Below are 142,356 nucleotides of genomic sequence, written 5' to 3' on the forward strand. Positions count from 1 at the left end.
TCAAAAATAAATGGAATGAATCTGTCCTTTGGGTCAGTAAAAAAAAAAAATCCTTATAAAATTTACAACATACGTTAGGGAAACCTATATTGTTGGAATCTCATTTTGATTAAAACTAGTATTCAGTACACAATTCTAAAAATGTGACTTCATACATCCATTATTCAGAAAGCTTGGCCCACACTTCTTTCTGAATTTCCATTATGTCATGATGTTACAAGCTTAGTGGGTGGGATGAGCTCGAACACATCCTCATGAGCATGCCAAAAAACCTGTTTGCTCCAATACAGTACATGCACTTAACTTGAATATGGGTTCCAGAGCAAGGATTATTCCTGGATACAAATCTTTGTCATATGTGAGCGCAAACAACTGCCCAAGAACCTCTGGATCTTCCCAGTGAATCTGTGTGTGCTTCTGTGACACAGCAGCTGCCACCTCCTTGACAAAGCCGAAATGCTGCGTGTTCCAACACTCACCGCTTCTGTGTTGATCATATACAGCTGACATCACGAGATATTATCTTTCCTGGAGCAAGAGTTACCACCTGTATCCTCATGGTTGCAGAACTGCTGGTAGGTTTGAAGGCATCTTCTCAAGTGTTTGCTCCACAGTTTCACCATCGACAATAAACAATCTGATAGATTTGTTCGTCTCCAAAAGGGCCTTGGCTTATTAGCATGTCAGCAGTCTTCTTCAAGGCTGCCCCACCACCATCTGGTGCTCCTTTACCATGACTGGCCTGAAAAAATTCAAACTCACTGCCTATATGCTTCCTTTTTCCAACTCAGTGCAAAAAGAAAACTGTGTCCTTCTGCTTGTACTGGGTACAAGGACCATCACCAAAAAAGTATCAGAGAAACCTCTGGGTATGTTGCCTGCACATAATTCAATACCGGGTTCAGATGCTTTCATAAAGCTGCTGGGCTTTTGTGATTTGATGGGGATATTGTAGTGAGGCAGGATGGTTCTTTGCTAACAACTTCATAAAAGAACACTTATATGTAGTATTGCCTGCTGGTGAGATGATCCAAAGTGCCCTGCTTGGATTTCAGAACTGTACTTGCTGGTAAAGTTCTCCAAAAAATCAATATGAATTAAGCATTCATCAGTGGTCATGCTCCTCCTCAGATCACAGTAGTAGGTATACTGCTAGTAGTAGGTATAATGCTTTTTGAACTTGGTCAGATGTACATGGCAAGTTGTTCCAGGGGGGCATCGACAATTTGTTTACCACATACCTTTCCTGATTATTAATTTTTGCCTTCTCTTCTGTCCCCCAAAGACACTTTTTGCACTGTCATGTGTACTGGGATGGGAACTGCTTTGTCTTTGCAGTTTTCACACAACCCATACATATAATACTTGCTAGTGGTATCACTGGACACAATTTGAGTAAGTCTCTCAAGATCTGAGGTCTCAATCAGCTTCAGCTAACTAAACCCTTGGACTAGAAAACTAAGATTCTTGTGCCATTTGCACATGTCTAAAGTTGTGGCCAAAAGTTTCGAGACTGACACAAATTTTGGTTTTCACAAAGTTTACGGCCTCAGTTTTTTTTTTTGGTCCTTTTGTCAGATGTTTATATGGCATAGTAAAGTACAATTATAAGCATTTAAAACTTCTGCAATTTGCCTTGGCATGCAGGATATCAGCTTCTGGGCAAAATCTTGGCTGATGGCAATCCAATCTTGCTGAATCAGTGCTTGGAGCTGATTAGAGTTTCTGTGTTTTTGTTTGTCCACCCTGTTTTTGAGGATTGACAACAGGTTCTCAATAGGATTGAGATCTGGGGAGTTTCCTGGCCATGGACCCCAAAGTTCAATGTTTTTTTCATTGAGCCACTTGGTTATCACTTTTGCCTTTTTACACGGTGCTCTGTCATGCTGGAAAAAGCATTGTTCATCACCAAATTGCTCCTGGATCATTGGGAGAAGTTGCTCTTGGAGCATGTTTTGATACCATTCCTTTATTCATGGAAGTGATCTTAGGCAAACTTTTGAGCAAACCCACTCCCTTGGATGAGAAACAACCCCACACATGAATGGTCTCAGAATGCCTCACTGTTGGTATGACACAGGACTCATGGTAGCGCTCACCTTTTCGTCTTCAGACAATCATTTGTCCAGATGTCCCCAACAGTCTGAAGGGAGCTTCATCAGAGAAAATAACTATACTTCCTGCAAACTATCAGTCTGTCCTTGATGTTGTTCTTGGAGAGAAGTGACTTCTTTGCTGCCCTTCTTTACACCAAGCCATCCTCCAAAAGCCGTCGCCTCACTTTCCGTACAGATGCACTCACACCTGCCATCTGTTATTCCTGAGTAAGCTTTCATCCAAGGTCGTGGGTTTGCTCAAAATTTTGCCTAAGAACTGAAGCAGTAAACTTTGTGAAAACCAAAATTTGTGTGTCTCAAAACTTTTGGCCATGACTGTACAAGGAACCTTTTCTACATCTTTACTTTGTTTTTTGTAAAGGTTTGTTTTCTTCTGCTGACATCATCTCTTCTAAAGAAGGTATTTGTGTTGTTCTCAGTAGATGTATCTGCATACCTGTTGACAGTCTTGCTGTTAAAATTGTTCAGGCTTTTACTCTTCAGTAGGCTCCTAGATTTCTTGGAAGACCCCAATGCCTGTCCAGACCATCTTTCAAGCCTACACGTTTTGGCAATCTGTCCCTCAGTAACATTATTGAAGACTTATCTCTTTCATTTCTGGTATTCTGGTATTTTGTCTTGATGTCAGCAATAAGAGCTTCATGGAGTAAAGTTTTTTTCTGATTCTTCTGTTCACAGGACAATTCTTTACCAATTCATTGACTTTGCATCTTGGAGAGTCATTATGTTTTGCTGATCACTGGAGCCTCTTTTTGCAAGTTTTGGAAACTTTTCTTTAAGTTTCCTCTCCTCTTTGAGTGCATGTTTGAGTTGCGCTATTTCTTTGTACAGTTTGTATCTTGCTTTTCCGTATTGTTTCTTGCCCTCCAAATATTGCCTAAAATGAAACTAGACAATAAATATTTACCAAACGGTAGCCAACATAAAAATCTCAAACGGACACATAGCTATATACACTTTCACATGCTGTATACACTCACCCAATCACTTATAAACACACACACACACACACACACACACACACACACACACACACACACACACACACACACACACACAGACAGACACACACATAAAATAGCTTTTTACACTTCTCAACTTCATCTAATCTAAAATAACACCATACAATTGACTTCAGGGACCCAGATCTGGGTTATTCTGCATATTTGTTATTAGGACTTTGTGGAGGGGTGCAGATATTCCTTGATTCTTCTAAATTATTGTCTTTTTTAGCATCTCTCCTCATCTTGCTCTTATGACCTTGGGCTCTATCACTCAGATCACTTTTTTTCATATGATTACATTAGCAGTGAAACTGTAGTAGTACACTCAGTGTACGCTAAAACAACAGAGCAGCATTATTGAAGGCGGAGCGTACAATGAGTTGCCTAAGTCTAGCACAGTTGATAGGAGCAAGTCACCCTTTTTACGTCAATTAACTTTTGCATCTTTAGTATGTAAAACACTACAGAGTGTAATGTTTTACATACTAAAGATATGAGCCTGTCATGTGAGCCTGTATAAAGATATGAGCCTGTCATGTGAGCCTGTATTTCCACATCCCATGTTTGTGGTAATCTTCAGTCATGAAATGAGCGCATACGATAATGGAGTAAGCAGATGGTCCTTTCCAATGTGTCCTTTTAAAATTGACAAATTTTGTCCATTTTGTTCTTTGGGCCATTTGTGCATAAGAGTCCCACTGTACCTTGAATTATTACAGCTGAAGACAACACACCTTTTTGTCATTTTGCATCACCTACAGTTCATCTTGAGTTGTTGTCCACCATCTACGTCACACATATGATGTTTAAGACAGTGTGCAAGGAAAAACAATTGTTTAAGTCATATTCCTTGAGTTTGTAAAAGAAAAATAATAATAAATTTAAAAAAAAAGGTTTCTAACTACAGATAATCAGAAGTTTATGTATTTATGCTTTTGACACTTTCATATTAGCTGGTGCTTAGCCTTTAAGGAACCTATGTTTTGTTGCCTCTTGCAAAAATTTCAAACACTGAGTAGATAGTTGCCATATTAAGTATGACTGCATAGTAGCTATTTAATTATTTTTGACTGCTGAGCCATTTTAGCATCAAAAAAGATTGAAAAGCTTCTAGCATTTCCCACTTGCTCTTTCCATAATGCTCACTTGATAATACCACATCATTAACATTGTTAACAAACCACATCAGTTTTCTAACAGGTTTGCGGAAAGAAGATCTAGACTCCATTGTCTGAAGTCAAGTACAAAACCAGAGGTGCAGGCATGCCTAAAACTGGGGAAAAGGTACCTGCAAAAGTGATAGATCTCAGTTGGGGAAAAATAATTACAGAAAAAACCCTCTTTTACCACTTAATAGCAGATCACCCCAGCAGGTTTTCAGCCAAAGATGTGTAAGTGAGGCCTTGGCTTCACAAAATTTAGTAAGCACTGGTACACTGGCAGGAGATCAATTGTAGTGTCATTCAAGAACTCTACAGTGTTGAAATTTAGGAATGAGTGGTTCATGGTGCTGTTTTAAGATAAGCACTTTCAAGTTTTAGACAGAGTGGCTACATAGCACATTACACTGTCAGTTCAGGAATTTCAGTGCAGTGAAAACAGCAAGTCTTGCACGCACATTGTTAGCACTGAATTGAAGCTCACTTCCAAGTCCAGGGGTAACCTTGAGCTTCATCCAGAACTCTGGAAAGTATTATCAGCTTGGAAAGGATCAAGGTGGCTTTAATAGAATGTGACATTTTAACAAGTTAGTTAACCCAAACCTCTAAAACCCAGTTATTATACTGATGAAGAAATTCTCTCCAACCTTTTGATGGGACTGTGAAATATACAGATTAGGGTATTCATGTCAGTTTTACAAACAATATAACTTTATATGACAGAATCTTATTTGTCCTCCATGGCATTTAACTATTGTGGGAAATGTCACCTATTTATAAATATTTGGGCAATCTATCTTCCTAAATTAATGGCAAAACAATAAAGCACTAAACTGAATTTATCAAATTTTGGACCACTGATATATCTTTTTATTATTTAGGTATGTTTTAGAAAGACTTCTGGTTTAAAATTTGAACCAAATCTTGGTTGTCAGCCAGCAGTGTCACTTATTAAAAAAACTATGACTCTAAATGTTCTTATAAATAAGAGATAACAACAAGATGGTGATTATAAATCACCAATCTTCAAAGTGCCTCATGAAAAGCATTTTATGGCAGAGAGTGTGTCTGTGTGTGTATTTGTGCATCCATACAACATTGTATGGTCTTAATTTTGAATGAGATTGATAAACGTTAATCTTGTAACCAGAATTAGTTAGAAGCTATGGACCACTGATGATCATACACTTTTTGCATAAGTAACTTTAAAAGCACCTACAATGTACCTAAAATGACTGGTCCCTTTATTAGATATACCTGTCTTATAATCACATTTTATAAGTGGTTAGACTGTAGACCATCTGGTAAGATACACACTGTTTATTACTTTTCAATTTGTCACCACAGGTCCACAGCGGATATCATTTGGGTGGCGGACTATTGTGGACATGGCATTAATGCCGACATGGCGGTGGTTTTGTTATGGGTGTTTAGCTGGTACAAATTTATAAGACACAACAGTGTTGTGGGATGTTTTTTACACATGTCAATGTCACTGTTGGTTTGAAAGTGGCCTCTCACCTAAAAATATCCAGCCAGCAACTTCCCTGTGGTCAGAAACTGACCACTGATGAAGGGCTAGAGGGTGGCTAACACAAACTGTGGTTGGCAACAGATGAGCAATAGACTCAAACTTCTAACTGTACACCTACAAGATGTTTCTAATAAAGCATGTAATGACTACTTTTTGTTCAGTATATATGCTTTTGTAGGTGTTTCATATTGAAACTGAAACTAAAGCTTTGTACTCAGTGGGTTTTCCCCCCGATATAAAGTTTTCATCAAAAATTCTGATAGTGATATTATAAAATCAGTTGTAAAACATTTGTTTATTATCAAGACAAACCCAATAACATTAAAGAATAAAATGACAGTGAGGTTTAATTGCAATTTATGCTGTTTTATTGCATGGAGTCTTTGTCTTTGGGTTTTTTGTAGAGACAGAGACAGAGGCAGAGACAGAGATGGGAGATAATGAGTACAACTCCACAATATTGGTTAACACAGAAAAAAAGGCGCACACTTATGTTAATTAGGCTGCGTGCAGAAGCAGGGCTCTAGTAGACAGCAGTTTGATTTCCTCTGTTAAAGGCAAAGGAAACCCTTTACTGCCTCACACTCTCCCCATGAATATCACTGGCGTCGCAGGAGTAGTCATGTTGTCTGTCTTTTAAACAAGTTGATTAAGATGAAGAAACTACTACCCCCCCCCCCCCCCCCCCCAAAAAAAAAAAAAAACCTGTTTGGGTTCTACACTGTAAAATGTCAGACCACATTGACTGTGCTACATTAAATTTTTAAGAGACATTTTATATCGTTAGAAAGAACAAAGGTATGGAATGAAAGAGACAAAGTGCTCATACATGAAGTTCTAGGCCATACCAGTATAATGAAAAACACAATGAGACATAACATCCCATTTTCATGACAAAATATGTTATGGAAGTCATGTATATGAAACTGAAGTTGTCACGTGTTAGTCACACATGTGATTCAGATGTTATTGTGCAGAAAACTCCCTGTGAAATTTAAAGTACATGTGATTTGTACTGAACGATCCACATAGTACAGCATACGGCTGTGAGGCTCTTCACGTGTAATTACGATGTAGAGATGTGACAACAATTTTCGTATATAAAAGTGCCATATGGTACTTATGGCTATTTTGTTTGGGTAGCAGCCGCAACCCCCTCTGTTACTGGTCGTGTGTGTGCGTGCATGTGTGAGTACAGGCATGTGTCCACCCATGCATGCGTACATGCGTGTCTGGCCACATGATGAGTGCCGGCAGGTAGGGCTGAAGCTTGCCGACAGCTCCAACAAACTGCATGCGACGCACAGGGTGTGTTGCTTTAGAATCACTGGAGTGACCACAGCAACAGCGGGGGCAGCAGCCTCATGGAAATTAGCTCCTCAGTCAACATGGCGTCAGTGTCATGATCTGTTTTTGGGTGGAGTGGGGTGACTGTCTGTTTCACTATTCCATTATCCCTGTCCCTATTTTCTGGATCCAAGGCCCTTCCCCTCTCTGCTCCACTGGCCCCTGCTGCTGCCTGATGGGGAAAAAAGGGTGTAAATAATTTCAGCAATGGTTATACACACGTAGTATGTTTTGATGACAGCCGAAATAAGGTGAGCAGCCAGCAGAGATAGGATGCAAGGAGGGTGTGTGCACGTGTGTTTGGATGTCTCTATATATGTCTAGGCAGTATGTGGAGGGTAGGCGTCTCTGAGGAAAAGACTTGGTGATCCATCATAGTGCAGTCTCCCTTCTATAAGATTTGAGGGGGCGCTCTCTCTGGTTTCCCACCTCGCTCAGAACCGTAATTGAAGGCAGCTGCCTGAAAGCAGGAGCATCAGCTGCTGTGTGGGGGGGTCCCGTGATGACAGCCCCACTTGACACTTGCCGCCACTCAGAGCGCCACCACTCCTCCCACTGGGTACTTGTGCTGGCTGGGGAATTTAAACCCAGTCTGGATTTAGATAAAAAGACTAGAATTAAATCATTTTGGTCTGTTCAGACACATGCCCATGTGACATCACATGGATTCAAAGAGTCGGTCTTCTAATCTCATATAAACACGCACACATACAAATACAGAGTAATCACTGTAAGGATCACTATAAGGTAATGATGTTATTATCTTGAAGTGACTATTATCACATAATAACAGTAATGGTCACTAAAGAGCTCAAGCCTTAATTCTGAGACTGAAACCAGTAAAGAATCCATGAAGGAATGCACAAGAAGAATTAGAATTGCATCGTTCAAGCCAAGGTGAAGACCAGTGAATGTTCTGTCTGGTGACTGAGGCTCAAATACAAAGCCCCCTCTATGTTACGGTGGAATTTTTACTTACAGGCATCTCTTAATCAGCAAGCAGACAATATTACAGGTAAGTAACATGGATTGTATTGCATGTACTGCATATTGACATAATACACTTCTGAGGCCTGAATATATTGGACCTTAATCTACTGTTACCACCACTGTCAGCTAATACACTGCCACACCACTTCTGGGAGAGGAGTAGGGTGGTGCAGGAGTGGGGCAGCACCACTGAGTCAGATATGACTTTTTCCTTCTTTGGTCTAATAACAAATGAAAACCATTGGTTTCAGACCACCACCACAGACACCAAACCTGCACATAGGCTGGAGAATAAGATTACCCACTTCTGCTCAAAATAATTCACTCTGTCTCATTTTCTCTCTCTTATTCATATACATCCAGTGTTTCCACCACTGATAACCACTGAATTCTGCATTCATTAACACAATAATCTACTTCAGAGTGCTGAAGGACACCTCTACAAGTACAATGAGTGTGTGACAACACAAGCTGATGATTGGACAACTGTCTACCTTCTCCCTGTAAACCTTTGGAAATCTCGTCCTGGGTTGCTGGCCTGGCCGACTTGCTCCTATCTGCATGTGCAGCCAGACATCATCGCTGTCTTTGAAACACCAGGAACGTGTGTGATTTAGCTGCATGCAGAAACCTAGCCTTTGTTGCGTGGCAGGAGCCGAATTTACAGTGCCGTGTTGGGAGCAGTCTGTGAGTTATGCCCTGTGTGTGTTGGCACAGCGGGGGCCATTTGTGGTGATGGCTGAGGTTAAGGGCAATCAAGCTCTGGAGAGTCAGGGAGAGAGAGAGTGCAAGCAAACTGTGGTTGGGGCAGCAGACTGTTGACCCCAGCAATCACAAAGAGCGCACACTCCCTTAAGGTGTCACATCCCTGGTGCCACTTGCCTTCATGCCACTGTAGTGTATGCTAGAGCTGGGTATCACATATGTAGAACAGCACTAAACTAGCAAAAGTGAATATGGTGCAGTTGAACAGTACTGTTGGGGTCCAGCACAGCTATGATGCGTTGAACAGTGTTCAACAGAAATAGATGCCAGGTATGGGGAATTCCCAGGAACACATGAGGCTAAACTTAGCAAGAGATGGTGTAAGAGATGATGGTCCCCCATCCTAACATCCAATTCATCCATACAGACATGACTGAGAAGTTCTGAAGCCAGTTGAAAAGGGGATAATGTTCATCTCTGAGCATTATATCTCTATGCAGCTGCTGTACCACACAATCCACAGCCCTAGAAGGAGTGGAGGAAAACCATTCTTTAGAAAGGGATGAACATAGGTAGAGACAGAGATAAAAGCATGACCAGAAAGTTACATGGAGGAAAAGATTCCAGCAGAATGCTGATGAAGGTTGAAGTGAAAATATTCCCTCTGTGATGTAACTTCTGCTTCTTTTCAACACCGATGACCCTGGACCATTTATGAATATGTGGGGTTACTTTTACTGGTGCAAAGATGTGATTTCCAACAAAACCTAGAAGCCTCATTATGCTCACAAAAAGTATGGAATGCTATAGAGTACCAATATCACTCAGCAACAGCCTCATCAGTTTTATTGTGATGAAAAGCTAATGGAACATGTCAGTAAGAAAATGTATGAGTTTGTCATCATCTCTTGATGATGGCACTTCTGCCTCCCAGAGTCAGAGAGGTGCAGAAGATGATTCCAACCAGTCAGGCCTAAAAAGACTGTGTAGATGGATATGGCTGTGGGTGTGTGAGTATCTATGTTCCTGCTCAGACTGGGGAGGACAGAGATCTGGAGCCATGCTGGTAATTCATCTGAAACTGAGCTCGTCTCAGGGGCTCCAGGCAGCTCCTGCAGCCCAGATGTGATGGATACAAGTTATTGTGAGAAGACTTACCGATAGAGAGGAGTAGAGAGAGAGAGAAAGGAGGCTCAGAGAGAGATGGGTGGCTATGTGAGAGACAGGTGAGGGAGTCGCAATTAATTCCACTGACCAGGTTGCCCTCTTCCTGTGCTTGTCCATTACAACCTGTCTTTAGTGAATCCAAAATAACATTCACTGAACTTTCAACTATAACCTGACACCCTTCCCCAATCAAGTCAGGAGTGTGAGCTATTGAGCCTGTTCAGGCTTCAGTCTCTGTTCACTTTCCTTTCACTGACTGTTCTCTATCAAACAAACGGTGAGTAAGTTGCAGTGCTGTGCTCAGGAGTTAGCAGGTCTGGGTGGTGAAGTAATGGAGAGGACATGTATATCAGACCATCAGTACCAAAGGGGAGCAAGGAGACTGCGTGATTCAAGACAGTCTGTCCATCCTATCTATTTCCCATTCACGTGAACTCTGACTGCTGTTATGATTAACATTTCACCTCTGGCAAAAGAACCAATGACAAAACCATGAGTGCACGCTCAATTCAAAGAGTTCAAAAACATCACTGTATGGGAATAAATTTAAACTTATTTGTAGACTGATTTTAGAAATGAGTGGTTAAAATAGCACGTGACTCATTGTAGCCTGACCCTGGTGTACCAATGATATGAAGGGTTGCGTTCTGTTTCAGTGGGGTTGACATTTGCCATAGCACACTCACCCAGTGGTGGCTCAGGGCAGCAGTGCAGGAGAGTGCCAGAGTAGTGGGTCGGCTTGGCAGCCAGGCCGGGTCGCAGGGAAGAGGCCAGGCTGGGTGAGGGAGTGCGTGCGTCAGGGATGGGGTACGCTGCCCCACCGTGGAAATACACGCCAGTGAAAAACACAGAGAAATGTTCACAGCTGTGAAACATCAACCACAACACACTCACACATGCAAAATACACACAATCACGCACACAAATACACACACAGACACTCACACACAGATAGCGGCTGGTCTGGGCTATGCATTTGTGGTGTTCTTTTGGCCTCATGGAGAGTTTACTCTGTCATTATGGTATTATCCAATACAGCATGTCTAGTCCTCAGGGATTCCCCGCTTTTCACACACACACACACACCACATAAATCTCATCACACAGGCACCAAGAACTTACTCTCCACACACACACACACACACACACACACACACACATACACACACACACACACACACACACAGAAACTCCAACTAAAAACATCTAAGAGCCTCACACATACTACTTTCCAAACCCTTACCACTGTCTGCACGCCCCCATCTATACTGTCCACATAAACATCACCACCAGCCGCCCACATCACTCTGAGACACAGCTATCAATGCATATGAGGCAGGGAGCGTGGCAGTGTTATGTTGCATAGCAACATAACGTTGATAGTCTCAAATGATCATTTCCACATTTCTTGAATAGTGTGATTGTACTGATAGTATTTATTCAAGTTCAAGTTCAAGTATGGTTTGAGAGTGCTCTGTCCAAACTGAGGGAAAAAACAGGGGTACATAAGGAAATATCTATCTATCTATCTATCTATCTATCTATCTATCTATCTATCTATCTATCTATCTATCTATCTATCTATCTATCTATCTATACATACAATAAATATATGTATAATATGTATATATACACAATGTACAATGTATATATGGATATGTGGATATAAGTTCAAGTATTATACAAAGATCATATCAAACCTTTAATGATTTAACTTATGAGTAGTTAATTATTTATTACATCAAACCGTATTTTAGGACATTCACAGTTATGTACATTTATTTACATTTTGTGTACAAGTATAGACCTAAGTACAGCAGTTTTAGTAAACAAAAACTTATTAGAAAATAAATAACTTGTCAGTTTATGCATTCATTTGATGTTACTGTAGAAATGAATCATAATTATATTTTGTTCTCACTCTCACATACATACACATATACTCCCATGTTGTTTTCTGTTTAAAAGTGGAGAGCAAAGAGGCACTTATGACGGACACGAAAGCACCTCCACCCTGAGTCCCTCCACATATCCCTCCACACGTTCCTCCACACGTCCTGCCACCTTGAGTCCCTACACATGTCCCTCCACCCTGGGTACATTCACATGTCCCTCCACCCTGAGTCCCTCCACCGAGTCACTCCACCCTGAGTGCCTCCACACCGATTCCTTCCACTGAGTCCTTCTGCACATCCTCCCACCCTGGGTACCTCCACACATCCCTCTGCAATCAGGTGCGTGGGTTTGAAGCAGACCCAGGCATCTCCCTCTCCTATGTCCCATGCTCTGCATAAGCTCCTGTTTTTTTCTCACGTTGGTTTCCAGCAGTTTCCATGCATGGAGGTGTCCGGAGATTTTAGGCTCCTGCACCATTCCGTAATTCCAGCCCCTTTGTTCTAAGCAGGAGCAGGGCCACAGAGGAAGGCGCCAGGCAGTCACGGAGTTTTCCAGTCAGGAACTGGGACTAAAGAGGCTGCCGAGGACGCTCTCCTGCTGCCCGGTACTGAGAGCAAGCAGGGAGGGTGGCGCTGTGCAGAGTGTGAGCCAAGCAACGCACCCGCACTGAGGGAGAAAGCACTTCAACCGAACACACAAGCCTCGGCCATGAGATGGGAACAGCAGAGCAGACAGGCAGAAAAAGAGAAGGACCCTGGTAATTAAATAAGGATATTACTGATGTTGCCTTATTAATAAACATCATCTAACCTAGCTGTCATTGTTGTTTGTCATTTCAGAGATTGTTTATTTAAACATCATTTTGTTACTTTTGCTGTGCCAGTAAGACAGTTTTGATTTTTCAGAGAGAGCGAAAGAGAAAGACAGAACAAATCCAGTGAAATGTATAATTCTACACTCCTGGAACTGTGTGCCTGGCCCAACATGAAACGCTTCTCTTGGGTTCGTATTCCAAAGCTGAATTCTTGCCACACAAAGCAAATCAGACACATCATATGGCTATTAATAGTAGGGGTGAACACCTTAAATTAATTACAGATTCTCTTCTCTCAGTCTTTATCAATTTTTTTTTGTGTGTGTGTGTGAGAGAGAGAGAGAGAGAGAGAGAGACTATAGTGAGACCATTTTGTTATTTTTCATGCAAAGTAAAATCTAGAAGGAGAATTTGGCACTGAGGACACACACCAAAAGTTGTTTCCATATTCAGTTCAACACAAATTCAAATGTGCACTAAATATGGAGAAGACAGTCCACACCATGAATAAATTTACAAATTCTTCAAAAAGTGCTCTAAGACCTGACAGAGAGGATCAGCTGTAAGCTTTCTCTCAAACCCACTGACTCAGAAGATATATAGGATGCTGGGAATCAGCTGTAAACTATGAAAATAAAAAAAATGTGTGTGTGGGATTATTGCCCTGTTATAGCCATTAAATGTCAGACAGGAGCATGCAGAATTTCTGGCAAAACGTACCAAAGTACAGAAACCTACAATCATTAAAGAAAATCAACAGCTTTTTCTCATTAAAGGTTGTTTATTTAAGACACAATCAGCAATTGTAACAATTGGCAAGCAGTTTTTCTATTCTACTGCAGAAAGACTCCGTATTTACCATTCTCTATAACAACAGCTCAAAGCAATTCTGCAAATATGTACCAGCTTCTCAGTGATTAGAGCTTTACCTTTTAAGATTCCCCCCGAAAAGCTCTAATGAAACAATTAATGTATACATGATGCTTGTTATTCATTTGTATATACTTTATAATAACCAATCAACATAACAACCTGTACACAGTGCTTCTTTCAATGTGAAAAACTAGCTTTGTGTTGTTTAGCAGCTGATCTTATCAGGATACATTAATTAAATTAAATGTGCATTTTAATTGTTTTATTTGTTTGTTTGTTTTCCCAAAGAAAGGAATTGCAAGCAAAAATGTACTTCCATGATGATCTAAGACCACCATGGACGAGTCATCAAACATCTTGTTAGGTGTTAGACCATTTATTTTGAATTGTGAGGAAACATCTCTCTGCTCATTACATACATATAAATTAATTTTTATGTATTTATCAAAATAGGCATTTATATGAAATAATTATATGAATAATTATATGAATAAACCAAACTTTAAACTTGAAATAATTATATGAATAACTATTTAAGGATAGACCTTAAACAATATGAACACTGAACTAAATGAGGAATTAAGTGTTTAAGAGACACTGCGTGGTGTCACACACCTCTGTCTGAACCATCAACAAATATTCCATTTAAAGATGCATTTCCAGTAGTTTTTTTCTCCCCCCACTGTAATTTGTGTTTCACAAGGATTTAAACACATTTGCAGTGACAACTTCCTCTTTGAAGTGGGCATGAAATAATCATATCAGCACAAACTGGTGCTAATTCTGAGCTTCAAACAGTCTCCATAAACAGCCTTATTGTATATTCACTCAAATGCATTCCATATCTGTCCAGTTCATCTCTGTCTCCACAACAAACTATGCACACATGTGGAAGCAGTTTTGCAGTACAATTCTGCTCTTATGAACTCGTAATAAAGGCAGGGCCCTTTAAATAAAAAACAGATTTCATCTTCATTCAGCCGTTTGCACTACTTTGATGACTAATTCCTAATCTAACTAATGAGCTTCTCTTGTGCTTCATGTTCCTTGATACATTATCTTGTCGGCATGTATGTTTGGATGAGGGTGCTGAGCATCCTTCATCTCAGGTCCTTTCCTGTGTTTATTCCATTACTTTGAGCGGGGGTGCAATCAGACATCCGATGGATATTTCATTAAAATCCGGAGCATGAAAATAATTACTGGCCACTAATCTGTAACAAATCTCTGGTTCTTAGGGGGAAAAGCTTGATAGAGCCATTCATGGAAAGATATAGTCATATAAACACAACAAAATCACACTGACTCTACTGCAAGCTTGCACACTTAGCGTGTGGGAAGAGACTAGGAGTCTGGACACAATCCAGGTGAGATCCAATAGGTATTTTTGAACTTCTTTTCCAAACCTGAGCTGATATGTGTTATTATTGTCAATGTACGTTCTCCCTGTATCACACTCATAGATTGGCAGAAGGAGTGGACCCACCCAGTGCCTCAGCGAAGCTTGAACAAGAGAAGCTCAGTAACAGTGAGCCTCACATTAATCTGGAGAAAAGGAAACTGGAACGACACTCCACTCCTGGCTAGCACAGGGAAGACCACATCCAATCGGCCCGCACCAGGTGGTCTGAACGACCCCACCCTGCCATTTCAGACACACACCCACACCCACCCAGCCCCTACACAGACACACAGCCTTACAGTCCCTCCATCATTATACACTCATAGATCACAGCACTGTGCTACACTACCCTGTGTTTCTCTTTTGTTTTTAAAAATCTTGTCACTTGCAAACATCCAAGAGTGGCAAAAAATAAATAAATAAAATTAAAAAAAACTGAGCAATGCCTATGATCTTCACCAAATAACATTTGTTTAATCTGTTCTGTCATTAATTCAGTCTTAGAAAAGATTATGTAATCATGTAAAAATGAGCACAATCTGCTTTCTTTATGTCTAAAAGGGCCCCATGAACACACCAGCTCCAAGGCAGGGTCCTGTTCATCCCTATGGGAACAGCCCTCACACATTTGGCATGTTGCAAGTGACCGCAGTTAATTCATTCACACTACACAGCTCAAGAGGGTTTGGACAACAAGAGATAATCTGAAAGAAAATTTGAGCTGGGTTCCATATGTTGCCAGTCAAAGTGAAAAAAACTCCCTCATGCACTTTCCCTGGAAGTGCGTGCTTACTAGGAGCATGCCCCTAGTGTCCAGCGTTTCTGTTGGACACGGAGAAGGGGAGACTGTGAGGCCAGGCACTGAACTGACCTCATGCCATCCATCTTCTTTTTTCTCCATCTTCAAAGAGAAACACTGCATGTTTGAGGCAGGATGACTGGTATGAGTAGAAAAATACCTGCACACTGGTGAAACCACAGTCATTTACCTCCACGTAGGAAAAAATGGGTCAGGAATTCAAATGACCTCCAGGTCAAAATCATGCTCGTGTCTTCATCTAAAAAGCAAATAGAAGAGCAGAGAGCACTATATATATGTATTGGCTGCAAAGTCCATGCAGTCTGCCAGGCAAACTAATTTTCAGCAAAACAGCAGAATCCATGATGAAGGGCATCCGGGGGGTGGGGGTGACGGGTTTGTAAAAGGCGTCAGAAAGTGAAAGATGTCGTCAAAGCTTCAGATCAAAGCAGGAAGTCTGAGAGATGGGCAACGCAGATGTGGGGGCTGATGGGTTAGTGGAGGCGGAGAACAGCTGGCACTTGCAGGAGGACCACACAACGACGAGTGGCAGCGGCATGCTCCAGCAGCACTCACACCAGGGCAGACACTGGCTCATGGGCACCAGAAACAAACCTGAGACATCTCCTTCACCAGATCTGTCTAATATCCATGCCAGCTTCTTCAAATAACATGCTTCCATAATGTGCCCTCTTGATGTAAAGGTAGCTTAATGAATGCACTTGACTGTAATGCTCCTTGTATTAAAACAAAACTCCTTAAACTCCTTAAACATGTTTTTCTGAATACAAAATCACAGGTTCTGGAAACAATTTTCAAATAATATGGCCATGACTTTCAATTAAACCAGTTTTACACTGGTTTGAGCTCACAAGTTCTACTGTATTAGTGATTGGTAGGCAATCACCAAGCTTCAAGCTCGAACCCTTCAAGTCCACTCAATGGCCTGGTTCAGGACTAGAGAGCACAGATGTCTGAATGGTTATCTATCTCTTAATGAGAGCAGGGCTCAATATAGAGCTTCAAAACAGCCTATTGACTAGGAGCTCATTTGCCTAAAGCACTGTGGTAACATCAGAACTGGAAGGAAGTGTCTAAGATGAAACTTACTCATCTGTCTTATAAGGAAGTTTGCAATGGTGATGTAATCACCCTAAGTCCAAGTCGAATCTTAGTCATCTTCCCTCATTTTCCTTCCAAGTCTGCTGCTATTCACACTAAGTGTAAGTTTAATTCAGGGTGGGCAACATAAACATGAATATTTTACACTAAGAAAAACACCTAAAATTATATTGTATAATTTGCAATGGCTATAGTAACATAGTAATTTTAATATTGACTAGTTATGCACAATTATTTACAGGACACAAAATGACTCCTCATCAGCAGTGATAATGTCAGAGAGGACCATTTAAGTCATCCACTCCTCTGTGTGTCTAACCAAAGTTCAGCATTACATCAAGCCATTTAATATGTTTTTATATTTTTATGGGACTTCCGAGTGTACAGCAAAAAATCTGCATTTAAGTCAGAGCCCACGAACAGCCTTTCAGGCAAGCGGTGGCTTAACCGCCTACAGACCCCCAGAACTGACATTCACTATGCTATTTTTAGCCTTCCATGTTTTCGTCAGCTCCCGGTGACCAACGGTTATTCTGAGCCACGCGCGCAAGTGGGACGACGAGGGTCGTGGCGGAGGACTGGGCTCTGTGCCGGGCTGAGGAGCGCGAACGCGAGCAAACTGAGAGCGCAGGCATACCCAGGCCATGGCTGCGCACAGGGCCCAAACCACCGGCACTGTCCGCAACTAAACTTAGAACGCAGCCCAGTGCCCAGACGGCACTGTTAGGAACCGAAGCGCGCCTCAGCTCTGCGGCTGACCGCTGCACTGGCTCTGGGGCACATACTCATATCTTACGGCCGCACACCGGGGAGGAAAACACCACTAACCCCCACGTGCTCGACTTTTAATTACCACCATTGCTGCACACCATTTCTCCTCTCAGAGAGACAAAACAGAAACAGGCTGGTCGGCACTGTCTCCCCATGATGTTTTCGTATTTGGCTTTTAAATGATAATATTAATGTGTCCCAGACACAGTTTATGTAGTATTTAAGCCTCTGTAATAACAGTCATTTGTCGTGTGGAATATCAGGTCTAGGCGGAGGGGCTGATACTAGGGCACCCCAGTGATGCAGTGGAACAGGCTTCAGGGAAAAAGACTATGTGTGCATGGGTGGTGTGAAACACATAAAACAACACACCAATGTGATTGTCTGTTTCAAAAAGGGAATAACACGCTACAGGTTCTTTTGGCATTCCATTACAAGCCACAGTGTAAGTGTATATTTCAGTGTTTACATATGTGTGTGTGTGTGTGGGGGGGGGGGGGGGGGGGGTTAGGGGGAGTGTGTGAGTAAGTGCATCCTTTAATTGTATATGCAGAATGTCTTGTATTACTGTGAGCCAGTGATGATGACTTTTTAGTGATGTCAGCAGTGGGGCTTAACCTCGTATATATATTTTGAAAATTCAGCTTGTTTTACAAGTAGGAACAGAAGTCCTCCGTGAGTCAGTACAGGCTTCAAACACGCTTACGGCTGTGGCAACATCTTCCTGGCTGTAAGTTAACAAAGGGACATGTCTGAAAGACTACTATGAAACCAGGACAATACTAGCAACCAACCAATTTAATTTTTCTTCAAAACTCAGAACCAGTCCTGGTGGATTGCTATAACGTTCTGGGAGGAAACCTCTGCTATTCAGTACAACAGTAAGTATAAATGGATTTTGCCATCCACCATATATTTGTGTGTGTGTGTGTGTGTGTTATTTTAATTTTATATTTTGATGTGACAGATGATCTGCATTTGTGAAATTCTATCTGCTTTGCCTTGCTACCAACAAGTACTTAAGTTAAACTGGTTATTTCTAAACACAGGGTCTTGATCGGTCACTTAGGAAAGGTAGCCTTTCTGCCAGTAACAATACTACCTTCACATCATCGCTATCTTCAGTTATCTTCAGCACTGCACCTTAGCAGTGGCCATTCTTCTTAACAGGCATATCATGCACACAATCTTCTTCAGTGAGAGAAAATCACTGTTTCTCTTGCACTTATGCCTGTTTTCTAGAACATGTTCTGTGTTTGAACATAATTGTGATAGCCATGGCACATTTTCACTCTATTGTCTGTCAGTGACATGGGCAAGCGGACCTTCAGCATGTCCCCTCACACACGGCAGGGTTTTCAGATTCCCACTGCTCACATGTCCGTGGGTAGCAAGATGCCATTCTTCACCTTCCCAGTTGAAGTAAACTCCCTTCTCTCTAGTGTGTAATGAAAGGCAACTGCAAGCTTCTCTGAGTATTGTGTAGAGGAATAGGCTGGATCCTTAGGTGTGGTGCTAGTCTATTGCTCAGCACACACCCAATAAGCATAACGACTCCCAGAGAAGCTCATCAAACACGAGACAGGAACTGCACATGGAGAGCTCCCCTACACTCTCCCTTTCCCTCTGTCTGTCTCTGTGACGGTCCATCTGGTTTTGGCTCCAAATGATTTGTGCTGTATAATAGGATGAAGCATGTGATAATATAATGATAGTCAGCAAATGTTAGCTTGACATGAATACCTAGTCTGTTTATGGTTATAGTTATGGTTTATGATCAGGCTGGCTGTTTTCAAATTACAACATTCTTTAGTAGTAAAGAGGACTGAATTGAACTGAGAGCAGAAGAGAAATGATGCGAAGTAATTTTTATGTGTACTGAATAAACATCTGACAAACGTGCACCCATGAAAAGACATAGCAAAAGACAATGTTAACAGAGAAAGTGCCAAATGTGGCCTTGGAGGAAGTGTATTTCCTCAGCTGTGACACAGAATAAATGTGGAATATTTTCTGTGTCTCAGAGCAGGCTCATGCAATACAGATGTGGAGATCCTTCTGTGTTCTTCTCTTCATTAGGGAAGAATAGAAGCAGTGCAGGAAGAAAGAGAGAAAGAGAGAGAGAGAGAGAGAGAGAGAGAGAGAGAGAGAGACAGAGAGAGAGAGAGATGGATGAATGAGGAAAAAACTTGTTAGATTAAAAGTGGACATTTGTTTTGTGTATACTGCACCCTGCCAAAAGGCAGCAATTTTCGATGAAGCTAAAGCAGCTTTCCTGGCCTGGTCCCCACTGCCTGCTGCCTGCCAGGAAAGACTTTTTTCACCTGTTTATATGCAGGTAAAGTAGACTTTTTAGTGGCCTCGAATGAGGTCTCTTTTTCCTAGCACACGTGAAAAGCTTTATATAAGTGGGGCGAGGTTCACATGAGCCATGGACTACAACAGGTAGACAGAAGGGGACAGAGACGCAACTTTAATGTGGATCCTCTGAAGATAAAGTAGAGGGCTCTCTAAGCTATTGCATAGAGAAACAGAGACTGTAAACTGACAGGAACTGTACTAATTTGCGCTCTGCTCCTTTACTTAAGGGCAGACCTTTTATCATCAAACAGAGGCAGTGTAATAAATAGACAGCTGCTTCTGGGTGAGGAGAGCAGCCTGGTTGTTATTAGACACTAATGAGTGAGTGGGGGAGGAAGAGAACAGCAGCATTCAGGTTTATTAAGTCACAAATGCACAACACATGCTGACAGGCAGCCGGTGACCGGTGCCCTCCAAGATAGACTATAATTGACTTGTTTTGTAAATACTAGTATAAAGTCCTAAACACTGTTCTAAGGGGCCCAATGGATGTGAACCATTATCTCAAAAGCAGGAGATTGCAACACCTTTCAGCGCCTAAAGCACTTGAATCCCCTCAAGATAGTTTGTTAGCGAGTTGATGACCATATAGTTAGTACCTGTTCTCCAGATGCAGTAAACAAGAACAGCTAAGCAAACTGTAAGGTTAAGAAGAATTCATAAGACAGAAGGTTTATTTAAAACCTCTATACCTAACAATTCATATTTAAGAGTAACTGTGACTAAGGTCTCTAACGTTTGATTGATCGTGGCTGCTGTGAGTGCTGGCAACTTTGGCATGAAGAAATTCCCAGAATTCCCTTAATGTGTCTGTGTGTGGTATGCTGACATAAAAGACAGGCCTGAAAATCAATGTAATTAATTTAACTATCTGTAGAGCAAAACAAAGGTCTCATTTCTGGGAAAGCAGAAGAGAAATTAATAATAAGATTCTAAATGTGGGGAGATTAACATGGATACTCTTGTTTACATTAAGAGATTATCATTATAACCACAACAGTATTACAACTAAACTATAGTCACAATATTAAATGATGAAGAGTAATTAGCAAATTAGTCACATCAGTGGTATTTTTAATTTTATTATTACACTGAGCATCATCTGCAACAGTTTGAAATAGCACTAGAAGGAGCGCTGGTGCTGGCTAGCGGTCATGAATCCCCCCAGCAAATGTCTCTGCCCAGCAGGCGAGCGAGTTCTCCTGTTGGGAGAATGCTGCATGCCTGTAGAGTGCTAGAGGCCCTCCAGAGTAATAGCCAAACATTTGAAAAAAGGTGATGTTTTGTAATCCCAGAGCAGCAATGAGAACAACCGGATTATTAAGAAGCGTGGATTATTCAATTCTTTTGAACCTCAATGATTAAAGTAGGAGGAAATAAGGGGGGTTGGTTAACAGAGGCCTGAGGAGGGGATGCTCTCCCCTTAACTAACCTCTGAGCAGCCAATAACAGGAAGTGGGTGCAATGTCCACGCCTACACACTCTCTCCATCTGACAGCGACTGAAATATCCAAAAACTCATCCCAAATGCCTTGCTTTCTCACATACGGCTGGAAAGAGAAAACAAACTTTGAAAGGTCCCAGGAAAGAGAAAAAAGGCAGTCCTTGAAGGCATTATGCTGAGTTAGATGGTGAACTCAGGCCAAAGCCTCATCAGAGCACTTAGGTATCTCTCCAGCTGAGTTACAGGGAGAGAGAGGAATGTTTCCTATAACCAGCCTCCAAAGTCAAAGAGGAAAGGCTGCACCTCCCGGCTCCTTGAGGCACTTATGCGTGTGGAGTTCGCAGGGTGTAGTGGCTGTTGTGGGTCCAGCAGAATGCCCCAGTGATTATGGTGCAGTAAGACTAGGCCTCAGAACATGATGCAGCTTGGACTTTGGGAGTGTGGTCCTCCAGGTCGATGACACTGAACATCACAGACCCAGCGGCACCAGACTCAGAGAAAACACAGAGGCTCCCTTTATCTGAAGCCAGATTTGCTGAAACCAAGCTCTACTGAGGCATGTACAGCTCAATATCAGGTGACAGTGAAGCCAGGGGAAGCTTGGTGAGAGAGTAGTGTGCATCGTTTACAAGGAGCTGTGTGTTTAAAATCTGCCACAGAAAGGCCATCCATGGCCTTTAGTCACTAATCCATCACCACACACACAGCACCTGCAAAAGTCGTCAAACAAGACCATGTTGGGGAGTCACAGACAAAGCCAGCTTCCCTCAGAAAATGTCAGCAGACTTAGTTTCAAAGACAGATGCAGGATGGGGATTAATGCTTACAGAACTGACCATCCTAATCCTCAGAGCTCTGCTAATGCTTGCAGAGCAGCGCTGTTATTTTATCATCTAAAGACCTTATCCAATACACTGCTGCCTGCTGACAGAGGGAGACAGACAGACAGACAGATCAGATCAGATCAGATCAGTTAAGACTTTCTATTTTAAAGGTTGTATACTTATCTCCATTCTTAGGATGCTGAATGTTACCCCTATGATCTGAACTATGGCTGTATGTTTACAGTAGTTTGATGTAGTGCACAGTGTAGCAATTTCTCATCCATGCTCGTTATTCATACTTGTTATGAAACAAAACAGAAAAATGTCTCAAGCATGTGGAAAAGAAATAAGTGCACATAATTAATAGCTCTCTGGTCTCTCTTATAAGTCACTAGTGAATATAAAGAAATCCTGTGCCACAACCCCAGCGTGTTTGTTTCTAATGAGCTTTGCCATGTCTCTGAACCTGGTGCTCTGGCCTCCAAATGCAGTTTATCACACGCACTAAATTGGCTATTGTGGGTGTGAAGAATGTTGTGAACTTCCTTCAAGTGTGTTTTTAGGGATGTCTGCATCTATTGTGTGAACATGTGTGAGCAATGAATTAGTATTTTTCCTTTTTTTAGTTCTATTTTTACTTTTTTTTTCTTCACACACCACACTCGCATAAACACGCGCGCGCACACACCAATTCCCTTATCTCTACACACTCTGAAATGTTCCTTGTGCGCCACCTTCTTGCCACATCTGGCCTTTCTCAAAGCACACACACTCCTGCAGTACACAAGGGCTGAGTCTTTGTGAGGACTCCCCAAGCCCGAACCTCCCCCCTCCCACTCTTCCTCTTTCCTTTACCACCTCTCCTCCTGTCCTCCCTCCCACCCTCTCTCACCCCTCCCTCACCCACAACCTGCACAGACAGTTATGCTGAAACTTTCCCATCACCATGCCGGTCCCTCGGCCACCTCTATAACAGTCTGGACCTCAGCTTCAGCCAGCAGAGCAAGAGAGACTGCCTTGCTGAGACCACCTGGAGCACACGCATACAACACACACATACATATACTGACTCTCACTGGGCTAACTTCACATCACGTTGCCTCTGGATTCCTCCGTGGCTTCTGCCGTTCGGCTTGGTTTGGGTGATTCAACTTTAGAAGAGTTTCCTTGGAGATAAGGGAGAAGAAGAAAGGGACTGGTTGGGGTTTTTTTTAGAAAATGACTCCTGCTGGAGAGTGAGTCTGTGCCTAAGTTGGTGAGGTCGTCAGAGGACGTCAGCACCTGGATTCACCTGGAGCGAGCCTGCTTGTTGAGCTGCTTTTGGTTGCCGTTGTTTCCTCTGTTGGGTCCTTGCAGCCTGGACGTTCTGAGAGAGCTTGCTCTGTCTTACAGTACTGTAAGGCAGAAGTAAGTGGAGACTCTAAGAAACAGACATCACTGTGGGGAGAGTAAGTTCTCTTTCTCTTGTCTTTCTCTCTTTTCTCTTTCCCTCTGTCTCTGTGCGTGTGTTGGTCCTCGGAATTGTTGCATTTCCCCAGCTGAGTTGGGTTTTGTTATGTTTTGTTGTGGCTTAGAGGACTTGCTGGAATTCTTTTTTTTAAATTGTATTTATTTATCATTCCTCTTTCTCTGAAGTGGACTGGACTGGTTTGAGTTAAACATGCACTGCAGGCTAGAAGTCTGAACTCCCCGACTCGTATTTTCACAAAGCAGCAGGGGAAAAACAGGACAGTCATTTGTTTAGTGGTTTAAATGAATTGTTCCATTGTCTGTTTTCACTTATGCACCAAAAATAGCATGATGTACACAGGCAAAAGTCACATTTCTCTATACACTACCAGGTCTACCGACCCTCAGTTAGCTACTTTTAAAATCAGTCAGCTGCTATCCACCTTTCTGTGTCCTCTGGTATGTGGGCTGTGAACTTCATCTTACAGTGTGTGTGTTGTGTTGTTGTAGACTGAGCATAAGGATGTTGTATTCATGGAGGGTGCTGCAACATTGGTGCTTGGCCGTGTTCTTGCTGTGTTCTCCAGTGCCACATTATGGGAGGCCCATCGATGCCCTCAGCAACAGAATGTAAGTTTATGCATTTTTTATCATCTAATGCTTTTTTTCTTCTTTGTAAAACACTTCTTTCTTTAATTTCACTAATCAGTAGAAATACATGTATATTTACATAAAAACATAAAAGCAATAATATTAGCAGGGATTTAAATACTAATAATAATAATATTAACTATAATAGACTTTTTTAATTAATGTTATATATAAGAAAGACCATGATGATGATGATGATGATGATGACGACGATAATAATAATAGTTATTAATATATATTTATTATAGTAATATTTATTATAACTATTAACAACAACAATAATAATATATATTTTTTAATTATTATTATTTAGCTCACCCACTGTTCAGTAGGGGAGTGAGTTGGCTGGCTGTAATACGCTGGAAAATGTGCTTATTTGGAGAGTGTGCCAAGAGCTGTTTTGATAGCTAGTGCCCACCTGTTTGTTTACTCAGAGGGTGAGGGAATGCCTGAATAACCATAACCTGACCTGATGGAGCACTGATCCCCCCCACTCACACACCCGTCTCTCAGATCACCCTCAGTTCATCACAATGTGCAAGCTGTCCACTACCCTCCATTTCTACTGACTCCCTTTGGCTTTGTCAGTAGGGCTTCAGTATTAGGGAGCACACAGGAGTGAGGGAACGGCTGCGTTAAAGCGGGGAGTGCTGATCCTGGATTAGGCTGCAGCTCAAGACAAATGGGCTCCCCTGCTGGAGCCTATCCAAACAAGCTTCATGTGCTGCTTGCCAAAGGCAGGGCCCAGGATGCAGAACACCGCCACAGAGAGGTGCTTCCCTGCCTTGGAGAGCTAACCCCCCTGCAGTGTTGGGGAACCCTCGGCCCTGCCTTCCAGTCAGCTTGTATTGAAGTAACGAGGAGGGTGAGCAAGGGTGGGTGAGATGGGAGTAGGGACTCGCGTGTGTGAGAGACAGTGAGAGGAGGCATGATTGCATGTTTAATGACTCGTGTGTGTGTGTGTGTGTGTGTGTGCGTGTGTGTGTGTGTGTGTGAGAGAGAAAGGCAGTGAGAGTGAAAGGGCACCTGTGCACATGAGTGTGTGCCTACCTGTTCCAGAAATACTGGCAATCTGTAACTTTTCAGCATTTCACTTGTACCATCAGCAGTGTCAGCTCACTGTCATGGGTGAAACACAGAGCACAAGCAGGTCGACAGCCAAGACAGATATGGATGTGCCTGTGTAATCAGTGGGCGGATGAGGGTGGATGAGGGCAGCTGTATGGGTGAAGGAACAGGCACTGCCCCAGCCTCTCGCCCTGCTGCCTGGGCTCAGACCACGGTTGCACTCATAGCTTAAGAACTACAGGGGGCGGATCTGAAGGAGCTGCGGTGTTGTTGCAGGACTGATTCGTACGTCTGTGTTTGAATGAGTATGTGAGTGTGTGTGTGTGCGTCTGTGTCTGTGTGTGTGTGTGTGTGTGTGTGTGTGTGTGAGAGTGAGTGCTTGTGTGGTCCCAACTCCTATACAGCCGAGTTCCAAACATGTTTGTTGGGTTTGGAGTCTGATGACTGGTTTGTTGGGGGTGTTTGGATGAGACCATGGGTCTGAACATTCTTTTTGATGTTTAATAATCTGCTTTCCAAAGACTGTGATGCATCAATTGACCATTGGCCTCTGAACGTTAGTAAACATTGAGACTTTTTTTCATTACTATCACTCTTGCAGTGAGCAAACATTTTTGTGGGAATAAACAAACAACAGTGAGCAAACTTACACACCGAGCAAATGTTTTATGTGGTAATACAAGCGCTATAGATACAGTTGTAGGTATTAATCAGTAGAAACCAGAGCCAGGGCGTTGGCCTCAAAAAACAAGAATGAAAATACATAGAATGATTCTACTGTGTCTAAAATAATCTAAAGAGCTGAATGTTTTGTCCTTTTGTCCTGATAATATCTCTAATTTACTCAATTCTTGCTTGCACAGAGGATATTAAAGGATCATATAGAGTCATCTGGGTCCAAACAACACAGGTTCACTCTCAGCAGAATTCACTCAAGATCTTTTATCTCCATACGGGCTCGCAAAAACATCCAGAAGGGCGTTCACCATTTACAACAAGCTAACGCCGACAAGTCCACAGAGTTTGACAATCTGCCACTGGGCACAATATCTCCTATCCAAGTTTAACCTGGCCTGGTGCCAGGTTCGCCTGGAAAGCTCAAACACACATGAGCCACAGAAATCCCTGTAGCCATTCTGAAACCAGCACAGATAAACGATCTTTACACTCTCAGGTATACCAAGCAGCACCAGATGGACAAGTGCCAAATTCTCACCTAGTTATCTGCTCTTCTAACTCTTGGTGTCTCTCATTCTGCCTCTGCCTCATTGTCTCATTTGATCTTGGCTTATTTGAGGTAAAAACAAAGCAAAATTATTTTCATAAGGCACCTTAAGGATATATCTGTAGTGACAATTATAGTTTAGCTTATTAACTGCTATATGCACCATTATTTGAAATAGAATTAAAAAGCCATTATTAATCATTATGTAACTTCACCAACTGCAGCATTAGAAAATAATGAAAGTTTTGAGCAATTCCTTTTTGTGAGCATTCAATGTACACTTTCAGTGTGGTGTCAGAACAGGTTCTTTTTAATAAGCCTATATCTCATGACTACACTCCTGACAAACGCAAGTTTCAATTTCAGAAAAATGTTTATCCCCTTTCTCATGCTACAAATTTGCAAATTCTTCACCTGTGCTGGCAAAAAAAAAATATAATTATATATATATATATATATATATATATATATATATATATATATATATATATATATAGACACACACACACACACACATATTCAGTGGTGTGAAAACTACAAATTAATTTTGGATTTTTTTATGCAAGGGACTTTCTACTTTTTCTCCTTACAAGTTTGTACACCCCATGTGCCCCAAAATTAACTCCAAATAACCAAAGGGGTACACTGATTAAGTCTGGTTTAGCACCTATCTGGCCACCTAATCCTAGCAGGGGACACTACACTGAGGCTGACTGATGTATTTGACTGGCAACAGTAACTAGAGGGTGGAGAGCAACCCAGTATGAAATCCAACACAGTGACAAAAATGATAATATAGTTCCGCTACTCCTCGCCCTCTCAGTGCTGACTCAGCACCTTTATGCTTTTACACTCTTTCTTTTTTACTCTCTCTCCCTCCTTCACTTCACTCATTATGTATGATGTCCTTCATGTCACTAGTTTCCAGTTTTTATCTTCCTTCAACAAGACCTGTGTTATGTTTAAATTCCACTGAAATATTCAGCAGTACTGTGTTGGACAGTGCACAGAGCCTTAAATCTGGTTTTGTTCTTTGTCCTCTTAAGCACCTGGTGTTGAAATAACGAAGAACCATCTCTCATTCATGTCTCTCTTTACTATACCAAGCAAAATATTCAACAAATATCATATACCAATTCATATGAAAATATTCAACAAATATCACATTTAAATCCACAGCCTATAAAAAGACACACATAAAACTATAGGAACGCAATATAAGGATTATGTATTTTCAGTCTTCTATGTAATATAGTCTTTTGGTGTCCTGTGCCCATGTTGGGGATTATTATAATCTGATATTCAGAACAAGGTTTTTTTGTGTATACTGACAGGCTCCAATGTTCATCTTTTACCTTCATCTTGCAACTTTATTCATATCTGTTAACTGATCTGCGCACGCTGAGCAACAGGCTTTTCTTTCGTGTAAGCGATTTGCACTCCCATGACACTTCTGGCTCATAAATCTCTCAGAATACATGGCTAAAAAACGAGGAGTGACAGAACGGAGCGGCTCTTTTCCCCCGTAGCACACGTGCGCCCGGGCCGCAACGATGTTTAGGAGTCGCGGGAGGGGGATAAACGGGTTTTGCAAAGGAAAACGCATCTGAAACGGCGCGTCGGGAAATATTCACACGGATCAGTTTAACGGAACGGGGAAACTGGCAATATCTGCACCGTTACAAATTCCGTAGTTTGAGATTCTGATTTTTGGATTTGATGGCTCGGATCATACCTGACCAGTACAGACAAATACGACTACCGCGGACCTGTTAGGCTTTGACCAAACTGCGGTAAGTTCAGCGTAAGTTGCTGAAATAAAGTTTCACATAATCAAGCTAGGACTTTATTTTTGGACCGCATATGACCTCATACAGAGACAACAGAATACATCTGGTGTTCACAGACGAAATTAAATGTCTTGAACATCAAAGAACATTATTGTGTATAGTTGGAGTGATGTTAAGCAGAAATACATCGGCTTTAAACGCGTGCTAAGACATGACTGAACATGTCTTGATGTGACCAACCCTTTCATTCATATACTTTACTGCCATCTGCTGGTCGCTGCGATACGTACATCCTAATTTCGACCCAGCAGCTGTAGAAAGTGGGTTTCAGACCCACCACCGCTCTCTCTCCAGAGTAAAACAGTGAATATTTTGAAATAGCACTGAATTATGCTTTACTTTGGCACATTCAAGGCACCAGCTCTGTGATATGTGTAATTGTTTCAAGACATTTGGACCATATGCCCAGTATCCAAAACTGCATACGATAGCAGAGGGCTGTTTGACTGCAGAAGCTGTCAGTTGTCAGAGGTACAGGCATTCAGACTTCTAAATTATTTAAAGTGAGACACAATGGCACTATTAATTAGAATAACTGCAAAAAGAGTTTAGGTTGCCTTTCAACATTTTAATAATCTTTTCCTACAATGAATGGTTCAGTGTGGTTACTGGCTTTTGTAATTGTACAGCAATGTACATCTTAGGACAGTTCTGACATAGTGTATTTAGAGCAGCATATCTCAAAACTGAAAATCTCCTGGACCCCCTGCTAAGTGGTATCATGGCCCAGCACCTTCTTTGAAGGTGCTTCACATCACCATGTTGTGATATGTTTTTGTGAAATGCTGTAATGTTCACAAAGGGGTCACTGCTTTGAAAGGAGGAGTGGACAATTTGCTGCGTGGTTGATCCATGTTGTGGATAAATTGTTAAAATGCACTGTTTTGCACTGTGGGTGTGAGTGGTGTCATTTGTTACAGTTTAGCGCTGTAATTTTGAGAAACCAGGCACACACACAGCCAGTTAGCAAAATATTTTAGTGGGGAAGATGCCATCTACTTAGGCTAAAGGGTCCTGACATGAACCTGGCAACCAGACAAATCAAGGGTTGTGGGCCATGGGTCACTATGAATGACCCCCACATACAGCTTGCATAAATCACTTTCTTTCTAGTCATGAACAAGTGTATATGTGGTCTTTTTGTTTCATATCTCTCTCTCTCTCTTTCTTTCTCTCTCTCTCTCTCTCTCTCTCTCTCTCTCTCTCTCTCTCTCTCTCTCTCAGTAAACGGTCAGTGACGCACGCCCAACTGATGCACGACAAAGGCCGCACGCTGCAGGAATTCAAGCGGCGCTTGTGGCTGCAGGAACTGCTGCATGAAGTGCACACTGCCGACATCCGTGAGGTGCAGCAAAGGGGCGGGGTCAGTGGTGGTGGGGGTGGCATGGTGGGCATACCTGTGGGCGTAGGCCTCAGCCTTGGTGACAGCATGGGCCCAGGCACCGCCCACCCGAAGCCTGCAGGTGGCACCAAGAACTTACCGCTCAGCTTCGGTCCGGAGGATGAGGAGGGCACAAACCTGCCTCAGGAGACCAACAAGTCACAGACATTCAGGGACAGCGCACTGAAGGCCGGAGGCAAGAAGAAGAAGAAAGGCCGTGCAGGCAAGCGCAGGGAGGGCGAGAAGAGGAAGAGACGAGCCCGTTCGCTGGGCTGGGTGCCAGCGGCGGGCGAGGTGGGCAGTGGCTTTCACCTGGAAGGACGAACGTGGCTGCACTAGGACACTGTCAGGCTCTGACAACGGTAAACAGCCTAGGCCTACTGCTCTTTAAATCTCAGAGTCTCGTCTTTTTTAATCACAGGCAACGCAGACTCAGTGAGGAAGTTTATAGGAAGTAAGTCAACTAATGAGTACGATGCTTTACTTACTGGTAATTTTGGTAGTTTCAGTTCTGCATTCATAGCACAAAAAAATGAACTCAATAAGGAAACAGTAAAGTAAAATGTATCTGTGTGGATTTGGAGTTTCATTGAGGCCACCGTCCCCCATATCCATGTCTGCACACTCACTGCACATGAATGTACACACGCAAAGTCACTTGAAGACACCCACCTACTTCGATAAACACATTTCACCTCTTGCCTTTTGGTGCTTCCGCACAGAGGAACTGTGGTCTGTTTGATGTTGAGTGGAGGGTGAGCAACATGCGGGGGTTCGGGGTAAAGGGGCATGTTTGCTCAGGGAAGGGTGTCTCCTTTGCATAACTGCAAACACATGTAAGAATCCCCCCATTTGCTCACTCTGCCACAGAAAAATAATGAGGCATCACATATCACATACACACACATACACACACACACGCACACACACACACACACACGAACAAAGAAACAAAACATGCAAACCAAAAAAATACTTTGTATTATTACATTTGCAAAAGACATTGTGACCTGTTTTTGTGATACAGCACATATGGTGTATTGTTTAGTATTTAGTGAATTAATTACAATGAAATAAATGGTAGCTTGTTTCTGCTAATTTAGCAGGACTGTGACTCTGGAGGTAATCTAAAGTTAATTTTCTCTTTTTTTTTGTCTTTCAGATCCATGAGGACATTTTAAATGGACATCTAAAATGTTACAGTACTCACTGTAATAGTGATTGTTTGGAAAGTTATAGGGACATATTTATTGTTTGTAAATAATCTCAATGCACCAGACTAGTGACAAACGAATAATAAAAGATGGTAATAAAACATTATTCAGTGCTCTGTGGGTCTACAGATTTTTGTGAATACTTTGCTTTCTTTCTTCTTTTTATTATATATATATATATATATATATATATATATATATATATATATATATATATATATAGTTTTGTTTTGTTTTTGTTAGGTCTATGCCAATTATCAATGTCAGATTTGCAGTAATTTATTTTGTTTGAATGGTGTATTTATTTTTTAAATGTATCAAGGTGCTGCTGACCTATATTTTTGTACCATAATGCACTTTAGATATATAAATATAAATCTATATACAAGTAATGTTGTTGATTTATTTTGTGGTTATTTGAAAGAAGAAAACAGCCCTACCCTTATGTTTCTTCCCACTTCTCTGTTTAGTTGTTTGTTTGTTTGCTTTGGCATCCATTTTGTTTATGTTTACTGTTTATATGTTTGTTTTCTGTTTCTTTGCTGCTGACCTGGATGTGCCCTGTGTCATCCACAAATTCAGTCCTAAAAACACTATGTAAATGGTTCTTTCCCAGACTGTCTACCGCCCAGGACAGGATACAGGGTGTTTGTGTCTTGCCTTGTTGGATCACAGCTCAAACTGTACATAAACAGCACATGCTATTGACTGAAATCTTGTCCTATGGCACTTGCACTGAGTGAATGATCCTGTATTGAACGGATTAAACATCTGAGTCACCCTGCATTCTCCTGTGTGTTGTGTTTGTTTGTTTGTTTGTGTGTGTGTGTGTGTAGTAATGAAATAGAGGGCAACATGCAAGAGTGCCTAGTTACTAAAAATATCACAAATTTTTCAATAATGTTGTCCATCACAGAAAATGGGCTCATGCACATGTTAAGTGGTTTAATTTATTTTTAAGTTCAAAGCCCAGCAGTAAAATGATTTTCTTCAGAGCCTACTTACACTCCACCAGAAAGACACATGCATACATGCACACACATTCAGGAGACACTTTACAGACACAACCTGGTTTAAAAAGCACAGATCGTCATATAGTCACGGACAACCCATTTACATGTCTCAAATGGAGCCGACTCCTGAGCAAATTGTGGTGTAATTAGGATTTTCTGCACTTCATCCACAATACCTTCAGGCTGCTTGTCTGACTCCTTCTACCAAGCCACATGAAAGTATGCATGAAAGCATGAGGGGAGCATGGGTGAGAGGCAAGATGGAGAGGAGAATTCAGATAGGATGAGAGGGAGGGATAAGTGGACGTGTTGAGAGTTTGGATAGGATGAGTGTTTGGATGGGATGAGTGGGAGGGATGAGTGGATGTGTTGAGAGTTTAGTGAAGATAATGGCAGCAGCCTAAGTACTGAGAAAAGGAGAAACTGAGTCGCTCACACGCATGGAGAAAGCATCATTATGCTCTCTATTATCTGGAGCCAATCGCTCTATTGCTCTCACACAAAGAATGACAGTGCTCAGCTTTTCCATACAACGTGAAGGCCTTGGCTTTCACGTATGGAACCTCATGCAGCAATTCCACTCAGTTTCTCTGACATTTAATGGACTGCCATGGACTTGTAATAGATGTCAAACAGGCAAACTACAACCATAAACGACGGCTTACATCACTCATGGCATGGCCACCCAGCCACACCTACAGAAGAAGGACAGCGAGGTATGTTTCATGCTTCTAGATCTCCGAAGCTTTTTCCACTTTCCACCTCCTTCAGCTTTTCTGCTCTCCATCACCACATTTGACCTGTAAAGGTCAGATATTTACTATTCAAAACGTAACTGTGTTCAGAAAATAAATTCTTTTACACTCAGTTACTAGCAGATATACCACTTCTCCATATTAACCACTTGTTAGTACATTGTACGTTGATCATGTTGTGGAAAGCAGACTGCTCTCTACTGATTAGGAAACTCAACTTCAGAAAGCACTACCCTGGAGCCTGTCTCTCATAGCTATTATTAAGCAATTTATTGACATCATTATTGACATTAGCCCAGGGATTTGCATATCAATGTATTTTTATAATAGATAACCAGAGCATGCACAACCAGATCTTCTACAACCAGATATATCTATAACCAGAGCAGCTACACAGTCTCTACTACCTCTAAAAGACTGATAAATACAGTGTTCGGTTGATGTTAGTGAAAGGCTAAATAATATAGCAGACCTGACTTCAAAAGAGCAAAGAGACGTGGGCTAACATAGCTAAACTCCCCTGACAATGCTGACAAAGAAACTTCTGTTCTGAAAGACACAATACAGAAAGCACACGAGCATCTCACACAGGCGTGACCTGAATTTCTAAACTGGCAGGATGGCCTCGTGATGCTCCCCTTGGATTATAATCTGAATGAAATACATTTCCACTAGTAAAACATTATTTACACATGAGGTAAGCACACAATAGTGCTTAGAAATAAAAAAAGGCCAAGCCATTGATGCATATGGCTATTTTTGTATATTTGAAGATTGGAAATCCATTTGTCCGACTATTTCCTTAAATGGCAAGAGGTGTTCAGATCTGACCTTGTCAGCACTTTTGGAAGATGAATAAAGAATATAAGTAGCCTATTAAGTGATTACATGTGATTATGAGCGTCTATGTCTTGCATGCAATTAGGCGTTGATGTAACTGAGGCAGTAAAAGGAAAAGGAGCATGGCACCAAGACCGGAGGCTTCCGTTTGCAGTGCCAGAAACTAACCTCATCAGTCAGGGCCCTGGCATCTTGACTGCAGTGGCGTCTTAGGGAGGAAGCAGCCATGACTCTGAATGTTCTAGGGATGTCTTGTGAAGCTGTCCGAAAGAACTGGATTGGACAATTGCCTTCCCCGGCAGGGAAATCGATCGTGCTGTGAGCGTGGGAAACATCTGTGCAATTTAGATGGGCGGCTACACTACGAGCCATGAAAATTACTAGGATTATTGGCTCAGAGGACATCCTGCCAAGACAGCGAGCGTGACGAGCTGTACCTGCCTGGTTCTTTGCCCCCTGATCACTTTAACACTCTGTGAAGTGAGACACGCCTGCTCTGTGGGAAGCACGGTGGTTCGGACAAAAATGAGGTAGTGTGAGCCGATTGCTTTTCAACAAGGACTGTGATGAAAAAGTCTTCCACTTAAATAAACACTAACAAGCTTGTGCCAACAGAGGCAGAAAAAAGGTGCAAGGTCCTGGCTCTCAGGAGCGTGTTTTCAAGCCCTGCTTTAAATCTTCTACAAACAAAGAGGGTCGACTGTGTTTTTCAACTCGGTTTAACATACTCCAATCAGGCAGACACACAGCTGGTTTAGATGATTGCTCTAATTAGATTAAGAAAACACTTTGAATTAAGTGCCTTACATATATATTTTGTGAACTGCTGAAACGTACTATTGTTGTTTCAGTAATTGTGAATCATGAGATAGTGACCTTGTGATGCTTGACTTTAAGATATGTAAGAATTTTAAAGAAGTCATTGTCTTCTTTCTGAAAGTCCCAATGCTAAAGAAGACAATCTTAACCCAGCCCTTTAAGAAAAACACACAGTATCCTGCCAAACATCATCACAAAGTATACCAATTGCAAGTGCTGTAAGTGATACATGCCTCACTGTGTATTCTTTCACATTAGGACCTACAGAACTAGAAGCCATTCTCAGTGCTGCTCCAGAACAAGTTCAGGAAGACCTTTTTTCATGTTGCATGTTTTTTGTTTCTGCCCCTATGCAAAATGTTTTTTACAAGTGTTCCCAGCCATTACCCATCTTGAAATGAATCTATAAAATTTAGCATTGTGTTTTAGTGATAAAGATGATCATTTTGGATGAACATTTTCCTTGTTTAAAGACAATAAACTATTCAAAAAGTGCTCAAAAAAAATTTAGCTAAGGATCACAATAAGGAACTATGCCTTAAACACAAGCATACATACATGAACATACACATAAATCTGTGCAAACACAGTTTACATATTCCTGAAGCTTGATGTTCTGGAGCTTGTAGATTTCTGTGAACTACTGCAGGGTATTAGTGTAGAGCACTTGGAATGTGGAGCTTGGTAGTATGGCTTTGCAGTACAAAATTAGTATGGCCTACTAGCGCATCATATGCAGACTGTTTCTTGCCATACTTTCTAGTGGTACCTACTGTGGAACCTGCAGAGCTATATGGGCCTTGGTCAACTCAGGCAGGGATTTTCACTTCCATAAATGGGTGAATGAGTATATCAGGGGTGTTGTCTATACAAAGTGCTATGATATTGCAAGGATTTCTAATATCTCATCTTTTGCATTCAGAAATTATTTTAATCGATGAATCATGTTGGTATTATAGCTGCATTGGCATTTTCTTTAAATCTTTGTCTCAGTGTTGATATTAAAATGTGTTATACTGATGTACTAAGGCCATGTTTTGGATGAACAAACACATTTCTATCACATTCAGTCTTTTTTAACACTTCATTAAAGTGAAGCTCTCTATACTTAAATTGGGGGCTTTTTCTCCAAGAGACTCATTTACAACATGAGTGTAAATAAGCAAACAAGCAAGCAAACAAATAAACGCAAAGAGGGTGCACAGAGAGTTTTAGTGGTGTAATGGTGCTCTCTTTTGTCTCTAACTCTCTTTTCTATTTTCCTACACAAGCATTCCATTATACATTCATAGGATGTCATACTGCATGATAGAACAGTATTTAAGTAAGAGATCTTTTTGTCAAATATGCCACCTCTTCTTTTTATGAAACAAATATATATGACTCCTTTATAGGGCATATAGTTAGAGTTATAATAATCATTGGTCTTCCACAGCCAATTACAGATAATTGTCATATTTCCACATAGATCACAGCCATAGCTAGAATGTTCTTAGGTAAAGTGGGACAGTTCTTCCAGTTCTTGTTCAGACCATTTGTTTGTCAAGACATGCGCAATTGTGTATTTCAAATTACCAAATTTTGTTTAAAAAATGACATTTTACAAAAACCACCACCTTTAAAATTGATTAAAGTTCATAATTACAAATGTCATAGTGTAGAATGTTTGTTGCTGATATGTTTTTATTTGTTGTGTTTTGTGTTCCCTCGCATATTTTGCTACATTTATTGTGAGTTTCAAGCTCAGGGTTTCAAATGGTTTTTTGCATAATAAATTCATCATAAATTGGACTAAATATGTTTCAGCGTTAGAACATGCTAAAAAAATCCCAAGATCTATGCTTCACGAACTGGTTATTTGCCAAATACATAACTAAAAACGAGTTTTACCTATCGGCCTCTACGCCATCCAACAGAGACCCCTTCTGGTAGCAGTCTCCTACATCACTTCTAACACTACACTTGTGTATCTGAGCCAGAGCATATGGATTAATGGGGCACTGTGATTATAATTAAAGAAATTAGAATTATGTTTGAAGAATGTGTTTACTGTAAATATTATAAAGCGATTTTCATATGACACACTGAATATGAGCAGGATAAATGTTACTCGGTCTAGTGTAAGTGTAGCATTTGGAATGTCAGATCTATGTTTGCAAAAAATGTTATGTAAAGTTTCAAGTAAAGCAGACATTTGTTACATTAATTAGAAACAATTACTTCTTGGTCTGTCAGACGTGACAGGGTCTTGCATCATGTTCCTACCGCTGCTGTCTGAAAATGATGACCGTGTGTCATTCTGACTTCTTCTTAAACCATATGAGGAACTAGCTAATGTAATAGTCAGATTTTCATGTATGCACCTCAGGTTCCAGTTTTGGTGTTATCTGTGGAAATATTTTTAAAAGATTGTGTGGCACAACCACTCGATCATTGTGATCAACTCATAATATGCTATGCTACAAATATAAATAAAAAATCGTAGCTGAAGACAATACCTAAAATGACTGCGTAAAGAAACCTAATACTGAATATATAAGTGAAATCTATCCTGAAAACTGTGAAAACATGTTTTCATAACCACCACCCCCCACCCCCCACCCCCCAGTTTTTAATGGCTCTGTAGTTTCTTGTAACAAAGACAAAATGTCACTTCCCACCGAGGGTGTCAGGATTAAGTAATATTTATTTGTAGGCATAAATAAACTAAACTGATTCGATATTATCAGAATCTATGTAAGTACCACTGAAAAAAAATCCGTTATTCTGGTGGATCACATGAACGGTTGTGAACTTCTTCCTGTTGCCGTGACCCAGATGAAATGTGACTGCCAACGTTTCCGTTCAGTCGACACGCGTAGTCGTACAACTAGCCGACATTGTACTAGTTTATTTGGCAATTCTTGATTACCGGGAATTCCAGACGACAGGCAATGGAGTCCTGAAGTCAACAGTAAGGTACAGGAATTTACTGTGGTCAGTGTATATTGCTGTACTTTAATTTTAGGAGGGAAGGCCGTGGGTAACTTTGCTGCACAGCTTTTGATACAGGCGTGATGATGCGAGGAAATGTGGCCACTGCCCATGTTAGCAGACTAAGCAGCGAACATAACATGGCCAGCCGGCTAAGTTGGGTTAATTCAAGACGCCGCGGATCTGATTATTTAGAATTAACTTGTTTACGTACTGTATTGTTATGAAGACCGTACCTGCAATTTCCCCATATGTTAGCGGACATGCAGCCACAGCCATGCCACGTTATTGAAAATCAAAGCCCATGCGACGTTGCTAGTCAGTAAGCTAGACTAGCTAGGTGAGAAATCATAGCTGTCTCACTGCGGTTATCATCTAGCTAGGCTAGCTAGTTAACTAACTTCGAGGAAGCATTCCTTTGGCTTTAGTTGTTTAGCTAGACATACCAGCAATGGTATTTTAACATGGTAGTGATCACTAAAAAAAAAGATTAGTTGTCATCTTGTCGAGTTTCATTCGTCGTTTCGTGTAGCCAGTAGCTAACCGGAGAGTAACATTGCTCAGTGTGGTCAAAATATAAAATTGTTTCGTCATGCCACAAAGAAACGTGGCCAGTTTAGGCAGACAAATTATCGCAATCTCGTCCGGTGTTTTTATATGCAATTGTCACCGGGAGTGAAAGTGGGGCCACACTGTGCTGTAGTGTTTGTGCTGAGGGAGTCCGTTGCTTAGGTATTCGTGTTTCGCGCCCGCTCTTAATAAGAAAGTGTTTATTAAATATATTTCCATTTCCTATCTCAGTAGACTTGTAATTATTAAAGGGTTTCTTAGTCCTTGTTGTTTTGGTTTCATATGGGTAAGTGGGTTAATTTTAATAAGCATCTGAACATGAAAGTTTTCAGTGACGTAAGTAAAGGCATAGACTTTTTAGAAAATATGTTGATTTTCTTAAATAATTCTCCTATTCTGGCAGAAATCAGGGAAAACCTAATGTACTTAATTCATTGTTTTTCTGTATTAGCTTGTTCATTAAGGTGTGACCTCTCAATCCCTCTCTGTCTTTGGCAGATGTGTGCACCTTGTATTTGTGTAGAAGATTGGAGTGATCCTGTAGTGGAAACAAGCTAACCCACACATGGCCTGCGAGTCTGCTTTACCCGCCATCATGGACGAGCAGGCCCTCTTGGGACTGAACCCCAATGCTGATGCCTGCTACCGTCAGAGAGTAAGAAACACACACAAGCACCAAGATACCTGGGGTAACTCGTTTGACTTTCCCAACACAGAATTGTCACTGTTTTTGTAGTTTAAGCTCTACTGATCCAGGTCCATTCATTGACTGACAACAGCTTAGCCTCAACAAAATGTGAGTTCCCTGTACTTCCTTTTATGTGTAGCTCTTTTTGGACACCTTGGTATTTCTAGCATCTTGCTCTGGCTGCTGTATGCTCTATCAAAGTATCTTAATAACATCCAAATAGTTTATATCCAAATAGAAAATAGTTTACATGTAATAATTGGTAAAACAGCTTAGTAAAAGTTGAAATAGACTAAGCCACCCATTCAAATCTGCAATTAATAATCATGGAATGGGGCGTTTGCAATGCTAGTGTGTGATCAAATGAAAATGTTTATCAGTAACAGGTTCCATTTAGAGTAGTAGCTTATCACACTGGGCTTTGGTGCAAGCGTTATATTAGCTAAAGGTAGTTGAAATCTAAAATTGAATTTATAAACAAACATAAAAATGTGGTACAATGTGAATAGTACCTTTTGAAGTAACAGCAATGATTTGTATAGTTTGAAAGAAAGACGGCAGCACCTGGTGTGTTAAAATGCAGTAACTGGTATTCATGCCCTAATTAAAAGGGAACTGTTCAGATTATTGGTCCGGATTCCAATTGATAAGAATTGGGTTGATGCCTCCACACCAACCCCTTATGGTATGTGGATTTAATATGCCTGTAAATATGAAGCAGTGTTCTCAAATCGTCCTGTTCCCTTCTGTTCACTGTAGTCCTGTCAGCTGAGCCACTTTTAAAACACAAAATGCAGCAGCACAATACCATGTCTTTAACTGTGTTTAGTGTTCAGAATGTCTGCATTTTATTGTCAGTAGAGTAGGACTAATAGGATCAAAGATAACTGTGGGCTGGAATCAGAAATGCACACTTTCCCATTTTTGCTGTTCCAGCGCCATCTTTGTTTAGTTTTCAGATCAGTAATGGCCCCCTTCTAAAAGCCCAATTAATTCCTGTATAATGAATGTGAAAGATGTCCTACCTACTTACAATGTGTATTGACATGCTTCCTGCCAAATTACGTGTAGTGCTAAGTGTTAAAAACATGGGGAACCTTCGCTGTGCTGTGACTCTTTTTGGGCTCCACACCTGATATGCTTTACCCTTTGGTCACCATTACTGCACCATGACAACTAGTTTGGCTTTGTTACTTGCGGAATTAATACTATTTGTTAATAAATGCCATATCTGTCTGGCATTTATCTCTGCATCTCTCTCTCTCTCTCTCTCTCTCTCTCTGTTTCAGGCTTTGGCATATTTTGAGCAGCTGAAGGAATCTCGGGACGGCTGGGAGGTGTGTGCTCAGGCCTTGGCTAAAGGGATTTATGGGTGAGTCCTTCAGTTGATAGCTGTTTAATGTTTATTATGCAACATTTTTGAGTTTTGTGTTGCAAAGAGGGTATAGTCAAAAAATTGGTACCAAATTCTTGGTAAGTTTTTGGTGCTTTGTAATACTGCAATTATTTGGTATTCAGAAAATCAGAGGTTCAAAGCACCGCACTAGTCAGGATGTGGTTGGACAAGCATTGATGTCTCATTTGAATATAAGTACAAAGTTTGGCATTTCACAAATGCTTTTTCAAAATGTCTGCTTATTGGGCCTCTGGTGTTCTGCACTTGTAATGATTTTCTATTGTGATTTTTAAAAAATGTTGTTGCTTTCTCCCCCCCCCCCCCCCCCCCCCCCCCCGCATCAGTGATGACCATGTCAAGTTCTTCTGCTTTCAAGTGCTAGAGCATCAGATCAAGTTCAGGTAAGTCGTAAAGGAGACGCTCTCCTCTATTACTGTTTGTGTTTAAGGTGCCATTACTTTGTTAACTGTAATTTGTTGATGGGGATCTAAAGCTAGGTGAGTTATCGGTTCTATTTTTACCCAAAACGGGTTGGGATGGAGTCTGTTAGACTCCTGTTTACAGTTAATGTAGTTAGCAAGTCATCTCAGTGTGTGTGTGTGGGTGTGTATGGGTATGCGTGCGTGTTGGTGGGGGGTGTGCACTGTGTATCTCACAGGCATGGGAGCCTCACTGGGGCCCAACAGCAGCTAATTCGAGAGACCCTAATGAAATGGCTTCAGTTGCAGGTGAGTTTCTTTCTTTCTTTCTTTCTCTCTCTCTCTCTCTCTCTCTCTCCTCCAACTCTACACCCATCAACTCTCACCTCCATCTCACTGGTGTGCGGGAATGTTTTTAGAGCAGAAGCATTTGCCGTGGGCGAGTTATCTGACTTGTTGTGTTTGTGTGTAGCTGATGGGTGGGCAGCCCGAGAAGCCTTTCATCAAGAACAAGGCAGCCCAGGTGCTTGCCCTCACCTTTGTCAGGGAGTACCTCACAATCTGGCCTAAGTTCTTCTTTGACCTCCTCTCACTGGTGGGCCTGAATCCACATGGCCTGGACATCTACTTGCGTACACTCATGGCCGTCGATGCCGAGGTGGTGGACAGGGACATTCTGCATTCTCCGGAGGTATAGTGGAGCCCCGCTGCTCCTCTCTATGAACAGTTTTTAAAGAAATGTTCTTCACCTAGCTGCTATCTTTGGCTATAACCAGGCACATTCTTTTATCGCAGAGATAAAATTAGCTGGCATCTTGCACTAATGTAATTTAGGTAGATAGGATGAAATGAGACTTATTGCTGTAGCTCCATTATCAAAAACAAATTTAGTTGATTAGAGACCCTCAGATGGTCATTTTTTAATCCTTACCCCCACATCACAAACACTGATGTCACCCACCATGGTTTTCACTGATTTATTTGGTGCTCCTCCATCACCCAGGAGACCCGCAGGAACACCCTGATTAAAGACCACATGCGGGAGAGCTGCATCCCAGCTCTGGTAGAGTCCTGGTACCAGATCCTCCAGACCTACCAGCGCAGCCACAGCGAGCTCACCTGCCAGTGCCTGGAGGTGGTTGGAGCCTATGTCTCCTGGATTGACCTCAACCTCATCGCCAACGACAGGTCAGGATGTGGGGGTGGAGTGGGGTTTAATGCAGAGGCACTGGGGCAGAAGCCTGAAGGGCTGCTTTATCAGAGGGGCTTTTTCCAAATCTTGTTCCGTTTCACCCAGTTTAGTTCCCTGGACAAGGAATTCATCCATTACCCTCTACAGAACAATGTCAATTGCAGAGTTTTAACCTGAAAGCAGTCCTTTTTCCTTTCATTTTAGTTGGGATTATACATTTAAATGCCTAAAAGGATTCAGTCTGAAGGGTATTGTTTCAGAGGTTCTGAAGTAACCACTTGGTACATCTGAGAGCTGAACCACATTTAAAACATATTTTGATAAATTGCTGTTGTTTTGAAGAGAAAGTACAACAAAGGATCATTAGAAGTTTTGCTATCATTAACCTGTGATCCTGTTGTGTTAGTTGTCATTTGGTCATTTCACATCTCAATGAATTATTCCAAGAAATGTTTTGCCATGTTGCTCTTTTTTGGTCTCACGTAGTATGTGGCCAAGAGAACACACTGTTATGGATTTGGTCATCTCAAATAGTGTCAATATGTCTGATACTGTTAAGGATCTAACTTTATCAGTTAGGTGGGTCTCATTAGAACTCTTGACCAGATGCATTTGTTCTAAGAAGAGGTACAAAAATGTCAGCTCAACTACACTTCTCATGAGCAAAACTTGCACTTCACCATACAACTCAAACTGTTATAGATGTTTTATAGTGTTATTATAGATTATACGTTTTTATAGATGGGATTGCACCAGCTACAATTGTCATGCTTTGATCATGGAGAAATGCTACTGCAGTTCAAATTCAAAGGAGAGAATATAGGAAGGCGGAATTTTTAATGAATTTGCATCCTTTTTTAAGCACTGAAATTCAGTGTCTGACAGGCCAATAAGTCCATGCCCTCAGTCACCACAAAGATATCAATATTAATATTGAAATTGTGACACAGTGAGTTGCCTCAAATCATCCATATGCAGTCTTGACAGTTTACCAACCATCTTTTTTCACTCAGTGTCAGTATACATACTTCAGATAATAAGTATCTCGTTCATTTTGGATATTGTAACACATTAAAAACTCCACTTGTGAAAAATAGAAAAATCTGGAAGCAACTCTGAGTGATTACAGATCCATTGAAAATATTTTTTTAATTGGAAAGTTTGTTGAGAAAATCAGCCTCAAGCAACTTGCTGATTTTGTCCTTAAAAAGCTGTCAAGACAAATTTTAGTCACGATTTCAGCCTGCTCATACAGAGACTATTCTAGTTAAAGTAATAAATGACATTTGTTTAAATACACTGGGAAAATAAGTCACACTACTGTGCAATCTTAGTGCTGCCTTTGATACCATTGACCATATAGATAGACTTGTGCAGTGGATGCGACTCTAAGGAATGGTCCTAAAATGGTTCAGTTCATACCTGCAAAGCAGAAATTCTTGAAGAAATAGCAAATAATGTTTCTGAAAAAGTGCCACAGGTGTCTGTGTCCCACAGGGTTTGATTCTTGGGCTGCTTATTTTTAATTTATACATTATTCCTCTTGGCCAAATCATACAAAACTTTGGGCTGTTTTCTACCGCTTTGCAGATGACACTCTGATTTACTTGGCCCTCTCCCCAAACGACTGAATCCCTCAACTCACATTGCCAGTGCCTTGAGCACATCACTAACTGGATGGGCCAAAATGTTTAGCAGTTGATAAAACAGATATTATTTAATTTGGGAACAGCAATGGAGAGACTAACTGCGTATCTGGTCTTGAGAGCCCTAGCCTGTGACCTTGGTGTACTAATGGACTCTGATCTGTTTTAGCAGTCGTTTCAACGCAGTTGATAAATCAGCATTTTATAATATTAAGAACATCAACAAAATTAGACTAAACCAGACCTAGAGGGGCTTGATTATTGATTGTTGATTACTGTAATTGTCTCCCAACACGACTCCCAAAAAAAGACAAGCGGCTTCAATTGATTGAAAATGCAGCTCCCAGGAGCAAAAGGGAACACATCACTCCCAATCTTAAATCTGTACGCTAGCTACCAGTGTGTGGTGGAATTGGCTTTAATGTACTATTACTGGTCTATAAATTGCTCAGTGGTATAGGACCAGCATATTTATCTGATGTTCTGCATCAGTCTAAGCCAAGGGGAAAGTTGGTTATTTATAAAGCACTTTGAATGACCAGAATTTATAAAATGTGCTATATAAAAAAAAAAATACCTGCCTTTCCTTACCCTGCCTTTTTAGTGGACAAGTATGTAATGGGGAAGGCAACATGATCTGCTAATGGGATTTAAAAAAAAAAGCACAGAATGCAAGTCATGCTATTCTTGGAAAAAGAGGTATTCTAGAACTTGGTCTGGTATTTTGTGTTACAACAGATGATGTTTGCATTACAGATGAAACAGCTGGCAGCACATGTACTTCTCCGTCAATGACTAACTTTGGGGATAAAAGAATGATTGGCTAAATAATACCTCTTAAAACAAGCCTTCATTAGTTAATTGGGCTTCATTTATTGGATGAAATAAATGCAATAGGGAAATAGTTTGCAGTTTACTCTATCCAAATGACAGTGTACAATTTCTAGAACTTTTTTTTTTACTTGACCAGTGATGAAGTCATGGTTAGTCATGGACACCTTTACTATGTGATGTTTGCTCAGTTTGGAAATTGACAGTGTGTGTGATGTTTGTATGCAGGTTTGTCAATCTGCTGTTGAGTCATATGTCGGTGGAGGAGCTAAGAGAAGAGGCCTGTGACTGTCTGTTTGAGATCATAAATAAGGGCATGGACCCAGTGGACAAAACCAAACTGGTGGAGTCTCTCTCTCAAGTTCTGCAGTCAGCCGGGTTCTTTAATGTTGAGCAGGTGGGCACTGTCTTCCCTGCAAGCACATACCTACACCATGATTATGTATCTATAATATCTGTCTCTGAAAAGTGTGTGTGTGTGTGTGTGTGTGTTTGTGTTTCAGGAGGAGGATGTGGACTTCTTGGCAAAGTTCTCACGTCTTGTGAATGGGATGGGCCAGGCTCTTGTGCTAAGCTGGACTAAACTGACTAAGTCAGGAGATGTGAAGGTTGCCACAGAAACACTTCAAGCACTGGAGGCCAAGGTGCCCCTGTTGCTGCAGCTGCTCGTCCACGAGGATGACGACATTTCAGCCAACATTGTGGGCTTCTGTTATGACTACCTACATGTCCTCAAACAGGTAGGTGCGCACGCACACACACACACGCACACGCACAGTGCACTCCTGTTATGACTACCTACGTGTCCTCAAACAGGTACGTACGCACGCACACACACACGTGCACATGCACAGTGCACTCCTGTTATGACTACCTACGTGTCCTCAAACAGGTACGTACGCACGCACGCACACACACACGCACACACACACGTGCACACGCACAGTGCACTCCTGTTATGACTACCTACGTGTCCTCAAACAGGCGCACACACACGTGCGTGCTATCTTTATATATATATATATATATATATATATATATATAAAAATATAAATATTAGTGGGCTTTCGTTACAACTATCTACATGTTCTCAAGAAGATACACACACACACACACACACACACACACACACACACACACACACACACACACACACACACACACACACACACACACACACACACAACGTGTCAGTCTTCTGTTATGACATGCCACACATCTCTACTCACATACTCTGGGCTCAGACAGCCAGAGGGCTCACTACCTGTATGCATAGGCAGGGTGGAGTTGTTGGTGTGGTTCGAATGCTCAACAGTGTGGGATTTACAAAACTCACATGCAGTGTAGTCAGTACTATTGTTTTGCACAGCAGCTGGGCTACAGTGATGTTTGTAAAAGGTCAAAGCCCCAGACTTCAAAGGAACATGTCTTAGTTTTTTTTATTTGGCTAACAGTTGCCATGGAGAGGAACAGGTTTTTACCAATCAGGATGCATTTTTTTTCCATTTCTGCTCTAAAGCTACAGTCAGTTACCTGCACAAGTGATGGAAGTTTGGTTACATAAAAAACTCCACAATGTCTTCTGTTCAGTTCTGACATAGAAGTCAAAAGCAATGGAACTGCCGTAAATGGATGTTATGACCCTATGCCTATTAATGTTTTTTAAGATGTGGTAAGATTGGTTAATGATCATGCCTTAAATAATGACAAATTCTGAATTCTATAACTTCTTCTGGAAGTGTCTACTACTGTATTGCTCTCAGTTTTTGTTGTTGTTTAGGGTTTTTACAGTCTTTTTTACAGTTAATAGCAGGGGGTTTTTTGGTTTGTTTTGTTTTTGGTTTTTTTTACAGTTACTATTTCATTTTGGTTTTCCACGCCCAACTCATTTACATAGGACAAAACCTTTACAGACACTTTCAAACATACAAATATTAAAGCATGTGTGTATGTGTTTAATCCACAGCTCCCTCTGCTCACTGATCAGCAGAAGAATAATGCTGAGGTATGACATTCTCTCCCTCCCTCCCCCCTGCGCCAAGCACAACTTAACTCCACGTTCCTCTTGTTCATCTGCTCTGTTTGCGTTTCGACAGGCCATCATGCTGGCTGTTATGAAAAAGCTGACATATGATGATGAATACAACTTTGAAAATGAGGTAATCCTCAATGTCATGGACAAGTTTAAGTTGAAAACACAATATCATGAAGATTTATAATCAGTCCTGATTTTACTTTTTATTACCTTGCATTCTCTCGTGCTTTCTCTTGCTCTCTTTCTGCTGCTCTCGCTGTCTCTCTCTGTCGCTGTCTCTCAGGGTGAGGATGAGGCCATGTTTGTGGAGTACAGAAAGCAGTTGAAGATGTTGCTGGATCGCCTGGCTCAGGTGTCCCCAGAGTTGGTGCTGGAGTCGGTGCGCAGAGTGTTCACCAGCACCATGCAGTAAGGCCCGGACACACACACACGGACACACACGGGAGTGTGAACACACTGCAGAATCTGAACCGTGGGTGTATTGTGCTGTGGATGTGTGTGTGTAGGGGCTGGCAAACAGCACGGTTCATGGAGGTGGAAGTGGCCATCAGGTTGTTCTATATGCTGGGGGAGGCCCTGCCTGCATCACATGGTGCTCACTTCACAGGCGACGGCAGCAAAGCCAGTGCACTCCAGGACATGATGAGGACGGTAGGGGCACCCACTATGAGCTGCCGCAGCTGCAGAGACACAGCGCAGTTGCTGCGTAGAGACAAAACATTTTAAAACTGTGCGTATTTGCGTGTGTGTGTGTTTGTAGCTTATATCCAGTGGGGTAAGCGAGTACCGGCACACCTCAGTCACGTTGGAATTCTTTGAGACTGTCGTCCGCTATGACAAGTTTTTCATAGTGGAGCCGCAGCACATTCCGAGCATCCTGGTGAGTGTTTAGCACCAGGGGCCTGTGTAATGCATGCCAACATTGCACATGGACATTCCACAAAAAAGTGTTTTCAGGCACCACCAAAAAAAGTTTGATTTTGGATTGTGTGCGCTCAGATGGCATTTCTGGACCATCGCGGTCTGAGACACAGCAGTCCGAAAGTGCGAAGCAGAGTGGCTTACCTTTTCTCCAGGTTCATCAAAACGCTACAGTGAGTCAGTCTACCACACCCACAAACACTCACACACAGAGACAGATGTGGTGTTGATGTCGGTGTTGGTAGTCTTAGTGAAACTGGCATGTGTAAGAGCTGTATTTGAATTTAAAATCTGCTGTTTTGTTTTAGTTCTGATGTCCCTTTTCACTTTTTAAATAGTAAACACATGAATTCGTATATTGAAGACATCCTAAGCCGAATACAGGACTTGCTGGAACTGGCTCCACCTGTAAGAGAGAGACACACCCACCACACACCACACACCACACACCTCAACCTCACCCTCTAACGCTCGACTTGCCCCTTCCAGGAGAATGGCTTCCAGGCTCTGCTCAGCAGTGATGACCAGCTGTTCATGTTCGAGACAGCCGGCGTGCTCATTGTGAATGGCGAGAGTCCTGCAGACAGGAAGCAGGCACTCATGCGCAGCTTGCTCACACCTCTCCTGGAGGCCTTTCGCCTGCTACTCAACAAGCTGACACAAGAGGGCGATGAGGACAGGCAGACGGCCCTTGCCGACTGCCTCAGTCATGCCGTGGGCTTCGCCAGGTATGTGTAGGGTAATGAGGAGAAAAGAGAGATGATGAGAATGCTGCTTCTGTCCACAACAGGAATAATTATGCATATGTCAGAATAATCTGAGTCATTATATGTCCATTATGTAGATATATTTAGAAAGTGGTGAAGACAAATCCAGCTCTTAAATGAGACACAGCAGTGTAAATAACAGGACTGGGACTATTTGTTGCTTGGACTGTTATTGGATTTAAACTGACAGTGACTTGAGGATTAAAGGGCTTGATATCATCTTTCTTGAGTATTTATATTGGCTGAAATTTCAGCAGACCATAAATATTTGGATTAATCGTGACCATTTTCAACTCCTGATTTAAAATCCAGGAATTCAGAGTCCAGATTCAAAACTCTAGTAACCTTTTGCTAGCTTTGTTGTAGATGTGTAATTGCCAGGCTGAATTTCTCTGTTTAAACACTATTCCAAAACTCATCTAGCTTGGACTCCTATCACACCAGTGTCCTCAGGGGAACCTCCCAGCACCTCGCTTCTCTGAAATACTACCGCCTGTATGATTTATGAAATAAAAAAATGCTTTAACTCGTGCATGTTTGGCCAAAAAAATCAAATTGATTTTGATCAAATTGGGCCCCTGAGCAAGGCCCTTAACCCTCAATTGCTTACGTTTGTACTCAGTCATTAATTGTAAGTCGCTTTGGATAAAGGTGACATATAAATGCCAGACATGAAATGAAATGGAATGCAATGCCAAAACAAAAACAGCCAATGACCAGTCACTTACTCTCACTAAGAGTTACATTGTGTTCATGTCTCTCCCCAGCCGCACCAGTAAGGCGTTCAGTAACAAGCAGACGGTGAAGCTGTGTGGCTGCTCCGAGGTCTACCTGGACTGCCTGCAGACTTTCCTGCCCGCGCTGAGTTGCCCTGTACAGCGGGGGGCACTGCGCAGTGCCGTGCGCTCCTTCCTCCACCGCATGATCATCTGCCTGGAGGAGGAGGTGCTGCCCTTCATCCCGGCCGCGTCCGAGCACATGCTGAAGGACTGTGAGCCCAAAGACCTACAGGAGTTCATCCCTCTCATCAGCCAGATTACGGCCAAGTTTAAGGTGGCTTTCATTGACGGGAGGGTTTTGGGGAAAGAAGTTACATAGAAGTAAATATTGCTGGGTGTTTTTTTGTTTTTGTTTTTGTTTTTTTTTTGGGTTTTACTTTTTTTTTAATGTACACTGAGTATATTACTGAATGTGTTTGACAGTATGTTTTCAATTATAAGTATGTCCTGGGGTGGGGGGGTGGAGTGTCAGGGCAGGGCGACATGGTCAAGTTAACGGCCACAATGGCAGCATCAGGCAAACGGGGACCTTAGACTCTGGTAGGTGTAGGTTTAGGTGCGAAGCCCAGCACCCGAGCCCCGCGCTGCCTACTGGATCAGCTGTCGTCTGCTGACACCTCTCGTCATGTATCTGCACATCTGTCCCACAGAGCCAGGTATCTCCATTCCTGCAGCAGATCTTCATGCCACTGGTACTTGCCATCTTTGAGGTGCTGTCCCAGCCAGCGGAGGACAATGACCAGACGGCTGCCCTCGAGAAGCAGATGCTGAGGAGAAGCTACTTCAGCTTCATCCAGACCATCGCCAGCAGTGGCATGAACGAGGTCATGGCCAACCAGGGTAAGGCCCTCAGCCACCCAACCCCCAACATGTACTGTAGGCCCTGCCTGAAAAGGCTTCCAGTTTTTCTGAAGTTGAATCATGTCTTTTGTCTTCTCTTTTGCTGTCTTTTTTTTTTTTTTTGCTTTTGGGGTTGGGCAACGGTCTCTTTGGTTATCAGGTGCTGAAAATATTGAACGTGTGCTGTTCACCATCATCCAGGGAGCAGTGGACTTCCCTGACCCTATTGCCCAGAAGACCTGTTTCATCATCTTGTCAAGACTAGTGGAGCTCTGGGGTATGGGAGGGTGTTAAAGCTTTAAAAGATCATAACCCTGTCAACCTGGTGTGTTACCGGTGACTTTACCCTCTCTCATTTATTCACTCAGGGGGTAAAGATGGTTTGGTTGGATTTCCAGACTTCATCTACAAACACATCGTCCCAGCATGTTTCCTGGCTCCTCTCAAAACGACCTTTGACCTCTCAGATGCTCAGACTGTCCTGGTGAGTCCCTTAACCTCTCATAAAATCGGATGAGGCTTGAATGTAGAAAAGCAGTCGGTGTGTAATCTATATCACAAACTCTTGATTTATAGGCCTTGTCCGAGTGTACGCTGACCCTGAAAATGATTCATCTCCGGAGGGTGAGTAATGGGCCTATTGGACTTTACCTTTCACCTCAAAAGCACAGTAAGGCCAGTAATGTTTGGTTCTCCATTTAAAAAAGTGCCATATGGTTGGCCGTCATTAGACACAGAAGCCTTTTCGCCATTTACCTTTCCTCAGTTTTAAAAACATTATATATTGCTGTTTCACTGTGAAAGTGTTGTACCTGTAGGTGTGTACATGGGCAGTGGTAGCTCAGGTACTTGTATTCAGAAGGTTGCCGGTTCAAGTCCCACCACTACCTAGTTGACACTGTTGGGGCCATGAGCGAGACCCTTAACACCCAATTGCTCAAATTGTACTTAGTCACAACAGTAAGTCGCTTTGGAGAAAAGCATCAGTTAAATGCCGTAAATGTACTTTAATCAAATATCCTATTCAGCATTGAACTAGAGTGTATTCACAGTGTGTTGTAAAATGTATTCCAATTTTAATGCCACATTTCCAAGCGGGTATCCGCAAACTTGGACAAGAAATTCACGGCTGTAAAATTGAACTCCCATCAGTTAGCATCTTGGTACATCCTTGGACTAACGTATGAAAAAGGGTCTTCACAAAATGCAGTACATGTAATGTCATGGTCATGAAAAATATCAATGAAAACACAGTGCACTGGTACCATCCCAAATGCAGTGAACAGGGGCTTTTTGGTTGTTGGTGTGTTTACACTGATAGATTAGGCTGGTCAGCCTCAGGCTCTCATTTTTCGAGGGGCATTTGCAGAAATGGTATGGTTTTTAGTAATTTCCATTGTGTATGGCTGGGGGGGTGTGAGTGAGATACCAACACCTTCCAAGCCTAAGCTATTACTTAAAAGTTTTTGTGTGTATTCCCAGGGGCTGGAGTTTATTCAGTTCCTTCAACAGGAGTACCTGCCTTCTCTGCATGTGTCACCTGAGATCACACAGGTAGCTCATCAAAGCTGTTTACAACCCCAAAATTCCTTCTCCTTTTTTATTTCTGTGTTACTAGAGATGCTAATAAAAGGAAGCTGTTTATGGTTTATTTAACACACTATCTTTAGATGCAATCATGGCCTTTCTGGTTTTACCTGCACTCTGGTCTCAGGTCTATCTGTTCTCTTCAGGAACTCTGTCAAGTGCTTCAACAGCCTGACACCAAGGTTGTTAAAAACTACATGAAGGTATTTCAGACCAATAAAACATTGTTGAATCTTCACACTCATTACATTTTTTTGTTGTTGTTGTTCCCATTGCTAATTGTGTCTCGGTTTGCTTGTCTCTGTCTTTCAGGCATTCTTTCAACAAGCTAAACTGTAATAACTGGAAGGACTCTGGCTGATGGGGACAGCAGACAGTGTCACCTACAGGATAAAGACAGAGCATAGCTTAGAAGCTGCTTTTTGCACTTAGAGAGAAGCTTAACCATCCCCATCCCCAAGGGGTCTATGGGAAATGGTGCTGAAACAGGACTCCCATGAGGATGAGCTATCAGTCAGCAGTGACCTCAGCCTTCCAGTGACCTAGGCCCAATCAGAGTTGTGCTCTCCATGTGGGTTTGACCTCCTGCTTTGGGGAACAACATTCATCATTGGCCAATTTGACAAGGTGGAAAGCTCATGGTCAGCAGTGGTAGAAGCTTCAATTGGAGAGAAATTTCTTTCCTAAGTTACCCGTACCTACCTAAACGAGGAGGGAAAAGTTTGGCGCTTAAAAATATGAAATGATCTGAGTAATATTTTGTATTTTTTGACAGTGCTTTTTCAGTTTAGTAATCCATAGGGATTGTTTGGTTTTTTTTTAATATGTAGAGCATTTAAAAATGTGATTTTTGTTTGAACTGTGGAAACAAGGTTTCTCTAATGCATTGGAACTAAAGAAGGGCTGGTTTAAGAATTTTATTTAATGATGGGGATTTTTTTTGTCATGGGATGGAAGCATTTTTATTTTGAAGTGATGTAGGAGGGATATGAAAGTGTTTTTGATCCTGACCACCTGGGTCTAAACTTTTTCTCCCATGAAGTTATGTGACCAGGACCTACTTCCCTTTCTGATTTGTAAAATAAACCTTTGTTCATGGTATGTTAAATGAGGTGTAACCCATTGTTCTGTGCAGTACCTCATCACCATGTCTTAAAGTTAGTCATCTTTCCTTAACCATGAAACACTAAACCAATAGCTGACCTTACAGCCAGGGTAATATCATGTGATATTTCCATATAATTCAGTTAATTTTAAAGTCCTCATTCCTATGAGCTGTGCCATCATCACTGCCAGGCTGAGATTTCATCTGGCGTCCACATGGCCAGGTTGTTCTGTGTGCTGGCCCAGCTGTTGGAGCTGTGTGCTGTTTCAGCATTTGCCACAAAGGCAGTTTAGTGTTTTAGAGGAATAGTTTGAAAGTTTGACTATTTCCCCCTTCTGCAAAGTTAATAAACAAACTTTGTTTTTGAATTCATATTTGGTTTATGTATCTTATTTTGCATGATGCACAGTGCAATATGTCCAGTGGTCCAAAAGGATTTAGTGAAGCAATGCTCTTCAGATAATACTGGCATTAGTTGTCCTGTGTTTAAAAAAAAAAAATAATAATAATAATAATAATTCCTGTACTCAATTGGAAAATACTGAGCACAACTTAGTTTTGCAGCATGCTAATTAAGGACTATTGGGGTTAAGTCAAAAGATCTCTGCTCCATTCAGTCTTTGTTATCCAGTCAATTCATGTATTCAGGGAATAAATACAAATTGGGTCTTGGGCCCAGAAGTGTGGAACAAGCTTTCTTCAATGAAAGCCACTCATCACATCATAATGGGACATCAGTGCACCATCTTGCAAAACAAACTGTTCCAATTCCTAAAAGAAATGTCAACTTTAATGCGGTCTGTACCCAAGATGCCAAAGTTGCACCAAACTTTCAAAAAGACGGTGTACACTTTTTTGCACCAAGATATCTTAGCTGATATAAAAAATAATCACATATGCATCAATCTTTTGTCACTACTACTAAAGCATTTCTAATGTTACTTTACTGTTTAATGGATATTTTTTGTGGCATTACTGTCAGATTGCAGTGTGAAGCCACTATGTAGTAAACTAGAAGAACAAGGATTTAACATTGCTGCTTTTATTTTTCACAAACTCCTTTTTAATCTGACAAAGAAGATACTATTTTCACTCACTCAGACTTTATAAGAATAAAGCTAAGTAAAAAAAAAAAAAAAAAAAACAACTTAATCAGCTCTTCCCAGTCTGGTGGGTGTGTTTGTTTTTTATTTATTTCCTCTGTGCAATATGACCTAGATGTAGGGAAAGGCCTATCCCTGTAAACAGCGTGCAGAGGTCTTACAGCAGGAGCAGGAACCTCTCCCTTCTGTTCTTCCTCCACGCAGCAGGTTCTGCTGGTGGCATTTGGAAGTGTTCTCTGGGTTTAACCCTGCGGTGATGGTAGTCAGGCCTCTGCATTTAACCCTTAATGACAGCGATGGGTCTGAGTTTGATGGCCTTTTTGCTGATGCCGGCCTCGTGGCACGTGTTCACCACATCCGTCACGTTTTTGTAAGATTCAGGAGCCTGAAGGGGACACAAGCAACCAGTATAGGCTTTTAACAGTGAGAATCAAAACTTAACACAGTTACAGCAAAGTTTCTTACTATTTGTTTCTTTTAGGTAGACATTACAAAACTTCAATCTTTCCATTAAGCATAAACTTCAAATGCTGTTGAATACACTGGAAGCAAACAAAATCAGGCCTGGTTTTCCTGTTTGTGCAGCAGCTGATTTTAACCCATCCCTTCAAACTTCAGGGTCCCAATAGCCAGAGCTCACCCTGCTATGGATCAAATGTGTTCAATCTTTGAATGTCCTTCTGAGGACAAGAGTCTTTCTGTAAATATCCACTTGTCATCTAAGGCTTTCATTAAATAAAAATCACACTAACCTTGGCCCACTTGGTCATGCTGTAGTGAACCCAAACACTTTAATGTATCCTGGCTAATGTGGTAGAGTAAAGCACATCTGTGTGAGATCAATTCTTTAGTCTGTTGCTCACCTCCTCCATGACCAGTTTGGGTGAAGCCACTCTGATGGCAATGCCCATGTCCGCCAATTTATCCAAAACATCTTGGAAATCCAGATTCCTACGGGACTTGGCTCGGGACAGTGCTCGGCCCTTAAGTTGAAAACGCAAACACATCATGTGCCTTTATGAATTAGGATAATCTGAAGCATTAGCTTTTGTGTACGCCTTATTCAAAATCCCTGTGGCCTGTCCCACTCACAGCACCATGGCAGGTTGTGCCAAACGTCTCGGTCATGCCCTGCTCGGTGCCCGTCAGCACATAGCTGCAGGTGCCCATCGTGCCTCCAATCAGCACAGGTTGACCAGTGAGCTGGGAAGCAGGACAGAAGACAGAGTGAGAGAGAGAGAGAGAGAGAGAGAGAAATACAAACAGGAATCAGGGTAACAACAACATTTAAAAAAAAAAAAGTTTAAGTTATTGATCGCAGCAAAGGATCACAGATTCTGTATCCTTACAAAATGATCTATGTACAGAACAGGGGCCTCTGTAGAGACAGCCTCATAGTTCCAGTGTCTAATAAAGGAAATATCAGACACCCACATGGGGTGATAAACATAATTTTTTAAATACTTCTAAATTTTTTTGTGTGTTTTTTTTTTTACTTTACTCTTGGCCAAACCATTTCTTAATGCCTGCATAACTGAGTGGTGTGGAGTTGTTACCTGGTAGTCTACAGCTATGAGAGGGTGGTGAGGGGGGAAGGCTCTCGTGGAGCCTTTGCGGTGCACCAGCAGTGTTTTCTGTTTCCCATCCACCATGTGCTCCTCCACCTTTGCTATGTTGTGGGACACGTCGTATATCACGTGCATGTCCAGGTCATCCGGTGTGGTGTTGAACACTTTAGAGAAGGCCTGTGGTGGGGAAGGATACCAGCCATTGGGACAAGGATCAAACATTAAACATTTCACTCTAGCTGGGCTAAGCAGAATGAATGGGAGCAGCTCGCATTGGGTATGGAACGCACAAGGGGCAGGGCATGCCTGCAAGTGAAAGGTGTAGGAGTGGAGCTCACCTGGCGTGTAAGGAAAGTCATGGATGATCGGTTGACCCACGCGTAGTTGCCTGCCGCAGCCATGCCCTTCAGGTAGTCCTGGCCTTCAGGAGAGGTGATGTGAGCACAGGCAAGCTGCCGGTCGTTTACTATTATGTTATCTCGCTTCATCGCCTTCTCCATGGCAACCAAAGAATCTACACAAGATACCAGTCCAAAATAAGCTTAGTGGATGCCATCCCACCACTCAGACAAACATGTGGTTATGATTGCAGCTACACTGAAAACTCTTGCCGGCCTTCATATGTAGGCAAATGGAAATGAGAAAACTGGTTGTGCTGTTAGATGGATCCATGGAGGTCAAAAATCTAAATAGTCAGCAAAACTTGTAGGACTCTTTGGACTGGGCAGACTTTAGAGAGGTGGTATTTTTCTTCACTGTATACAGGCCAAAGAAATGTACTCATGGTTTATTTACCGAGTTTGATTTCTTTGACCTGCAATTTACTGTAAATTCACTTTCACACTATAGGATTCCTATGTAACGTGGGCTATTTTTAACCAAGACAATTCAGTCTTGCTCGTAGTACTATGAGAGTAGTAACAAAAACATAAAATGGGATATCTTCAAAAGGAAATTGGTGCCATTGTTCAGCCAGAGCAGCAGCAAAGACAAGCGGTCCTTCTTGCTCCAAGAGCTTTTTAAGAGGGCACGCACCTGTAGCTACCTGGTGTCCCAGGCCACGACTCCCACTGTGGATCATCACACACACCTGGCCCCTGTGGTCGATGCCCATCTTCTTGGCCGCATAGTCATTATATATCTCGTCTACCACCTGGATCTCAGCATAGTGATTCCCTGCTCCCAGTGTCCCTAACTGTTATGAAACATCCAACCAGTTATACACATGGTCATAAAGAGCCCAAACTTGACCGGTTATAATGGCTTTGTGGGTTCCCATTCATCTTCCCTTACCCACAACAGCTAGCCAAGGCAAAGGTTTTTAGGGCAGCCCAGCCAGTGATTGAGGATGGAACAGTGGGTTAAAGTGGGGGGGGGGGGGGGGGTGCGCGCATGCTTGTGTTTACCTGTGGCAGGCCTCTCTTTTTAGCCTTGGAGGAGACCTTGTTGGGGTCAGCCTGCAGCATGCGGCCGTACTCCTCACAGTGTTCCTTATCCTCCGCCCAGGCGTAGCCCTCCCGCAGGGACCAGTCTACACCCATCTCCAGAGCCTCTTCCAGATCCCTACACACACAAACACACACTGCAGTGCAGAACAGACCCCTTACTGCCTTTCATGTATGGCACACCTGGGGAATCATTTGTCATTTTGTAGTGTCAGCAAGTATAAAGAGTAAAATGTATTTCATAAAAATGCCTTGTTACTCTAATTCTGATCTGAAATGTGCATAGACCAGTTCATGATATGAGTCATGATGAATCAATTTCATGTAGGGCACACTTTCATGATTGGCAGTAATCATATTACATTTTGTTTGAGATGGAAATTTGGTGAAACAGGTTAGATGCTAAGAGATGCACTTTTATAGTAACTCAGATCACAATTTTAATTTTTTTCCCATTTTCAAAATTTTCCCAGACATGTTAACCTGAAAGTTATCAAGCTAACTCTTTAAAAACAGGAGAGACAACAGGGCCTTCGCATGCCACCCATTATTAACTGATAACTTCCACTGGATTCACTACCTTGACCAATAAGCAATAAAACTAGTGCTGCTAGTGTTTACTTGGCATTCATGGGAATGACTCCTTTGGATCCCACTCCTACAGGGATGTGGTCAAACAGCGCCTGTGCCAGCTGCTCCTTCACCGGCTGCACATCTCCCTCATCCAGGTTGGTCCTCAGCAGACGCACACCACAGTTAATGTCAAACCCAACACCACCTACACAAGCAAAGTACAGCATTGTGTTCCATCATATTCTGCTGCTTGTGTAATGATAAAAAGCATTAGAACTCACATTATATAATATAGCCTCACACCCATATTTACTGCTAAATACAAACTGTCTGACTCTACAAATAATGTCCTCCGTTCTTTGCCATATACCTGGAGAGACAACTGCAGAGGGGTCACTCATGTCAAAAGCGGCCATGTTTCCTATGGCAAAGCCATATCCAGAGTGGACATCAGGTAGGCCTATAGATCTCTAGGAAACATATGGTCAAACAAATAACATTGCATGAACAGTTCTGCACACTTAGTCTCAGCCCTAAATAGTACAAACACCTCAATACATCTATTACAAGAGTTGCACTCACGTGCACAATTCCTGGCAGAGCTGCCACATTTCCGATTTGCTTCATAGCAGGCAGAAATCCCCCTATGCCTGTGGGAACAGAAGTTGAGTTGCATATTATCTAAGATCAACTGTCTGATAAAATCCATCTGTTAAATCAAATCTAATGTTATGTATGTAACTGGTGATACCTCCTCCACGGCAGGCATTTCGCAACTCCTCAAACATCAATTTCTCCAGAGCATCATTGACATAGAACACACCCTCAACCTTTGGAATTCAGGACATGTCATTTATAAATCAGAAGCACAATGATAACTTCAGGAACTATCTGGCAGTATAACGAGCAATTCTGTCAGACAGCTCATTTAGATAGCTTCTATCTAACGCTGTTAGGTAGGCTGTACAAAGACAACTGAGCTCCTAATTTAACTCACAAACTAACACAAGCAAACTGACCATAATGTTATATTGTCAATTCTATAAACAGCAACAAAAACTATTCGAGTTTCATAAGTTGATTGCATACAGTTCATTACCGACTTGAATGGACTTTGAGTTTGGCGTAATACGACAGCATCTTATTACACAGCTAACCCTCGTTAGCTAGCTAAATTAGGTGGTTTTTGACGCAAAAACACGCATTTTCTATCCTCGTAATGCATACCTGACTCTTACCTGGACGTGATGGCCAAGACAGCACTAAAGCTGCTCTTGTTAATTAGCTAGTTAGCTGATTTACATTGCGTATGTCTGTCTGATTAATCCATGTCAGACCCACGTCAGTAACTAGTTTGCTAGAAGGCTATGACACGTTTCTGCTGCTAACATTTAGCTAGGCTAATTTACCTTCATGTTTGGGACGAAGCCCTTCTTGATTCGCCAGCAATTCTTGTCGATTTTATCCAAAAACTGCAACTCATCATTGTAAGACCGACTCATTGTGATTTTTAGCGTTTCAAACCAATTAGATAATAAACGATTTCTCCAGTTTGTATAACATAAAGAAGCCACTTCTTCTCTTGTTCAGTGAATAAAACTCTGGGCTTTATACTGCCCCCACGGCCTCTTCGGCCTTTCGCAATGGACTGGCATAGATGTATTATAAATAATTAGCACTTTAGAGTATAGGTAATTTGAATTGGTATATTACATATTATTAAATGTCTTTTAAATTTGTAAATTTTTAATTTAGATAAATCAGTTTAACTTAGCTAATAAATACAACAATAATACATCAATACATTTACATAATTTGACAGATGTTTTGTCAGGAGCAGTGGTAACTCAGTGGTTAAGGTACTTGACTTGTAATCAGAAGATTGACACTTCAGGCCCCACCACTGCTAAATTGCCACTGGTGGGTTCCTGAGCAAGGCCTTAACCCTCAATTGTTCAAGTTGTATTCAGTCATAATTGTCACTTTGGATAAAAGCATCAGGTAAATGTACTTATTCAGCAACAATTTACATGTTTATTTGTTTTAAAGTATGTGGGCTATTTGGGAATTAAACCAATAACCCAAGTGTTAGTTAGCATTGTGCACTATCAGCACAACTAGAGCTACAGGAATATCAGAAAAGATATATCATTAATCGCATCGATGTCTTCACAAGTTTCATGCCACTGGAATCCATGTAGTTTTATTGACATGACCAACTTGCCAGTTTTCTTCGAAGTAGTATATTGTTATCAGAATGACCTACAAAAAACATAAGGCTTTCATTCCCTCAGCCTGCATATCCAGCACAGATGGTGCATGTAGTGTTTGATGTATGCCACATGCTTAAACTGTTGAGGAATTGTGTATCTGAGGGTGATGTTTTTCAGACAAGAGTTGGCAAGAAGATCAAGTGGCAGTGCATTGAGGAACTGAGCAAATTGAAGGTTACTGATGTAGCAAGGCTTGAAAATAAATTATAAGCAGATAAACAGATAAAATTAACAGAAAATCTTGCATCTCATGTTTTCAGCAATGATGTGGCTGATGCTCTTTGATTTCTGCAAAATGGAATTTCATCTGCCCCAATTTGGAGGCTGTAAGGCTGTCGTAGATATTCTAAAACCAAGCAACTCTGTGTTTTATTTTCTCAATAGAAGTCTGCTAGACCATGCTGAAAATGGTCTCTTACAACCCAGAGATGCTGGGAGACAGTTTGTGCACACATGGCCAAAGAAAATTATATGATACAATGCAAAACATTATCATAAACATGAGCCTTTATTGTCAGATTTCCACAACAGCTCCATTACATAAATTTACACACTCCACAAAACACCTTTACGCACACTTACAAACAGCAGCACACTCATACAATTTCCCTATTACCCTTTTCCTACATTGCTACTGTAGTAACATCCTGATCTGGGAGTAGTAACATGACGATGATTATCTTGAGGCAGAGCTTTGATTTCCTCTTAAACAGCGTTTGAGCTTCCCCATGACAACTCTAACTCTCTCTCTCTCTCTCTCTCTCTCTCTCTCTCTCTCTCTCGCTCTTTCTCTCTCGCTCTCTGGCAACCTACTGTACAAGAAGTGTAACAAATTTTAATTACTCATTAATTCAATCCAGCTATCTTTCCCCTCTGCAGATGATGCTCGGCCATCCCACCTCACCCTACAGTAACATGTTAGAAATATAAGTGTATATACACACAGCTAACTAACTTACGTCTCTCATAAAATAAAAAATAATAATTAATGTATAAAATTTAATTTATGTAGAACATTGTATTCACTTTGTAGCACAAGTGATGAAGCAGATGAAACACTAGTGTTTCTATGCTTTTCCTGGGTGCAGTTATAAAATTACTGTCTAGAGACTGACTCACAATCTTGGAACAAATTGACAATAATCTGAACATTCTGAACATTCTCCTTAATTACACCAAAAGACAACTATGACATGTTGTATCACAGTACTTCATGGCACTGTGTATTACAGAAGTGTAAAAGAGAAATAAAAACTGGTAATTTTCCCTGAAAAATCTCAGCCTATGAAGAATGTGAATATGTTTCTGTCAGAAATTGTTTTGAAATGGGATTTGTCAAATTGTCAGATTGTATGAGAAATCTGCTAAACCAATGAAAATGAATGAAACACCATTAGAAGTATAAGAAATTATGAGAATTCTAAGATTCGTTTAAGTAGATGTTCATACCAATTACTGATTGAATATTACTTATAGGCTATCCCTGTTCCTCTGTAAGATCAGTTTTTGCCTGTCTGCTAATACTGTAATTATGTAATGTTCAGAACAGGTAAGATGCTCATGGATAAAGGGAAGAAGTTTATTTATGCAGAGAACATAGCCGGAGCGAGAATCCACAACACCAGTGAAACAGCCTGTCCAAAAATCCAATATCCAGAGAGAGAAATACAACCAGGCAAACAAATCTGAAGGAAGAGACCTGAGGCAGAAATCCAAAACGCACGCGCGCACGCAAACATCCATAATATTAATTTCACTCCACTTTGTTATATCTCAAAATACAATTCTGTGCTTATTTATTCCTGTGAATCCCAAGCAGAAAGACAAGATATTAATTCGGGGCAACGCTGTTTATTCTTCATAATAGTATAGGTCTTCATAAACATCAAACAGATGTGTCATGTGTTTATGTTGTGTAGCTAGTCGTGATGATGAGATCAACAAAGGGTGGAAACCACAAGGATGCCTTGCTAGGTTTCCTTGGTAACTCCCATAACAAATAAAAAATATGCAAATCAGCAGGATGGTGATTCCTGGTGATATCTCACCACACAGAGATCTAAGCATCTCTTTAAAGAAAGCTCTGATTATGCCATCTTAAAATTCAAGAAACCTGGGCATGGTCCTGGACAACCTGCTATCATTTTTTGCCTGTTACTAACATGATTTGGATATTCAGGTTTCTCATATATAACACCTGGAGGTTTCGGCCATTTCTCTTCAGAGAAGCCACTCATTTGCTTGTCCAGTGCCTCATCATCTCAGACTACTAAAGCTCATTCTTGGCAGGCTTCCCGTTCACATGACTGGACTTTTGTAACTGATCTTGAATGCAGCTTCATGACTCAGACTTCCCTACCACTCCACCGCTGCATTCCTTTCACTGGCTTTGTGTAGGCACCTGCATCAGAATGAACGCCCTGACACTTGGCCTACAAAGCCAAAAATGGACCTGCCTCCTCTACCTAATTTCCTGTACATTGAAGCCCATCTCTTCCAGAAGCATTTGAATGCTTGCTAGCTGCTTCAGGGCACTTTATTTAATCACCAATCCTACACTACATTTATATACATAAAACAAATCCCTGCATGTATTGCTTTTGAGTAATGTATTATCTCTGACAGTGTTATTTGTTGGTTTGTAATTTTCTCTGGACAAGAGCATATGCTAAATGCTGTTATTATAAATGTAAATGTAATTCAATGCTATATGTCTGTTTGACTTCACATATACTGACAGTACAGCTATCGTAGAACATGTAAGACTAAATTATTCACTGTCAGTAAATGGGTAAAGTACATATGCAGATAGATCTGACCAGTGGCTCCAACTGCTGTGGCATTCAACTCAAGAGCAAGGTAGACAGCTGTCTTAACAGAAAAAAGCCACTGCAGCACTAATAAAATCACACTAAAAAGTTTATATGACTTTGTATCTCATACCTTATCAGTAGATTTTTTGCAACCTGCTTTATCTCGGTCTCAAAACTGTTGATGTTACTCCAGTTCTTAAAAAGCCAGGTCTGTATCTTTATGATTACAAGCCTCAGGCTACATCTCCAATCTTCTGCTTTTAGATGAACTGCTGTGAATAACTGTTTCACAACTGAGGTTTCACCTGGAAGCAAATAATAAATTAGTTATTTAAACCAGGTTTCCTGGTTATAGTACTGTGTCTGCTCTTTTCAATGTTATCAATGATCTTTGACTTTTCACAGACTGGGGGGCTCTTAGTTTACTGTTGTGTCTAAGGGAGCTTGATGTTATGTTTTTACAGTCCTCAATTATTGGCACCCCTTGCAAAAATGAGAAAATAGATTTTGAGAAAATCCCTCTTTGGTGAATTATCTTAATGTCACACTAAAAAATAAGAAAAAGAAAATTCAACAAGAAATCAATTTATTCTGAGAAACACTAACCTATAAACAGTCTACAATAATTCCTTTGGTACTGACTTAGTATACTACAAATAACCCTTTGGTGCTGACATATTAATAAAAAAACAGTGGCTAATATGATACTTAAAGAGTGCAGAATCCTCCAGGTTGATGCAGAAACCACATCCCTTTTTAAAATTGTAGTGAAGTACTAAAGTAATAAAACAACTGTAGGTTTGGACACTGAATAAGAAACCCTAAGGTAAAGCCTAAGAATTATGGCATAGAATAGATGCCTGTGTGGACCTCTGGGAACAGGTTCAGGTGTCCTCAAGGCCTCTGTAAAGCAGATCATTCTAGATTATTCCCAAAACAGATGAGGTAATGAAAAGAGTGATTAAATGAGAAATATTGCTAACATAACATATAAACATTTAATGAGAAATATTGCTAACATAAAATTTAAAAGATTTAAAAGATTCTGTATAAAATTATCTGTGTGCAGAGCAGCCTTTACAAAGGACTCTGAGTAAGCCTGTGCAGACCTCGGTAAGGCCAGGTACAAGATGGTGCAGAAAAACAACCTTATCTTGCAAATGTAAAATGAATGTTAGTATGTTCGTGTACAGATGTTCATATTAACTTCCAATAGAGATGACTTCTTAATTTTCTTTACTTATCTTAAACAGCTCTAATCTTTTGTTAATATCCTTATCTGCAACAATATCTTTCTTGATTATTCGCTGTTATATCTACCGCCTCTTTCCTAGTACTCTCGGTGGGTCAATCAATAGCAATAAAGCAAGCCAGCAGCAGAGCCTCTGTAAGCCACACTGCTCAAATACGATCATGGTTTTAAGATTTCTTTTAATAACATTCTATCGCTGGTTTGTAACAATACCAAAACTGCTCAGAGGCGGCAGTATTATACATATACAGTTGGGTTTTCTTAATATTTCGTAAATAAAAAATAAGTCGACTGCACTATGTCTGATTGAGGTAACGTTAAATTTAAGTTTATAAGATAATAACTAAACCGTAATTGCTAACTTCACTGGAGAATGTTCTTGCCCTTAGGTTAGCATGGCTAACGCCAGCTACCTTTATTTTATAAGCTAAACTAAATCCTTAACGTTTCTGTCTTCACACTGCGATAATTTGTGACGTTTCTGTCAACAAACTTCAGGTAACAAGCAATGCTAGCTAGATTTGCCCCATTTTTAAATGTCAGTCAAAGCCTTTGCTATATTTAAATCGACTATTTTTGTATTCTTGCGCACTTTTTTAGTATTGTATTGCGTACAATACTAATCAAAATGTTGCTGTAAAACGTTGACATGTTTACGCAATCAAACTGAGTTAGCTAGCTAGCATAGCCAATATTAGTTAGCTAACCTACCAACCTTCCGTTATCGCATGTTAGCGTGCAACCATCATATTTAGGTAGCTAGTTATCTAGCTATCTAGCTAGCCAACATGGGTAACATTGGTGAGTGTTGGTGATGAGATATTGGGAAAAATTCAGATTGTATAAAACAGACGACACTGGGAAGGGAGATCCTGCTGTTAAAGGTAAGCAAAACTATTTTCTGGAGGTACACCGTATACTCCTCTCCCTTTGACATTTTTGCTTGTGTAGTATGAAGTTACGGGTGAGGGTCAACAAGCAAACTAGCCGCGTGGAGCTGGAGGGAGCGGATCCAACCCTGACGGAACTTAGCGTCTGGGTGTCGGAGGTTGTGTTGCCATCGACTGGTCTAAGGTTAGTTTCTCTTTGTAAAAAATAAGGCTTTTGCTGAATCCCTAAACAATTTGAAATGAGAATGAAAGCACCTTTGGTGTGTGTGTGTGTGTGTGTGTGTGTGTGTGTGTGTGTGTGTGTGTGTGTGTGTGTGTGTTTCCTGCAGTGCTGACACAGAATTCAGTCTGTCCCTGAATGGGAAGGAGCCCCTGGTGGACACAGGCCAGACCCTTTCCTCGTGTGGGGTGGTGTCTGGGGACATGATCTGCGTGATTCTGCCTCAGAGCTCTCACACCTCTCCCAACACTCAGAGCACCCAGCAGAGTCACACACCATCAGCCAAGCACAGCTCCAGTGGTGAGGTGAGGAGAAAAGATGAAGGCCACAATTGAGTGTATACTGTAGGTGTAATGCGTTGGTCTTTATAAAAATGAAATCGTTTCACAGCTGTGTATAATGTTTGTTTTTATATTTTGGTCAGTTATGTGGTTTTTGGAATGTTATTACAGATTGCAATAGGCACATGTGGATGTGTGGAACTTGTAAACTGTGTGATATAAAATATAGCAAATGTGCTACATCATCAAAATGTCTGCTCTCATTTCTCAGACAAGAATGTGAAAGTGTTTGCTAGTGAAATGAAAGTGAAATTACAGCAATAGTTTTGCTTGATGCTGGCACAAGCAGGCAATTTGTTGTAGCTGCGACACTGTGTGTGTGCGTGCGTGCATGTGTGTGTTGGAGGTGGGGTATGCTAAATCCCACAGAAGCTCCTTTTCTGTTCAGTTTTGATGACATTAATGAAGTACTAACTTCATTGTTTTTTTTCAGGCAGGCCCTAGCAGCAGCAGCAGCAGCAGCAGCAGCAAGTACACAGGTGATCCTGAACCAGAGGACGGGATGGCGACAGTGGAGGATGAGGAGGGGCCAGCGGCTCCCTTCATCCCTGAGCCCATGCTGTGCTGTGAGGCAGAGGAAGGGAAGGTTCCTCACTCTCTGGCCATGCTCTTTCAGGCCGCACAGTGCCACTGTGCCTCTGACTGCCTGCTGGTGGCAGGACATTTGCTGCTCCTGGAGACTGGCTTCCTACCACAGGTCAGATGTCATTCAGGATACACTCTGTACTCTGGCTTCTGCTGCATGCTGTCATTTAAGCATCAGAATGTGTTTTAGTGGCATTGTGTAATCTTTGAGAAGTAATCCTGTATGGGTTGATTGATGGTTAACATAGTACTAGCAGAAGTATCTCCACAGTGAATTAAAATTGTGTGTTGGATTGGGCTGTATCAAGCGTTGTAGCTATTTATTATTAGGTACGAACACTGGAAATTTTTTGCCAGAGTACATGTGGCCCTCCAGCTAAACTGCAACTTTGAAGTGCATTCTGGCCATCATTTTAACGGATAGAAAAGACGACATAGAGCAATGGACAGCTGGAAGCACTGCTCTATCTTGTATACATTTTGTAAGATATATTTGTTTAAAGTATATAAAGCCACAGTAGGGCTTTGTTTTCTAAAAATAATAAACATTTAGTGAGGTCTGATTCTAGGACAACGCAATATGAGGGAATGGAAGAAAAATGTTGCAATATGTTAGTTCTGTCCTGAGTTTGAACTCTGATTATGCATGGCTCTTTGTGCAGGATTGTGATGTCAGGGCTGGAAAGATGCCCACTGGGTGGCGTGCAGCTGGAGGCGTGTACAGACTGCAGTACACCCACCCACTCTGTGAGAACAGCGTGGCATTGGTGGTTGCCGTGCCAATGGGCCAAACGGTCGTCCTTAATGGTACATTGATTAACCAAAAGTGCTGCCATTGGCTGTGTTTCTATTGTATTTGTAGCCAATGGGCTTCTTTGTGAATCTTCACTTTACAGCCACTCTGAAGATGAGCAGCACAGTGGAGAGTGCACGGAAGCTGGTGCTGAAACCGGCTGCCTATGTCACTGACGAGTGGCCAGGTGCAGAATGTGGAACATCAGTTTTCTTTCATTTGCTTCCAATTTCGGAGATGCTGTGTTTCCAGGGCACTGTGACTGAACGTGTTCTTTGTTCTTGGTGCAGGTGGGAATGGGGAAGCCGTATACAGAGACTTGCAGAAGCTCTCTCGTGTTTTTAAGGACCAGTTGGCTTATCCACTTATTGCAACAGCTAGAGAAGGTAGGCTGTTGTGTATTAGTGATGCTGACAGATCAGAGCAAGTTCATCCTTCTCCACCTTTATCTCTGATATTGCAGTTCTTGGCTACCTGTTTTATACTTTTACTTTTATAGAATGATGGACAGATGTACATGAAATGATCATATTACAGTATTCTAATTATCAGATCCATTTTGTCAAACTCTAACTCCTCTGAGTAAATGTAGTAGAATAGAAAAGACCAGAGAAAATTCCAAAAGCAGTACCGTTGGTTATGTGTGATTGGTGTAATGTGGAGCATGTTGCATGTGTCTCCCCCTGCTGGTGCAGCGCTGGGACTGCCTGCACTGTTTGGTCTGGCTGCATTGCCTCCTGAGTTGCTGCTGAGAATCTTGCGGCTACTGGATGTGTGTTCACTCCTCTCACTGTCTGCAGTCTGCACACACTTGCACTCTGCCACACATGACCCCTCGCTCTGGAGGCACATCCTGCACCGTGATTTCAGAGGTGGACACACATTCTCTTTCTCTCTCTCTCAAATGCACACATACACAGAGTCTTGAATTGGCTCATCATTACCCCCAGTAAGTGTAGTGACTAAACAGACCCCTTTAGCTAAGTGCCATTAAACTTGTGTTGTACCACTGTGAAGTTCAAGGCACTACTCAGCTGTTCATTGGAGGCATTTTGGGACGTGACTGTGTCTTATGTATTTATGGAATTGACTTCTTTTTCTGCAGTGTGTATTCGAGCCGACACCGAGCACAAAGACACAGACTGGAAAGAGGTGAGGGAATAAATGAGTTCTGCTTGCTGACTTCCCCCTTCATATCAGTCCTTTCAGTCCTAGAAACGATGGGTTTTGTGACATTAAAGGCAAAACATTAAAGGAAATATTTTTTACCTTTTTCTGTAAAGTTACCATTGTGGTGATGCAATGTATTCTGTATTCTCACTCTCATTGTATGGTAATTTATTTATGTAAATAATTTACTCATTTTCTTCTCTTGCTTTGGTTTTAATGCATACACTTGTCTGAGTGTAATGGTGATTTTGAGAAAAGAATGCAGTCTGTTTCTGAATTATTACTGTTTTCCCACAGCTTTACAAAAAAAGATATAGGCACAGGAAGGAAGTGAGCAGATCCAGGGTCCGATGTTACCCCTACACCTTGGGCCCAGTTTACCCTTTCAGTCCCATCCCCATGGCCCCTGCTCCCCTATACCCCCCTGGCATCATCGGTGGCGAGTACGATGAGAGACTTATCCCACAAGGCATTCTGCCCCGCCCACGCTATGACCCAATTGGCCCACTACCAGGTCATGAGCCAAGTGTTGGGATCCCCATTGGACGGCGTTCACTGAGGCCAGGTGGGAGCAGACCAGCAGACATCAGGAGAGGTTTCATCTGAATGTCCCAGGATTCTATTTCATGTCTTACAGACACTAATAAGATTTAAAGCAAGTAAATTCACACTGCTACTTAACAGTCTGTACGTTACATTCAGCAAGTACATTCTTCCTGTTCTGGAGATGAGCCAGATATTCAGTTTATTATTCCCCTGCCTTACTGGTGCAAGATACCAAAATAAGCATTTGAAATTGTATGGTATTTAATAAATCAGCAATTATGCAAAGGATGTAATTTAATTGGCAGGATGTGTGTTCACACCAGTTTAGATGCAAAAAAATATATACATTTTTATTTATATATATATATATATATATATATATATATATATATATATATATATATATATATATATATATATATATATATATATATATATAATTAAATATAATTAAATTTTTTTAGAGATGGACACATGCATCAAGTTTTACCAATGACTTTTATTGGGTTTAAACATCTCCATCTGGTAATAACAGATGTGTTATATTTAAACATACATCTAGCCCACAAATTCTCAAATTTTAATAGTGACTTAAAATTGCATCATGTTCAGTCACAGCCACTGAATACTGGACAGTGAGTAGCCAACTGATGGATGTTTTGTTTTTTGAAAACAACGAATCTGCCTATATTTAAGTACTTCACGCATCCGTTTGATTCAAAATAAAAGTATAAGTTAATTTAAGCACTACAGATTGGGGGAGCTCTAGGGTTTTTAAGTGCCTGTGTTCTGACTGAGCCCCTAACAGGAAGCTGTCATGGAAATCTTGTTATCCCACCCTTGCTGTCACACCACAGAAATCAGTACACTGTTCTGTAATAAGCCATTATGCCATCTCAGTGTTAGAGTTTATGCCCCCTCTATTTCAAACCCAGTTGTTTAGCTGTACAGTTGTCTGTAGGAGTCATTTGTAGGCTTTCTCGGTGCTGTTAGTCCACATAGGCCTGCGTTTCTCTAGGAAGGCTCTGATGCCCTCCTGTCCGTCACGCAGTGCCAGGTTGTCCACCATGACAGCCACAGCAGTGGCATACGCAGCATCGCGGCCTTGCGCCATCTGCCTTTGGAATGCTGCTTTCCCCAGAGCCAGCACTGGGCGGCTGGACTCACACACCCGCCGCGCGATACCCAGTGCCTCCTCCTCCAGACGCTCCTCGCTCACGACCTTACTCACCAGCCCGTGGAGCAGAGCTTCCTGCGCTGTGATCGGGCGGCCCGTGAACAACATCTCCATTGCAACCTGTGAAAACAAGACTACAGGACTGCAGCTCCATGTTCACATGATGTTCACATGATTTTTCTGGGGTTCTCCTGAAGGGCTTACCTTTCTGGGCACAGCCCTCCCGAGTGCCACTCCTGGAGTGGAGCAGAACAGGCCAACGTTCACACCAGGGGTTGCAAAAGTTGACTTGTCTGTTGCCACAGCAATGTCACAACTGGCAACTAACTGGCAGCCTGCTGCTGTAGCAATGCCATTCACCATGGCGATCACAGGTACTGGTATATCCTGAATCAGGGTCATCACCTTCAACAACAGTAATGTGAACAAAGGGCTTGATTGCAGTAACTTAATGGCCAGCCTATTTTATTGTGAGTACTGAAGTTTACATACTTGCTAATAGTCTTTTAAATATGTATATTAGTGTTTTGAAGCAGATTAAGTGATAAAAGGTGATGATTGTCTAACCTCTGAACACACACTGAACACACTAGTGTGATAGTCCCTGCCTTGTGCTGAGGTCAACTCCTTAAGGTCATGACCTGAGGAGAACACAGGACCCCGTGCTACATAGGCAGAGGGAAAGAGGGAGATACTGTGCGTAGAGATTCCTTGGTGTTTCCCAAAGAAAGTCAGTGTCTTAAATTAATTGTTGATTAATGAGCTTTGGCAAATATGACATGCCTGATATTATAATGACTCTGAGGTCCTCATCATCAATATCAGTCAGGATGTCTTCCCGCAGAGAGGTCATCATGGCAAGGGATAAGGCATTCCTCTTCTTTGGATTATTCAAAATGATCCTCCTAAAATTAGAGCAAGTCCTTGTAATCTACAAGAGTTGAGTCCCACAAGGTTATCCAAAGAACAGAGCTTCTATTTAGGTTAATTACATTCATAAGTAAACTATTAACCTCTTAAAAGCCAGAGCACCAAGTGTACCTTTCTAGTAGCTACCGCCAGTAATAGGAATTTTGGTCACATTACGACACGTTAAGATAAAACCTTGCAGAGGCCTCAATACTTATTAACGTAACTAGGACAACATTCTTATCTCCAGAATGTTGTCAGTTAAACTGTAACTAACGTAACCTAATTCAAACTTTTCAAAGCTAGGTGTCCACTTAGAAATCGTGTAAAACCCTTTGACAAATCACAGGAACTTGCATGCAGTTAACCTGCAGTTTTGCACTGCATTAGCTAGGTATTAAGGTCTTTTCTTGAAGTATGCGTAATGCAAGACTTGTGCTCTGAATAGGTTTTAAGGGTCTTATGAATGCGTAGATCAGACTGATATGAGGGTGCCAATGAAAACTTCACCGAGCGAGGGCTCTTCGAACCTGATTCCATCCTCTTGCTCGCGTATGGTCAGAGGGGGACTCGTTTCAGTGCTGAGTGTCCGTTGGGAAGACCTCAAAAAATGCCTTCTTATACAGGCGAGGCTGGCTAACCTTCGAAACACCATTTCAGACATAGTGAAATATACTGACCATCAAGCGATGCAACCAAAGTACCCTTATGTCAAAATAAAAGTCCCACGCTCTATGCATTTCAGACGCAGAATGAAAGCAGTCAAAATATGTGTTTCCCTTTCCTTGCGACTTTTTATAACTCACGAAAGTAATTATTAAAAGACAAATTATGTTTGTTCTAAAATGTCTGCACTGCCTCACAGGCTGTGGGGTGACTAGACCCTGATCTGAGAAATACACCGATACGACTCACTTCACCCTCAACATATGCATCATATTTACGAATCGATCAAGGCCAATTAACCATGCGCTGTGAATTCTACATTTATTTATTTCAACGTTTGTACATCTTTAGAAAAACATTAAATGGAAAAGAAATGCCAGTTAATGCTCTTTTACCTATAAAACCATGCCATTTCAATGGAAACATCCAAGTTGTACAACACGTTAAGAATCTATTTTACTATTTGAACATAGCTATGGTCCTGAATGTAATACCTAAAGTATATGTGAATTCTTAACAGTAGCGCAAGGTGTGGGCAGTTCTCTGTGCCCTACACCTAATCACCAGAAGAGGGAGTCAGGCACCATAATACTCTTAAATATCGTAATGCTGTTTTAAATGCTCTCCTTTGGATTTTATGATATAAATATGTTACGCTCATTTAAAGTACATAACTGACCATATTGTATATCCAGTGAGGTCAAGCAAAGGTTTAAATTCATATGGTTGTCGTTTTTCTTCAAGGATATTTAACAAGAAGGTAAATATAATTATTTCCAATTGGTTTTTACTGAGCTATTTGTTTTTCTATTTATTTATTCATTCACTTATTTTTTGTATTAGTTAGAGACCAATTCAAATATTCAATTATTTTATATTTTTTAGTATAGTAAAACTGCCTGTATATTTTGTCTGACGATTCACAGTACGCTCTCTGAGGCTCCTTGTCTATTCCGGCTGATCCAGGTAACAACTAATCCAGGTAATTTGCATTTACATCTTTTTTTATTATTTAAATTCCAATTATAACTTTCATATCAAAGTTCCATTAACTGACAGAGATACCTTTAGTATTAGGTTAGTGTTCGTGAACTGTAGCTAGGGAGAGGTCATGTTTGGCAGATATTGGCCCAAATCAACCAACAAACAAATAGCGAATCACTTGTTGCATAAGTCTTAGTCTTCTGATGAGTCACCGATACAGCCACACTCCGTTGATATAGTGACGGCGTACCTACCAGAAAAGATATGCAAACATATGCCAGCCGTGCAGTATCCTCTAAGGGAGGAGCTCTTACGGTGACGCGTGTTTGGAGAACAAGACACGCCACTTACGCACAGGGAGTTCGCCAAGAAAACCTACGGTGCCCACAGATTATTCTTAGGTACCATTTAAAAGTTCTACTCGAGTATAACAGGCTACTTGTTTTATTGGCTACATGAAGTGGATACGACAGTCAATTCGTCGGCCGACAAACGGAATTTAGATTGTCGTAAGAGTCAGAGGTGCGTTTTTAATTAAATTCTTTTATGGCTAATTCTTGTAAAACACTAACTTCTGGATTTTTTGTTATGTTTGGTTTTTGTGAAGTCAGAACATAATGCTGCCGATTACAGTTAATTTTGCTCAAAGTTATTGGGCAGAAAATTGCGCTCATTTGACTCATTTGAGAGGGAGAGAGAGAGAGAGAGAGAGAGAGAGAGAGAGAGATAGATAGATAGATAGATAGATAGATAGAGATGGCACGTTACCATACTTTGGGAAAACCTACCTCTATTTTCCCTGAACCAGTTAGGGTCAGAAGAAAATCGATGTTAAATAAAATTTTTCTTAGAGAAATAAATAGGTGTGTTTAGATACATTTTAGATAAGATCGAAAAGGACGAGGAAAAAACTTTATGCTTTGCTTTTGATAGTGATTAGTAACCTACTTATTCCAATTTCTTCTCATCATTAGAAGCTAAAGCTTGTCATGAATTTGCTGGGTAAAGGCTTTGAACAGGGCGTCCGCGAGTGCCACACACAACTAGTTCATTCATGCTATGGGAACTGAGCTACCTCAGCTTTTAGAACCTTTTATTGTTTCACTCTATTAGCTCACATTAGTGAGAATTAACTCACAATATGGACATGACATCACTGAGGCTTGCTTACTCTTAGAGATGGCTTATGATGCACTTTTCAGTGAAATGATGCGCCTTTCAGGTGTGTGTACGCATGTGGGTCAGTTGGGGCCTTCACCAGCAGTGGAGATGTTTGGACTGTTGACCTTGACAACCTGACTGCACCTAAAGAGACCTGGTAAACATGGATTTGCACACTCACAGCAATGCACGCCTTCACTATGGACTCAATGGCTCAATGACTCCCCACTCTGTGAGTATAAAGGGGTCTTACTCTCAGAAATACATACACATTCCAGAACATGGAGCAGCATGAGGACAGACAAATATACACTTTATCTCACCTCTCTCTCTCTCCCTCTCTCACTCACTCACTCACACACACACCTGAATTGTACACATACAAGTAAAGGGATGAGGCTGAGAGAAACCAGTTCTGCTGCAGTTTTTGACTGCAGAGTTTGACAGAAAATCACATTGTGGTCTTCATACTTTCTGAAAGGTGTGGCCCGCTATCACATGCGCGCGCGTGTGTGTGTGTGTGCACCATTATAGGAGCAGTATAATTATCTCCTAAAGAGCTGAAAAAGCAGAAGAAAGACTGTTGAAGTTACAGGGCCATCACACAAAAGACATTGAGAATAGACGTTTTGTAATGTGTGTAATGTCATTAACCTACAATACCAGTGTTCTGATGGAGGCAGTAATGCAATAGGGGCTCGTAAGATAACACTCTCCGCACTCACTTTTGCTCGCTTTGTCTTTTTCCCTTTCTCTGTTACATGCACACATATAAACATACACGTGCATTTAGTGGCTATTTCTCCTCACTGTATTTGAGTTGTTTTGTTTTTTTTTACCCTGAGCTACTGCAATATGTACATTTCCACCTGGGAGTAATACATCTATGTATCTTTCTATCTATTGCTGGTAATGTTCTTTGATATTAGAAATAGAGCCATTCCAGCTTCATTGCCACAGAGCCTAATACTTTGTTTTCATCACAAAGTCAGAGTAATGTGAGAACTCAGTGATATCTTCAGTGTCTAGTTGCTATCTACATTCTACACAAGTAGAAAAGCTGGTTCTGCTCCTTTCTTCTTGCCCCCCCCCCAAAAAAAAAATCTAACAGTGACGCTATCCTAAGTTTGCCTGAGTTCTTAAATTGTGTGTGTGTGTGTAAAAGTGTGTAATTTGAATATACGGTATAGTGTATGTTTGGAGACTGACTTAATGTCGTATTTCTGAATCATGGCTCGTCCACTTGTATAGACCACTCCACCCTCTGGCCTGTGGAGCCACAGGTGGAGGGATCTTCCTTTTCACCTCAGAGCTGGATCAATCAGTGGTGGGGGCTTGGGGCTGAAGAAACAAGTAGCTCACTGTTCACTCCTACACACAGACACGCACTTTCCCACACACTTGCCAACACCCACACAGGAGTGGACTGCTGGCAGTTGGCACACTATGTTGCGTGTGTAAGGGAAGAGGTAGAGTTAGGAGGCGATCGAGTAAGACAGAGACGCAGGCAGGTCAAAAATAGTTTGTCTTCAGCACCTCCTCCCATGTTTCTGCTTTAAATCGCAGGGTGTGATCTCATCTGTAAAATAGAATGCAAACAAAATAGGTTCTCCTGCTTTTAATATTTTTTTTCTATCACATACCAGAATGTCCTCCCTCTCTCCGTTTACTTATTTGAGTGCATGTCTTCACTCTGTCTGGGGTGTGTATCTATTCTTTTCTATGGTTATGTAATACTATTAAGAGAACACTACAGACATTTCCATCTTACTCATGTGTCTTCTTCAGTTCCATCTATTATGAGGTGGATGGCGCACATTCCAGGCTTTGCAATATGATCATATTGGTAGTTCTTTTCTCTTTAGCTTGTTATATGTAATAGTCACTAAATCTACAGAAATATAGAATGGAGTTGTGTTTTCAGTTTTTTGCAAAAAAATAATTGTTCCAAACAAGCCAAATGCCAAACTCATGGATAACAGATTTGTTCCTATATACATACTGCCTTAACGCTGCAGTAATATTTATGTACATTCAGCCTTAAAGCTCCAGTAATATTTATACACATATAGCCTTACAGCTGCAGTAATATTTATATACATACAGACTTAAACCTGCTGTAATATCTATATACATACAGCCTTAAAGCTGCAGTATTTATGTACATTCAGCCTTAAAGCTGCAGAAATATTTATATACATACAGACTTAAACCTGCTGTAATATTTACATACATACAGCCTTAAAGCTGCAGTAATATTTTTGTATTTTGCATTATCCCATTGCCTTTAATTTTCAAGACATTTTAGATAAAATTTTGAAATCAGAATTTTAACAGTTTCTCTATTTCTCTTTATAGAAGGAAGATGGCCTGCAGTTTCTCAGTCTGGAGGAGAAGGAGTGCATTATTTTCTTCGAGGAGACTATTGACTCGCTGCAGGAGGGTTTAGAGGAGGACTGTACATCAGGGAGAGCCACAGCCAAGGAGAACCTGCGGACTTCAGCTAGTTCAGCCCCACACCGGGCACCCAACACTGCTATTTCCCCCAGCCTAATGGAGCATGACATCATCGACCTGGTCCACTCCCCACATCACTTGAACATGCCAGGTATGTGTTGCCATGGCTTACTGGAGCTGCAGTGGCTCGGAGTGATGTCACATGATAAATATTATAATACCACTAACTCAGAGTAATTTCATACAATAAATATTCTAATTGCTACAGAGTAAAAACTGTGGTTTGGCAGGTTTAATATTGACCTGGTTCTATGCACGCTGACCTTTGGCTGCGTTGTTTCAAGCATGCAAATATTTCAAAGGTGTTGCAACCCATAGACCCTCTGAGGGAACATTATAATCTGGTACTACTGCAAGTTTGCCCAGTTTAACAAAGCCTGTGTGAGTGTTAGCAACTGGATTGCTAACCATTTAATAATGCCTCTCTTCTCAGTGACAGATTTTCAGAGTCAGGCCCATTTTGAGCAGAAGCCAGTGAGGGATACCGTGGACTACCCAAGCTCTGCCATCTCTGCCTCCTCCACAGCCCCTGTTGCGTCTGATGAGAACAACCACCAGCCTCCGCCAGGCTCCATCCCCACCCCTGTGCTCATCGCCAGCAGGCTCGCTGAGCACAAGGGTGCTGGCAGTCCATCCACACATCCCAACATACTAATCCAGCGCACACGTAGCCTGGAGGCCCAGCACAGCTCATCCCCCAAATGTGCCCCACCAACACATGCTAAGCCAGCCCGCCTGCCTGACAACATCAGCATGCGCAGCAGTTGCAACCCCAGCCCACAGTCCATTGCTGCAGCAGCTGTCAGTTTGCAGGAACGACGTTCACAGATGCTGGCCAATCTCCCCTCCAATGCCCACCCTCTGGAGGGGGGGGAGCCGACTTGCATTCGCAACATGCCCACTCGGAGTGTGTCATTCACAGATCCGATGCTGAACACATCCAGGATAGAGGCACTGTCAAAGCTGGGCCTGGCGGGCGTGGCACCAGCTGCCACAGGACTGGCAGTGGGCAGCAGTGGCAGTAGCTTCTCTAGTGGCATTAACAAATTTGGTCGCTGTACTGATACAGCTAAGAGTAGTACTCATACCTCCATTACACATAATAGTCACAGTCCTGACACCAGTGTCAGTCTGAAGAACAGCAGCGTAACTTCCACTCACTCAGGCCCAAGCAGCAGCCGTGAGCAAAAACCTAAGAGTGATATTGGTGCTAGCAACTTTAACATCTATGGGGGAAAATCAGCGATAATCACAGCAGCTGACCCCCCTGCCAAAGGCAATCATGACACAAAGTCTAGTGCTCCAGTGCCGCCAGTGAGTGCGGAGGTGACACACCGTGACTTTAATAGCTACGGTGGCAAGACCATCATGCTAAATCCCAAGTCTGAGTCTATCTCTTCCTACAGCGCTGTAAGCAGTCCCCTAGCCAAGCAGGTGTCTGCAGAGATCCTGCTCAACAACTATGGTGGCAGATCCAAAGTCATAACCCCTTCCATTGCTCACACTGACCACTCACTGACCAGCACCATCATGGCTAGGCCCAACTGTGGGAACCTCGACAGCCTGACTGGCAGTAGATCCAGCATCTTCTCACCCATTAAAGATGAAGGGCAGTCACTCATGAACAGCCACGAGGCCAAACCCTCGCACCCTGACCAAGTTTCTCAGCCCATAGTCAGGGCCAAGCCTGCTACGGTGCCTTCCTCTCCAGCCCCTAGACCTCCAAGACTCACTCCATCCCCAAGTATTCAAAAGCCACCCATGCCTCCAGAGGTCCTCAGCATGGTTGGCCCCAAACCCTGTTTACGTGCACAGGGTGTCACGGTGCAGTTCTCTGGAAAAGGAACAACAGAAGAAGACAGACGAGATGCTTTGCGTAAACTGGGACTGCTTAGTAAAACGTCTTAATTGCTGAGTCCAGAATCTTTTAATGGATTATTCTACTCAAATAATATGTATTTTTTTGTAGGACCACATCCATTTGTTTCAGCTTAAAGGTAATAGTATTATTTTTTGATTATGTACTCCATATTTTTTCTTGTTCTTTACAGTTAATATAATGATTTTTTTAAATTAATATTACTTAGTTTATACTTTGCAGTGATGTTCTAGTATCAGGCAGTAAATACTCTTCCTATCATTACTAATTACATCAGCTGCCATACAGTCATCATGATTGCTCAGTCAAACATATTAATTTATACAGAAGACAGTGGCAGTTCTCTTGGAAATTTAAAGGTTCCAGATTAGATGGCCATTAGTCTCTGAAAACAATTTTAATAATTTATTCCCAATATTGCTGTCATTGATGAATTTTGAAACTTGGGAATTTCATGTCATTACTGAGTGGAATCGACATGGAGACATGGATGGGCCTGTGCTCGCGCTCTCTCTCTCTCTCTCTCTCTCTCTCTCTCTCTCTCTCTTCTCCCCTCTCTCTCGCTCCCCCTCTCCCTGCTTGGTTCAGCCCACAGGATATTTTTAAGTTTAGATGCATGTGCCTCCCCCACTAAGTCACAGTGATCCAAATCTGGAGTCAAGAGAGGAGGGCAGTCAGGAAAACATATTTAACTATTTTATTGTTCTCTTAGCACTTGGACTATCACTCAGTGGTTTATCTGTTTTTAAAAAAGTCCTTGCAATGAGTGGTGTAAAATACTGTGTGTGCACGTGTGCATATGTATATGTGTGAATGAGTGTCACTATGTGTGAGAGAGAGAAAGAAAATGTATACATGTATGTGTGTTGGCACAAGAGTAAGGGAATTCAGTGAAAGAGTACTGGCTGAAGGTTAAGTATCTATATTATGTGCCTATGTGTCTTCATGGATTTTTAAAATGTTTTTTTTTTTTTAGTTACAGACTCCGGTTTTTGTAGCAATTCTACAGTTATAATTGAAGGATTTGAAACACATGAATGTGTTTTTATATATGCACACACACCAAACACACCATTCTTTACTTTGCTCTTTTGCCTTCATAAATGATACCATTGCCATGAGGAACAAAATCAAAGGCACTTTTTTATGACAAACCTCATTCATGCTGTTTTTGCTTAGTTATATACATCACCACCTATTTCTGAATAAAATAGTCCTTCACCTTCAGAATGTGCTTACATTCACAGAATCTAGTAACATGGTTAGCTATTGTTGCTATATTATTTAGTTAGGCTACATTTACAGCATTAGCTGATGTTTTAGTCCAAATCAACTTAGAATCATGGCTGAGTACAATTTAAGCAATTGTCCAACACTAGCAACTAAGCAGTGGTGAGGCTTGAACTGACAACCTTCAGATTACAAGTCAATTAATTTAACCACAGAGCTATCACTGCCCCAGGCTACTCATTTATATTTATTTAATGTTAAATAGGAACCCAGATTATGGAAAATTACTTCATCATTCAATGGTTTATATATAAACAAACTCATTAAGAGTCTTTTGGTGTGAACTGCGCTAAATGCCGTAAATGTAACTGTGCCATTCCAGAGAATTCACAATTGTTGTACTAGGAACCAGAGTTAATGATATCTTTGCTACAAATATAGCCATTTTATCTGCTATCCAAAATGACCAGTGAACTTAAATGTCTTCTACGTTTTATATGTCACACTGATAATGGTAAAATTAGATAAATTTGAAAAAAATGTTTTCTTTGGATGTTGATTGAATGAATGTTAATTAAAACGTTTGTAGCCTTTACTTGTTATGTGTTTATTTGCCCCTCATAATATAATACTGCCTAATATATAGGCTAACATACTCTTTTATTTGGACATTTTATGTAGAATCAGTTCATTGGAATTGTTGCCTTCACCTTCCACAACTTTTCCAGCTCTTCTTTCAGCCCTTGGTATTTATCAAGCTTTTCATGTACCTTGTTCCTGATGTTGCCGTCACTTGTGATCGCCACGTCCATCACTACAGTCCTCTTCTGCTGTTTATCCACCACTACTATGTCCGATTGGTTTGCCATTACCATCTTGTCTGCCTGTATCTGGAAGTCCCACAGGATCTTAGCATGGTCATTTTTCACTGCCGTTGTGGGTGTATCCCACTTTGACCTTGGAGCTTCCAGCCCATACTCGGCCCAAATATTTCTATATATTATGCTACCCACTCCCTAAGCACTTTATCAATTGGAGCCATTCTGGTGTACTCCTGGATCTTTGTTATTTCATCCTAGATAGTGGCTCTGATGCTCACTAGTCCTCAACCCCCCTCCTTTCACTTACTGTACAGTCTCAGAGTGCTGGATTTGGAATTAAACCCTCTGTGCATTGTGAGGAGTTTCCTTGTCTTGATGTCAGTGGCTTCTGACACTGACTTATTAGGCCAACTTATTATGCCAGCGTATCTGATGACTGGCAGAGCATAGAGCATGTTGATAGCTTGAATCTTGTTCCTCTCATTTAGATGACTTCTCAGGACTTGCCTCACTCTTTGTAGGTATTTGGCTGTAGCTGCTTTCCTTGTGGCCTCTTCATAATTCCCATTTGCCTGTGGGATTCCAAGGTACTTGTAGCTGCCCTCAACATCTGTTAATTTACCTTCTGATAGTACGATCCTCTCTGTTCTAGCTACTGACCACACTTATCTAGTCCAGATGACATACTAATGTCATTGCTGTATATCTTGATGAGACAGATTAGTGAGTCAAAGTCTCATTCACTTCTGCCATACAGCTTCATGTCATCCAAGCAGAGGAGGTGGTTGCTCCATTCCTTAGCTGGTATCTGTAGCCACTCTTGGTTATGAGGGAGTCAAGGCCTATGCAGAACAGCTGCAGGGACAGGACATCAGCTTGGTGGTGACTCTTGCTATTGGCTTGAAGTTGGCCTCTAGGGAGATCTTCCATTGAGTTCCCCACTGAGTCCTTGATGAAGGCTCTTAAGAGTCCTACTGATATTATATAGTCTCAAGCTATATATTTGTGGGGCATTGAATCATAGGCTGACATGGAACTTGTGGACCTGGATGATGTCCAAGCTGGTGTGACCCTCTTTTTTTGAACTCTCATTGTTAGTGAGGTAGGCAGGTAGCATCAAGGAACTTGCCTAAGGGACCACACTGGAGACACCCTAGTCAGGATTCAAACACCCAACCTCCTATACGGTGGTGGTGTAACTCCTGATTACAGAACTTGATCTATCATGGAGCTCATGGAAATCCACAATGGCTGGATTAAATGTTATTTATTTGTATGTTATAGGGGAATACTGATTGAAGGAACTCTAAGTGAGAGGTGGGTTTGGATCAAAAAATTGTGTTCAAACAGTAAATGATTGGCAATCAGGAGAATAATGTTATTTTTTTTCTCTATTTGTTAAAATAAAAGTATGAAAATACTCTTACTACATAGTGAAATTTAAAAACTCTTTTACATGGGGTAAGGGTTGTCCTTCATTCTAACCAGTTTCACCAGATTAAAATGACAAGAAATATTAGCACTTCTCAAATGTGAGGCATGAGGAATTCAGAAGCTGAAGGGAAGTCATGTAAGAAAATCTAATCTGAATTCTTGTATACTAAGATGTCTTGTATGCTAAGAATGCAATACTTAATGTGGCTGGTTATCTTTAGACAGGGAAAGGAAAAAGGAGGGAAGCTGCCAGGTAAGCCATTAAGCTGCCATTGAGTCTGCTGCCATTTATGCCCCATCAGTAATTAAGTTAGTCTTAATTAAACTATATATATTTTGTTCCTTTTGTGCAAACCCCTGTTGTTATCCATCATCACAGGGAAGGCCAAATAACTTATGCCTGATAACCAGTCAAAGAGCGGTCATAACTACAAAAGAAAAATGGCTAAACAAAGCACTAACCACTGTTAACCTAACAACAACAACAACAATAACAACAACAATAACTTTCGGCTGAGGTACACCTACCCCTGTTGTCATGATGTTACTGAGCCTCGACCTGTCTCAACTGCCATGGCTACTCCCACTTCCAGTATCTTACATATGTTCTTCATCAGCTGTGCGGGCCTGAAGATAATTGGTTTTGGGTGCTAATGCTTATTCCCAATGAAAACTAATATACTTTCCTTACCATTTTTATTTGAAAGGGTTTCATAAAGAAGATACTCAAAACCAAACGTGGAGCTTGTGAAATGATAGCAGATCACTACTGCTTTAGGACTTTTTTGCCTGATAGATTAAAAATAACTGATATACTGAATCCCAGGTCATACTATACCATTTTAACTGAATGAAGGTTGGCAAAGTAGACAAAGAATGATCATAAATTGTGGTTTTTGTCACAAAAAAAGAAACAGAAAGAACACGTGCAAATATTTTCCAAGTCAATTTTTTTCTCCATTTACTGATCTTAAAAAATGATTAAGCATCTGGTTCTCCATTGTCATTTTGGGATATGTAGGTGTGGTGAGATTTGCCCTGGCTCAACCTGTTGTGATGGAAAACTGGAATATAAATCAGGGCTGTTTCTAGCATGAGTTTCAGTGACTAGCACAGGTGAGGTGCCTTGATGTGTTGATCTGTGCAGAATGCAATAGAACAGGCCTGACCGGGTTGCAAGTGCACTCTTACACATAAGATTTCTCTGACCTCATGCAGCTCACTCATATAGAAAGGTAATGCTGCCTGTCAGTTGCGCTTTCTTTTACAAATAGGCATAGAATTTGTTCAATAGCATTCAGAGAATGCCCATCCAAATCACAATTTGTATTTATTCAGGCGTTACCGTTGTGTCAAACATACATCATGTCAATCGATACAGCAGACTTAATAGTTAATATATAATGCACAGCTTTGTCGTACATCTCTAAATATAAATAATTTTTAAGTATTTAATTACAGACAGTCCAAACAAGATGTAATCAAATCTTGGATTAAAATTATACAAAAGGAGAAATCCATAGAAGAAACATTTTTGAGAAGTCTTGTTCCTTATTTAGAGAATAAAGTATGCCAGTGCTCTTAGTAATATTTTAACAGGCAGTAAATCATCCTTAATGTTGCCCGCCCCATTTTGGTATGGTAATAATAATAGATAATGGGTATAAGGAGATGGCCCTGTGTACATCACTCTTGTGACAAACACCATCACAACCAAAAAGATAAACATCAAATTACCCTGGCGATGTTTGTCAAAGTTCCTGACATTTGGCATAATGAAGGTCCTCGATTTATCAGCTGATCTCTGAAAGAGCTTTTATTGCTTGCATAAAAGTATTTGATAAACACAGTTAAATAAGATACAATAACATTTGTTTCTCTTTCTGAGCCTGTAAGAATTACAAGTGTCAACTAAAGAGGCCACATCTAAATTACTGTTCACCCACATCCAAACCCATTAATGTTTATTCTGCACCAATTTTTGTGCTGTCACCTATGGACAAAGGTCTGTACTTTCAAATTAAATATTTGTTACCTCACTTGAAAACACACATTCACACACGTTTCTAGGCAAAGTCCAGATGATCAGTAGAAGGTACACTTTTTGCTTCAATAGACAATTACTTTTTCAACAATAACTTAAGTAAATAAGACACTAGGAGTCAAGTTCAGCAATTAAATCACTTTACTGCAATATAATCAATCATTCACTGACATACAGCTTGTGTTGTGGCCAAGGCCGACTGTAAGCACATGGTCATACTGAGATAATATAAGATATTGAGCTGAGAGAAAACAATCACAAAGAAACCTGTTAGTCATTAATCTCATGTTTCAGAGAAAGCACTTGTTCATTTGTCAAATGCTGATATACAGCATAAAGAGAAAAGAAATAGACAGCTCAGGGAGTGCAAAAGTTTGATTCAGATGAAAAATAAATGTATCCCTCCATTTAACACCTCCTCTGCTGAGGAAGAGGGCACATTCCACAGTACTCTCCCTCATCATCTCTCAAGCTGCCTTTATGAACTAAGTTTGTTCCTTCATTTTTTGCACAAATGGCCCAGTTTCCTGGCTTCTCATGCTTCACCTGTGAAGATGGTTCCAAGCCGAGAAAACGTTCCTCCTCGTCACTGCGACATGTGGAGGATGGCTTGTGCTGTGTCGTATGTAACAGTGCTAGAAGGAAAGAGCTCCTTATCCAGCATCAATTTTGAGAAGAAACCACTAAACTCTTTTCACACTGACCCTCCATGAACAGTCTCACACAGTCTGCACTCTGGAGCCCATCTGTCCATTTCATGGTTTGAATGTGTGTCTGTTCATATCTGTGTGTGCACTTGTTCCTCTGTATGAGCTGTACTGGTCATGAATTCTCCAGCTCTAGAGCTGATGGTGCCCGCCTTCCTCCTTTTGCTCTCCTCTCTGGTGGCTGTAGTGAGGTTGGAGTCTGTAGGTCTGTCTGTTGCTGGTACGCCTCCCCGTCTCTGCAGGGAAGGCCATTGCACCATGCTCTCACGTTCCGTTTCTCTCTCTCCTTCTCGTGATCTCTCGCACACTCACTCAGCGTCTCCTGCAAAGCAGAGCAGCATGTGTCTGTGTGTGACCAACAGGAACAATCAGAGTTACACCAAGAACTCAATACATACATGCGAACACAATCCTGCAAGAATGCAAAAAAGCCCTTAGCAAACAATCTTATGTGCATCAATCAATCAATCAATCGATTAATCTCCACATCCCTTGGAACACTGATTAACACTCAAAGTACACCAAGCTGGAACAGCCAATCTCTGATTTTTTCCCCTCACATTGCACATGCAAAATTTTATTAAAATAATGACAAATGGAATTTTTCTTTAGGATAATAAACAGAAGGAAAATCAAAACACAGTAAAGCATGGTGAAAACATTCATCTTGTAAACATGCTATATTTACAGTTGCTTCTTCAGGGCAAAAAAAAATCCAGCTTTCAGTAAACATAAAAGGAAAAGGGACAGAATCACATTTTGTACAATTTATTCACTCTTTGGAATCTGAGGCCTATAAAGAACAGCTTTAGAGGAGGCTACAGTGATCCCCCAGTTTCTACTAGAATAACCAGAGTGGACTGGTGAGAGTGAAAAGCTGTAAGGGAACAGTCCCAGTCCAGGGTGCCCTCAGCAGATAACTGTTGCTGGATCACTTCCTGTCATGCCTTAGCCTTCCGAGCTGCGCTGGCTTCTCTCTTAGCATGGCTGCCTTATTGCTGCACTTGCTTCTTTCTTTCACCATTTTAGTTAAACGTGACTATGCTGCCAAGTGGCCCTATTCTTTCTGCTTAGAGGCACAGCAACTAGCAATTACTCATACCATACAATCTGTCTGATCATTTTGAACAAACATGGAATATCAGAAAAGCATGCAAAAAATGGTATAGCAGATAGCAGGTAGACACCGTCATTGATTTTACATGCCTTACCTCCCTCCAGTCTTGAATATAAGGTCTGCATTGGGAGCCCCTTTAGGGTGCTGATACCGTGGCCGACGCTCTCGGTTTGTGTTAGCAGGTGCAGGTCTCTGAGCCAGTGACTGCATCATCTCTGCATGTATGCAAAGTCCACAGACAGAAAAATGAAAAACATATGATTCACAGTCTTTCTGATTATTCAAGAGAACCGTCCTGACTGGCGCTCTCTCACCCTGGTAGTCCTCCTGTTCCTGTCGCTCGTTGATGTCTAGGGTGAGTTTCTTCATTCGCATGCGCTCCTCTTGCTCTGCCTGCTGCTGGTTGAAGTGGTTGGCGGCCAGGTGAGAGGACAGCGGTACGTTGAGGATCTTAAACTAAAAAGAACAAGGTTCAGTCCACACACAAACATACAAGCAACAAACTGGATTTGAGTAAAATGTAAGGAACCAGAACTCTGGCCAGCAGGAGTAAGCAGGAAGTATAGAGAAATGCAGAGCAGAGTACAGTACAGTAGTGTAAAGGGCTGTGGGCATGTGTGCACGCGTATGTATGTGTGGTTTTTCAACAGTGCACATCTGTGTGCTGTAGTTTACTATCCCAAAGCAACTTCCTGTACACACCCTACTGCTTTAGCCCAAAACCACACAGACACACACACACAGACACACAGACCTGCTGCTTGTTGCCTTTCCTGGTCAGCATGACAAACTGCATGGTGTCACTGATGTCTGTGTCTGCATCTGCTGTGCAGGAAGGGGCAGGGCCTTTCTTTAGCTGGCTCTTCAGCTGCAATGGAATAGCAACATCGAGCTGGTGCACCTTCACTGCCTCCCCGCTGCGTTGCTGCTCATGCATGCACACACGCACGCACACACACACACACAAAAAAAAACGTCAAGCAGGACTAAACTCCTACTTTGTCATGGACTGAATCAGTGAAACAATATATTTCATCTAGAATATTACAATATTATTACTACAGCATTACCACCTCCTTCTCAGTGTTTGTGTTAAGTACCTGAAGGTTCTCCAACATCATCTTGTCCAGAGCCTGAATAAAGTCATCATCCTCGGCACAGGCCACGTGCTTTAGCCCTCCACCCCGAATCAGCACCTCCTACACAGCGACAAAGGCAAAAGGCTCAAGTCACACTCTACACCACGTCTTCATTAAGTACTCAAATAATAAGAGCTCACATTGTTCTCCTCGTCTGTCTCATTCTCTTTGTTGGAGTCAGTCAAGTAGTCTGTGTTCTCTTCCTCTTCTTCCTGTTCCTCATCCTCATTCTCCGAGCCTTCCTGTATGTGTACATACCAAGTTCAGTCAACATCTCGAGTCCCACAAAGACGAGCCTCTCACAAAAGCTCCTTAACAAAGTTTACATAACCGTTTCCGCGTTTCCTTTTTGCTCTATTGGTTTGTTAGTTTTGTGACACAAACCAGTACAGACATTTCTCCCAGTTACCTGGCAACCATCCAGGTGAAACAACAAAATATGGATCCTATTTCAACAATAACCCAATAAGAGCATGAAGTCAGTTCAGCACAATACCTGTTATACATATAAAAGAAATGATAGTGGCAGGACAACTAGCTGGCTCTGAAAGAGACCACACAAACCAGGCCCATGCATCATCGTTAGAAGCCAAGGTCACTTCCCCTCACTGATATCTACATTTCCAGCATGTGTGAGCAGCAAGGGTTACTTCCACTCCCTCACTGCTGACCACTACATGTTGAAAAGGAACTGGCAAATGTACACGAGGTGAAATACTTTGTGACATATTTAGAAATTAATTAACTGATAGTTAGGATTTTGGAGGAATTTCATATATTATTCCACATTATGTCCCAGTTTACAGACCTACAGTGCATCCGGAAAGTATTCACAGCGCTTCACTTTTTCCACATTTTACATTACAGCCTTATTCCAAAATGGATTAAATTAATTTTCCCCCTCAAAATTCTATACACAATACCCCATAATGACAAAGTCGAAAAAGTTTGTTTGGAATTGTTGCAAATTTATAAAAAAACCCAAACCAAAAAAAAAAAAAAAAACCTGAACAAAAATCACATGTACACATGTACATTACAGCCTTTGCTCAATACTTTGTTGAAGCATCTTTGGCAGCAATTACAGCCTCAAGTCTTTTTGAGTATTATGCTACAAGCTTGGCACACCTATTTTTGGGCAGTTTCTCCCATGCTTCTTTGCAGAACCTCCTAAGCTCCATCAGACTGGATGGGGAGCATTGGGGCCCAGCCATTTTCAGATCTCTCCAGAGATGTTCAATTGGGTTCAAGTCTAGGCCACTCAAGAGCATTCACAGAGTTGTCCCAAAGCCACTCCTTTGTTATCTTAGCTGTGTGCTTAGGGTCGCTGTCCTGTTGGAAGATGAACCTTCGCCCAAGTCTGAGGTCCAGAGCGCTCTGGAGCAGGTTTTCTTCAAGGATGTCTCTGTACATTGCTGCATTCATCTTTCCCTCAACCCTGACTAGTCTCCCAGTTCCTGCTGCTGAAAAACAACCCCACAGCATGATGCTGTCACCACCATGCTTCACTGTAGGTGGTATTGGTCAGGTGATGAGCGGTGCCTGGTTTCCTCCAGACATAACGCTTGGCATTCAGGCCAAAGAGTTCAATCTTTGTTTCATCAGACCAGAGAATTTTGTTTTTCATGGACCGAGAGTCCTTCAGGTGCCTTTTGGCAAACTCCAAGCAGGCTGTCTTGTGCCTTTTACTGAGGAGTGTCTTCCGTCTGGCCACTCTACCATACAGGCCTGATTGGTGGAGTGCTGCAGAAATGGTTGTCCTTCTGGAAGGTTCTCCTCTCTCCACAGAGCAACACTGAAGCTCTGTTAGAGTGACCCTTGGATTCTTGGTCACCTCCCTGACTAAGGCCCTTTTACCCCGATCACTCAGATTGGCTGGGTGGCCAGCTATAGGAAGTCCTGGTGGTTCCAAACTTCTTGCATTTACGGATGATGGAGGCCACTGTGCTCATTGGGACCTTCAATACTGCAGGTTTTTCTGTACCTTTCCCCCGATCTTTGCCTCGATACAATCCTGTCTCGGAGTTCTATAGACAATTCCTTGGTCTTCATGGTTTGGTTTGTGCTCTGACATGTACTGTCAACTATGGGACCTTATATAGACAGATGTGTACCTTTCCAAATCATGTCCAATCAACTGGACTTACCACAGGTGGACTCCAATCAAGTTGTCGAAATAACTGAAGGATGATCAGTGGAAACAGGATGCACCTAAGCTCAATTTTGAGTGTCATGGCAAAGGCTGTGAATACTTATGTACATGTGATTTTTGTGTTTTTTTATTTTTATTTTATAATGAATAAATTTGCAACAATTCCAAACAAACTTTTTCCACTTTGTCATTATGCGGTACTGTGTGTAGAATTTCGAACAAAAAAAAAAGAATCTAATCCATTTTGGAATAAGGCTGTAACATAACAAAACGTGGAAAAAGTGAAGTGTATACTTTCCGGATGCACTGTATTATGTGATGCAAGGTCTATAATTCATAATTTTCTTCCCAAGAAATAAGATTTATGTACAAACAGGAGGTCGTCCCTTTATAGTGCCCTTAATAGCCAGTCTAATACAGGAGGCATAACTTGGGCTCCCCTGATATATTATGAGCTTTAAGGACAGAGTATAGACTGAAATGGAAGAAAACAATGTATTCTGTGGAATATTTTACTTGATTAGTTTGTGAAATGCCAAACTAAACTCTTCCCTAATGTTTTAATACCCTTTAATGCCCATGAAGCACAAATAAAAGGACATCTGGTTAGCAGATTAAAATTTTTTCCAAACAGGAGCATGCCTGTTTGGATATGTGTGTGTATATATATATATGTCTGTGAGTGTGTGTGTGTGTGTGTATGTATGTATGTATGTGTTTTCCTCAGTGCATCTGTGTCATCATGGACTGACCTCTTCCTCTGGTTCATTCATTTCGCTTTCGTTTCCAGACTGCTCCTCTGTCTCTGCTCCCCCTTCATCATCATCATCCTCGTCTTCCTCATCCAGAGCCTCCCCCTCTCCCATGGCACTGGAGCAACGACCATCCTTCTGTGTAGCTAAACCTGGACACACACCCACCATGGTGTTTGTCACACTGATTGTGAGAACAATAGAAGGTAGCTGTATCTAAAGACCCAGCCCGCATTGATGCTGGAGCTTTTGTCACTGTTCTGCTCTTTAACCCAAACACATCCTGCTTCACTTTCACAGGCTTATCTTGCTGATTCATATTTCCCTTTTTATTCAGTTGCTACCAACAGTGTGACAAATCATTACATAAAACAAGATAAAAGGGACACGTCCACACCATCCCACCCACCTGCCAAAGATTACCCTGCTAAATATGAGTGGAATGTGCACCAACACATACTAACCTAAACCATACAAAGTCTCTATTACAAAGTAGAATATAAAATTGTCAGTAAAACAAATGAGAGAATGAGACAAAAACAAAATTTGCATAAGCTCACTGGGGGCTTGGATTTGGACATTTATAACAAGCTATATAACTAAATTTAGATTTGATTCTCTAAAAATCAAATAGGTTTGTTAAAATATTCTTTAAAGAAAACAGAAAATCTTGTTTACCAATTTATTTTATCTCTTGCTAAAAGATACACTAGTCCCTTTGTGTAATACAATGTATGTACAGGTACAAGTTTCACCCAGGAACCCTCTCCTATGACACCTGTTCCAACTTTAAGCAAAAATTACACAAACACACACAGGCATGACAGGATTCCTTTGCAACACTACACACAAGTCACCTCTTCCAAAAATGTGATACCATTACACATGTCAAAAGAATGCTACATTCTCTGCCTCTCCTTCAGGAATGTAGAAGTTAAGAAAGTATGAATGAAGAGGAATAATGAACAGGTCAGAGTGAGGTAGTCACTAGCCTCCCACATGCATACTGGAATGCTGCTTAGCAGGCATAACAAACCAGCCTAACTAGTACAAGCTCTCTCTGTTTCACTTACACACATACAAACACACACGCATGCGTATATGCGTGCACACAAGCACACAATTACCAAGTTTGACGAGGACTTCTCTCTCTAGTTCAGTGACCTGACGGCAGGCCTCTTCCAATGAGCTGCAGAGGTGCATTTTGGGCCTCAGTAGCTCCAGCATGTCACTTATCATGTAGTCAATATCAATAGGAAAAGGATGATCTTTAGTCCACACCTCCAAACTCTTCTTCCACCAAATGTACCTCTATACACGTGTGCATGCACAAAAACATACAAGCAAACAAAGAAATAATACAACAACATTGTTACTGACTAGTACAGATCACTTTTAGCATTCCAAAATTCTTTTTCTGAGTTCAGTGAAAATAAAAGTGGGTATACTTCTGACCATATTTGCACTCATCATGTCTAAAGTCACAACAGTATTTTTGAATTATATGAACGATAACTGTTCAAGTTCAAGAGTGAGCACCAAAATCTTTACTTGGTCTGAAATCTCAGTCATGTGTCCAGTATTACATTAACAATCATTTAAACATATCATCTACACAGTCCATCAGTCTGTTGTAAATGTGTGCTTCTGTCCAAACTAATGTTGCACTGATATTGCTACATCCTAAAGGTCATAAACAGTTTAGTGATTCACCACCATCTGATGAAGAGAGAAAGACTGACCTGAAAGTAGATGAGGAAGCAGTCAAGCTTCCGCTTGCTGGAGCCACGGTCGAAGTACTGGCCACAGGTGTCCAGCAGGGTGCAGACCAGGCGAATGCGGAACAGGTGCTCAGGAGGGTCCAGTGGACTTGGGGAGCCGTCAGGATTCACGCCAAACGAGATGAAGGAGAAAAGAGTGCGGAAGATGACGGCAGACTCAACCATGCGGTAGTTGTACAGCTCTCCCAGGAACTTGGCACTGCTGATACGCCGCTGGTTAAACTTTGGCTGATTCACCTGAGAATGTAAGAGCAAAGCGAATTATTTCTACTATTTTATAACTGACATGAGATACACGTGATATCTATGACATAGAAATAAGTTGTAGAGAGTGATGAGGGAGCCCTAGCCTTGTCTGCAAATGCACAATCACTCCCACACTGACGCACCTCCATGCCAAGGCGGATGTCCTCCAGGACCCCATCCACTACATGTATACCCACATCCTCCTGGTATGCGACTAGACCAGCCAGCAAGTTAGCCACACAATGAATGCTGTTGTACTTCACATTCCAAATGTTCACCATGCAACAGATCAGATAACTCTTCATTTCAGGATCCTGCCAGGGCAACTTGCGCATTTGCCTCAAAACCTACACACACACACACACACACACACACACACACTTTTAGACACACAATTGAGTAAACAGGAAAATTCAGCTAAAAGCTTACTTGTTGGGTCAGCTATTGTGGAGAAGGGCTAAGGTGGAACTGTGTGGGCGCATTTGAGTGAAGAGTAGAAGCAGATTTCCACAACAGAACAGTACACACCTTTTCAGTAGTAACCTTAGACAGATCTTTGTAGAGCAGTTTGCGGATATACTCCTGTAGTGGAGGCCTCTTCTTCCGGACAGTCTTCTCCATTGGTGGTGGGTTGCAGTAGTAATATGCATTCTCCACCATGGTCACATATCGAGCATCCAAATGCTGTGCCTGCTTTTTGCGCATCATTTGCTCCTAAGACACACACAGAGCTCTGTTATGCTTAGAGACAAGAGACAGAAAGCGAGAGAGAAGTGGTGTGTGTTACTGACCAGTAGCACGCTGGTACGCAGATGAGATTCAGGAGATCTGAAGAGGAAGCGTCCGCATGTCTCCAACAAAGTGCATGCCATTTCAATATGATGATGAGAGAAATCAGACAAGAGCATCTACAGATCATAGACATGCACGTGTGCACACACACACACACACACACACACACACACACACACACACACACATTAATGTCTACAAAGAAAAGAGCATCAATAAACTGTAGTTTGTACACAGTTTGTAACTATTTCTGTGCTTTAAGAATTCTCACTTTCAGGCAATGCAGAGTGTCTGTTTTTGAAAACATTTTAAACTTGGCAAGCTCCCCAATAAACCTCACTGTCTTATTCTTGGTCTCAATGTTGATTTGGTCCTTCTTTCGAACCTAGGAGGGAAAAGGAAAATTCCTTAATTAAGTGTAAACAGACAAATATTCCATATAAGGGCATGAGACAATCTGTATAATTGGCTGTAGGTTTGTGAATGTAAAAAGCATGGGGGCAGAATCACACATGAAATCTGAAGTCTCCTTTGAGCATGGAGCAGAGGTCCTCTGCAACATCAGACATGCAGGGGTGCAGAGTGGCCACCAGCCGCGAGTAGAATGGCAACAGATCCAGCCTGGTGAGGAGAAACAAACGTACAAAATTCAAAACTATAATAAACAGGCAAATGGACTAGTTCAATTAAAAAAAAAAGAAAGAACTTGAACTCTATGAGCTGACTGGAGCAATAGCTCCATCTAGTGTTAATGATGTTCAAATACATGCACAGTGATGAGTGGAAGAGGTGAGCTGATGCACCTTTGCCTGGGAACAGTGAAGAGAGCACGGACCAGCTTCCTCCGGTTGGACTTGGTGTTCATATTCATACAGAAGTCCATCGCAGCCTAGAAATAGCCATGTTTCACCATATTTCATTTTTCATACCATTTGTGAAAAGGGATGCTGAATAGGCCCAGTACATCATTAAATACACAGAAGGCTTTAACTGCCATGCTCTATAAAGTTACCATTGATAGCGTCTTGACCAGGAGCATCATTGTCTGGTATAGGAACAGACAACACCACTGGGGCTGTATTCAGGACATGCATCACAAAGACCATCAGTGGTTCCCACTGCTTCCACACATGCTTGACTACCTTGCTTTTTCCCAGAAAATACTGCCAGTTCCTGGGCAGGTTTCTTCCCTCAAGATGTTCGTCAAAAATTTGCTTCCCCCAACCGACCGGCCTCCTACTTATTAAACAAGGCTTACGCTTACCCTACTCACACTAGTCACTTTACTGAATCACAATCTCTCTTTCAACTGTCCACAATTAACACTCTAGTGATTGTTCATGATGTCTTTACAGAGTTAATTACTGTGCTACTACTCATTATGGTCTCCATTACTGGCATTCCAGTTATTAAACCTCATGTCTACTGGCATTTCAATCAGTAAACCTCATGCGTACATACTTTATATATTTACACAGTATGTCAGTCTGACATAAAATTCTAAATCTAGAGGTGTTTGATGATAGAGCTGAATGTTCAACTATGTAAGATGTCTCTCAGTGTATACCTTGTCAATCAGGTCTCTGTTGACACAGTTGGGAAGCTGCTGAATGAAGGCATCAACTATGAGTTTAAGATGAGAACCAGTGCTGGCTTCCTCATCTTCTTGTTCTTTAAAACACACAAAACACACAGTCACTCAATTTTTTGTGTAACAGCCCTTAATCAGAGACTATTTGAAACAGATGACAAAGGGAGCTTTTAACCATTTTCTTTCTTGTAAGTGCCAAGTTGTACAGTACTACTTAACATTAATCACCTTCTACTTACAGGTACCATGTGCCAAGTTATAACTACCATATTATTTACAATGCCATACTTTTCCACATTCATGCCAAGTAAATGCAAAATATGTTAATGCAATACTTTTGTATGCAAATGTGATTACCACCAACCCATGCAGTGCAAAAGACTGAGGCATTTAGTTGGAAAGACTGGGCTCAGTAACACATCAAACTGAAATGAGTGTACTAAAGGTGTACTAAAGCCCGATCTTTAAGCCATCAAACTGAAATGAATTTGATCTACTGAAGCCTGCTCTTTAAGACATCCTGAAAATGTTGATCATGTTTTTTCCTGTTTTTCCTGCTCTTCCTATGTGTATTCAGTCAGTCAGCATGGCAAAACATTGTTGTGCACATATAGACCCTTATATAAGAACACTATAAATACCGTTCTGAAGCAGTCAATGCTAGGCTGCCTATTCACAAAGCCTACATTTTTGTTTTCCTTCTGAGAGAACACACGATAACCTACCATTGAGTCATGTTTGTTTAATTTATTCATGTTACTTATTCTCAGGATACAAAGAAAATCTATTTATTTGAAAGAAAAAAAAAAATCTATGAAGTTACATAATTCCACTTTGTTAAGGTAATTCTATTTTTGGTCCTTCATCCCCAGTCATATATACTACATCTTTTCAGGGGTAAAAATATTCCAATACAAATCTTAAGTGGGGGAAGTTCCCCAATCCTTCAGCTGACCTCTCAATTTATATCTGGGGAACAAAACCCTGACACTTACCCTTCTCCCTGTTCCCCGACCTTTGCTTTGAACTCTGAGCACTCTTTGACCCTAATCTTATTCTTGAGAGACATATGACACTGGACATCACAGTAACAGAGTAGCCTTAGTGCACAGTAATGTATGTTCACAGACAAGCACCTTGCTCATCCAGCAGTTTCTTAGCCAGTTCTTCACTCTCTGCCTCATCAGCAGCTTCCAACTCCAGAGGATCATCGGCGATGTCCAGAGCCTCCAGCTCCAGCTCCAGCTCCTCAGTGCTGCTCGCCTCTTTCCCCTCACGTCCCTCCTTAGGCTCTGCAGTGGCAGGAAGGAATCAAAGTCGGTTCAATTCAACCACCCTTAATCTCCTCACACAGCTGAACTGCAACAGAATGGACGCTGTGTTTGAAGGTGACAGAGATCCGTCGCTCTCTGTCAAGGTGGTTCCAAACCTTTGTTCTCTTCCTTGTCTTTGCCCTGGCTGGCTTTCTCATTATCCTTAAACAGGATGGCAGGCACAAAGGCCTTCAGGTCCACCAAGTTTTCATAAAAGTTACGTGCATCCTCGTCCTCCCAGATTCCCCCATCAAGCTCATAGTCTCCTGGCTTCCCCGGTGTGAAGATATCAATGCCTGGGCCATGTTCTGTCACAAACACAGACAGAGACATATATACACTGTAAAAGCAGTATTCAAAAAAAGACATACTAAACCACTGCCAAGCTCTCCACTCTGCTTGGAAGTTTCTATTTTATATTACACTTCAACATAATATTATAAGCTGTACTATGAGTGGTGATATTTAAGTAGATAACCTGCTACACATGGCTCTTCGAATCTGGCAATAGGGACTGACGTTTTTGCGTGTGCAGCTGACAGGCCAAATCAGATTCATATATTTCATGAACGCGTTTTGCCCCACATAAGAGCAATGCAAAAGATGGTTTGCAGGAAATAATGTCTCTCATTATTCAATGTAATATAATCTGTGACAGCTACAGAAGACATTTCCATATGCACATTTTGTGTAAAGAATTCCAGATGTTTGAAAACTTGTTTGTTTTAATGTGTACGTTTTAATGTATTTCTGTGCATTTGTCTGTACCTTCCTGAACAGTCTTATCCTGAGGCAGCTCAGGCATGTTCTCATCCAGTAGATCAGCAAGAGACTGAGTATTAGCTAGCAGTTTCTGATAGCATGTTGCAAACTCCTCATACTGCTTGTGCCTGTCCTCACTCAATTCTCCTTTAGAGTGCAGGATACGCCTGAAAGAAAGGCACACTGAATTGTTATGGCCCTATACAGAGATCTTTAAGACTACAGTAGAAGGTGCCATTCGCTTACCTGTTTTGTCTTTCAATGTTTTGCAACTCTCTGTGATCTTTCTTCAGGTGTTTGGTGAGAGAAGTGAAATACTCTCTGAGCAAGTTCTGGAAGGGCTGCTGTTTCTCAGTGCTGATAATCTCACTGGGAGGGAACGCCAAAATGAACTTCTCAGCTGCACTTTTCACCCTGCGAGGCACCAACCCAGCAATGTCGTCGCCACAATGCTTACAGAAGCTGATCACCACTGAAACATGAGTGTGAGTCTCACGATCAGCACTGATGATGTTCTTCAGCTGCTCGTAGATGAGCGAGAGCCCCTCTTTATCAGTGAAGAGGCCCACTATGGTGAGCTCAGCAATGAAACGCAGGTCTGTACGCAGCTTGCTCACATTTGGGGCCTTCTCCTCCTTACGAGCCTCAAAGTGCCTCTTCCAGGTAGCTAACAGGAGTGGGGCGAAGTCTGCATAACGCTGGTGGAACAGGGAACAAAGGTGCACAGCACAGCCTACATCCGAGATCTTCAGCTTGGCCTCAACCAGAGAGCTGACAGCCTCACCAATGTACTTGCTGAGGTTGAGGGAGGCAAAGTCATGTGAGAGAGAGTCTCGCTGCTGTTCTGTTAGTGTGCGAAGCTTCTTGACAAAAGCTGTGTTCTTTTTGAGGCTGGAGTCCAGTCGACTAAAGAAAGCTTCCTCTGGGCGACTTTCATGTGCGTGCTGGTTCTTTCCTCGCAGCTCCTTTCTGGTCTGGTGCCTTTCCCATGCCTCCTGGTGCAACTGCTGAGCTTCCTCCTTTTCCCTAAGAACAAAGTCAATGTTTTATATGGTTTCTGTAATTTGGAATAAAACTTTGTGTTTGCTGATTTGAGTCATTTTTAAGATAGTGTCATATAGGCAGGGATCTATATCTTGTGTCTCCTCTATGCAAACCTGTATCGTGTTTTCACTGAATGGAGACATGTAACTACATAAACATTTCAAACCTCAGCACTTGCAACATGACAAGCATATTCCAGAGAGATTCTAACAGCCTGTTTACAATGATCAGAGAAAGGGCCATTTAAATTGCTGCAATTTCTCTGCCTATCCCAGCAGTTTTTCCTCATCACACTTCTTTGATGATAACTGATTTTAAACATGTTCCAATATCAGTGATGTAGATATATGTAGTGTTGAGAACCAGATCATGTCTAACATTTTTTTTGCCCCATACAAAGCTCAGAAATGGGCAGAGCCAATAGAGAACATTAACGTGAAATACATTATCAGTGGTCAAGCCTTATACATAAATATCCCCAGAACCTTACTTGAGCTGAGCAGCCTCCTCTTCCTTTTGGCGTTTAGCTTCCTCCTCTAGGAGTTTTTTTTCTTGTTCCTCCTGCTGTCTTCTCTCTTCTTCCATTTTCCTCTTCTGCTCTTCTTCAGCCCTTTGTTTTTCTTCTTCTTTCTTCTTGCGTTCCTTTTCTTCCTTCTTTCTCTTCTCCTCTTCGAGTCTTCGCTTCTTTTCATCAGCAGACTTGCTGCCATCTTTCTTGCCACTCACTTTGTTGTCATCCTTGCCCTTGCCCTCTCGGGAGGAACTGGGTCGTCTGTCTCCATCTCTGTCTTTCTCCCTCTCTTTGTTGCTGAAGGAACCCGTCTCTTTCTCATCCATGTTTACTGACTTTTTGCGTTCAGCAGGCATTCTGCTAAAACATCAGAGGTTATTTTTGTTTGCTAGGGGTTCTACAAACTTTATCACGGTTAATTAGCTAGTAGTCTCAGCTAAACACTTGCTAGCAGTCTTACTCAAATCTAGCTAACCTAGATACCAACACAACAAATCAACATTGGCTTCAAGATGACCTAATAAATGCTAGTTTCTTACTACACAACTCGTTCGTGTAAGCTAACGGAATAGTGAACATCTATAAAACATACATAAAACTTTTTTGACAAGTTTGAACTACTTTAGACAATTGGTCAGGTGTATCCATCTCTCACAGCAAACGTACACTACGATGGTGAGCTAGCCAAATAGCTAGAAAGGTGGCTTAGGTATTTTATTTAACCTAACCTAGGTTAGGCGGAAGTTGCTAGCTACGTCGTATTTCCGTTGGTATAAGTGGCTGGAAGGGCTCGTGAGCCTTATGTTACAGCCGTTATAAATTCAGTTTGTTAGCTAAAACTGGCACCTGTAGCGGTGACAGCTGTACAGCTCAACAACTAGGCTAGCTAGTTCGCTAAACTATATAAAATTGCACTGGTTACACGGTCCCATTTCGTAATCTTGCACCTTGTTCGCTTTAACTCAGACGACAATTCACTCAATATCGTCGTATCTTATTTACTAGTGAGTTGAATGCACTAGCTACAAATTTTCAGCATATGCAGAGGAGTTAGCTAACTCCAGCTAAACTACCTGGATGAGATAGTGAGCAATCATATCCTAGTTATTTTCCTCTACAAACTGAACAAGCTCCAACCTCTATCTATCAAGTTAGCAAATAAACCAAGCAAGAATATTTAGTTCGTTCTACCTAGCTGGCTATTAAAACCACAATTAACGTTAGCTATGCAATCTAATCCCCTAGCGATGATTTGTGAGTTAGCTAGCTAGCAAGCTAGATGCTATCTCTAGCTAGCCATCAATGAGTATTAGAAACTTTAGCTACGCAGCTTTCCCTTATTCTGAAAGAACATTAAACAACAAATACAAATGCTGATACACACAGACTGACTTATAAATTCAATAGATCTTCTTAGACGCCAAGTATACATTCCCTAAGGGCAAAATGGTAAAACGCGGTAACGTAGCGTTACCTAATTAGCTAGCTAGCTAATATGCTCAGTACTGTCAATGTTAGCCAGTTCGTTTCAATTTCAGGCCGTCCAATAGGATTGTGTAAACATGGGACAGCCACCAGCAACTTCGTTATTATTGACAACAATACCAACAGAAAAGCAAAATAATTTTTCAGCATTGTCTTTAATTAACATCATTATCTTACCTTCAAATTATGCAAAAATAACATAAGGTAGTTTCGGATGGACGGTTGACTTTTTCTTGCTGGTATCTTTAGTAGTTAGGACCCCAAAACTGGATCATTTTGTGCGCCTGAGCAAAATGTAAAACACTGAAACCAGGGATGAACTAGTGATATCGATGTTAGCACGTAATACGAATAATAGTATTTTCCTGATATATCTTTACAACTATTTTATATAGTATATATGTGTGTGAAGATTCACTGGTGTAACCGCGGTGTATTGCAGATAAAGATGAAGAGGAAGTAAACATTGCAATGAAGTTCACAAGGATTCCAAAGAAACAGGACGTTTTGGACAGAGATCCTTCATCAGCTGCCTACTTCTGAAGTTTTTCAGATTATTTTGGACTCACAGTTGTTGAATTTGCCATATGACAAATATGGGAAAGTCAAGGCATAAATATTACTAATGATAACAGAGCAATATGGATACTCAAATGTGTAACTCCAGTTATTATTTTTTTAAATTTCTTTTGGTCTTGAGAACATTTGGTCCCATTTGCTTACATTTATCTGATACTTTTATCCAAAGCAACTTACAGTTATGAGTGATTACAACTTGAGCAACAGAGGGTTAAGGGCCTTGCTCAGGGGCACTACAGTGACAACTTGGTAGTGGTGTGGCTTGAACCAGCAACTTTCTGATTACTAGGGAAGTACCTTAACCACTGAGATGAATAACAAAGTATAGCTGAATAGTGGACAGAATGATATATATATATATAAATAAATGTAAATGTAAAATTGTGCTTTGTTTCCCAAAATAGTGCTTTTATAACATATGCACATTTGATAACCAGACACAATATGTGGTACATGACATATTGTAATGAATATTACATATGAAAGGATGCAAGCATGAGACATTTAGTATTTTATATTTATAAAAATACAAACATGGCATTGTTCTGTTGTGTATTATTGTTGACACAAGGTGTTAGAAATTTTCTGTTCAACACTTCTCAAGGTCAAAGAATTGATTGGGATTAAGAACAATATTAATATTGCAATATTTGACCAACACTGTTGGGGGAAAAATACATGTATTTTTTCTGTCTTTCTGTTTTTTCTTTTTTCCACAGTGAAATTCACTTTCTTAATAAAGTATGACGTAGCATCCCACAGATTATAATGGATTTGGTCTGGCATTAAACTTTCCAGTTTTATTTAGCGTAGACATATGTCTCACGACTTTCTAAACGATTCATAAGAAAAATTAATATTACAGGCACTAATGCTCGCCCTTTCTTAACCTTACAAATGAAAGTTAAATGAAAATGAAAATGAATAATCTACCAATAAACTATGGGTAAAACAATCTTTAATGAAAGATTAAAGAAAAACACAGTAAATATCCTTACTCTGCTCTCAAATCTCCTTTTATGGCTTTATAGAGCTGAAGCAATGCATCAGCCCACAACTCCCTCTGGTGGCCTGGAGTGGTCTGTGCAAGTCGCTGCGACGTGTACACCATTGTGAGTAGTGTGCGCTCAAAGTCTTCCCTGTTTAAGTGACCATGGCGTTGTTCCAGGTGGTAGCAGAGACGACGGATGTCTGACAGGGTCCTTGGAAGAATATCGTCACACACAACCTCCAGGGACTGCAGCCTCCGTAGAGATGCCAGCTCTTTGTCAGTCACACGAAGCACACCTTTCTCTGCTTCCACAGACAGGCCTGACCACAACACCTGATGGACACGTAGTAAAAAAAAGTTCCACACTCACCCAGTAAAAACTTTGACTCCCCATTTTTGTTCTTTGTTGAACAAGTAAAATGCAGCCTACTGGTAAATCCAAAACCTATCTTTATTGATAAAACAACCATATGTTCTGTCCACCAGCAAGGTGCAGTCTGCACACCATGGTGAAGTTTGTAAAATTCACACACCCAGGATGAACAGAACTGAATGTGCCTGAGCTTCTCTGATTCTCTCTACTTGTAAAATTTCTGTCTACTGCTGTCCTGAAGTCATAAATGTATGATGAGATTTCATTCTTGTCATGGTGCAGTCAACAGTTTACCCAATGCTTCTCAAAACCAATATGTAGGTAAAGAATGAGCCAGAGACCTCTATTTAATGGTGAGTCATTGGCAAGGTGTCCAGGAGCTAACTAAATTCTGTTTCATAGCAAGAGAATTGAGAGTCTGTGCGAGCAGGAAACTGGTGGATGCTTGACTGCATGGTGATGTTTATGTTGCACATACCCCAGTATTTTTGTTCAACTAAGCTCTGCTTACACTGTTTACCCCTCAGTGAGGAACAGCTGATTAATATGTATTAGGAAAAAAAAAGCTTTTCTATTTTTCATCTTGGGTCACCAGTGAAGCAGACTGAATATAAAGGGTTCAATTATGTGCATTATCTATTGTTATATTATCTTTCTAATTTAACCATTTGTATTATTTAACACATTAACTGATTGCTTTTAATTAAAACAGTACTGAATAAGCCTACTTCGTAGAGCAGGTTGGCATCCTCCACTGATGTTTGAATTGAGGGGTTAAGTAAAGCCGGAGTTCCTCTCTTCACCCTGAAGGCAGATGGGTACAGTGCTGAAGAAGAGAGTGTTATAAGTCATCACACACTGAGGGGTCACATATTCTTTGTTCTATTCTAGCCATGATATGCCTTAAAGCAGAACATTTAAAACATCTGCTGCAAGAGGTTTGACTGGCTCCCCGGAGGGCTCGACTGCTAGTGATTGCCAAGGTCCAGGCTTTAGAGGGGCCTCATCTGCTCACAGGTCACAGCCTGTCTCAGAAGCTTACAATGCAGAGATGTCAAAGTGAGCAGGCATCTGTGTGGCAGTTGCACCAAGCAGGGTCTAGCCTGATGCATCTCTCAGCTCTACATAATAATATGCTCCAGCTGCACTGCATACATATCTTACCATAGAAATTAACAGTAATCAGCCAGTCTCATAACAATAAGGTGCATGCTATATCTAGCCTTACCTAGTTTGCATTGCAAATATTGCTGCGCTTTAGTGATTTGGCACCAGGAAGAGAGACAGAGCAGTAATACTGGGACAGCCTTCCGAAATGTATCAGCTATTTATGCTTGCTTTACTCACTCTCAGGGTTATCACCTCAAAACAGAATCTTTTTGCTCAATTTTATATATATATATATATATATATATATATATATATATATATATATATATATATATATATATATATATGCTTTGTGAGCTCAAGCAATTTCTTACAAATGTACAATTAGAATATCACTGGGAAAGTGTCTGAGGTCTGAGTAGGAATTGCTCTCAGTTGAGGTTTACTATGATGAATGCCATGGCACACCTTTCCTTATTAAATAAAACTAATATCCTAAAATTATGCTCTCAGGTTACAAACTATTGTTTTGTTTATTCTTACTGTGCATGAGATGTCATTTTGTGCCAAAATTCCACCAAGTTTAATGCCTTACAAGGAAACGGGTGACTGACCGTGGCTCTGTGCCAACTATAACGTCTGAAATATCTGATATGGATGAAGATAGTAACACTAGAGAATGACAGTTCTACAGAAAGCTTCATATAAAACACTCTCTCAGCTCCCCAATGAGGGACAGTAATTATGGCTCCAACCATTGGTACTCAGGAAACAGTTTGGCTGCAGATTAGGGTGCAGCCAAATGAAATCCATCAACCATGAGGGATGAATCAAAAAACCAAAGTCGTTTGTTTCAAATTAGAAAAAAAGAAAATAAAAAAGGGGAATTTCCAGACAACCAGACTCAGCTTCTGCTCAGTCTGCTCCTGTGTGTCTGTTTCTTCAAATGTAAGGAAAGGACATAGCATTGAAGCTCCAAGGATTTCCAAAGCATCCATCGAAACTGTATGCAATAATGTTGTCATCTTTATTTCTCATAAAGAGATTTTTGCTGATAACTTTTCATGATAGTTAAGTAGGGTTGAATGTGACCACTAACCCATCCTATGTTCTATTAACAAACAGGAATGGAAGGTCAGTTTAGCTCAGATTCTGTTCTTGGGACATTCAGTACTTCTCTGGTAATGGTGTTTAGATTCTAAAGAAACAGCAAGATATGTAGCTTTTGGACCCAGTCATAGCAAAACAGCTGAAGAGCCTTTCTCATGGGCACACATCTTTTTTTATCTATGAATATTCTGAATCTCATTCTGAATCTTTTTAATCTCCATTTAGTGACTGAATAGTTTCAGAATTTATCAGTCCCAAAGCATTCACATGCCTGCTAAAGGTGAATGGTACTCATGTTAAATCATTTTTGTCAAATTATGGTCAGGTTTTTTGTGCTAAACTCAGAGTCCAGACTTCTCATTTCTATTTTAACTTGTCTTGTTGTAATTCCATCTTACCTTTCCTCCAGTGCAGTGCAGCAGATATGGTGATATTGCAGAGAATCAAAGACAAAATCATGAGGGTTGCAGTGGTTTCCATACTCTCTTTTGTCTCTCGGGGTTCTGTGCACCTCTCTAAGTTAGCATGTACCACTGAGCGCAGGCATTCAAAACATTAAAGGCAGTTCCTGCACATACACACACACACACACACACACACGCACAGACACGCACGCACGCACGCACGCACCCTGGCCCACATTCCCGACTTCCATCCTTCTTCTCCTCCTCGTCCTCCTCCTCCTCCTCCTCCTCCTCGCCCTGGCCCTTCTCTCCTCCTCTTCCTCGCCCTGGCCCTTTTCTCCTCCTCTTCCTCTCATGCACCCATTCCCTCCCTCTTTTTCTATTTCTGACTGAGAAAGTAATGTTGTCGGGAAGAAGACTGAAGGTGACGTCCATCTGGAAGTCATCACAACCTTGAGACAGTCTGCTTGTTTCTCTGTCTTCCTGTTGCCTACCATTTTGACTGGTTATCAAGTCCCACCTGGCTGCTACTGACAGACCCATCACCTCACTTAATTGCAGCCATTCCTTTCACTCTAGTCTTCCAATCATTATTACAATAAAAAGCAGTGAGGCCTTCTCAGAAATGAGACCAGGCATGTCAGCTAGATCAATGCTATTTCACACAAATCTAATGAACAAACAAAAGTTACATAAACGTTCGCCACTGTGTGTTTGCGGTGCACTAGCAGAGCTGAGCCTCTAGGGCATGCAGTTTGCTATGAACAAATTCTGCTACAGGAATTTAGAAGAGTTTCCATTGGCTTAGTCACTAATGTTTTGAGAAGGAGTTCAGTAGTGACAAAAGAAAAAAAAACATGAAATCAGCTGCAGTAACAGCTGCAAGGAGAGAAAAATAATTTTTGGTATAGAAAAACATCATCACCCTGTTCATCTTGGTCAAAACTGAACATGTTTACAACCACTTCTTTATACTGCCATAGCCTAATGTATCCTTTTGGTAAAGTCAAAAATATTGTACATGTTTAGCAATATTGACAAATACTGGGAAATGTTATACATATGGCAGTTGGAACATAATAATAAGTTGGAACAGGAACATAATTGGCCTCCAGTACCAAATACTTCATTAGATGACTTCAAACATCCATCCATTCAGTCTCTCGGCTCAACCATTCTGCCATTGGTTTTCAGTTTCACCAGATGTTGTGGAAAAGCTCTCTAGGAAGCCATATGGGCTGTGAGTGGCATTGCCCTTATAGCTCTCCACATAACTATGGACTAGAGCAACTCAGTGGCTGATGCACACTGGGTCTGAGAGTGCTTCTCTCCATGATCACAGGCCTTAGCACATGCATCCAGAGTTTATGAAAGTACGAGTGTAGAAGAGTACCTGTGAAGGCATGTTGCCCATTGGGTGAGACTGCGCAACACGGTTGGCAGTTAAACATGTGACTGACTCACTTTATACCATCTGCCTCCACATTCTGTTGAGTGCCTGTTAGCAAGGCACGCCTAGGTTGAATTGTGTTCAGGCAGAGGTATGGCACGTACCACCATGCAGTGAAACCTGTGCTGAATGGCACAGGAACTTGCCTCTCTTCCTTCCTATGACCTGCAGATTTAGTTATTTTAGTTCTGCCAACAGGTGGCACTGTACTGCCACAGTTCTCTTCCATGAACCCCTTGCCATAACAGCTCTGTTTGCACTGGATTCATTTTGAGCTTTCTAACAAATACAGAAAAACTCAGTCTCTCTAATGAAACTATGCAAAGCACTTTTCATGTTGTCTGGATTTAAACCCAGGTGGGCACCCTTGTAAAGCCCCTCCATGTAATTGCCTGTGTAAACCTCAGATATGTAAATTGTCTTAGATTGCTGGCTTTGTGTGTCTGAATAGCCCTAATTGCTACATCGTGAGGCCGCATATCAAAGCAATGCTTCATCTGCTTTTAAAGGAAATGAAAGACAGAGGCACAGGGAACAGCTCCTAGCCTTCTAACTCTACCTGCACAGGGGCTTCTGTCTTTGACCCTGAAGTCATAAATAGCCTGTATCTCATTTCTTTTGCCGATTCCCAAAGCTGTACCCGAGGTGGCACAAAGCGAGAAGTCCCTTTGCTGTGGTTTCAGTCTCAGCTCAGGCAGGGCGGAGAAGATTTCTCTTACTGCTTGCAAAACACACACACACACACACACACACACACACACACACACACACACACACACACACACACATACAGAGACACATACGCACACACACATACACACATACAGAGGCATCGCTGAGAAAGCAGAATGTTTAGCTTCAAGCTGTCGCAGCAGAGTCATTTAATTTGTATCGCCGACCACTAGGTACACTCTTTGTCAGGAAACACATGCTGTACCTGCATCTTTTACATCATTCTATGTGAGTAATTAAAGAGGAAACTATTAAAGACATCCCAAAAATGAAGACAGCCATCTCCCAAAAGTTCATCTTTTTGGAAACCACAGGTAAAAATCTGATTTTCACCTGCTTCACAATCAAATTAATTCAAACAAATATACACCACTCCTCCTCTGATACTAGAATGATAGGATTCTTGGTACTTGAAGCCAAGCTATCTCAGTAACATGATTCAGTAAAATCATGTAGAATTTGATGAAAATAATCACAAATGCTATGTGCAGAGATTACCTTTTCAAAAGCTTGGAAATATACATTTCATAAATTATCATGGAAGGGCAGGCATTAGCCTGTTTTCAGATAGGAATATTTTTTACCATTCAATCTAATGGGTTTTGGAGGAGCAGAAAGGTGGAGTTTGCTGATATGTACAGTTTGTGTGTGTGTGTGTGTGTGTGTGTGTGTGTGTGAGAGAGAGACATGGAAAGAGTCATCTGGAAGGTGACCAGGAGTTTGATCAGTCTAGGGAGGATATGCAATTTAATTATTGATCCCAACACATGAGAATTAATGAAAAAGCTGTGGCCTACCACAGGAAATACTCTCTTCTCTCATAATCACTGATTCACAATTACCATCACCCAAATGTGTAACCTACTGTAGGTGAGTTTAGTCAGCTCTTGTGGCCTGTACATAAAACCGTTCTACCAGAACCATTTGCTTTAAAATTCATAAATGCAATAACAATTGCATTACTTTTCTCACACTTATATGCCAAAGAACTCTCAATGATGAAGGTCTTTTATCTATTAGAGTCTAAGAGGGTAAAAACAGACCAGCCTGGGTGATGTTTTGAATTGTTTTAGGTTATTAATCATGCTCCCAGAACAGTAACATGTTTGATTCCATCATACCACAAAGGAGATTACTGCTCCTGCCCTACCACTGAAAACAAAACCTAGTAAGCTCTTGAGGATTTTAGGTCACAGAATGTCAGATCTAGCAATAGACAATAGTGCTTGAGATATAAATCAGTATATGTCTGTCCACAAACATTGGTAAAATGTAAGAATACCCCTTGTGGAAAACAACCTTCATCATCCCTTTTACTTGCCATTCAGCATTTATCTGATGCTTTTATCTAAAAGCAGCTCACAATTATGACTGAGTACAACTTGAGTGTTAAGGAACTTGCTCAGGGGCCCAACAGTAGCAAGGCTTGAACCAGTAATATTCCAATTACAAGTCAAGCACATTAACCACTGAGCTACCACTGCCCCTGCAAACATATTTAACTATCTAACTAAGTTTTAGTATTTAAGTATCTTTGCAGTGTCTTGTCTCCAACAAGGACCTTGAAGTTCAAAGCATAAAAAAGAAGCGTTTGCCTTCAGCAAACAGACACACAAACCTGTTGTCTGCTTTATATCCTTGTAACCTGTCTGCATGTCATCACTTCACTATGCAGTCCAGGCAATTCATACCTGTGGTATCAAGGCTCTTGAAAAGTTCCGTACAGGATGCTAATTGTAAAAGTATTGAGGCCATAATAAAAAAAAACAAAAAAACTACATCAGCTACAATGGGCTCAGCATGTTATTAGAATATTATAGGGCCACCTTGCTAGGTAAAACTTTTACTGTCTGCTTCACCACAGCCAGGACCACTTGAAAACTGTTTTAATGAGATGCACTATTAGACCAGAAGGCTTAAAGAATGTGGCGCTTGAAAACAGCTCAGATGTGATCTTATGAAAAAAGACCAGAGAAGTGGAACAGAAGCAGGTCATGAGGAACAAATTTTTTAACCATAATGATCTAACCATCACAAAGTAGTCTGTATGTACTAAATTATGTACTAAAATTTAGTGTTGGCCTCATAAGTGGATTTTACCACCAGCAACCTCATAAGTTCATGACTTTGTGTTTGTCCATGAGTATGTGAATTGCTAGAGTGCTTTTGTAGTGAATGAGGATCCTGATGTGAGATGCTGTTCGATCCGCCCAGTAATGAAAGCTCTAATGGAGCTAATGAATGAAAAACAGCCTGATGGATCATGAGCTAGCACATCTAAGGTAAACAAATTTCTCAGACATTGGGAGAGAGAGACAGAAAGATATCCCAACAGGGACAGGCATTACTGTGATCACAAATGACTTTAGCAAATGTCTGACTCAATGTTACATTGACTGGAATGAGTATGTAATTAATTGAAAGCTATAGTTTATGTGTGGGTTTCTGTGACCTATGTTTTATGGAAAAATGTGTGTATCAGCTTTCCTCCACTGGTATAGGTTTTAACCACAAGATCTAGGTCATCTGCACTGAAGACCACTAGAACTCAATAATCAGTATACTCAGTATACTATATATTAAGCAGCCAATCATCAGTATCATCAATCATCAGTATACTCAGTAAACTATACGTTAAGCAGCCAAGTAGTAGAGAGCCTGGTGATTACTTGATGTTAGTGATGACAGATTCTCTAGTACTTTCATTTAAGTCCTTGTGTTTAAGATGTGCCTCCTGTTTTAGAAACACAGTAAGTACATTGCCTACTTAGCTGATTTGTTAATTCTAAGGCTGTTAATAGCTAATAATGTCTCTAAATTGACTGGTTGTGGTCAAACATGTGATCTTTCACATCTAGAATTCTTCTAGAATAGTATGAGCTAATAGGTCATTCTGGTTGATGATGGCTTAAAAGTGTTTAGTCAGTTTTGAAAGTATCAAACTTTGGCCTTTCAGGAGGGCGTGACCATAACTGACTTCAAAGATGCAATGGTGCAGAGCTGTAAATGTTATCACATTGATCCATGCAGGACTGAATTTCCCCCCATTGATCAGTGTAGGACTGAATTTCCCCCTTTATTCTGCAGCATGTGCTGTTTTGCTAGTCTTGCCCTAGAATGATATATGGCCCATTTCTACAAACATTGTATTTTCTTAGCTTAGGAATGGCTCGTTTTGCTTGCTACTCGCCACAGCACCAACACTTGAATATCCTTTAGGCACTGTGGAGGTCGTAGTCCTATTTGAAGCTTTGATAAAATCAAACAATTAGCACTTCTAATATAGCCAATGCCTGAGCACTATCTGATGGCTGATAAAGCTCTGCTCCTGTGACAAGGAGGGTGAATGTTTGGACATGGCCTCACTCTGAACCTCTCTGAGGTGGTGGAGTGATTTGATGGATTGCTGTCATAAAGTGGGTCACTTATCGGTACACCTGAGGCCTTACCACTCATGTTATCTCATCAGGGAGAGCTGTGACCGTGGGAACAATATGCTGGTAGCTCACTACTGAAATAGAGAGAAAGAGAGAGAGAGAGAGAGAGAGAGAGAGAGAGAGAGAGAGAGAGAGAGAGAGAGAGAAAGGTATACAGTGCAAGTGTGAAAGAGAGATAGAAAGAGAGAGACAGAGATAGAGACAGATATATGGTGCTTGCTTTGTTTCATCTCTACTTGGACTAATGCAACAATAGACAGGGCAAGTGTATTTAGGTCTAGCTACTTGTATTCCTGCTGTTCTAAGGATTAAGGATGTCATGACAGCTCCATGACCTTTGGTTCTTCTTTTCAGATGATAATATTGGTGCATAATAACTGACAAGAGTGCATGTTGGTCAGAAGAATATGGTTATGATTACGAGTCACTCATGCTCAGAAACACTCTTTCTTCCCATTTAGTGTCTCTTCTTCTGAAAGTCTCGCTTGTCTCTCTCTGGGCAGCTATATGAATACTAATCTTCATTAGGGTTAGCATGATTCATGGTCTGTGTTCCTAAAAGTTATACTCCATATTTCCAGATTATTGGAAATTATTTTCTTGTTTCTACCACTAGAGAAATGTCCAGATAGATACAGTATCCTGTCCAGCACTGCAATGAAAACGCTTAATTGTAATGAATCGTCAGGACACAGATAAGTGTGGATCCAAATGCAAGAGTTTATTTTGACAACAGGTAGGAGGGAGTGGATAGGTGAATTGGAAAGATAGTCGTCAACGGAAGGAATCTGGCAAAGAGGAGGGTCGAGGTCATAGTCCGAGGTCCAAACCAAAGGGCTAAGCAGAAGGCGTAGTCTGGGGAAAAAATAGAGGTCGATATCCAGGAGAGACAACAGGAACAAGGTACGCTCAATATGCATGGGAATACAATACTTCGCGAGTATTCTATGGGAATGTGGAGGCTATAAAAGAAACTGAAATAAGAGACATGTGAAATCAATTAGTATTCAGGCAAAGGTGATCTGTGTCTGGGCAGGGAAAGGCTAGAGGGCAGGACTGATGCTGTTACATTAATTGGGTTTTCCCAGCACAAGGTGAGCAGGACAATACCTATATAGTGCTGCTCAGTCATACAGGAGACTGATAAAAGCAGATGCCACTGTGTTCCAAATGCCAACGATGATTTCCCTGTGCCACTGATGTATAAGGCCTTGACTAATACTGGATCCCATCACCAGATGCTCCAACAATGTCTGACTTTACTCTGCTAAAAGATGTTGTTCACCAAGGGCAGAGTAAAAAACCTGTCAGGAAATGATTAATCTATCACTGGTGGTGTGTACCTCCCAGAAGCGCAGCTTCACGTTAGAGTCAAGTCTGAATGGAAATGATAAGAATTGGGACGTCCTGTACCATTTTTCAGCAGTAGGAGACTGCAGTGAAATTCCTTGTGTGTTGGGGTCTGTGTGATGTGTGTCACTAATACATTGATACACTAATCACTAATACATCTGGCAGGATGTACTGTTCTAGCACTCTTTACTTGCAGACACCAATAAAGCAGTGAGGCAATGAGTGATGACTTGCATGGCAGATCTATATAAGTTTGCTATGTGGATGTGTCTACACTTATTTCTGAGGACCATTGCTGCTCTAAGATCCCCTGTTGTGAGTTGCAAGTCATCTAGCTATGGTCACTATTTGGAGTAGAAATGAAATGGTAAAAATTTAATATCACAATTATAGTGACCATAATTATCAGTTATCAGTATTATAATTGTATTATTCAAATCTGCTGTAAATACTGAAAAGTGCTGTTATAGTGTTATTATCATTATTATTAGGCCTGTTTTTGTTTCTAAATACCCACATCAAAAGAAGGGGAATAGCCTACATCTATTCAGTCCATTGACATCAATAGCACATAGTAAGTCTACTAGGTCTTTTATAGGTGACATTACTTTTTCAAGCTACACTCTAAAATGAAGTACAAATGTATGTTTTTAAATGCAAAACTAAGCTGCCAGGTCCACCATTCCAATGCATGTCTCTGGCTGCTTAAATTAGTTTGAAAGGAAAACTTAAATTTGAAAGTTTGTACATTAAGGATGCGTTATTCATTGCAAATAAATCGCAAAAGGAACATGCTTGTTTTCTTGGATAATTTAGGTAGTTTCAGAACATAATGATAATGCTGAAGAATGCAAGTTAAAAAGCAGTTTTTCTTCCAATGTTCAGTTCCCATTGGCAGCAAAGTAGCTGACTCGTACTTTGTAAGAGGTCAGCTGCTTATTTAACTTAAGACAAATACAAATAATACTCACATCGTAGTTATGCTGGAAAATCCATATAAATGAATGAAACATATTGTTCTAAACGGTGGTCAAGAATACGCAAATATGGAGTACAAGGAATTCTTTCTTAATGAGCATTCAGTTAGCTCTGGGGCTGAGGCCAAAAAGAAAGTTCTCCACTACAGACACTGTATTGTTTTTATAAAAGTAGGCAACACTGAAAGCTTCATATTATAATTCTGACAAGCTATTAGCAAGTCATACAGACAAACCATTAGGTTTTCCCCTGTTCTGAAGTCTTACATTTACACTTATAGCATTGAGCTGACACTTCTATCCAAAGCAACTTATAATTATAACTGAGTACAACTTGAGCAATTGAGGGTTAAGGGCCTTGCTCAGGGACCTAACAGTGGCAACTTGACAGTGGTAGGGCTTGAACCCATAAGTTCTAATTAGAAGTCAAGTAGCTTAACCACTGAGCTACCACTGCCTACTGCTATGCTTTCACTTGACACAAAAGAAAACCATGTTGCTTGCTGCGCCCGTATCTGGTAGACTGTTGCTAATTTTTGTTGATGCTGGACAGTGTTTAACGTGAGTTTTTCAAATTGCAGTAATCAACCTCGGTTTTACTGATAATTAAAATGTGAAACGGTATTACTAACTGTTGGGACTTTACTGTGGTTTACCACGAAATTGGTGTCAGAACAGGAGTTTTGGTGATTAAGAGCGTATGTATCTATGAGAAAAGGCTATAGAAAGAACAATTTTTCTTTACCACAAGTGCTAGCCAGATGCAGAGTCCCTGTAAGGAAAAATGATTGAACTAGCAGATGGACTTTAGTTCATATTTTATCCCTAGCTAGTGGTCAATTGTCACCTGGTATCAGATACAGATGACAATACAGTGTAGCCTTGAACTAAAGATCTAACCAGGAATTGTTGAAACAGCCCCACAGATTAATACTGAGTTCACACAGCATTATCCGCACAGGTGAAAGTCTCTGATAGTGCACTACTAAAAACTGATGTGTAATAAAGGTTCGGTCTATCTGAAGACTGATAAATCTCTGCCCCAGTGACAAGGAGGGTGAATGTTTGGACATAGCCACACTCTAGCTCTCTCTGAGGTGTTGGAGTGATTTGATTGCTGTCATAGAGTGGGTCACTTATCTGTACAGCTGGGGCATTAGCAATCGTTATTTCATCAGGGAGAGCTGTGACCTTAGGAACAATATGCTGGTACCGCACTACTAAAACACAGAGAGAGAGAGAGAGAGAGAGAGAGAGAGAGAGAGAGAGAGAGAGAGAGAGAGAGAGAGAGAGAGAGAGAGAGAGATAGTGGGAGAGTGTGTTAGAGAAAGACAGATGGGACACTTGTGATGATGTGATGATGGACAGCGAGACTTTATCTGGGTAGTGCCTCTTGCTAATTGCATTCCTGATGTTCAGTTTGTGTTGTACAAGGAGAATGGGAGGCCTCCAGTTGCAACTTACCTTTTACAGCCCCACTCCCCCCTTCCTTCCCTGCTCCCTCTCTCTTACACACAGCTGGTTGGTTAGACATGTAGAGTGAGCAAATGTGAAAACAGATAGAAAAAGGCTGCCAGTGATCTTTATAGATTTTACCTCTTCTTCTGTGACTCTGTATGAAAGAAGTCAGCACAGAATTGATTAGCATTCAAGGTGCACAAATATAAGCATAGTCTCTCACATGCATACACATGCACGCACGCACTCACACACACACACACACACACACACACACACACACACACACACACACACACACAGCCTTAGGGAGGGCTAGGAGAAGTGTTTGACTCATGTACTCAGGTTACACAACACTTTCAAAAGCACTGGGGCAATCTCTTATGATTATAGGCTACTGTTCACTGGCTCCATTCTAACATTTAAAATCCACATTCCAAATCATTGCACTGTCAGATTCAATAGGGCCCGTTTTTAGCTACTCCACTCTGGCAGCCGTGAGGAAAGCAAAGCTTCCCCAGCTCCCTCACTCCCTTATCACCAGTACAGGATGAAGGATGTTCAGCCCCAGGCTTGAACTAATCTGACGTCCTGCAGCATGGCTGGTTCTTATGCTCCCTGCCCCTTAGAGGCTACTGGAAATGTCAGAACAGAGCTCCACAAGCCTTGGATGGATTCAAGGCCACTGCTCTCCATCAGAACTAAAGTGGTGGACAGGCCATGAACCTGCAGCCTTGTGAGTCATGCCCAGAGGGCGGGTGTATGCAGTGCAGGAGGCTGTGTTGACGGCTGAGGTGGAGTTCATTAAAGTCTATTAAAGGTGTTCATTAAAGGTGTTTTTGGCCTGTGGAGCCACTAAGCAGTGGAACCTTGAATATGAGCATCTCAACACTCTCCCTGACTTCTTCACATCTGTGCTCATGCTCTACATCCAGACACCATGATTTGCAGTGTTATAGTGTTAGCTCAAGTACCTCTGGGTTTTATTTTGTCCTCAAACATTCTAATTGAACATTTATGCATCCTGAAACTACTACTTCTCAGCAGACACAACATGGCATATGTGAGAAAAAGAGAATCCTGATATAAAACTACATTAAATTCAAAAGCGAATATTGTGGTTTTACTCAGATATTACATTCTAGACATGTAAACTATGAAAATGTCAATAGAATCACCCATTAAGACATCTAGCCTGACAATATATAGCATTCAGATGTAGAACTAAGGAGATCTGACTTGAAACCACTAGAGACACTAAGACACTAACCATGTGGTTTCCATCCATGCCCCAAATCCCAGGTTGTCTGTTTCTATTGACCAAGTAAAAAGAGAAGTTGGTAAACTCTGTACAGGGCCTGGTGGAATCAGCCTCAGAGCTTTAAAGACATGCACCAGTGGGCTTTGTGGGGTTTTACTGTATCTGTTTTCCCTTTCCCTGAGACTGCAGATAGAATCCCAACTGGGGAATCAATCTTCCTGTAGTCTCAGGGGGAGCAGCACTGCTCTTAGACCATTTATTCTCACTTCACATATCATGTATACATTTGAGACACTGGTCTTCAAATATCTTCGATTGATGGCTTCTGACCATACTGACCATCTGGACCCAGTCCACCTAACAGTCACAAATAGGTGTAAAGGAAGCTCTGATCTACATTCTCAATAGAGCCTATTCACACCTTGATAAAGCCAGTGCAACTGTCAGGGTTATGTTTTTTTATCTTTCTAGTGCCTTCAAAACCACACCACCATCCTATGTCCCAACTGGGGAACAACTTCAAGGTGGGCAGTGGTAGCTCAGTGGTTAAGGTACTTGCCTTCTAATCAGAAGGTTACTGGTTCAAGCCCCCCTGCTGCCAAGTTGCCACTAATTGAGGCCCTTAACCCTTAATTACTCAAGTTGTACTCAGTCATAAATGTAAGTGGCATTGGATAAAAGTGTCAGATAAATGCACAGCACTGTTCTCTCCCAACGATCTCATGTAAAAAGCTACAGAAATTGGTTAGGGAACTGTCTTATCACTATTCCTCTTTACTTTCTGAACTTCAGACTTTAAGCACAACACATGCTCATGTCACCTGAAGAGGTTTTCCAATAAATCCAGTTTAGGATATATCACACTGAGCCAGTCAGAGTACAGGAGGCTGGTGGAGAATGTTTGGTACAGAGAAAACAATTTGCAGTTTAATATCAGAAAGTAAGGAACCGGTGGGTGAATTTGCAGCCATGTCAGGTAGCCCTGAAACTAGTCACCACTGCCATCACGCTCCAAATGAGTCACCAGCCTAACCTTTACTTCAGTGTCTCAAAATGTTTAATGTTTGTTATGAGACAGAATCCGTGTATGGAGCACACACAAAGGTCGTCCCACTTCATTGTTTCTAGAAACATATGTAGGTGCGTTCTCTTCTGCATTATGTGATGGTGTGACTTGTAACGCACACATATTCTAATTAGTGGTGCATATATGCACTTTAGGTTCAACGCTGGCTTTAATTTTGCAAATGAATTTCCCTTCAGGGTTCAATAACAGAAAAGAACAAAAGAACAAAAGGAAAAGATAAAGACATAAAGAATGTTACTCTGTCTGCCTCCCTGTCTGATGATCTATGGTCTACAGAGTTAGTTTCTGTACTGCTTTAAGTTGCAGTCTCCACTCAGTGAGAAATATCAGAAATTAAATTTGCCAGATAGGAGGGATGGGGGCTTCTCTGTGTCTCTGACCACCACAAGACCGGACCTTTACATGCTGTTAGCCCTTGTATACATTTTCACACATATTTGCACTTAAATGCCTTAGACTATGAGGTGACTTACCCCAGGGTTGGGAAGGGCAGAGGTGACCAGGTGACAGCAAGAGCTCAAAGCCCATTACATTATATGTGAACATTAGTGGAGAAGGAAGTGAAGAAGAGGCTGGAAGTCATTAGTTTTCAATGAGTGGTGACTATGTCAAAGAGTACAGAAGTGTGGCAAGAAGCAACGTGACCACTGGTGAGGCAAAATATGTTTTGCTTGAGTCTTTGCAAATGAGGTGTGACACATGATAACCAATCAGAAATTCTGTTCTCATATACCCAGAAACATGCTACACTGACCTTTGTACCATGTACATTAATATGGAGGAAAAGCTCATTGTTTGTTTCTGGGTTTTTCAGAGTTATTTGACGTGTATTTATTTATATAGAGTACTGCTGACTTGTTAAAAAACATGAACAGATTAAGACATACATCTCATACAGTTAAAACTGTGTTTGTGCGTGTGTCAACAGTAAATTTGTTGATGGGGGAAAAAAGAACGTCATTTTAATTGACAATTTTAGTCCTAATTTCTGTGATTAACATAATGAACAAAACATTGAAATTGTAGCCTTAATGATATCTTGACATAATAAATATGTGAAGTATAACTGTAAGCTAATTACTTTGATCAGTACATTGATATGTAAATGTGGGGATATAACTTCCTGATGTACATAACATGTGATCTGTTTAGATTGGAATGTGAATGAATGAATCCTAGATAATTTATACTAAACGCTAGTTTATATTGGTTTGTTGCCTGGTGTTGCTTGCTTGTAATCACCCACAAGTTATCAGTCACTTGCCTGGCAAGCGACTTTGAGCGATTTGATCACCGCAGGTATGCATGTACAAGTAAACAGCAACTGAATAGAACTGACTACCAGAGCAGACTACCAATGCATGATTGGCCTGAGGATCTGATGAAAGAGTTGCAAATGTAATGCAACATTCCTTAAAGCCAAGGGCAGATATGTACTGGTGATGTGTACTGCACTCTGACAGAGTTACTTCCAGCCACCTAATACAAAGACATCATAATTTCTGTCTTCTAACTGCGTGTGCTTTTACAGTTAAAGGACGACCAAGAAATCTCACAGCATATCCCAGCTGCAGGATGTGACGAGTAGGACACTGGCGTGTCTCAGAGGATACAGATGACTTTTGCGTGGGGTTCAATCGTTCAGCGTCAGTGCTAATTCAGTTTTAAGCGCACACGCTTTCTTATAACCCCCTGGAGGGCTGCCAGGGGTTGTAGCGATGTGCCAGGGCTCCTGCTATTCACGCTTAATCAACCGCAGATTTCTGTAGGACAGCCAAAGATCTAATTGCTCCTGACTAATGACTGGAGTCCTGGTGTCCTACTGGCTAGCAGCCTCACACGTCACTCTCGGGTTTGCACTCTGCCTGATGTCAATCACTGTCTATAAGTGCACTGCAGGAGCTCTGAACAGGACCACCCAAGGGAAAATGAAATGTAATATATACTCTAACATGACTATATGTACAAAAACCTAGATATGATATTTTGAAATATTTTTATATATGCATTTTCATTCTTGTGAAATAATTTACTGACCTTTTTTCAGAGCTAACCTGTTCCACCTATAGCTCATGTCAGATAAATCCGCTTTAATTGACAAAAAAGATAATATAAAAATTATGCGATAAAAATTTGATTAAATAGCAAGATTGTTTTTAAACTTTAGCCATAATAGGACCTTCTCTACTCCTAAATATTACTGGTGATTGCAAGAGTTTGAAAACAAACTGCAATTTGCTGAGATCGGCAGTGAAAGCTACTGTGCTAGTCTGAGTTATTATCTGTGAAAATGTCAGTGCCAAAGCCCTGGAAGATGAAAATCTGATACACAGAGCTTTGGTAAGGCCCTCTGTAATGGAATTTGACATACATGGTTGTGCAATAGTAAGATATGCTAAAATGAGAACACTAAAATCCTACCTCCTGTTTAGCAACTGAAAATTAACACTTGTGAGCTGCTACCCTCTCCCCATCACCTAAAAAACCCTCATCTGAAACTTTGGAATTAAGTTAGACATCTTGTGTCCTGCATGGACACTATTCCAATATTCAGGTCCATATGAACTGTGCAATAACTCAAAGGATCAGCACAGGATTTATGGTGCTGTCTATTTCCCACACTTAGTATTATTTCCTTACAGACTAAAATACAATCTAAAGTGAGTAATGTGTCTATGAGTGCATAGAGCGTTTGTTCATTTAGCTGTGATCCAATAAGGATGTTGATTTTTATCAATAGCTCAGAGGCCTTACAAGTAATACAACAAATAAATACCCATTCAGGCAGTAAAAAGGTAAAATGCCCCATATCATGATGAACACTACAGAGAGTGACTGCTCTGAAAAAACACACAAGCTAGAATTAAATACAGCTCTGCAAAGCATCTGGTGCAGCTTGCTAAGACTTTGATCTTTATATATGTCTTCTCTTCTGTCCCTCAAATTGCTGGTTGGATAGTCTTGGATTTGTTATTAAGCAGACCTTGGAGCATTGCAGTGAGAATTCCATTGTGTCTGCTAATTTGGGAGCAAGCAGAAACTCAGCACTCCAAGAGCTCAATGTCTCTAGAGATCCTTATTAGCCTCCTGCAACATTAAAGCATTCCGCAACGAGTTCTTCATGTTGCAGTTAAGAAAAAAAAAGAAAAAAAAAGAGAAAGTCCATGAGACAAATATCAGTGAGATTTATATATATAAGGGTGAGAGTTTAAAGACAAAACTCAAAATATTAATCCAGGGATTTGGTCATACTCCTCCATTTCTGCAAAAGCATACCAAAAAAACCCATCTCAAAGTATTTGATACGTAATTCATTCAGCCTTCATTTACTCACATAGGGCAAAGTATGTCTCCTTCAGAAGTAATATGTCTTTATTGCTGGGCTGAGCTGAAGGCCTTGGTTGTCCTAGTGGCTGCTGGGGCCCTGACCTGCAGGTCTCAGCCTTTATCACCTCATTGCCCTGCAATACACACCACTGCGCACCCACCCATCCAAATCCTGCTTAACATTCTGAATCCATTTGGCCCTTGGACACATTAATTCACTGGCCTTTTCTTTAATAAGGGATGATTAGCTTCCCAATGACTTTATAATCTCTAGTGTGGTTCTGGCAGGCTCTGCTAATAGAGCCCCTGGCCTGACTCCTATTCACAAGTTACGCACTACGCCATCAAACACGTCTCAAGGCCAAGCAAACGCTATGCCCTCTTTGTACCTATTTGTGCAGTGTCGTCAGCCCATGCCACGTTCTGATGATGTGCATTAGTCCGTAGGGATAACATGGGAATGATGAAAGAAATAATGAAATTAAAATGAGGAAACTGTGATGTCATTTCAGCTTCTTCCTAAAGGTACAACACAGCACAGACTGACAGAGTGGAAAAAACAAAACATTACAAAACATGAAGGACAAGAAGGATAGAAGGAAAGGAAGGGGACAGGGAGAAAAAGGATGAGAGTCAAAGGAAGAGGGACATAAAGAGATTCATTTTGTGTGTCAGAACTGAATGGGATTTTACTGCTCTCACCATACTAAGCTGTAGATTCTTAAATACACATAAAATGCAAATAAATGTTTTATTTAGTCTATCGTGAATATTTTATGCCACCATTCTGTCTGTTCCTGTCCCTCACTGACTAACATAGAGACAGTAGAGCTCTATTTAAATACCTGGAATGAAAGCCTTTAACAAAAAAGGCCAATATGTATCCTACATACTGACTTACTGATTTGATCACTATACTAACTTAATATCTTAAAAAAAAAAAAAACTTTTCTGATTAATTTGGTCCGTCCTGATTTCTCGTTCTATTTTATGATAAACAGATACAAAAAAGGAGAAGAGATACACAGACTAAGGAATGAACATTTATCTAATTCATCACCCCCTCACGCTCTCATCATCACCATCTTCATCACCATCATCATCATCAGTGGTCTTCAGTGTAGTCAGCTGGCCCACTCAGCCTGAAATATCAACAAAAGTGCTTCCACACAAGAGGAGCCACTGAAAAGATACAAGTGAATAAAGCAGCTGAGAAATGCAGAGAAGAATCTGAGAACTGTAGATCTCATGCTAATCCCTGATAAGGTCACCCATCACAAGAGAGTGAATGCTCTGCATTTTACACCATTCTCATTTCAATTGGTTATGGAACCAATAAGGTGTTGCAGACACTTTTGATCTAGATCAGTGTTCTTTACTCCCGGTCCTGAAGAGGGTGTCGCACAGCACAATTTAGTGTTTACCCTAGGGTTAGGAATAGAAAACAGTGACCTAAATCATCTCCTTGGCCTAGACTGCTGTTTCATGGTTAAGATTAGAAAATTTGTACAATTCACATAATGCAGTAAGATGTGTTTAATTTCTAATGACCAAGTGTAAAAGCTGAAATTGTTCTTGCTCTGTACAATTCTCGCTCTACCCCTACAACAAACAGTGGTTATCGTGGTCAGAAAATTAAAATCTGATTCTATAAGAAGACCTGTGGCTTAGACAGCTCTTCATAAAATTGTTTTGCATTGGAGGATGCTTTTGCATATGTTTACTTTTGACTGGGCAGTGGCAGGCAGACTGAGCTTAAGCAATACATTTGGTCAAAATGAAACTCTGAGTAGGGGTCAGAGATAAAGAGCATATTCCCTGCTGAGGAAGAGTACTGGACATTAAAAAGAGGTCTCAAGAGATCTTCACGAGGCCTACTGTTCTCTCTCATATATCCTCCATTCTGTGTCTCTATTCTTTGTATAGCTTCTCTACATATAACAGTAATATGTAACTAATTTGCTTACATACAGATGATAAACAGTGTCTCTATTCTTTGTATAGCCTCTCTACATATAATAGTAATATGTAGGTTATTTGCGATTATCCCTTTAATCAATATGAAGTTCAGCTTTCTTCACATTTCTTCAAATAATAAAGCTAAGAAACTAAATACCAATTAAAGAGAGTATTAGGAGTAGCATTACTTTGATCTTTGTGCTATTATTCCTCTGAATAAACAGCTTCCTGTCTCTTAGTAATCTATAATATATTTTGAGAACATGTTATATTTTTTATTACAACTTAGAGACTTTTATGTATCGTAAATAGGCTTTGGCTGTTTATAGTCTTTCCTCCATAATGCTACAAACTCATTAAGAACACCTCTATTTAGTCTTCAGCCAGTTTGGCATAGGAGATATGCTGGCCCTCTGGAGCCTTTTTAAAAAGATTGTGCTTCATCTGAAGTTTTTTCAGAGCATATCTCCAAGTTTCACCAATTATTTACAAGACTGGACAGAGGACTTTAAATAGACAAGTAGCTAGAGTTATGAACTACTCAAAGGCCTCTCATGATTATTTGCAAACTTTTCACGGCGGCATTGTACTCACATTCAAGCAATTGACACATTAATTAAAGTATGAGTCATTGGTGTTCCAGTCCAAGTCCAAGGCACTGAATAATGAGTCTCTGTGCAGATACACAGATATAAGGTACCACATGCAGAATTGAAGTTCCATTAGTATAAGATGATCATACAGTAAATTGCACACCTACAGTGTGGAATTGAGAACCATGCATATGATGCATGAATGAAGAAAACATGTAACACCACCTTATCATGTCTTTGCAGTTATTTCTTTCACTAAACAAAAATTACCGTCTTATATTCGAAACACAACTATCTCCTTCTCCACATATTAAAGCTAATTCTGTTGCTTTGGATCTACATGTGATATTGTCACTGGAACATCAATGTAAACGTTTAAAATGTCTTGGCCAAAAGCAATATCTGCCATTGATTAAAAACAATCAACTTCTCCAATATGTGGCTTGAAGCCCATGGCCCCTGGCTACACTACATTTATAATGCCTTACACCCACTAAGCAGACCTAAAGCCAGTAGAGTCAAGAGATGAGGGCAGGGACCATTTCAAGTCAGGCATGGTACAAAGAATGCTGCTTTGTGGCTCTTTATTCAAATCCCAGCTCAGGATTAATCTGGGATTTAAGTTACTGCAGTGACAGAGCAGTGACTGACCTCAAATAACCCTCAAAACAATACAAGAGAAAGTCCTAGAGAAAGACAAAATCAAAGTTTTGCACCGGAAACTAACAGAGCAGTAAACTCATAAATCATTCAGTAAAAAATGACCTCAAAGCTTAGTTTAATTATCCTGTTTTTATAAATATCAGAAATCTTATTGGGGGGGGGGGGGGGGGGGGGTGTATGTTTGTCTAATGCACAACACACAGGCAGGAGATTAGATTAATTGGCAGCACTCCCATGAGAGACTGTGTTCCCATGCAGATTTTTCCCAGCTTCTGTAAACAAAAGCTTTTTGTAAACAAAAGCTTTTGACTGTTAAAAATGTGTCAGGCAGAAGAGCACATCCTATGCATTGTGTATTCTTATCCTTTTATTTCTGATTGGGGATTAGTAGAGGCCTGCTTCTCTCCATCCTTGCAAGAGTCTAGTGACATGTAAATGTGTTGAAATAAAAATCTGACCCCTTTTCTGCAAGCAGAAGAAATGTATAATGCTGATAATTCACAGAATGCATGTGTGTGAGAATATATTTGATGAAGAATTCAAGTACCTTTTGGCAGACAATATGCTATGCTAGCACTCAGAACAAATTCTATTATGTTTGGTCTAGGTTATTATTGTCCTTTTCTTGGTCAGAGCCAGAGTGGAGTGAGAACAGGGCTAGCTTTCCCATCCTGACTGCTCCAGTTCTCAATGTGCAGCAGATGTTGGGCCACCGACTCTGTTTTCTCTTCACTTCTCTGGAAGGCCATGAATATCTTTCCCACTTTCATTTACAAAAGCTCTGAAAATATGAGCTTGATCACCGTCCTTTTTATTTAAGTGGAATGTGAGCAGTGAGACTGAGTCTTTTGCAACACTTGAGAATTATTAAGGTTCAGTGAAATAGAAGTCCAAATTTTTTCCATGTTACCTGGAAAAAATAAAATATACACTACTCTCTAAAGTAACTCCCCCAGTTTCTTATTTACCAGCAGTTTGTCACTTTTTACAAAGTGCCACACATCAGCTTTCAGCAAGTACCATTCACTATCATATTGTTGAAAAAGTGCTACTCTACCCATAATTCAAGTTGGCTAAAACATCCCCTTGCTGGGAATGCAGTCACCCTTGGTTATTTGAAAAGCAAAGCTAAATAAAGCAGCAGCACATGTTTCCAATTACACTCCTCATTAGGACCTCACGAAAGTGAGGCTGAGACAGCAGGCAGGGACTACGTATGAACAAGGCCCTTAATGTGTGTGGGTACTGACAGTGTCTAATGCAGCAGTTTAATAAGAAAATCAAACCACATCTGGCACTGTTCTGTATTTAATGATGCCAACAGGGACATACTAAAGAGTTTACAAGTTTTGCATAGCTATACTAAATCAAAGGCCAGACATTATACCTTGGTGGGTGGAGAATGGTGGCCATTAAAGATGCCTGGCTTTATGAATAGGATACACACGTTTCTGAAAAGCACATAATAGAGTGACCAATGCAGTGATATACATCCTTGTCCCCATGCTTAGGGCTTGGCCTGTGTGAATGTACAACAAATCAATGATCACATATCACGCAGATCTTGTAGGGAGCCACATGGGAGATAACAGCTGGGCACCTCTCTCCTCCACTGGGAATTTATTCATTAATCATCATTTCTATAAACATCTATTGTGTGAGCCTCTTAAAGCCTTTATTGATCTTCACTGAGCAGGCAACTCAAAGTGGCCTGATGTGCTTACCACACAGACTAATAAACCTTCGAACAAAGACCATTCCGGGATTTCGGCAGGTCCCAGAACCTTGTCCATGTGCTTTATGTACAGTGATTTGGAGTGGTGTTACATTTACTGTTTCTGTTTTCAATTGCACTCAAATTTCAGAATGTTCCACAAAAAGTTAGGTTTGCAGTTGATGATTAAACATTATACCTGAGGGACTGTTTGTAGCAGCATCTGTGTGGAGAGAGAGAGAGTACAGTGTAATGCCTGGCAGCAGAGACACTAGAGAGAGAGATACTGTACCAGCAGACGAACAGTCAGCTGACAATGATCTGTCAGTCCATCATGAAGGCATCATAAGCGCCATCACAAAGCAGGTGTCCTTAATATCATTTACAAAGAGCTGATGTGGGTCCAAACTGCTGTTAAAGGCCATCAGTCACAGCACTGATCTAACTAAAGTCATCTATGAAAACTAAAATGACATTTAAAGGATATGACATTTATTACATAACCAATTAGGTATATTATTTGGAAGGGACAAAAGCTTGGATTACACCAAGCTTTTTGTATATAAGACTAAGGACCACTTAAATAGGGCACGTCGATCTAAAAGCCATTTTCTCCTTCTATCGCTTTCTTTGTGAAAGGCTTATAAGCTGCCCACAGAAAGTAAAAAGGTCAATAGGTAGAGAAGAGAAAATCACAGATTTGACACTTCATTAAACACAATTTCGAGGTAGTTGATCATAAGCCTTGCACAACATGGCATCACCGTGGCAACAGCAGGAAACAAGAAGTGGAGTGTGTGTGTGTGTATACTAATTAGCACAGCTGGCAATTATGTCTGTAATACAGACACTTAGCAGACAATCTGCTTGCGCTCAATAGTCCATCTCAGGTGGTTGTAAATTCAACACTTACAAATAAAACTTTATTTACTTTTTTTTTCTCCTTAACATTCCTAAAAGAAAATAGCTACATGCTAAAACTTCAACAAACGCAACACAATTCAAGCAGGCAGGACAGGTCTACAGTTATGTGGCTACTTTCAGTTATAGCTGCTTTCATCTCAAACAGCAGGGGGCACTATATATAAAGGTTTGTCTTATAGATGTAGACTCCACTCAAAAAGAGTACTAACAAATAGCCAGAAAATAGTGGCACTATAGTCATATGGAATGCCTAACCATAATAGTATCAAACTGTAATAGCAAAAAAGCTAGAAGCCAGTGCGTGAGTCTACAATGCTGATTTGGAGCTGCCTCACCTGACGACAGTGCTGAGTCTCTTTCACTCATAGCACTGCTAAATCTCTTCAGTTCAGATGGGGAATAATGTTTAGCATTAGCTGGAATCACAGGTTTCCCCCAACCCCATTAGCTGCATTTAGTTGCTCGGCAAAAACATCAATAGAACTGGCTTATTCAAAGAAGAGTAATACAACTTTAGCTGCCAACCGGCTCTTTACAAAATGTAATTATGTGGGCTGTAGAGGGAGAGAAAAGGACATTTAGAAAACCTAAACTACTGGCCCTGCCACTGCTGCCTAAAAGGTGAGTGGTGAACTATTTGTCATGCAGCAGTGACCATGACATGATAGAATGTGTTAAGACAGCCTGGACAGAGCAGCTGGAGTTTTTAAATGTGTCTATGTCACTGCTAGACTGAGAGCTGTGTGCCACCCAAAAATATCTCTCTAATAGCAGTCCCGTAATCAGATATTAACTACCAATGATGAATCGAAAGAGTGCCAACACAGACAGTGCTTAGTAACAGACAGGTGATAGTACTACTCAACTGGATAACAATGTGTTTGATAAATAAAAATTTCCTATAAAATGAGTGGTATGTATATATCCTTTAGTGTCATGGCCCCAAAACTATGGAACATTTTACCTCAATCTCTCCATCGCTGCTCCTCACTTTCCTCCTTCAAATCTCAACTTAAAACATAGCTGTTTTCCCAACACTTTTCTTCTTATGGGTATTTGTTATTGTGTTTGTGTCAATTGTTTTTTATCTCCTCCATCTCTTTCATTGTAAAGCAACCTTGTCTGTGAAAGGCACTATATAAATTGAATAATAATAAAAATATTATTATTATTATTATATATTCAATGCGATAAAGAATTCTTGAGGAAAATCCTTGCTGTTAGCAGCAACATTTGTTCGCAAAGTCTCAGCCTACATTATTTTGTGCAGAAATGAGTTGTAGTCAGGTTTTCCCATGTAGAAGCTAAGTAGTGTCACTGGAGAAATGGCCCATTCAGTTTCACTGCATACAGATCACATGTCAAGAGATCACAGTGCAGGCTTATGTAACATACTAGGATCCATGCAAACTCATGCTTTTAGGATTCATTCATTTAAATGGGTATGCAAAGTCAGATTTTATATTCTTTCTATCTTAACTACCATATACAGTAGAGTCAAAAAAACAGCTCCACTGCCAAGAGCTTTCATTTCATCAATATTACTTATGTTTGTGTTGATAATAATAATTATATACTATTAATAATTAAGTCATAACTATACTATAAATTGATTATGGCCCTCTAAGTGCTATTTACTACTTCTAGTGCTTTCATTTTGAAGTGCTGTGAAATTAAAGGAGCTTAGTAAAGCAGTCTGAAGTCTGTCTGAAGAACAACACAACTTCCTGTGGAGTGCTAAGCGCTATCCCAGTATCTAATTCATCAGTTCTTGTGAGTGGACTCAGACTTTTGGGAGTAGCATATTATAATAAATGTGCTGATCATAGTTATGACTTTGTTTTACTGTTCTTTGTTTTACTTATCTTTGTAATTTATTTAGAAGGCTTGCCAGAAGAAAGGTTCTGCTTCCCTCAAACTACAGATATAAACATCTGGATCATTGTAACTTTGTTTGGAAGTAGAATATATGGACAGAATTTGTTTTTAATTGATAACTTTTATTTTATGCATAATACTTCTGGACAAATGGCTTAACCTTGAAGCATTTTTGAGCCATTAAAAATGTTGCCAATTGTTCTCATACACACATTTTTGTAGGAACACTTTTCACAGGTCATTTACCACAACGGCTAATTTATGAGTGCTTAATCTGATGTGGCACCGTTATATGTACTGAGTTCACAACAGAAATGAGAAATTTCATAATATCTTTGCATGAAACCCATTGTTAGGATGTAAGACATTATGGACCAACACATTCCAGGAAATCTTAAAGAGTAAAACTTCTCAAACTTTTGTCAGGAGGCTAAAGCCGACTGTTGAAGATCTGCCATCAGAACCAACTTCTAAAGCATTTCCCAAGATTAACACAAAAGTGGCTTGTGTGTCATGAAAACAAGATTTGGACATAACTACAGGACCTAAATCCACCTGAAGACCTGTGGGGTTAAGAGCAGATTTTTGAGCATTTCTAGGAGATCTAGATATAAGCTGTTGTGGAATAATTTAAATCCTTCAAGTGTGCTTTTCCACTTGAAAAGGACTACAAAGTGCAAAACCCTAGAGTGGTACACAGCTTCCCAAATTTATAAAAGGCATTTCAATTTATGAATTTCCTCAAGGTGCAGCATTTATACACCTAGCTCATAAAGAAATGAATTTCATCCTGGATTCAGGAGGGCACTCTAAGCTATGTAAATTCCACATTAATTTCATTAAAAGAATACAAAGTTAGTATATGGCCAATGGTCATTTTATTATATTTTTTGCTACTTAGTGACTTGCCAATGAGAAGAACTACGACTAATTCAAGACCCTTCTTAAAGCCCCTTTACTACTCCCATCTAGATAAAGCACCAGGGTGTACTCTCGATCAATTGTTTTTACTGAATTTTTTAGTTTTGTTCTCTGTACAATCTTTTCTTTTTCATTTGTTTTGCTTGAGATGGAAACTAGCTTTGTGTGTAACATAAATCTTGTCTCCAGCTCCAGACATTGTCTCTGGCCTTTTAACCTATAATTCATGTGCATGACAATACAAATGTGGGATGTAATTTATTTATAGTGGCCTCATAATACATGTGCTTGATCATTCTCCCATTCCCTACTGTTTGGTAATCCCCTAAATTTTGCATCCACCTGACCCCATGACCACTCGTTTATGGGTCATAAGAGTGGCTGCCTGCTGGAGGACCACTGAAGGTTTAAATGATGTAATCATGGATACAGAATGATATCCAGACAGAGATAACCAGTAGGCACAATGCTGAATCTTCAGCCCTTACAAGCAGATTTTATACAAAACAAACAAAGCAAATATCAGTTGGCTCAACTTCAGTTTTTTTTTATTTTTTATTTTTTGTTCTCACAATGATGCCAGATATAAAGCTTTAAAATGTTGTCTTTTGTTTGTTTAATGGTGACATCTGCTACTTCAAAGCAAAACAAGAGAGCAAGAAAGAAGCACAGCGTTTGCAGAGTGTAGGAGCGGAGGCATTAGCATGCAGTGGGGTGAGTAGTAGAGTCCATCAGGATCAGTCACATGAGAGCTGCAAAGGGACACATACTGCTCCTCTCATTCTACTCCAACTCCTGCTAGAAAATTCAGAGCAATTACTCATTTTTTCTTCATTTTGGCCCCACTCCCCTCAAGTGTACAAACACAACTGAGCAGAAAAGCAGAACAGCAGCCCGGCATGACATGATTTCTACACCACTTTCAATTCACCGTTTGTAATTTACTGTTAGAAGGAAATAAAGGCTGTTGTGTGGGAATGACACGAAGCATTATGGATATTTGCAGAAGTCATTGGGGCCTTTCACTGGGAGACCGTAAGTATTAGTAATATTCAAACTTTCCACCCCAGCAATTCCATATTCCATGTCTAGCCTCAGACAGAGCACTGGAACTAGAGTAAAAGATCCTGTCAATGTTAATGTTAAATGTCAAACTGCTTTCTCAATACAGATACTAAACTAAAATAATCAGCTCATTTGAGTTTTACAGTACAAAACACATTTACTCTATTATTTTCCACACATTCCTCGACAGGGGATTGTTTACAGCATGTGAAACGTTTGTATTGTACATAAGCGCTGTAGTTTTTCTCTATTTGCATGAATTCTAAGAGTCTGTATTTAGTCATGACACAAACAGAGACTGAGGGCTTCCCCACAGCCAGTGGTCCTTAAGGGAGTATTGAGTGAATGAGCAGTCCGTTCAATCAATGGACATTTCAAATAAGATAGTAATCACACACCCATTTCCCAAAATAATAATAATAATAATAATAAAAAAACAACAAACAAAAATAAAAAGTAAATGTGAAACAAAAAAAGAAAACCTAGAAGACAAGACAGCCACTGGACAGAGGAAGAGAGGCGTGAGAGTGTGAGCTCTGTCTTGTTGCTATCAAATGTCTGTTTGCACCTAGGAGCTGCAGGCCAGGCTCAGCCTCACTTGAGCAAGGCTTTAATGGCTTCACTCTCTGCCGCCTCAAACGCACTCAGCCCATCTGGTCCTTTCCTCTCCTTATCAGCCCCCTGTAGACACAGCAAATGCAACACACACAATCACTGTTGTCACCTGCTGCATATGAGTAAAACAACAACAAAAAAAGCTCAGTTCTGAGTGGTTTTTACAAGGCCAAGAAAAATGTGGAAGTGACAACCCTCCTGCAATTCTTTATTTCTTGATCAGAATTACTGTTTTGCTGAACCTGACCTACAGTGGTTCCAACCAACATATCAGGGGAGAGAGAGAAAATATATTTTGTATGTGCCTGTTTAGGACACACACACACGCACGCACGCATGCCCCCTCAGAATAGTCTGTCCATTAAGTCTTCATTATGGTGTTACCGACTGAGGGACAGAGACTCTATACATAATGTATGAGCAGCTTATGCCCCAAGGAGCATTTCTAAGCACTACTACCAAGCCACTCTATTGACCTACTGTTGCTATAGACAGGAATATTCTACACTGCTTTTTCAGGCATCTCCTTTACAGATCAATATGGCATATTCCCAAATACATTTAAAACAGAAAGCAGACACATACACCCATTCACGCACACGAGCATGTACAGTATCAATCATACATTTGGACACACCTGACAATATTACATTTACAAAGTCCTAAAGGCATGATAATTAATAGTTTATGCCTAAATGTATTTTTAAAACATATGTTACATATGAATTCAGTAAAAAAAATAATAATAATAATAAAATAAAATTTTATATATATAAAAAACTCACAAAATAAAATAATTAAAAATTTATTCATTTTAAATGCCCCCTCAATGAATAGTTTTCATTTAGAACTTTAGTGCTTCATCCTATATCTATCTATGCATATAGATCACCAAAGAGCATGCAAAGTTGTCAGCAGAGTAAAGGATGGCTACTTTGTTTAAACAATACAAATATTTGTTTAAAAGCACAATCGCATTATTTCATTGTTTTTATACCGTTATTCTTTTGTAAAATGAAGAAAATAGTAAAAATAAAAAATAGGTGTGTCCAAACCTTTGACTGGCACTGTAGGTGCCAGTGAGGGGGGGGGGGGGGGTGTTGAATTCAATGTTAAAACTCCTACATTCCCTACAGCTTAATGTTAGGGTCTTTTTTTACAAGTGACCGCCACACAACTGAAGTGTTCATGAACAAAAAACCCATAAGGGTTCACACTCACCTTTTAACATCCATTATTGTTACCTTGCAATTAAGCAGGCCTCTAGGAACTGAAGCATTTTTTTCTTAGCTATCTTTAAAGATTTTCATGCATCTCAGAAGCCAAATAGTTTTCAAAGGCATTAAAAATGCTGCCCAGTAGATGGCAATATGACAATTTGTTTTGCCTAGTTGTTGTTACTTTCAAATGGCTGACCTATGCTGGGAAAAAAAATCTTAAGAGTGATGAGTACACTTAAGTTGCTACTCATAATTACTTCCTGTATAAAAAAAGAGAACAGCCCAAACACAAAACTGGCAAAGAGCTGCATAATTGCTGCTGCTCACAAAACCTACATAGCTGATCTTTTTTCTTCTTGGTGGATTTTGTTCTTTACGCTACCCTGCGCACTGCTTCCTACAGCTGAAGTGAAACTCCCCTGGGACATTCCAGAATGAAAGTTATTTAAAAATATGTAAATCCATTTAAAATTGAGATTAAATCTCTGAAAGTCTAGAGACAGGCAGGGCATTTATTTTCAGAGACCATCCCTGTCGCAAGGCAATTCACTGTTCAGGTTGTTTACTAATCCTGTCCATGAGCTAAAATGGCAGGCAATGCCATTTATAATACTTTCAAATATAGGCTTCTAATATTCATCAGTATAACAACTTCATAGACAAGTGAAGGAGACAAAGCTTTGTTTATGAATAGAAATAAATTATATGTTATTCACAGAATAACAAATGTATCTTGAAATTGGGCTCTGTTACAGCACAAACAGCACTTTGAAATGAATGTGGTGCTTAATGTCATGCATCATGCTGTACACTTCAGGGTTGGTAGGTGCGAACTGATGGAGAGATTAGCTGGTTGGTGGTGAGAAATAAACTAGGAGAAAAACTACAACATCCACTAAACATTAAAAGTTGGCGCTAAAGTACCAAAATCAAACACATTTAATTTTTCCTCCCACAATTGTCTCCAGTGCCATCCTTTCTGGTACAAACATTCTACAAAATACTGAGGACCCAACCATCTTTTATAGAGTTCTTCTGAAGAGCCAGTTAAGTGCGGTTCTGTACCTTCTCTAGCAGAATCTTCACACAGTTGACGTGACCCTCATAAGTTGCCGAAAGCAAGGGAGTAATACCATGTTTATCTGGAGCCTGAGAGAGTGAGAAAGTGAGAGGGTTATATGCACACTATTAGTGCTTAGCCTTTTGCAAAACTTACAAAAATGGTAGAAAGCTTCTAGGCTACAGCCTTTATATGCTGACCCATAGAATATCTAGTATAAATATTTTCCCCTAGACAGCACCATCATCTTAAAAAAGTTAGTAAAAAAATATAAATTTTTGGTAACACATTCAGTATTTCACTTAGAAACTTAAATAGCGTATGAATACCTATATCTTTCATTTACATATACTTTATCTAAAACCAATTGAAGAGGCCATAAATCAATTGTTTAGTGAATATATTACCTACTACAGTAAATGATTTTCATGAGTGTCTGAAGGACTATAACTTTTCTATATCATATGAATGTGGTAGTCATTCAGATGGTGTTGGTGAAAAGCAAACATTTAAAATTTAAAACATTTAAAAAGGTATATGTAATAAATAATGAATAATATTCTACTGCTGCTAAAGTGTTAAAGTACTGCTAATTATCCTGTATAGTTCCAATCATAAGTTTAAAATGTGGAAGTTGTCATTGTCATTAAGGTCATTATTAAAACAAGTAAAAAATAGTCATGTTTCCCTTCCAAAACATCAGTTTGACCAAAAGTGTATTTCATCTTTCTTAAAATAGTAACACAATGATTATGAACATTCTAAATTTCCAATTTTTCTGCATCAGTAATGATTATATTAACAATTGACTACATGTTTGCTCAAGGTTTGCCTGTATTTATTCAGTAGGGCAATTTATTATGCCATTATGCATGTTCTGTTTTAATAGACTCCAGGCAGCCTAAATAGGAAATGAAGGGAAAGCATTTTTAAGTGAGGTACAAATTGATGCTTTATTTTTACCCCAAAGACAAAAACTATGGCAATAATATTTTGTCTCATACTCAATAGTTCTGAGAAATGTAAGCAGAATACCATTAGGACTGAACTTTTGCTGTGTGTCAGTACTTTATGTATGCTTACATTAACATCAGCTCCTTTAGACAACAGGAACTCCAGCATCTCAGTCTGGCCACAGTCCGCTGCATAGTGCAGTGGCTTCCTGCCGCCCTCCAGCGTTCGATTCACATCATCATCCTGTAACAACCCACCCACCAGCCCCCATCATGAGGTTGGTAGACGGCATCATGCTTACCTGTAGCCTAGAAAGCTATACCACTTAAAACAGACACCATCAACAATAATAGAGACAGAAGTGATGCACACTAGAAGCTGATCAAGCTGTCTAAAAGTGACCTCACTGAGGAAACACATCTCTACCACAAACACCACAAGATCTTAAATTAGTACATGCACAAAAACAGGTATTTCTTTCACATAAGACAGAAAGTGCAGAGACCAAGGATATTCTAATGACTCTTAAAAGAACCCTGGTTAGTGTGTCTTTGTTCTGGTCCTGCTCCATACCTCAGGCAAAGATCATTTTCAGGCAATATCTGACTATTGACTATTTTTACTGATCCACTGCCTTTGCTGCTGACACCTTTGCATGCTTGGAATAAAAGAAAGATGAAGAAACATTGCATTTAAGAAGAGACCAAACAACATTTAAAAATCTTTTAAAAAACCCAAACCAAATATTTGAGCTAACATTTCTGATAGAAGGATTCTCTCTAAGACGAATTATGATGGCCTGCTGTCCACCAGACCTTAAAATACTAACGCACCTTTGTGTATGTGTCGGGGGAAGCAGGTGATCTGAATATTTAGGAGGATAGTTTAGTGGGGTTGAAAAAAAAATAGGAAAAACCCAGTAGATTTAGAAAACTAAAACAAATGAACAATGGACATTAAGTTAATGGACATTCTTTTTTTTTTTAAATGTTGACAGTAGGACAGGTAGACCTGTCAATGAAAGCTAGAGGGTAAACATGACTCACGAGCTGATGCTAACAATAATTAATGTTTAATTCAAAATTATATTAAGCCTGGCGAAGTGAAACTTTATACTAAAGTTAATATAGCAAGAAATGTTACTGACATAATGGCAGAGCTGCCTTGATCGCTGTCAGCCATTGCAATGATGGCATCATTAACACAGGACTGCAGGCATCCTCAAGTCTGATTTAATAATTTTAAATACTTTTTAAAAATGCCATTTCAATGTAATTTAACACCAAATTTGCCATGAGGACATACAAAAGAATAATTTGAATAAATCAAGTAAATATTATATTGTAAACATGGTCATTTTGGAACAGATACATTCAGGCTAATGTTGAATAAATGAACACTAATGAACATTGAATAAACCAAGTAGACAAAGAAACTGAAAATATGACAGAAAAAAAAAAACTATAGATAGATACATTAATTAAATAAAAAAAGGAAATATGCAGACTTTGTGCAAAAACAATACATCATAGCAATGAATACAGTTATGAGCAAAAATAAGTCACCTAACGCTAGCTATTAATGTGGACAGTGTACCCGATCCTTTCTTATACTAGCTTGCTAAAGACATAGCTAGTTAGTTACCAAGATATGTTCCTGCATTGTAATATTCAAATGTAGCTATCTAAAGCTAGAGCTAATGAGCTGATTTGAGAGAGGATTTCAAGCCAAATTCACAAAATATGTAGCTAGCAATAAAATTATAACATAAGTGAAACATGAAATAGCATCAGATGAAATAACCTGACCAGAATGTCCACACAGATTTTCCCTCATCTAAATGGACATAATTAGTGATGGAAGTTATTCATAAAAGTAGCTAAGCTAGAGTGTGACGGACTAAACGAGTCAGCCTTGAGAAAATGATGTTGACAATATATCCAAATTTCTAACAAAAATGTCAGGTTTCCCCAGGTATGATTTTAATAAGTCATGGTAATAAATGGCTAACTCTGAGTGAATTTCTCCTCCGATTACATAAAAGTTTGACAAATGATCACTGTTTCCTAACTGTGTTCTCCAGATGCAGTGAAGCGACTGAATTCCCAAAATGTATCTTATGTTTCCCAAAACGTTATTGTCTATAGCTATAGCACGCTGGTAAGAAATTCCAACTCAGGCTAGCTAGGGTAATGTCAAACAACAGTGAAAAAAGCCCCATTTTCTCCAACAACTTATCCAACTAGTGATTACCCGAAGATGTCAATAAAGTTGTCAATTCCTCACTTAAATCTTTATTGTCCGTGGATGGATCAACCTGTTCGGCAATAGCTGCAGTCATTAGTGTTAGTAGCAGCTGTTGCGAGGAACTGGGTTTTCAGGCCATTAAATACAGAACACTCCAGCATTTAGATACATTTTGTGGTTAACCAGATGTTTCCTTAGGTTAGTTGTTCATCATTACAATGATGGCCAGCTTTGCATTTAGCATATTTCAGAGATGTTTGTCTGCATCACTGTAGTACATATGTAATTTGGTCAGCCCCCTTTAAAAGTACCAACTTCAGTACCAAACCCTGGACATGAGGCTTCAAAACTAAACTCTGATGCAGGCTTGCCTTCAGGGCCTTTTTGCATAACTTTTTGTATAACGTTTTGTGGTAGACAAATTTTGAAGCATGGAGCCATTGTTAAAATAGCTTGGTAGCAATTTTAATATGTCCTTGAAGTGTGAAGGTTTATTTAGATCACGCTGTTCCTGTTGACATCACATGTAAGCATGTCTCAATTCTGAGAGGGTTTTACACCATCCTTTGCTCACTTACGAGTGTCACTTGAGATGAGGTAAAGGGGACAAGGTTAGATGTATAGATTTGGGCTAAAGATTAGCACAGAAGAAGGTGCATAAATCAACAGAGCTGATGAATAATCAACAGAAGCTTTGAAGCACCTCTCTCCAGTAACGTGGCGTGGGGTGCCTGACAGCATATGCTGAACTGAATAAAAAAAAATTAACCTCTATAATCTATAACATGGTGGGTTAAAATAAAAACATTTATTGAGAATGTAAAATGACAGCAAACCTTTAATGAGGTTATCACAAAACCTTAATTTTAAGTTGTTTTTTTGTGTTGAATTACTAATGCATCTCTGTGTAGACCACCACACATGTTTAAGCAAGTCTGAGCTAGCTTGTCAAATATTTTCCCTTTGGGTCCAAATGACAAACCTTAGACATGGCTATACTGTACCTAGCTGACAAATATTTTATTTTATTTTCATTTTCTGTAAAAGTGGTAGGTGAACATCCTGTAAAAAACTGATATTCACAGAACATAATTTGGCCTAATTCAGAACTGCAGGTGAGATAATCCAGCAATCTTAATTTATAGGTTAGACAACTGTTTTGAAATACCATACAACTATTGCAAGAATGATGAGAGCAGAAAAAGAGTAAAACAAATAAACACACCAACAAGAACAATCAGATGACATATATGGAGACAGGTCTGTGCATCTAAATTTAGTTTTTTCAGAAATGGGAGCTCTGTTGGGCAGCCTAAGAAAGCCTCGTGCCTGCATGGAAAAGAGTGTGGTTCAACAGAATACCTTGTGTACATGTTCAAGCACAGCATTAGTCTAACATTACATGACTCTGTGGTGTATTATTGTGACACAAGATCTCCTGTTGATAGATAGGGTTCAGTTATGTGTGTTGTATGTTGCTACTGGTCATTTGGAGATTGAGTGCACAAAGAGAAATCTAACCAATTGAGGTCTCCAACTGCTCATTTTGAAAAGACACAGAAATACACCATTCATGCCAAACTGCAGCAAACCAGAGTGCAGCCTACTAGCTTTAAATGTCAGTATCTATTTAACTACAATAGAAAGTCAAAAGAAGAAGATAAGCAGGAACTTTAAGACACATGTAGTCCTCCATGTCATAACTTCTGCTTCTGTGACACGATAAGACTGAAATGGGAAAATCTAAATGCTGGTATTTAAATAGCTAAAGTGGCAACAGTCAGTGAAAAGTTCATGTCAGCTTTAAGAGGTTTTGGGTTTAAGTTAATCTACTAAAATAATACTGCCTAGTTTTCTTTGCTGCCACAACATAATGGCTGAAAAGTAAAAAAAAAACAACAAAAAAACATATACTACAATGACTGAAATGGACATTGAACTTGTTAACTTAATATAACATTAGGTAAGACTAGATAAAGCATTTATTTTTTGTGGGTGGTTACCTGAATAGGAGCTGGACAATGAGCAAGTCATATCTAAAAAAATGTTCCTTCACACCTTAGAAGGAAATATTGCTGGAATACACTTTATTACGTCCTCCTTTTGTGCACCACACTTGCAGAAGGCACTTAAGACCAAACAGTTGTAGGTTCTGCCACCCCTAATGCACTTACTTAACTGGTAAGTTTCCCTTCTTGTGTAGTGGTGATATTGCCATAAAATAGAATTTTGCAGTAAAACACTTCTTGATTTTTTCTGTTTTGAATTACCCTTTACCACGATCTTGTTATGAAGTCTTACACTTCAAAGTGCAAGGATTATAATATTAACCCTAAAAACAAAGCCAAAATCACCCGTACATGCATGAAGTCGAAAAAACAAAACCTGAAGACTTAGTTGCCTGAACTAATCTTTAATTATGGAGGAATTAATAAGGGCATGATCCATCCACAATAACTAGCAGATATTGACCAAAGCACAGTTGGCAACGCAAAGGTATTGGTATTGATTGGTAAATATTCCAAGGGGTCTTTTATCACTACGTGAACGTAATATAACTGACTGGGACGATTGAAAGAGCAACTGTCATGGTGGACCTAACTGCCACTGGGTCTGTGTAAAGTATCTGATATCTGTAATCGTTGATTTATAATGGAGACGACATATTCTGTGAGGATACTAGCGTTTAATCTTGACCCCGATTTGTGGCCTGCCACATTCAAATATTCTCTCGGCAAGGTTTCCCTGGTCATGGTACACCATCTTTTATTAAGCACAACGATACACCCCACGCCCACTCCTTAGACAATCCTCGCATAATACTGAGAGCTAATTATGTTCTTCAAAACATGCTACTACCTTGCAGCTTCAAAGCATGCTGTCTAACTACAAACATCTCCTGTATTGTATAATCAACTTAATTCTGACAGGAAATATGTAGCTACCTAGCTAGGTTAGCCAACCTTTCATCCAAATTCCTGTCCATCGACACCGGTGATAGCAAGCCACTGACATTAGCTGACGCAGCTAGCTTAGATAATGTACAGCATTACACATGCTGGACGTACATTGACGTTTTGAAAGCGGATGAGTTGACAGCTATCTAAATAAAACATGTTGGTCAGCAAGTGTTAATGACATCTAAGTTAGATGGATGCCGACCTCGCTTTAGCTTGCTGTAGACAACAAACGGTTAGAATTAGTAGCAACAGCTGCTTGGGGCCTAAACTGAGCAAGACAGCTAGCGTTAGCTAGCTAGCCATACTACCACGAATTTTACACATTATTTAAACAAAAAACATTTTATTTGTAGCGTTACTTTGCAATATCACACAATGTATGGCCAGCTAGCTAGCGTATGGTAAGTATTTCAGCTACCACCCAATTGTTAAGATATCCTATCTAACTTGTTAGGTAAGATAGGTTAACGTCACTAGAATAGAAACGTTAGCTAGCTAGCTAGATTTATATTGATAAGTAAACGCTAGCGATTAGCTGTCAGATATTATTCGCCAGGTACGAACATCAGCTGCAGGTTAGCTGTTAGCTAACTGTTACATTATGACTAATAGACGACCAGCTGCCTGGACAATGTTAAAATAATTCAGTGTTATTTTGCAGATTCAATCTTGTTATATAGGGCTATCTAGGTAGCTAAGGTATAGCTAGTTAGCTAGCTAACTAACATTAGTTACTGTAATTTTTGAGAAGTGCACAATAAGTTGCCTGGAACTCCTTTCTCGATAATGTAAAACACAATGTCTTACCTTTTTCAATAAAGCCTTCACCTCGTCCAAATCACCATTTTTCAAGGCCCACATCAGCTCCTTGTCCCCCATGTTCTTTATTCTGTCAGGCTGAAACGGTTTCACTATCAGAGAACCTAAAATTAAGAAGTCGAGCCTGTTGTTAGCTAGCGGCTAACTAGCTAGTTCGCTCACTTCAGATAATTCAAAACCTTGTGGGCTTTTACCGTAAACGTCTGCAAATACTGTCTTTAAGGGTCGTTACATCAGTGATCTTGAACACTTAGCTAGGCACCAATGTAACAGATAAAGGGGTCACTTACTGTGTTAAAAGGTATTTAGATATGTGATTCGAAACAAAGTTTCAAAGACGTGAATGCAAGGGATCCGCCTAGCACAGAGAAACGAGCGGCGATTGAAACTTCCTGATGAAATTCATTGTTTTCAAATTAAAAGTCAGTACCAATTCAGTACCTTTTTGCAATAGAGAAAGACAGTTTCAAATAAAAAAAGATTCTAGAGAAAAAAAACTCTCAAATAAAAAGATTCTAAATGCAGCTATTATCTTATGTACTGAGTTTCATCATGCAATATACATACGGTGATAGAGTATAGGGGTCCCAGGCACGTTCTTGGGATATTCTTGGGATATTCTTCGCTTGGAACCCTACATCATTTCATAGCATGTATATTTAAAACAATGGCATTTAACAAATGGCATCCTTTTAAAAGAAAACCTTTTTTAAAACAAACAAAAAAATGTGCAGTGCAATTACTATACTGCAGTGCTGTACCAATGTGAAAACCAATGAGAACAAGGGTGATGTGTGTAGTATGGTACAGAGTGAGGGCATAAGTTTTAAAGTTTTACTCTCTTGTGCCATGATGGCCACATTTGTGAGACACACACACACACACACACACACACACACACACACACACACACACACACACACACACACACACACACACACACACACACACACTCTCTCTCTCTCTCTCTCTCTCTCTCTCTCTCTCTGCTCCCTCCTCTTTTTCTCTTACTAAACCCCCTCCTCACCTCTCCCATTACCATTTTCATTATCTTCTACTTGTTTCTGGCTGAGACCCCATAATGGAAAACAAATCTTAAAATGCACAGGTTCTTAAAGCCTCAGTTGTGTGCATGTGAGTGAATAGGTTTGTGTGTGTGTGTTTGTGTGAGAGAGAGCAAAGATGGGGGGAGGAGTGGAAGGAACTGGTGATGACCTCGACAGATTAAAGTTGATGCATAAAATGTGCCAATCAATACAGCGAAGGGCAGAGCATGCAGTTCCCAACCCACTAATCGGCTGCAGAAACCTCCAGAACTCTCCCCCACACTGCTCCATCCCTCCACTCCCTTCTTGCAGTAAAAACACGTATTTGCCTTCTCCCTTTTGCTGAAAAAATATTAGTGATTATAAAGCTGCATGTAGAAATGTTATTACATAAAATAAGTACATTTTGAGGAGAAAGAAATGGCCACTGGACTACACCATTAGTGAAAATTCAATACAATTGCGTGAACAGAATATAGATGGAGGTAATGAGACCCCTTTTTCCAGTGGCAGGTAGAGAGACACTTTCTGGTGCTTTACACTGCCATGATGTATCTAGTGCTCAGCACAGCCTTGTGAGCAATAGACAGCCTTCCAGTTCAGGGTTCCTCATGTTGTAAATCTTAATATTATTCTTAATATAAGTCTTATCTATCATGAGTCCATGTGTTCTCTGTAATAATCTGTTATGGATTATTTTAAAGCCAGAAGAACATGGGCATGTTGCTATAAAAGGCTCTGGGTGGCTGAATGACTCTAGTTAAACTTGTTAATAGTTACAGATGATAATTTCATGATCTAAAGGAACATGTATGTTTTTTTGAAACAAAGAAAATACTGATAAGGACACCAGAGAATAATGCACATTAAAATAATATATTACATTAACTCTCTGAGGAAATAAAATCAAGTTATCAAACTTTAACAGAATATTTTGGCAAAAAATCAGATTTACATTAAGTCTATTTACCCAAAATATAGTTGATTAGTCAAGACATGTTTGATGGTTGATATTTCCATTATTAGAAACTGAAACTATAATATGAATGTAGCTCATAAATCCTGGAAGACATTGTACCCCAATTCTTTTTTATAAATACCTGCCCAATTTTCACACATTTGCCTCAGTCCGCATGCACATAAATAAGATCATGCAAACATTCTGATGTGGTCTAGGACACAGTGTGGCATACTGTATTCTATAAGAATGATCAAATATTCACTGCATAGCTGTATTGTAATGGGAGCATCCATCTTGGACAACTGGAATCAATTTCTTTTATACACTCACTTTTTTGAAAATAACACTATATTGCTTGACATTGTCATTTGAAGCAAGTATTTGAAGATTTGGACATTTCTTTAAAGAGAAGATTTTGGGATGAAATGGCTACCATGCTAAACATATGAGCCTCATAACTTGAGTGCAAAAATCAAGGGGCAAATGTTAGACATCAAACTTTTCTTCACTTATTTGCAGTAATATGGTGTAAAATGAATTATTTTGTCACAACATTCTTTTAAGCAAGGTATTGGTTTGTACTTGAGGTCGTGACATTGACCTGGTATTGAGGTACGAAGAGTTTTACAGCAAGCAATACATTCCATATCTTTCTATTATGGTATGAGATGGAGCCATCATTTTTCATTCTTACTGGAGAATCCTTTGTTACAAAACAGCTTACATTTAGTGGAAACAAAATCTTTTATTTAACCATTTTGAAAAATCCTACCCACTTATATATGCATGGTATGTATCTCCACAGCATATGGAAAGTAATTTTAACTTTGCATTAAAGCCTTGTAGAAGTAATGAATCATTATTTTAGTCAGTTATTAATACCATTGGTGTGTTCATTTATAGCTTAGATCTTCATCTCAAATGAAGCAGAGCAGCCACTCATTAAAATTGAACTATATATTTCAGAAAAAGTTCCACAGATTTTTTTCTACTCTTGTTGGCAACGGTGCCCCTACTAATCTTCATCCTTCTCTTTTCGTTTGTTCGTCTGCAGTGAAGCATTGCACCATATGATCATGCACTTTGTGAGCCTAGGGTCAAGATGTCTGTGTGAGCAGGCAAGGTTGACTTTGTGTAATTCTACTCAATATTCTTCATCAGAAAGTAAAGTATGTTCTTTATCATGAATAAATTTCAGGTATTGTTGATTGTTCCTTAGCAAAACATATAACAGATGATGTGGCTGATAATCAATGATGATATGATTAAGTGCTACTGAAAAGCTGTCACAGGCAGTATAAAAATGGAGTATGTAACAATGCAACAGATGTAAGCTGCTCTAACACTCAAAGACTACACAGTCTGCAGTGGTTGGTGATATACAATGAAAAACAGCATCCTAAGAGTATAGACTATGTCACATTCATCTTTTAAAGTTAATAAGGAAATAAAGCTCTTGTGTTGTGAGTCCTGGAATGCAATATTATGAAGCAGACCACATATGACTGCTCTTTTATTGGCCAGTCTGCTCAGTGACTTTGAGCTTTTGCCATTTTTTTTTCTGCAGCTGCTACAGTTTGAACAGCTGTGGTGCTCAGTCTAAGGATGACAGGGAGTATGTCAACAGTAGTTCTACTAACACAACAGAAGTGCTTTCTGTTTCCTCTCAACATATTTCACATCCCCTCACAGTTACTAATATCAAAGGGACTCCTGCTTTCAGGGAGCTACACACAGAAGAGCCTGCCTTTTTCATTACCATTTCTTGTGTGCATGTGTGGGTGTGCTTGCACATTTAAGTCCACTGCTCGGTGCTCAGTGTTAACCAACTCATATAATCGAACCAATCAGTACCAGGAATGGTGTGAAGCAATAATAATGTATTTCTTAAACAGGTTTTATGCTACACACACACGCACACACACACACACACACACACACACACATATATATATAGTGGGAGTGACTGATACAGAGGAATCCTACCAATGGCTTAAAGACAGCACAGAGGCACTAATCATGGCAGCACAGGAACAAGTTCTGAATACAAGATCAGCAGAGATTGGGATTAGATGCCCCTGAGGCAATCCAGCACATAACAGTGGGATGCGAGATGCTAGCAGGCAGAACGTACATGGAACATCATAAACAAGTGGCTGGCATAGTATACAGAAACATCTGTGCCAAGTACACACTTGAAGTTCCGAGGTCAAAGTGGGACACACCCCTGAAGATTCAGACTGAAAAAATGGTAATGGATAATGAACCGGACATAGTGGTGATGTGCAAAGAGCGGAAGAGGGCCGTAGTGATAGATGTAGCAATCCCAAGTGCAACATGTGATGTGGAAGATGTGAAAGGTGAAGGCAACAATGGTTCCTGTGATAAAGCGTTAGGGGCTGTGATCCTCACACTAGGGAAGTGGCTCATATATGATTGTGAGGAGATCTATCTATCTATCTATCTATCTATCTATCTATCTATCTATCTATCTATCTATCTATCTATCTATCTATCTATCTATCTATCTATCTATCTATCTATCTATCTATCTATCTATCTATCTATGTGTGTGTGTGTCTTTGTGTGTGTGTGTATATATATATATATATACACACATACACACACTACCAAGGCCAAGAGAAGTACCTGATATGCTGCTGGAAGATATGAAAGCATCACTACTGTGATAATCACTGAGATCAACCAGCTCACATATGCCACAGCAACAGTGATTCCTGGGGACAACTTGAATTGTTTGTGCGTGTGTGTGTGTGTGTGTGTGTGCCCCGAATACCCTGAAACGTTTGCATACTAAAATCATAGCTAACTACAGAGTAAAACAGTAATAACTATGCAAAAGCAAAAGCCAATGGTGAAAAGGTGAATGATGGAAAACATCATGATACTACTACGAATAGCAGATGAGCTATTTGAAATAGCTCCTATTTGAAGTAGCTCATGTCATATTTGAGCTG

The 142,356-nt window shown here is 40.6% G+C and overlaps 9 protein-coding genes across 18 annotated transcripts; 4 read left to right on the plus strand and 5 right to left on the minus strand.

The window, feature by feature from the left end:
- Positions 1-23,594: 23,594 nt before the first annotated feature.
- Positions 23,595-31,310, plus strand: pthlha (parathyroid hormone-like hormone a). Its single transcript, XM_027004070.2, has 4 exons — positions 23,595-23,778; positions 24,290-24,409; positions 29,798-30,316; positions 31,117-31,310. Exons 2-3 carry the CDS (start codon positions 24,303-24,305, stop codon positions 30,291-30,293), a joined length of 603 nt encoding a protein of 200 aa, XP_026859871.1. The 5' UTR covers positions 23,595-23,778; positions 24,290-24,302; the 3' UTR covers positions 30,294-30,316; positions 31,117-31,310.
- Positions 31,311-37,398: 6,088 nt separating this feature from the next.
- xpot (exportin, tRNA (nuclear export receptor for tRNAs)) lies at positions 37,399-52,716 on the plus strand. 3 transcript variants are annotated; one of them, XM_027004056.2, is made up of 25 exons: positions 37,399-37,553; positions 38,637-38,793; positions 40,116-40,198; positions 40,567-40,623; positions 40,881-40,950; positions 41,114-41,332; positions 41,645-41,829; positions 44,539-44,707; positions 44,814-45,050; positions 46,277-46,315; positions 46,407-46,469; positions 46,629-46,753; positions 46,852-46,996; positions 47,106-47,225; positions 47,345-47,439; positions 47,605-47,674; positions 47,756-47,994; positions 48,801-49,086; positions 49,463-49,652; positions 49,813-49,929; positions 50,021-50,136; positions 50,229-50,276; positions 51,135-51,206; positions 51,367-51,442; positions 51,552-52,716. In XM_027004056.2, exons 2-24 carry the CDS (start codon positions 38,704-38,706, stop codon positions 51,412-51,414), a joined length of 2,883 nt encoding a protein of 960 aa, XP_026859857.2. In that variant the 5' UTR covers positions 37,399-37,553; positions 38,637-38,703; the 3' UTR covers positions 51,415-51,442; positions 51,552-52,716. The 3 variants fall into 3 exon arrangements, with proteins under 3 accessions (XP_026859857.2, XP_026859856.2, XP_026859855.2); XM_027004055.2 differs by having other exon boundaries at positions 37,400-37,571; positions 51,386-51,442; XM_027004054.2 differs by having other exon boundaries at positions 37,400-37,553; positions 51,386-51,442.
- Positions 52,717-53,116: 400 nt separating this feature from the next.
- rtcb (RNA 2',3'-cyclic phosphate and 5'-OH ligase) lies at positions 53,117-58,645 on the minus strand. Of its 2 annotated transcripts, none has more exons than XM_027004083.2 (12): positions 58,443-58,645; positions 57,785-57,863; positions 57,616-57,683; positions 57,404-57,503; positions 57,082-57,238; positions 56,422-56,578; positions 56,051-56,210; positions 55,354-55,529; positions 55,004-55,192; positions 54,540-54,650; positions 54,311-54,430; positions 53,117-53,832 (listed from the first exon to the last, which is right to left on the minus strand). In XM_027004083.2, exons 1-12 carry the CDS (start codon positions 58,533-58,535, stop codon positions 53,725-53,727), a joined length of 1,518 nt encoding a protein of 505 aa, XP_026859884.2. In that variant the 5' UTR covers positions 58,536-58,645; the 3' UTR covers positions 53,117-53,724. The 2 variants fall into 2 exon arrangements, with proteins under 2 accessions (XP_026859884.2, XP_026859885.2); XM_027004084.2 differs by lacking the exon at positions 58,443-58,645 and adding an exon at positions 58,272-58,428.
- A 5,014-nt stretch (positions 58,646-63,659) lies between these two features.
- Positions 63,660-68,204, plus strand: fbxo7 (F-box protein 7). Of its 3 annotated transcripts, none has more exons than XM_027004028.2 (10): positions 63,660-63,682; positions 64,323-64,445; positions 64,591-64,786; positions 65,256-65,519; positions 66,070-66,214; positions 66,304-66,387; positions 66,491-66,586; positions 66,896-67,072; positions 67,306-67,352; positions 67,668-68,204. In XM_027004028.2, the coding sequence occupies exons 2-10, from the start codon at positions 64,324-64,326 to the stop codon at positions 67,974-67,976; spliced, it is 1,440 nt and encodes a 479-aa protein (XP_026859829.2). In that variant the 5' UTR covers positions 63,660-63,682; position 64,323; the 3' UTR covers positions 67,977-68,204. The 3 variants fall into 3 exon arrangements, with proteins under 3 accessions (XP_026859829.2, XP_026859828.2, XP_026859827.2); XM_027004027.2 differs by lacking the exon at positions 63,660-63,682 and adding an exon at positions 63,766-63,869; XM_027004026.2 differs by lacking the exon at positions 63,660-63,682 and adding an exon at positions 63,876-64,255.
- A 191-nt stretch (positions 68,205-68,395) lies between these two features.
- Positions 68,396-70,670, minus strand: echdc3 (enoyl CoA hydratase domain containing 3). Of its 2 annotated transcripts, none has more exons than XM_027004030.2 (5): positions 70,533-70,670; positions 69,877-69,998; positions 69,661-69,758; positions 69,298-69,498; positions 68,396-69,213 (listed from the first exon to the last, which is right to left on the minus strand). In XM_027004030.2, exons 1-5 carry the CDS (start codon positions 70,664-70,666, stop codon positions 68,881-68,883), a joined length of 888 nt encoding a protein of 295 aa, XP_026859831.1. In that variant the 5' UTR covers positions 70,667-70,670; the 3' UTR covers positions 68,396-68,880. The 2 variants fall into 2 exon arrangements, with proteins under 2 accessions (XP_026859831.1, XP_026859832.1); XM_027004031.2 differs by having other exon boundaries at positions 69,877-70,024; positions 70,513-70,625.
- A 1,283-nt stretch (positions 70,671-71,953) lies between these two features.
- On the plus strand, positions 71,954-78,982 carry LOC113573661 (proline and serine-rich protein 2). The gene is made up of 4 exons (XM_027004065.2): positions 71,954-72,174; positions 72,875-73,045; positions 75,172-75,421; positions 75,764-78,982. The coding sequence occupies exons 2-4, from the start codon at positions 72,977-72,979 to the stop codon at positions 77,236-77,238; spliced, it is 1,794 nt and encodes a 597-aa protein (XP_026859866.2). The 5' UTR covers positions 71,954-72,174; positions 72,875-72,976; the 3' UTR covers positions 77,239-78,982.
- A 3,879-nt stretch (positions 78,983-82,861) lies between these two features.
- On the minus strand, positions 82,862-98,392 carry upf2 (UPF2 regulator of nonsense mediated mRNA decay). Of its 2 annotated transcripts, none has more exons than XM_027004043.2 (22): positions 98,308-98,392; positions 96,625-97,002; positions 95,337-96,116; positions 95,097-95,257; positions 94,445-94,636; positions 94,152-94,307; positions 92,992-93,095; positions 92,228-92,313; positions 91,937-92,045; positions 91,696-91,809; positions 91,424-91,540; positions 91,161-91,346; positions 90,776-90,979; positions 90,348-90,623; positions 89,733-89,916; positions 88,606-88,757; positions 85,842-85,943; positions 85,663-85,761; positions 85,317-85,487; positions 84,877-85,018; positions 84,657-84,777; positions 82,862-83,767 (listed from the first exon to the last, which is right to left on the minus strand). In XM_027004043.2, the coding sequence occupies exons 2-22, from the start codon at positions 96,999-97,001 to the stop codon at positions 83,758-83,760; spliced, it is 3,843 nt and encodes a 1,280-aa protein (XP_026859844.1). In that variant the 5' UTR covers position 97,002; positions 98,308-98,392; the 3' UTR covers positions 82,862-83,757. The 2 variants fall into 2 exon arrangements, with proteins under 2 accessions (XP_026859844.1, XP_026859845.1); XM_027004044.2 differs by having other exon boundaries at positions 96,625-97,005; positions 98,308-98,381.
- Positions 98,393-99,110: 718 nt separating this feature from the next.
- LOC113573663 (protein FAM180A) lies at positions 99,111-102,953 on the minus strand. Its single transcript, XM_027004067.2, has 3 exons — positions 102,692-102,953; positions 100,802-100,899; positions 99,111-100,033 (listed from the first exon to the last, which is right to left on the minus strand). Exons 1-3 carry the CDS (start codon positions 102,771-102,773, stop codon positions 99,704-99,706), a joined length of 510 nt encoding a protein of 169 aa, XP_026859868.1. The 5' UTR covers positions 102,774-102,953; the 3' UTR covers positions 99,111-99,703.
- Positions 102,954-127,003: 24,050 nt separating this feature from the next.
- On the minus strand, positions 127,004-137,758 carry mtpn (myotrophin). 3 transcript variants are annotated; one of them, XM_027004047.2, is made up of 5 exons: positions 137,662-137,758; positions 137,360-137,449; positions 131,475-131,588; positions 130,397-130,480; positions 127,004-128,177 (listed from the first exon to the last, which is right to left on the minus strand). In XM_027004047.2, exons 2-5 carry the CDS (start codon positions 137,429-137,431, stop codon positions 128,091-128,093), a joined length of 357 nt encoding a protein of 118 aa, XP_026859848.1. In that variant the 5' UTR covers positions 137,432-137,449; positions 137,662-137,758; the 3' UTR covers positions 127,004-128,090. The 3 variants fall into 3 exon arrangements, with proteins under 3 accessions (XP_026859848.1, XP_026859846.1, XP_026859847.1); XM_027004045.2 differs by having other exon boundaries at positions 137,360-137,475; XM_027004046.2 differs by having other exon boundaries at positions 137,360-137,744.
- Between the last annotated feature and the right edge of the window lie 4,598 nt (positions 137,759-142,356).

This window comes from Electrophorus electricus, chromosome 2 (genome assembly GCF_013358815.1).
Source record: "Electrophorus electricus isolate fEleEle1 chromosome 2, fEleEle1.pri, whole genome shotgun sequence".
NCBI classification, from domain to species: domain Eukaryota; kingdom Metazoa; phylum Chordata; class Actinopteri; order Gymnotiformes; family Gymnotidae; genus Electrophorus; species Electrophorus electricus.

Excerpts from the sequence above, each read along its gene's own strand:
- pthlha (XM_027004070.2), top strand. The coding sequence starts at position 24,303 with ATGTTGTATTCATGGAGGGTGCTGCAACATTGGTGCTTGGCCGTGTTC. Across the intron at positions 24,410-29,797 it reads GATGCCCTCAGCAACAGAAT|TAAACGGTCAGTGACGCACG; the intron begins GTAAGTTTATGC and ends TCTCTCTCTCAG.
- xpot (XM_027004055.2), top strand. The coding sequence starts at position 38,704 with ATGGCCTGCGAGTCTGCTTTACCCGCCATCATGGACGAGCAGGCCCTC. Across the intron at positions 41,333-41,644 it reads ACATTCTGCATTCTCCGGAG|GAGACCCGCAGGAACACCCT; the intron begins GTATAGTGGAGC and ends TCCATCACCCAG. Across the intron at positions 51,443-51,551 it reads TTGTTAAAAACTACATGAAG|GCATTCTTTCAACAAGCTAA; the intron begins GTATTTCAGACC and ends TCTGTCTTTCAG.
- rtcb (XM_027004083.2), bottom strand. The coding sequence starts at position 58,535 with ATGAGTCGGTCTTACAATGATGAGTTGCAGTTTTTGGATAAAATCGAC. Across the intron at positions 57,684-57,784 it reads AAATGCCTGCCGTGGAGGAG|GCATAGGGGGATTTCTGCCT; the intron begins GTATCACCAGTT and ends CTGTTCCCACAG. Across the intron at positions 56,211-56,421 it reads AAAAGAGAGGCCTGCCACAG|TTAGGGACACTGGGAGCAGG; the intron begins GTAAACACAAGC and ends GTTTCATAACAG.
- fbxo7 (XM_027004028.2), top strand. The coding sequence starts at position 64,324 with ATGAAGTTACGGGTGAGGGTCAACAAGCAAACTAGCCGCGTGGAGCTG. Across the intron at positions 64,446-64,590 it reads TTGCCATCGACTGGTCTAAG|TGCTGACACAGAATTCAGTC; the intron begins GTTAGTTTCTCT and ends TGTTTCCTGCAG. Across the intron at positions 67,353-67,667 it reads AAGACACAGACTGGAAAGAG|CTTTACAAAAAAAGATATAG; the intron begins GTGAGGGAATAA and ends GTTTTCCCACAG.
- echdc3 (XM_027004030.2), bottom strand. The coding sequence starts at position 70,666 with ATGTCTGAAATGGTGTTTCGAAGGTTAGCCAGCCTCGCCTGTATAAGA. Across the intron at positions 69,999-70,532 it reads GAGCAAGAGGATGGAATCAG|GAGGATCATTTTGAATAATC; the intron begins GTTCGAAGAGCC and ends CTCTAATTTTAG. Across the intron at positions 69,214-69,297 it reads GGAGGGCTGTGCCCAGAAAG|GTTGCAATGGAGATGTTGTT; the intron begins GTAAGCCCTTCA and ends TTGTTTTCACAG.
- LOC113573661 (XM_027004065.2), top strand. The coding sequence starts at position 72,977 with ATGGATTTGCACACTCACAGCAATGCACGCCTTCACTATGGACTCAAT. Across the intron at positions 73,046-75,171 it reads GCTCAATGACTCCCCACTCT|AAGGAAGATGGCCTGCAGTT; the intron begins GTGAGTATAAAG and ends TTCTCTTTATAG. Across the intron at positions 75,422-75,763 it reads ACATCACTTGAACATGCCAG|TGACAGATTTTCAGAGTCAG; the intron begins GTATGTGTTGCC and ends CTCTCTTCTCAG.
- upf2 (XM_027004043.2), bottom strand. The coding sequence starts at position 97,001 with ATGCCTGCTGAACGCAAAAAGTCAGTAAACATGGATGAGAAAGAGACG. Across the intron at positions 89,917-90,347 it reads GCTTCCTCATCTACTTTCAG|AGGTACATTTGGTGGAAGAA; the intron begins GTCAGTCTTTCT and ends ACACGTGTATAG. Across the intron at positions 85,944-88,605 it reads TGAATGAACCAGAGGAAGAG|GAAGGCTCGGAGAATGAGGA; the intron begins GTCAGTCCATGA and ends GTACACATACAG.
- LOC113573663 (XM_027004067.2), bottom strand. The coding sequence starts at position 102,773 with ATGGAAACCACTGCAACCCTCATGATTTTGTCTTTGATTCTCTGCAAT. Across the intron at positions 100,900-102,691 it reads TGCACTGCACTGGAGGAAAG|CACTGTACCCATCTGCCTTC; the intron begins GTAAGATGGAAT and ends TCTCTTCTTCAG. Across the intron at positions 100,034-100,801 it reads ATGCCAACCTGCTCTACGAA|GTGTTGTGGTCAGGCCTGTC; the intron begins GTAGGCTTATTC and ends CGTGTCCATCAG.
- mtpn (XM_027004047.2), bottom strand. The coding sequence starts at position 137,431 with ATGGGGGACAAGGAGCTGATGTGGGCCTTGAAAAATGGTGATTTGGAC. Across the intron at positions 131,589-137,359 it reads TGAAGGCTTTATTGAAAAAG|GATGATGATGTGAATCGAAC; the intron begins GTAAGACATTGT and ends GGGTTGTTACAG. Across the intron at positions 128,178-130,396 it reads TGAAGATTCTGCTAGAGAAG|GGGGCTGATAAGGAGAGGAA; the intron begins GTACAGAACCGC and ends CTGTGTCTACAG.